A 108,100-nucleotide genomic window follows, 5' to 3' on the forward strand; every position below is an offset into this window, starting at 1 on the left:
CTAATCAATGCCTTCGCTGCTGGAGCTACTTTCACCGCTCAAAGTTTTGTAGAGTATCATCTCAGATCTGCAAACGATGCGGCCAAAATCATAACCATGAAACCTGCCAAAACCCTATCTCCTGCATTAACTGTAAGGCTTCCACTCATCTTGCCTCTGATCGTCAGTGCCCTGCTTATGTCTTGGAGTCAAAAGCATATCACTATAAAGCCGAACATCATGTTCCAATAAACATCGCTCGAGAAAGATGTAAAATGAATTCCTCTTCATATGCTGCTCGGACCAGCATTTCCATGTCATCTGACTTCAGTGCTCTCAAGGCTGAGATCAGTTCCCTGGTCCAAGCGGAAGTATCTGCCATCAAAGAAATTGTACTTAAAGATCTGAAAATAAGTCTTCAGGAATCGCTGAATGACTCTATTAGAGCGCTTATTCCCGAAATAGTCAATTCGGTTAACCTAGCTGTACATAAGGTGAATATAATACCGCCACTTAATTCGAATGTAAATATGGACACTTCTGGTCCTTCGACTGCTATCTTCAATCAACCTTTGCCCCCTGAGCATAATGATGATAGTGACTTTTCTCAAGATCCTGAATCGAATAAATTCTATACTTCTCCTGCGGAAAGGGTTAAACAAAGACGATTAGCTAAGAGACTGAAAAATGACTTGGCCTCAAATGTTGGAACCTAGTTTTTCACTTAATTTCATTTTTGTCTCCCCCCCCCTTTTTTTTCCCCTCTCGTTTAAAGTTTGTTCCTCGTTTGATCTTTTTTCCTTTCTCTCTGTTATCGAGTTTGATAATGGTTTTTCTTTACCTCATTTAGAGCTGACAAGAGTTCAGTATTCTTATTTTTGTGATCAAATCGAGCTTCGTTTGATTTTCTTTTCCCCTCCCTTTCCTATTGTGTTTTTCTCGCTTGATATTTCCTTTTTCTCTCCCAAAAATAAGTGTTGTTTTTTTTGTTTTTTTTTTTTTCTGTGAATTTGATGCTTTTTCCCTCTCTTCAGTTCAATATATTTTTCTAGTTAATCCTTTCCAAAAAAAAAAAATACTATGAATAATATGAATTTTAGAGTTCTTCAATGGAATGTCCGAGGCATCAAGTCCAAGTCAACCTTTATCAGAAATTTTTGTTTAAACTATGATATGTTATGTTTACAGGAGACTTTTCTGGAACCGAAGGACCATTTTTTTCTTGCTGGTTTTCAGATTTTTAGAAATGATCGACTTCTCCCAGGTGGTGGTTTAGTGACCGCGGTAAATTCATCTCTTTCCTCATCTTTGATATGGAAAATTTCGGACCCCTTTTTTGAAATTATGATTGTTCAAGTTTTTCTAAATAATTTTTCTATGTATGTTGTAAATTTTTATCGTCCTCCAGGTGTTTTCAATATCGCTGCTATTGACAATATTTTCTCATACATCTCTGGGAATTTCATCATAATCGGAGATTCCAACAGTCATCATCCAAACTGGGGAGGACATATTGTATCTCCTGCAGGTACTATGTTATTTAATTGGTATCTTAATCATAACCTTTGTCTAGTTCCTCCATTTTGCCCCACCTTTTATAGCAAGGACTCACAATCTTATATCGACTTATGTTTCTGTAGTCCAGGTCTTTATAGATATATTATCTGGACTCCCTGTGAATCCTTATTCAATAGTGATCATTTGCCAATTAAAATTTCCGTCTCTTTGAATAAACAATTCATATCTCAGGAATTCCGTTACATTAAATGGTCAGCAGTAATGGCAGGTCTCTCTGTCATCCCCGCTACTAACGATTTCGACAGTATCTACAATCATGTTGTTTCCATTGTTAACTCAGCTAGGTACTCTGTGTACCGGAAGAAACAACCTTGGCTTAAGTTGGATAAAGAAGGGCGTATTGCTCTTATCGAAAAAAAACGGGCTTTCCGCTTATTTCGCCGTGTGCCCTCTCAGGCCAACTGGATTAAATATAAAAAATTAGCTTCGGTTTTTCGTCGCCACCTTCGCATTCTACGATTGAAGACTCTGGCTCAAGAACTTCATCCTTTTACTCAGCCCTCAGTTCTCTTTTCTGTCTTGCGTAGACACCGTTATATCGTGGCGAAAACTTGGGATGATTCCCGGCATATTTTCAAGATTGCTAATAATAGTTATGTCGAGCCTCTCGTACAGATCCAACTTTTAAAATTTTACCACTTCTCTTCACCTGGCCGATCTCAAACCGTTACTTTTTATGGTCCTCCTCGTGAGTTCCAGGCTCAGATGGATGCACCGTTCACTCCCACGGAAATTCGTAGAGCCATTTGTTCTGGTCGTTCAACTACCCCTGGTCCAGATGGTGTTCCATTGAAGGTGTACAAACTCCTTCCAAATAAGGGGATTGAATTTCTGAATGCTTTTAATACCCTTTGGTCTTCATCGCTGGTGCCGCCGTCTTTTAAAGAAGGACGTATTATTTTTATTCCAAAGTCAGGAAAACCAACTACTGATCCGAAGAACTTTCGTCCTCTGACCCTTATAAACACTATTAGCAAAATCTTTGAGAGAATCATTCTTTTTAGGATCACCTGGATTGCATTACGATTTGAGCTCTTTCCAAAAAATTTTTATGGTTTTCGACCAAAAACTGGTGCTGAGATTTGCATGAAAGATATGGTGTCCTCTATTTCATATGCCCTCCAAAGGGGCTATACTAGCTACATTATTGCTCTAGATTTGAGAGCTGCTTATGATTCTGTGAGGCATGATTTGCTCATTGCCAAATTAGCCCGCTTGGGCTTTCATGGTAAATTTTTAACTTGGCTCTTTAATTATCTCTCGAACCGTAAACATGTCATTCATTGGAGGGGTTCCATATCTGGTGCCTTTGCTCCCAACTGCGGTCTTTTACAGGGTTCTACCCTCTCCCCAGTACTTTTCACCCTGTTCACATTAGATATAACCTCATATATTAATTCTGACATTAAGTTTTTTATGTATGCTGATGATATTTTCCTTCAGATGAATGCGTTAGATGGGAAGTATGCTGAGTTCAGATTGATGAACACCTTGCCTAACATTCTCAGATGGGCTGAAAATAGTGGATTGTGCATCTCTCTATCCAAATCTCGTTTTTCTATTTTTTCACGGAGACGACCTCCATACTTTCCTTCTTTCAACATTAATGGCGAATCCATTCCGTTTGATCCGTACTTGAAAGTTCTGGGTGTTCATCTGGATTGTACTCTCACCTGGAAAAAACAATTATCATCTCTGCGTTCTAAGGGCACTCTATATTTAAACATTTGTCGCTCCATCTCTCACTCATCAAGAAATATTCCTTGCAAGTTCCTCAAACCTGTGCTAATGAGCATCATTGGAGGTACCATTGGTTACGGAGCTGTGGCCTGGTTTAATGCAGCCAAATCTTCTCTCACCAAGATAAACACAATCTATAACTCCTCGATGAGATCTATCTTAGGCCTCCCTACGTCAACTCGCATAGATAAACTCAGAACCATTCTCGCCCTACCCTCCTTTCAGGATTCCATTCTCTTCAGGATTGGGTTATCTTGTATTTCTGCCACAGCCTCTCCCACGCAGGGTCACTCTAACCATATAGATTCGGGTTTTTGTCGCCTCTCGCCATCTTTGGCTAGGAAAATATCACAGTTCAATAATACCATTGGTTTTTCCCACAGGTCCATGCTGCGTCCAATTTATTCTTTTTGGCCGTGGATACCCTCAAATATCTATTTCATATCGGAGGGTCTTAACTTTCAAAAAACTAAGTCTACCATCCCTTATCAAACAATATTCCAAGAGTACATTGAGTCTCTGCCGCTGAATGCTCATGTAATTGCTACGGATGCGTCTAAATCATCTCAAGTGGTTTGTGGAGCTTTCTGTTTGGTTACAAAAGTTATCAAGTCTTGGTTCATTAATAAAGACTCCTCAGTTTTCACTGCGGAGGCCCTTGCTATTACTTTAGGTCTTAGATCCTTCATTCAATCGTCTAATTCTTCAATATTCATATTTACGGATTCCAAATCAGTCATCATGGCTCTCGACAATTTCTCTATTCATTCATCTACGGTGACTCACCTACTGTATGCTCAACTGGTTCATACTAGTTCTTTGGTTAACAGCATATCACTAATCTGGGTCCCAAGTCATTCGGGCATTGCCATTAATGAAACTATTGACAATCATGTTCGTACTGTAGCTTCTACTACTGTTGATCTTCTACCTTCTAGCCTTTATGTAGAGGACATTCGTTCTCTTTACTATCGGCACTTCAAGGAAAATATTCGCAATGCTCTTTTCTTATCTATTCCTGAGTTTAGCTCCTTCTATAACTGCTGCCAGAACTTCTCCCCTTTGTTTTCGAATAGAAGGTTGGAATGTTTATTTTACAAACTTATTTGCAATAGAGCTCCCTTGAACGAATACCTACATCGTATTAAGAAAATGGCTAACCCTCTCTGTCTACAATGCAAGATTCCTGAAACTTCCTCTCACTTTTTGTTTTCTTGTATTAGGTTCTCCCAGGTTCGGTTCTCAACTTTTAATTCTCTTTCTCCACCAGTTAGGTGTTGGTCCGAGTTCTGTTCAGGCAGACCTGAGAACATTATCTGTTGCTTTGAGAGGTTTGTTACCCTTAGTCAACGATTTTCTTGAGTTTTTATTTCTTGTTTTTTTTCTCTCCCCCTCTTTCTTTCTCTCGTTTGGTTTTTTGTCCTTTTCTACCTTGGTTGTTTGGTTTCATTTTTTGTTACCACACACTCATCCAGGGACTCCATGTCATCATATCATTTTAAAGCGGCTTAGCATCGTCCCCTAAGCCTGAAGACTTCTTCTCCATCTCATATAACATCTCCATCTGCGTTTGTTTCGTCTGGTTTGTGTTTTTTTTTTTTTTCTTTTTTTCATACCCTTCTGAAGAAGAAGGAAGAATGGAAATTGCTGAAATTTCTATGTGTTCTGTGATTGTTGAAAGCTCTTTCGTTAGTACATTTTTATAACATATTCTATGCTCTTGTGGAAGTTTCTTTCTCTAACAGGGGATGGCCCGAAGGCATAAAGCCCTGTATAATTGAAGAAGAAGAAGAAGAAGAAGATAATCTTTTTACATAGCCTTGTGGTTTCAGTGTAAAAATTTCTTTTCCTTAGTTTTTCTTTCAAGGCCATTTGTTTGGGAAAAAAGATCTTCCAAATTCTTTCGATGTCGATCAAGATCTAAAGACTCATCGATTTATCGCAATCCGTATTACTCTTTGGCAAAAACTCTGTCATTAGTAAGTTGTTTTTTCCTATCAGCTAGCCTTCTAAAACCACACAAGTGTTTATCATTCGCTGATCATGTGTTGTTGATCATTCTTATTAGTCAATGGCTAATATATAATTATTTTACGCTTCAGTGATAATCATGATTGTGAGTCTGGATTTAAAATCTTTATTTGTGTTTTCAAATGAACCATTTGTGTCTGTCTATGGCAATTTAAATCTTGATAACACGCTGCAAATAAATCCTCATATACATACCATATAGTAACTCCTCATTTATCATTGGAGGTTTGGTCCATATTTGTCTCTTCCTAGGATGATAAGGAGGTTTCGTCCCGCTACACTCATATTTGTCTCTTCCTAGGATGATAATTTATATGAAGGATTTGTGTAGTTTTACTCGAGGAATGTCAAATTCAGTTGATGTTGCTAGCTCAAATGTATACAGAAAAACCTCTCAGTAAGGGAAATAAGGGACTCCTATGAAATCAAACTAATTGTCTCTTAAATGTAGGTGTCTCTTAGCAAGAGTTAAATGCGTTCCTATTCAAAGAGGCACAGATCGCTAAAATGGGTGTCCCCAGGGCTTTAAGAATGTCATTGCCCCCTCCCGGGCAAAGGGATTTTTGTGAGCCCCCCACCCAGCTATAAATGGCTACTAAACCACACATGCACCTTGTCCATATTTTTCTGCGGAACTTCTAACGAGTTAGAATGTGTTATGAACCTAACATGAAGTTTGTTTCTGTTTAATGCTTGTATGTTTGGTGCTGCCATCAATTTTTCCAACTATGAGTAAAGTGTAATCACTGAATAATTTTATTGTTGTAGGTTTGTTGTCTGTAGCGCGACTCTTTAACAGGGAGATCGGCCCACATAAAACGGCTAAAAATGGCTGCCTACCAGTTAATAAAAAGTGCCCCTCAAACAGTACCCTTCACTAAGTGACACCCATAAAAGCAGACTTTTTGTCCCTCAAATAGAGATGTCTGTTATTCAGTAGCTAATGAGTTCCTGTTCAAAGGAACAAATTAGGACCCCCATCCCTGAAGTAGAGGTGTCCCCGGATTAATTCCCAATATACCGTGTACCTTTTTTGTCGTCAAGTTTTCAACTACTCTGCCAAAACAGTGATTTGTTGCCAACACCCATCCTCTTTAACACATGTTTAAACGTTATTTAATGTTTTTATTGTTCAGCTGGTAACCCCTATCAAATAGTGCCAAATCATGTCCGGCGATTTAAAAGAATAGTGTCCAGGCAGTGGTATGCCGTACGTTGGGAATTTACCATATCCCTATGTTGAGTGTGTGCCAGTAGTGAGTGTCTCGTAACTCTTTGAAGTACAAGATGGCCCAGATAAGGAGTATGGGTATGTTTTTAATTTGTGAAGAGTGAGGAAGTGAAAAATCTCATTCAAGGTGGAAAATTGAAAAACATGTCTAAGTCACATAGAAGGGCGAGGGGAAAAAAAATAGTCAAAACTTGTGTGTGCGTGTGTGTGTGGATGGACAAGTCTACTTTAAGGGGGAAAGACCTGTAAAATGGTTACATAATGTTTTGACTGTACTGTGGAACCTCTCAATAAGGGATGCGCATAAAACCCAGACTTTTAATTCCCTTAAATAGTCTCTTATTCAGACGTAAATGAGTTCATGTTCAATGGATCAGGACATCTGCTCCCTCAAAAAGAGATGTCCCGTCTTAGTCTGAGTTTTTTTTAAACAGAGGGTTGACTGTACATTGCAACCTTTCAATAAAGGTCACCCATGAAACCAAATTTTTGTCCCTTGAATAGAAGTACCTCTTATTCAGATGTAAATGAGCTCCTGTTCAAAAGGACCCAGATCCAGACATGGTTCCCTTAAATGGGGGTTTTACTGCAGAGTGATACCTTTTAATAAGGAACACTCACATTAAATCAGACTAATTGTCCCTTAAATAGAGATGCAACAGGCATTACTCATGATCCAGTTATCCTTATTGTGTGTGACCAGACACTATAAATTCACTATGGATGGAGTGGCCTAGGAGAAAGTCTGGTCTGTGGGTTCACCAAAGATTCCAGCATAGGAGCCCCTGTAGTGGCTGGATGTGGGGGCCATGGGTCTGTACCACAATGTGCACATGGATAAAATACAAATTGTTGCAGAGAAGATGGTCAGGATGAGTCCCTCATCAAATTTGGAACTTCTACGACCTGTAGAAAATTACAAAATAATTAAAATATACCAGAATTTGGGTTTTCTCCGGGACAGTGGCAAAAAAAGTGAAGAAAAAAATCAGGCAAAAGTTATACAAATGGAAAAAAAATTGAAAACAATATTAAAAGTTGAAACCATAAACATAATGGATGTTATGTAATTATCAATCATTAGAACTACAATTTTGATGGATACAGTTTTCCACTATTTATTTTCCTTCCATATTTCTATTAAAGCTATTGAAGGAATGATATTAATTGTATCAATTGCTGGGGCTTTTTGTGTAAGTGGTGTGTATTTTGAGCAAAACTGTTTGAACATGGGCTTTAACAGTATTTAAGTAAGTTAAGATTCTCAGAATTTACTTCATGAAAGAAAAAGTTCAAATTTTGAATTCTTTCAATTTTTACAGGGGGTGGTTTTTTTCCATAGTTTTTACCACAATTTTTTCCATTATGGCAAAAACTTGCCCCAACCCTGAGATATACAGACCCTTAAGTACAATAAAACCCTCTCAGATGCAATCACTTCTCTTTTACCGCTAATGGAAATTAGTATTAAATCCCTTTAACAATAACGGAAAAATGCTCTACATTTTTTTCATTCTTTATTTTCTTTTTTTTCAAAGTACTTTTCATTCTTAGTTGTCCTTTTACATGCTTTCATCTTGGCTGTAATAGCTTGCATATGGCCAAATTTTCCATATTTTGCCATCTCTTTTTATAATCCTTGGAAATAGTTCTTACATCATCTAAGGTTAAAATAGTAAGCTATTGTAATGTTTGCTTTTAATTCAAGAAATGCCAGACAAACAAAAGAGGGGACAAAAATCTTAACATAAAGATTGAAAATTAAAATGCTGTGAGCTTAGGCAATGATGGTGACCTATTTAATACTTTGGAATGCAACTTTGTGGCACCAACTCCACTGACCCTTATCAAAACTAATGAAAAGAAAAGGAATTTTTTACACTCTAACTTCTGTGATACAAGTCATATCAATTCATGTTGTTAGGTTTCATTAAGAAAAAACAAGTGCTTTATTATAAACTTCTTTTCCTTGGCAAAAATGTTTTTTGTTCGTATTTAGCTATCTCCAACCCTTTTGTCTAATTAAAAGGAAAACAGCTGATTGCAGAGGTTTGAAAAAAATCGTTTTTCAAATATTTCACCTTTGTTAAGTAAGTTAAGATTCTCAGAACTTGCTTCATGAAAGTAAAAGTTCAAATTTTTAATACTTTCAATTTTTGCAGGAGGTGGTTTTTCCCACTATGGCAAAAACTTGCTCCTACCCTGAAATATACAGACCCTTAAGTACAATAAAATCCCTTCAGATGCAGTCACTTGTCTTTCACGGCTAAAAAATAATTTTCCCCTTATATAGTAAAAGTATATATTTGAAACCCCTGATTAATGATCATTTCCCCCTCCCCTTTTTATAGACAATTTTTGTCCGCAAGAGGATAAATAAAAAAACGGCAATGAGGATAAGTTATTTACAATTTATTTTATGTTAGCCTATATTTGGTAGCATATTCAGCCCAGGAAAATCATATAGTATAAATTAACTCAGAAACGAAATTGTAGAATTTTGAAGAAAAAAGGCAAGTAAGTGAAAAATAAGTATAGGATGTCCTAGTTTATCTGCTATAAAATAGCATTTTAGCATTTTCCTTCTACAATGACCATGGCCTCTCGTATCATACAGCAAGGCCCCTAAACTGGGATCTTTGGTGGGGCCCTTCTATAGTAAATTTGTAGCAAGAAGAAGAAAAAAAATTATAAGAATTGTCTCCAGCCTCTGGACTGGAACCCTCTCATGCCCACTCTGGTGGTGGCATGATAACGACAGAATGCCTATTGAAAAGGCGAAAAAATGAGATATCGCTCTAGTTATTTCAATCGCTATTGTTATCAAATGTTTTTTTATTTCAACAAAATTTGTAAAACAATGAAAATGTTTTCATCTCTGTGAATTCATTGTAAAAGAATTTCCATTTATGACAGTTGACTTTATTGTGAAAAGATGCCCATGTTTCTTAACATGATGTGAAGGAGCGGGCGCAGTTACAACCAATAGAGTTAAAGTATACGGAGCAGGGCTGGATAAATCTAAAAACATTTACATGCCCGACCAGGCATGTAACTTAAAAAAATACATGCCCAAATCAGCACTTTACATGCTAGAAGAACAATGTTTGGTTTCCCTTTTGAGCAAATTTTTTCCACACATTCAAAATAATGTAAGTAAAGATGTTCAGTTGAAAACCAGACGCAGCACGTCTTGAGTCTGTCTCATTGTCCACATATTTAGTCGTTATTTCTTGTTTACAAATCTAAATACACTACAACACTAACCTTGAAAAATTCAACCAATGGGTATATCGGTTACACTCGAGCAAATACAACCAATAATCTCATTGGTTTAGCGATAGACCAGAGTTTTGCTCGGTTTAAAAAAATCTCAGTGGTTCTCGCCACAGAGAGCAACAGGCAGGTGTACAATGGTGCAAATATTCATCATTAAGCTTCACTTTTGAAATATGTGTGGAAGCACTGAAAAATCAGGCACAACACTATATATGCACTCAGACTGTTACAACTTACTCAGTTGTAAATTGCCAATGGTGATGAACTAGGTTTATGTAAACGCGTCGGTCATGTGGTCGGGGGGAAAAAAGATGACCCAAGCTGAATTTTTACATGCCTTGGGCAATCGATTTGTCCAGCCCTGGCAAGGAGTGATATCAATAATTGGTACAGCTGTTTGTTTGGCAGGGAATCATGTTAGGACGAATTATGCCTTCTTTTTATTTAATTTGATGGAAATTATATTATTTTCAACCACAATAAAGTATTTGAGCTTTGGTTAGGTTTTTCAATATATTTTTAATTGTTTCTTTCAGATATCTAGGCATGTCTTTCTCGAGTGTTCAGCGTCCTAAAAGCAATTCTTTCCACCGTTCTGCTCAAGAACTGAAGTGCCGAAGCGGTTGCGGTTTTTACGGGAATCCAGAATGGCAAGGATATTGTTCGAAGTGCCACAAAGATTTCGTGCAGAAAAGCAAGCCAGAATCAAAATCTGGTCAAAAAAAGTAAGTAGTGATTCCGTGTGATTAGTGTGTGTGAACTACCTGTGCTTGAGACTTTCCATCCCTGTTTGCTCTATGGGGACATGTCTGGCATTTTCCCTTCTCCAATAGTTAATTAAACCAGTTGTGAAGACAATTTTAAACTGTATAGGCCTATGATTCAAGAGGCATGGGTATCGCTGCCTTAGATGTGCCTATGTCTGACAGATCTTTATGAGTTGCTGACTTGTTGCCTATCTTGTAAATTGTCATCCCATTCCCGTTGTACAGGAGTTCAGATATATTCACTTGAGTACAAGTCCAAGAACGTAAGGTTTGGACCCATCTTGAGAGCTATGACTTATTGGCTTGTGCTTTTTTTTTAAATCTTGCCAGTTTTTTGATATTTTTTCACCTTGATGTAAGCTGTTTTTGATTGGGATGTTTTGATGTATATTTTCAGACTGAACCGTAGTCTAAGTGATGCAGAGGAAAGTGCACTTTCTTTAGGATTTTCGAAATTTGAAGAAAAGAAAAAGCAACATACAGAAAAGCGGGCTAAAACACTTAGGAGTCTCTTCAATCGAGGAAATACAACTCCTAAAGGTAAATTTTTGCTACATTCTTCAATTATTGTGTAATAGGCTGTACAGGTATCCCTCACTTTAAGCATTTTCGCTATAGTATGATTTTGAAAAATCACTGCCTGGAGTTTTATTTTAATTCCGAAAATTGCCATACAAATTAGAGATTTTACATGACAGTGACAAAACCTGTTGTATTTGAGGATCTACAATAGATGAGACAAGCTTGGATAAAATGCTTAAATCCAATTCATCAAAGCTCACTAATGAACATCTTTTGGTAACACATTCAGAACAGTCATGATTTTAAGAAAATGAGCAGAATGATTGTCGTATTTGAGATGGATATATTCGGGATTCTATGGCATTCTAAAACAGTTTTTTGTACGGACGAAGGATGCTGCTTTTCATCTAAAAATCTACTATTTCATCAAAAAAAAAAGTTAACAGCTGTCATTCCAAGCTCTTCAGGAGGTAAAGATCCACACTAACAAGAACCAGTCCATCAATTAAGTACAGTCAGAAGTAAAAATTATTGTTGAATTCATCCGAATGCCATAAATTCATGATATTTATCTATAAGTTTAAACAACCAGTTCATTAAAAAATGGATTTTGTTGCTGGAATCGTGTTTAATTTTTTTTTTTCCAGAAAGAAAGTTCCCCCCCCCCTCTTATCTTACCAATATTGAATTACACTGATTTTACATAATTCAGTCTCTATTGGCTTTATTTTGCTGAACCAATTAATCGTGTAAAACAAAGGATGCCTGTATTGTCATGAAATGAAGAGGAAAAAAATTGTTTGTGATCATTTTTTTCTCTATATTGGCTTTACTCAAACTGTTTACACATGAAGAAGAAAAAACAGCTCAAAACCAGGAAAATCTGTCTTTTAATTATCTGGATTATACCCACAGTTCCAAGTCTCATCCTCTGTGATAGTCTTCGACAAAGTTACAGCTAGTTTATCATTAATTGTAGTAATTTGCAAAGAAAATTATGGTTTAGTGCAGTGTTTCCCAAAATGGGCAATATCGTCCGGGGAGCAATAGAATCTGCGAGTATAGCATAGGATCCTATGGGATCACTCGAGTCGGGTGGGGGGGGGGGGGGATGAGAGAAAAAAAATTTCTGAAAAGGAGGGTGATGGAACAATAAGTTTGGGAAACCATAGTTTAACGCAATGGAAATCGTCAGTGCAAACTCTAGTCCCTTGACATCAAAGCAGTATCTAGACACACTTCATAGTCTCCATGCTGAACCAAACAAAAAACAGTTTGGTGGAGCAGTTTAGCACTTCCCGTATAAATGAGCCAATTTCTTTGATTTATGGAGACCTGGTGGGCCTTATTCTTCTTGGAATGATGCACAATTTTACAAAGCTTACTGTCAAGATCACCCTGTGCTACACTAAGCCTCTCTTCTAAACTTTTTGTCTGGTTCAGGGTTGTTCAGTCTGGTTCAAGACTCTGTAGGTGTTGACCTAGCTTAAGGACAGATTCCCTAAGAGCTGCCAATGAAACTCTTGTCAGACCCCATATTGATTTTTCTGTTTCAAAGTCATCCTATTTTAATCACAATATGAAGACACATGGGCTGAAATAAAAGTCATTTACAACTAATAAAAGTTGTGCAGCGATACCACTTAGCATAATGGCTGTTAAAAAATTCCACATAGCAAGCACAATATACAATAGCAGTTCTCAAACCCAGTGCTTGCTTTTTCTTGACACCCAGAAGAGACTAAAAATTTACAATGTTACAGTTAATGAAGTCATTTCCCCGTCAAGTTTTCATAGGGTGACGACGTACATACTGCACCCTTGCCAAGGGGAAAGACATCTGGATCCTATGAATAGCCAAGCTAGCATTGATGAAGAAACCTAGTTGGATAGGTGTTTTGGCAGATGTCATTGTGCTTTCCTGACCAAGCCTTGCTGCTAACGTCATCTGGATAGACCGCTGGAAGTGATGCATCAGCGCAAGGCACTGCTTTGAGTGAATCGCAGCAGTTAGGGGCATTGTAAAACCGTGGCATTTTTGTCGCTACAGAGTGCTTGCTTTCCTGGGGTTGAGATGATATATCAAGAGAGAGTGGAGTCAACACACAACTATACACGCTGAAACTTCTATAAAAATTAGTTAAATCGAGAAATTTGTTAAATCAAAGTTCATTGTATCAGGGTTTGACAATACATTTACAAAATTACCATCTATTGACTATTTGTGTAACAAGTCTGTTTTTTTCATGCATCTTCATATGTATTAATTTTTGATTTTATAATACCTCAAATGCAATGAAGGACTAGAATTATTCCCAAACAGCAATCGCTGAAATAATCTGAATGCTATTAACATATGCATATTTCTATAGGGAAATTTCTTTATTCCCTTCGATAGAAACGACTCATTCTCCACGAAGAGATCACCACAGTGGCAGCGATTTTGACATCCACGACAGAGAATTCCTAGACTTTGTGAGAGCTTTACCGGAACCAGCGGCCATCGATATCAAGAAACAGCTGAAGCACCAGATGAATAAGATGCGTAACAGTTCAGATATGTCAGTTGATGAAAGATCAGAACTCATGAAAGATTTCTATCAGAATATGTATGGAAGGTTTGAAAGCTCACACTTGTATCAGGGTATGCTTGCTGAATATTTGTTCAAATTTGCAAAAGAAATACTTTCTACTTTCAACACATTTTTTTTTATTATTATTTAGCCATGAATAATTTTCCTCTCTTTAATGGTTCTGTATGTATTTTTATGAATGAGTTAACTATTTCATAACCGTACATGTGTCGGTTATGATTTATAATTGTACACAATTACCAGAGTAGAAAATCATATTCCAATGTTCTTCTTGAAAATGTTCTTTACATTAAAATTCTGTATTGTCAAGACAGTAAAACCTGTCTTCAATGGAATCACAAGGGACCAAAATTTTTTTCTGTTGAACACAGGCTTAATAGAATTTCAATTGACATGGTGTGTAAAGTTATGTAACGATCTCGAAAAAAATTGAAATAAGATAAAAATAAATTAATTTGAAATAAAGTAAATTATTTAAAAATAAAGTAATTATTAATTAGTAAGTAAGTAATTGTTAAATTTTATCACATGATATTATACATTATTCATTAAAAATACATACATACTGCATTTACTTCAACATTACACAATATACAGCCCATTACATACATTAACTATTCGCACCAACAAAAGTGAGTAAAAAATTAAAAACAGTACTTTACATGCATTTTTATTTTTTCCAGTAGTCAATAAGAGAGTTTTCTGTATGCAGTTCACACCCTTTGCTGCCTGACTTTCAGCAAACAGTTTTGTTTCAGAAATCATACAAAAATGTTCAAGTCATCTTATATATAAATGTGAAAGTATGTCTGTTCTTTGTACATATCTACAATTTTAGACAATCGTCGTCAAATTTGGCATATATACCAAACATGTCCCGGATTGAACCGTAGGCTACTTTAAAAGTTTGTCAGTGCAGGGCAAGTGCCCCAAATGGGCAAAAAACTGTCAGGCAACAATGGTTTCTAGGCCTCAACAATCCCCTTTCTGAATCTTTGGTTACCGTGGTTCTCAAACAATATGTTCCAGACATGCATATGCCTTTACAATAGTTTGTCACATCTCTAATGCTGCCATTATAACAGTTCATTCCTTTATAATGGTTTGCCATTTTTGCAATCCTCCCAGCAGTTGAAGAAAACCCAGGAAGCACCGGGTATTACAGCTAGTTATGCTATAAAAAGTAAAATTTCTGCAGTTTTTTGAGGGGTTTGGCAGCATCTGTATAAAAGTTCACCCTACACTGTTTTTTCTTCTGAAAATGACGGCATTCATTTCATCTTCATCCTTTTTGACTTTCTTTAAAATTTTCAATTGAGAGAGTGTCTATAGTTGGCGTGTACATTGTCGTCTATGTTTATGTAATCCTCAGCACTGCGATCACGGAAAGCAGCTTACATGCAATTTTGCAAGTCTTGCATATATCATTTTGAAATTCAACCTTTGCACTTATTTCTCTCGAAGAAACCCCTACTTTTCCGAAAGATTTTGTAACTATTTCCAGAAGCGACTGCCTTACTACATATGGCTTATTAAAATCACAGCATCAAATACGGAAACAGTTTTTGTTAATGTTGGGGGTGGATGATACAAAACTCACATTGGCAAGCAGAGAGATTGCATAAAAATTTTCAGTAGAGCACTTCAACATTTTGTGATTCCCTTGGCCTATTGGTTTGGGAAACATTTGTAGTGCTTGTATGATTTTTTCCATTAAGAGCATAGTTTTCCTTTCCGTTTCTGCGTTAGACAGGTTCCGTTCAATCCAGGTTTTTTAATGTGTATTTTAGCATTAAAATCACGGGACCAAGATTTTTTTTCCATTATAGACAAGTTTCAGCTTAATACAGGTTCCATTAAAGACAGGTTGTACTGTATTACCAAATGACCATTATGTTGAGGATTTCTAATCACGTATTAAAAGTTGTTTTTTTCTGTTTACTTTTACATTTATGGATGTATTGTTTAATTACAGACGTGTCAGCAGATGACATAGAGAAATTGATGGATTACCTGGAGAAAACTCTCTTGACTGAGCTGTACAGATGTGTCTTCCAACAGATATCTTCTGAGAATGAAGAGAAAGATTTGGCTTTGCAGAAAAGAATCAAGAGCTTGAATTGGATTACTGCTCGTCACTTGGATGCAGAAATAAATGAGAATCATCCTGAAGTTCGAGAACTCATTAACAAAGCTATAACAGGTTTGGCACTTGTATTAATGTGTAGTGTGGTGAATCTGAACTTTTGGAAAGTCATTTTTCAGATATTTCTGAGAAAGTTCTGATATTTAGAATTGGAATATCTTCATATTGTTAGGGGGGAGGGCGTAATCTGGTCTTTCTATACACAAGTTTTTTAAATTGAAATAAAAATGAATAGCTATTGCACGTTTATAGGGTCCTTTAAAAAATATAATAAATTAAGTTTATATAATATATGTACTATTCTTTATGAAGGAAGTTTACTCGAGCACATAGATGCATACAGAAGAGAGGATGTAATCTCTCCCCACTTCAGTTAAAAAAATTGTATTATTCACATAGGCAGCAGGAGCTGGACATTTGCTTGTTCCCTCCCCCTTCAAGGAGCCTGTATTCATTTATGCTTGAACATGGCAGCTTGTTGCCAATAAGACATACTCCTAATGTATTAATGGTTGCTGAGAAATTTCATTAGTTTGAAACCAGCCAAGTTTTTCTCACAGTTCTTACTGACTTAGTACTACTACTTCTAATTGTGAAAGATGGGTGGTGACAACATGTGGGGTGGGGCTGCCATAAAAGTTCAATTAAATTGGACAAGTTTACCAGCTATTCTCCAGCAAGTAAAGTAACTGATGAACTGTGTCAAGTTTCAATAACACATTCATAAAATCGCTAACTAGATGCGCAAGCATTTCATTTTTCCCCTTCTTTTTTTTTTATTATTGTCATTTTTCTCTTTTGTTGTAAGCCAAACAAGTAGAAAGAAAACTAGTCACACCCATAATGCAGCAGCAAGATGGGAAAAATACTGACAAGTAGCATAAAAAATTTCCCACCCTTCAACTGTACTCGCACTAGTTGAGGGAGAAGTAACAAATTTACTAGACAATGTTACTACACCAAACAAGTTCAATAACAGCAAGTAGCTAACAAACTCGCTCAGTGTAATTGAAGCCTTAAGTAGTCTCCACACTAACCTCTTGGTGAAAAATAAAAGAAAAACAAAGTTTGGAATTGGCTACAGGTAAACTGTAGGTCTCATTGCACCGAATATCCAAAACATGCAAATTTTACACACACTCATACTACATGTATCTTGCATGCTGAAGTATTTTATTTTTCACCGTTGAATGTGATAATTATCATTATTGCATGACTACAGAGACAAAATTTCTTCGTCATCTTCTGTGTCTCATAATGGCATGTTCAAATATTTTTCTTTTCTACCTTTCAGATATCATAGAAATGGACTCAAAGAAAGCACCGCAGGAAAAACTCAATTCTATTGTTAATTGCTGCAAAAATATTTTCAACATACTCCTTGTGTCTAGAGGAGCACCTGCAAGTGCCGATGAATTTCTCCCGGCAATGGTGTACATTGTACTCAAAGCGAATCCCCCTCTGCTGCAGTCAAACATAAAGTTCATCACCAACTATAGTATCCCCAATCGCATGATGAGTGGAGAGGGCGGCTATTACTTCACAAACTTGGTATGTCTACCTTCCCATAAAACTTCTCAAGTCATTGCTATTTAATTTTCCATGATGCCAGTTTTAAAATGTGAATTATTATAATGCATATCCATATTTTGGTGGCTTTTTCTATGTACCCGCCATACTTTTTTATAAAATAATTTATGTATATCTCTCTGTGATTCCTTCTATCTATGACCAGTGCTGCGCTGAAGCCTTCATAGAGCATTTGACCGCTGAAAAGCTTAATTTAAGTAAAGAAGAATATGACAGATACATCTCTGGTGTTGCAGTACCTCCAGGTGCAAACCATCAATCGGAACCTGTTTGTGATGGACTCAGGCTGTTCTACCAGAATCTTGCAGCTTTGAACGAATTGAGTGAGAGGCAAGAGAAGATGATCACAGATCTCATCTCTCTTCAAGAAGAGGAAGACAAATTCAAGGTTTCGATTATATATATGTGTATTCATTATCCATAAATGTGCAGGGGATTCATTCATAAATATGAAAAAACAATGCAATTTTTAAAAAAAACAAAAAGTCCATTTCATTTCAGCTGAAAAAAAAAGTTATGTTAATGTATATGCTATATTAAAAATGATCACAATCCAGTTATTATGCATACACCGAGTGGCATGGTGCTAAGATTCTCGTCTACCACCATGAAGGTGATCCTAGGTTTATAGATGGCACCTTTTTTTTTTATTTCCAATTCAACTCCTTAATGGCAGTAAATTTCAGTATAGTGCTATGGCTTGAGTTGGTGTATAATGAAGTAGTTATTATGCATAATCACCGGCCATTTTGGTAAATTCTGCAAATTTATCAAATTTACCAGTGATTATGTATAAATCCCCAGCTCACATAATAGTCACATCGCGGGAACCCGGGTTCGAGCCCCACCATCACCACAGTGGTGGTCGGCTGAAGTTGGTTTTCTGTGGTTCCCAACTTCGAGGCACAAATGCGAGCCGATCTCCCCATTAAAAAGTTGCAGCAGAGAGCAACAGGCCTACAAACAGTACAAGTATTCGGTCATTACACTTCACTCATGTCACTTCTGAAATATAGATGGCAGCACTGAAAAATCAAACACAACACTAGATACTCACTCAGGCTGTTAGGTACACACACTTACACTTCCGGCACAACTCACTAGGTAGTAAATTGCCCATGGCCATAGACCTGAGTTGTGCTCAGTTTGAAAGAAAGAAAGCTTGTAATAGTAAATATGGTAAATTGACAATAAATTACTTAAATTTACCAGACATTTTTCTCAAACTTCAGTCTATGATGATGGATTCAATCGATTATGTTGGTTTTGTTTGCTCATATGTGAATAAAGTCAACATTGCAATACTGATGATAATTTATACCTTTCATCCTTATAACACTTATTTTAATTTAATTATTATGATCGTATATGTGTATAGTATGCCTATTATGTACTGGAGAAACTGATAAGTGATATTTCTGCATGATTTCTTCCACATTTTATCATACTTACCATCTTTATTCTGGAATTATGCATAATCACTGTAAAAGTGATAAATGTAGGAAAATTTATCAAAATTGTTCCTGACTGGCATCTTGTGGGGGAAACTCCCAATATAGTCTTTGGGTTTCAGAGCATTCCAGTTGGCAGCACCATGCATGTCCACAGCTTCATGAAACCAGCCATCCCTTCTGTAGTTCACAATAGAAATGATGGCAACAATAACTAGCTCTTAATGTCCAGAAACAACCCAATGAGTATTAGGATATTTTTATGTCCATAAACATTCTGGTGCATACTATTTATGATGGCATCGGTATAGCTTCTTCAATTTGAGTAATAATAGTCATGCTTGTTATAAATCCCCCTCCCTCTATTCCTCTATTTTCTGTCAAAAATTACATTGTATCAAAAAGAAACCTACAGTATACTTGTTATATGAAAACATTTGAGACTAATCTTGCTAGTCGTTGTAACAGAATAATCACTATGACACATAATGGTCATTATATTGAGCCTGAATGTACCATCACAAAAATTGTAAAACGATACTTAATTATATTCTATAGATTCTCAACTTTCTTCAAATTGGCATTCACAAATTGTAATTACTGTCTCTTTACAGGCTGAACTGTCTCAGGAAATAACAGCACAAAATATCAATTCGTATCAAGTGAAGCCATATGTAATTCCAGCAGATATAGACATTGATCTTGTCCCAAAGTTTTTGAGGTCAAGAGTTATAACAGAGAAAGCGAAAGAAGACATTTTAGTGCAAATTGATTCCGATGACGTGTGTGATTCAGTGGACCATAACCCTCCAGGAGGTTCAGTCGGTAAATCTGTGATAGACTGTGCTGTCGATCCTCTAGCAGACTTTACTGGAACAGCTGCGAGTGTGAGTGACCTAGATGTCTTACCTCCTTTATCTTCTGAAATACCTGTCGCTAATGCTATACAACCTTCCTTGTCACCCGCACAGCCAGTCATAAATACTAGTTACATTCCTGTGCAGAGTCTGCCGATGAACCTTCCCATACAAGAAAACACCATAGAGACAGTCACTCTTCCTTTGGACGTGTTTGAAAATTCATCTCTTCCTCTCGAGGAGCAGACACCTTTACATACCTACCCCATAGACATTGGCATCTCACCTATTCCAGTGCAAGCACATTTACCAGATCCGCTTTCACCAGAAGCGAATCTTCTTGACGAGAGTCTGATTCTGCCACCACCTTTGGAACCAGTCAGAATTCAGGGCTGTACCTCCACCGAAACTGGTGGCAATGGTAATCACTAGCATTCAATTTTTATTTTCTAAATTGCTTTCCCTCGCATATCGTTTTATTACTAGCTATAATCCATTTGTCATAGCTAATTATTATTGTATGCAATCAGTATTGTAAGTTATTTTGACCTGCTCTCGACTGTGATGTGAATAATGTTAATTTTAAGATACATGATCTAGAGTCTTTAATGCAATTTTCCATTTGTTTTTTTTTTTTTAAATCCCGAGAGTACCAACTCTATGTGGATAGAATGGAAATTATGAGTGCAATACCAACATTTTGATGATGCAAATAAAAATGTATGCATATTTTGTTTTTAGATTTTTTAATACGAATAGGTGTGAACTATTTTAGTTTTGTAATTTTCCTACCAATAACTTCAATCTATAGCTGGAAGAAAAAAAAACCTTGTGTTGAACGATTTCAATTTTTGTGCTAGCCATGGTCCCCCACAAGAGCGGGGCTCTAGCCCTGAGATCCAAGACAATTCTCGTCATTTTTTGCTTTTTTGTGCTATAAGTTGACCATAGAAGGGTCCGCAGAAGATCCCAGCCAGGGGTCCCTGCTACAGGATGTGGGGGCCATGGTGCTAGCCATCGGTTCTATTATACAGTGGAACCTGTCAATAATGGAACAGCCATAATATTTCATTTTATAAATGTGCACATCAGAGCACTAATCATTAGATACATAAATTTAACATTAATTTGCAAAAAAATTTTCTAACCAAAAATTTTGCATTCGTCACCTAAATATTTTTCAAATAAAAATTTTTCATTATTTCTGCAAGAATATTTCTCAAATCTAAAATTTTGCAGCTATACTCTGTTCCTGATGTAAATAAAAGCACGTGTGTGATGCCCAAAATGATTGGTTGAAAAACATTTCACTTTGTCGTTTGCCCCTCATACCATAAAATACCTCATAATTTTTATTTTTTTTAAATATTTATTCCATATTATTTCAAAGTTATCTTGAAGACGGAAAAAATATTTTTGAAATATCTTTCACAAAGCGTTTTTGCTGCTATGTCTCCAGGGTGGGTGTTGACAGGATACGCCTTTCTCACTCAAACATTACCATCCCCTTTTTAAACGAAAGTTTCATTTTATTATTATTATTCCTATTCGCAAACAGATTTGATATACACTTGTATACGCTTCTTCAAGAGGTCTTGCAAGAAAAAGAGTTTTCTTCTTTATCGTTTCATGACATAAATGAAATATGCGTGTCTATCTTGTTTGGCAGAGCCATTTGAAAATGTATTTCTTTGCAGCTGCTCTGGACTCCTATAAACAAAGTTTCTGTCAACAAGATTTTTTTTCTCACCCACACGCTTTGACCTACACTGAAGGGGGGGGGGGTCACTTATCGTTCGTGGTGAATATAATACAATTCTCAGTTCTGCTTGAGCAGCTTGTTGGGAGGAAGTAATATTGGTTTCGTCGAAGGCGGCGAGCCGAAGAAGTCTGAGGATTATCACATAGACGTGAAGGTAACGTTTTGAAACTCTGGTTCGAAAGAGTAATGCTTATTTTTGATTCAGTTAGCCTCATTATGACAGACACTATAGACACAGTGAGAAAGCCTGGCCTGAGGGCCCATTAAAGATCCCAGTCCAGGGGCTCCTGCTGTTGGATGTTGGGGCCATGGCTTGCAACCTACGCACGGATAAAAAACCGAAATTGTTTTGACAAAATACAGGATAACAACAAATTGAATGAAGTAAAGAAACGAAATAATGTGAATGAATCTCTCATCAAATTGGAACTTCTACAGCCCGTGGATTATTATGAAATATTTAATTATACAGAACCGCAAGAAAAATAAAAAGCAACAACACAACGGTAAGTTGTTCATAATTTGTTTCACGTTATAATTGGTAGAAATTCCGGCCCAGGAAAATCATACCGCGTAAATTAGCTTAGAAATAAAATTGTTAAATTCTGAAGAAAAAAAAGTAGTAAGAAAAAAATGAGGATTTTTTATCTCACTATCTGCTGTAAAATAATAAGCAACTCGCACAAACTTTTGTAACGACCATGGTCCCACATCCTTCCGCAAGACCCCCCTCCCCCAGGCTGTGATCTTTGGCGGGCCCTCAGACCAACCTTTCAACAGCTTTTCTATATAGTAAACTTTTAGCATAAAAAAATGACAAGAATTGTTGCAGGCAATGTCCAGGCTGGAGCCCTGTCATCCTAACTCTCGAGGAGTGTGCCATGATAACGACAGAATGCCTTATCAAATTTTTTTTTTGGAAGATATATACCTCTTTCTATTTTAATTAGTGTTATCAACAGTTTTTATTTCAACATAATTTGGAGAACAGTGGAAAAAAAATTTCCAGGAAAATTCTTCATAACGAATTTACAATCTCGCGTTTGAGGAAAACACGCAATGAAGGGGGCGGGTAAAATTACAACCAATAGAGATAAAGGATGCGTAGTGATATCAAAAATTGGTACAGCGGTTTATTTACATCAGGACCCAAGTTACAGCGAACAGAGTATAGCTACTAGCTTCTTGGAGAAAAAAGTTTGATTCTTTGAAACGAATATTCTCTCTCAGGGCTACTACGTATAATTACAGCTAGGAAGCCAGTAAATTCCAGCTACGACAAAAATCCAGTTCAACTGAAATTCACTTTTCACACGGAAGATTCAAATCGTAGAAGGCTTTCCATGGTTTGCGTGCTAGGACAGGCTCACAATCTTTCTGGTTAGCAGGCTAATACGGACCCAGAAACCTTCATTCCAGTTGGCGAACTCAGAAAGCCACAGCAACTTTCTCTCTTGCTGGTCACAGAAAGCCGCAACAAATTTCTTTCTCGCTTGCTTTCTCAAGAAGCCGCTGCAACTTTTTTTCTCTCGTTTGCTTTCTCACAAAACCGCAGCAACTTTCCTGTTTCTTACAAGTGACAGAGCTTCCAGTCCAAATTCAGGGCAGTTACTTAACTTAAGGAAAAGTAATAGCGGGGGGGCTGTTTATATTTACGGTCATACCATATATCGTCACTACAAATCTCCTTATACCCGTTTCATTTTCTACTTCTCTTAACTAAAACTCTGTTCCATAACAAGTCTCGAAGTTTGTATCATCATCCATTTCGATTCTCTGTCTCTATTCTACCATTCCTCACTTAGTTGCTGAGAAGAAAACTTTAGTAAACGACATTGCCCCCCCCCCCCCCACCAATCATTTTGATTCTCGTGGGGATTCTCAAAAGTTATACATGGACTCAGAGAATATTTGTTTCAAAGAATCATAGTACCACGGTAACATAATTTCCAGCTACAGTAAAATCCTGTTCAACTGGAATCTTTTACATTTCCCATGGCAACATTCCTTCTTGTTTACGAATGTTGAAATCCGCAACACTTTCCGTTTTGTTTGCGATCCCAGAAGTCCACGGCAATTTCTTTTGCGGATTGCAGGTTGAAGCAACCGCGGAACCCTTTGCTCTGCTTTGCAGGGTCAGATATTCCTACCAGCTTTCTTGTTCAAACACTTCCAGAAACTTGTTCAGGTTTGCGAGCATAAGCCTAGACACTTTGCTTCGTTTGGGATTTCAGCAGTCCACCGCAACCTCCATTCCGGTTGAAACTCAAACAGCCGCAGGATACTTCACTCTGCTTTACGAGCTCGGACAACGCACCTCCTCCAAGTAGCTTTTGGATTCTAGCTATTGCCTTCATTCTGGTTTGCGAGTTCATTGCCACACTTTTGTAACAGGGCCGTCTTAAGAACATCATGGACCCACGCATGAAGACGGCACTACTTTGTAGTTTGCAAGCTAGGAAAGCCTTGCCAGCTTTCTGGTTAGCAGGCTAAGTGAACCCAGAAACTTTCGTTCCAGTTAGGGGCCATTCAAGTATTACGTAAGCAGATTTTTAGCCATTTTTGACCCCCCCCCCTCCCCCTTGTCAGCAGCTTACAATATTTCATATCTTCAAAAAGGGTGGTTGATGACGTAAGCAACTTTCAACCCCCCCCCCCTCGTCATCAAATCCGAAACATCCTCGATGATGACGTAATACTTGAATGACCCCTTAGCGAAACCCCACAGCAACTTCCTTTCATTTTCCGCCAACTTTCTCTCACTTATACTGGCTTAGAAAGCCACAGCAACTTTCACGCTTGTTGGCTTAGAAAGCCGCAGTAACTTTCCTTCCACACCATGGGCGGAGATACGGGGGGGGGGGGGGGCAATAGTCAGACGTGGAGTCATGGCCTTGCCCCCCCCCCCCCAGACTTCCAAGTCAATCTCCGCCTATGTTCCACACCGATCATCCGTTTCTTACAAGTGACAGAGCTTCCACTCCAAATTCAGTGTATTATTTAGCTTAAGGCCAAGTGACAGCAGCTGTGTATTTACGGTCATAGCATGGACAGTGCAGATATGGTACCTGTTTCATTTTCTATTCATAGGTGGAGACAGTGCCGTCTTAAGGCACCCACCCAGGCATCTCAACAGAAGAGGCCTCACAAAAATGAGATCTGGTTGAAATTTCCGATAATTTGTTTGATAGGGCCTCAGAAAAATCAATTGGCCCATGATATTCTTACCTGAAAAGTCTGAGGGGTGGGCACGATGATAATGTCAATTCATATATAAGCAAATACATAATATTTGTCAGCTTTACATTTGACGCTGGGCGCTCTCCCCGTATCTCTGCCCATGTTTTTCTCTCTTTTTATACCTTTTAACTAAAACTATTTCCCGTAACAAGTCTCGAAGTTTGTATATCATTTATTCCGATTCTCTACCATTTCTCCCTTAATTGACGAGAAGCCAACTTCAACCAACCACAGTGCCTTCCTCCCTGTTATTTTGACTCTCGTGAACAGTGCCGTAACTAGGCAGGTACAAGTGCACCCGCGCAGGGCCCACTTAGAAAGGGGGAGCAGAATGGGATTAAATGCAAATCCTTGCACAGGAATAGCTAGTTACAACACTGCTCGTGGGGCTTCTCAAAACAAAAATTATACATGGTATCAGAGAATATATATGCGTTTCAAAGAATCAATCCCCACAGTAACCATTTCCAACTACGGTAAAAATCCAGTTCAACTGGGATCTTTTATGTTTCCCACGGCAACTTTCCTTCTTGTTTACGAATGTTGAAATCCGCGACACTTTCAGTTTCGCTTGCAATCCCAGAAGTTCACGATAATTTCTATTGCGGATTTCAGGTTGAAATGGCAGCGGGATCCTTCATTCTGCTCTGCAGGGTCAATACCACCACCACCTGATTTCTTCTTTGGAGAGCTACAGAAACTTTCGTTCTGATTTGCGAGCTTTGAAAAACAGCTATATTTCCCGTTTCAGATCTCAGAAGTCCACGGGACCTCCATTCGGATTTGTAATTCAAATGAAACAGCTTTTGAGGGCACGGACAACGCTCCCCCACACCAACTTCTGCTTCAGAAAACTACAGAAGCCTCTGCTCTGGTTTGCGAGTTCAATGACGCAACTCTGTTTCCCGTAATTGCAGAGAAGCTAACTTTAACTGCTATTATTTTTGTTAGGCCCCTCCTCTAAGTAATGCCCAGAGAATATTTGTTATAAAGCCCCACAGGAACCAAAAAAATTCCAGCTAGGCTTAAATCTATGTTCCACGCTGCACTTTTCATTTTGTTTGCGATTCCAGAAGTTCACGGTAACCTTTATTCCGAGTTACAGGTTGAAAAAGCTGCAGTATCCTTCATTTTGCTTTACTAGCTCAGACACCTACATAAATCTTCATTTTGGTTTGCAAGCTCAAAGCCACAACAACTTTCTAGTTTGCTGGTTAAGATAATACTTGAAAGCCCCTAATCTTTGAATAATTTGTAAAAAAAAACTATACTAGCACAAAAACGAACTGACATGATGCACACAGGCATCAAAATTTAAATTGTATTCTCACTGACTAATCAACAATCTCTGTCCCCTTAATTCTTACTTTGCTCACTCTTCCTGCCGAAATCAGGTAGATTTTTCTTATACATTTCATTACAGCAAAGCAGTATTCTTTTTCCTGGTTAAAATTGTTTGAAAGTTGACAAAGTATTGCTTCAGCATGACGATACTATAGTAATAAATTACAAGCGCTGTACAATTATTAGCTCATCTAGAAACTGAATGTTAATTATGCCGATAGACCTTTGAAGCTCCCACATTATAGGCTATAATTTATAGCTAGGTATAACTATAATGGAACATATATGAATTTTTATTTCAAAGTGATACAGTAAACGAATTACCAAATGGAAGTTTATATTTTTCATTTAAAAGGAGTTTCAATTGAGTAGAATAAACAGAGAGAGAGAGAGAGTGCACACATTTTACAAAACAATGTGAAACTCCAATAAAGTGCACTCACAGGACCAGACTTTTCCCATAAATGAAAGCGGTGATTTCTATACAAAGGGACACCCCCATCTCTCAGGCCTGGATTACTATACAAGTTTGATAAATAAAAGGTCTTTTTCAAAATTTACATTTATTCCAATGTAATACACCTAGATCGGGAAATGGATTACACTATAAAAGTTTTAAAAAAGGGTTTTTCCATAAATCTTGAAAAATGCAACCACTAATCTTATGTTAAATTCGCTCGAATGTATCCAATTGGCTGTTTTCGTAAAAGATCTTTAATCAAACTTTTACAGTGTCAGTCTTATTAGTTTTATTTTATAAAATAACTTTTATAATACAATACTGGCTTTACACAGATTTCAGCTCTACATGAAATGTTTTTTTTATCTTATTAGGAATAGATAATTTAGCTTCAGAAATAATAGAAACTGAGTGAAGGCTTTAATAAATCATATTTCACATTTTATTTAGATATTCACCTTATACAACAAATATTAACTACATATAAATCACTACAGAAGAAGTTGCAACAACCAAGTCTAAATTGAATTTATGTATTTGCAACATGTCCACAACTTCCCACATGAAATTTTAATCACCTATATATAGCTTCTAATCTCAGTAATCTGGACGTGCAGCCAATCCTAAAAAGAAAATTTGAAAATTCACCGGGTGAAAGATCTCAAAATAATTGAATTTTAAAACAACGCCAATAGATTAAAATAATTGGCTAGAATACAAGAAACGATTCATAGAAAACCCCAATTCATCACAAACCTGTACCATAGAATCAGAATAACGCAAGTCTAAAAACCTGATTAAGCAATAGCTAAAATACATGGATGAGTTAAAGTTATAGCGGTATGCAAGTCACATTTTCAAAAATTTTGACTCAAGCCCAGAAATGCAATCTAGAAGTGCTAAACTATTGAAAGAAAAAAATGAACTAAGTAATAGTTCGCTACTGGATTGCAAAATCAAAATTTTTAACATAGGAACTTTCTAACAATTTCAGTAAAACCTTTTTTTTTTTCCAAAATAAGAATTAATGACTTGCACCCACTGTAACTTTCAGATAGTGTCCATACAGATATAAATTAAGCTCAATGGAAAGTTACTATATATAGTTCAGGACTTGACAAACTGAAAAAAAAATTTAGGCACCTGAAAATTTTCTAGGGAACCAAGCATGATTTTTTTTCCCAAAGAAACAGTCCTAAATAATGTTTTTTTCGACTTTTCAGAGACAAAAAAATGGTTCCTTGGGAGACATGAAATCAAATTTTTAGGGCATTCTCGGACTGATTTAACAATCAGATATGGAAAATTTTAGGCACCAATAGTGATTATATAGTCGCCATGGCAACCAGCACCTGGAATTTTCAAGCACAATTTAATTCAATTTCTCAGTGTGTCACCAACCTCTGTCAGGGACATCTCTGTAAGCTGGAGATATTGATTTGTGTTACGATTACCACTCCAAATTATGCTTTGGAGTGTTTTTTTTTATAGGTGGAAATATAAACTATTCTGGGGAGCTGCAGATGAATCATGTATTGGGTAAGGGAGCCAAGGGTGACAAAAACCAGTGGAGAACCACTGGTTTAATCCCCTCTATAACAAATCATATTTGAGCTAATTAGTACTTCACGACATTGGCAAAACGCACAATAAACAAAAAATCTCTAGTTTGTCCCATGATGTACAAACTTTTAGGGGAAGATACCTGGTCAGCTGGAGAATGAACAGGAATGACAAGCTAATAATGGGTGGAAATGTTTTTTATTTAGTGATACTTTACACGAGTACAGTATGTGTACACGGTAAGTTTCACAAGAAGTGCTCAAAGTTTTTACCATCCAGTTATGCACGCTTCACAATGGCTAATGAATTGATTGGCGAACCCTTTCAAAAATACCAGCATTTTACGGACATTTGCTGCGGCGACAGATTCTTTTTATGCGATTGGTTAGAACTTTGAGCACTTGCAAAACTTTACAAGTACATGTACTATATACTAGTGTGAGTCATCGCTAGTTTTTCCACCCCATTGTTGGCTTGTCATTTTTCTGCACCTTCATTTATCTTCCAGCTGATAAGGTTAGGGTTTCCTGCCATACATTCCTACGTGACTATTTTGTTTTTCCTACCTCCCTTAAAAGTTTGTACGTCGAGTTGTGAATCGCCCTGTATATATTTCATTCAAACTCCGGCCATGAAAAAGCCTATAACACAATATTTACCATTTGCCTGCTGGCACTGCCTAAAAACTTCATTGAATCCTTGGCAGAGGCTAATATCACTTTGCTGCTGAGTGCACTCCATGAATTGTTTGAATTCAAACTGACAGGCATTCTGGTTCTGTGCTCCACCATAAGCTGGAGCAGGTGCAGCTGGTGCTGGAGCAACAGCTTCTGGTGCACTATCTCCACCAAGACCACCAGTTAAAGCAGCTCCCATGGTATGACCCTATAGAAGTTAAAAGATAAATAAAATCCAGTTCAATATTCCACGAAACAAATATTCAACTCTGAAAATAAACTACTGTTAATCATTGAAGCCTTTATGGAGAATCTTAAAATTGATATAAATTTTACATAAGCTAGCTAACTGGTTTTGAGAATCTAGTGTAGGAAAATTTCTTCAGGTTTTTTTTTAACGAAAAGACTTACCACAGCAGATCCTACTGCAACACCGGCAGCTGTTGTTGCCATCTGAGCAAAAAGACCCGGTTGTTTAGGAGCCATCATTGGTGCAGCCGGTGCCTGAGCCATAGGTACTGGCTGAGTATGTTGAGGTGCACGAGCTGGAACCGAAGGTGGCGGCGGTCTGGCAACAGGCCTTCTTGGTGCAGACCTAATGTGCAAAAAACCAAATGCTTGTAACAAACTGAAAACAAAAAAAAAAATAGAAGCAATTCTGCATGCAGTTGTGCCCCCCCCCCCCCCCCCCCGTCCTATAATAGGCAATCACCTCTATTCAACAGCAGTTTAAAGAAATGGCTTATCAGGATCTCCCAAAGTGTAATATACACCGAAAACTGACAAATGCAACAGAACAATCTTAAGATAATGAAATTTAAAAAAATTTTAAACTAACTCATCTGCGTAGAAAACTTTTCCCCACAGAACATTTTCAGTCAGTGGAGGACATGTTGCAGAAAAATTCAAAACATTCTGATTAGGGGTTTTGGATCATATTTCTGATCTTTCACAGTAAAATGACCCAAAACTCTCACCACAGCTCAGAAAGCTGAATAGGTGGTTCTGTTGATGAAAATATGAAATCAAAGACAGTTTTGTATGGGTAAATGGATGTGATCAAAACATTGAAATATATATTTCTGAGAATCAAGAACTACAACTCTTCCTCTAGGATTCCGTAAAACCTCAGGTCAAAAATATTTAAAAAAAAATTGGGTCAGATATTACACCTCAATCCAATTACATGTCCATTATTTTCAAGTTTTTGTGAATTTGAATGGTCTGTACCGTAATAGCTTAGATCAATTTCATTTGCTTCCACTAAAGAAGGGAAACAGGAAAGATGCCACAACAGATCTGTAACAGATGGTGGATGCCTTCAACTCATATTGAACCAATTATACTGGAAGTTACATACATTCATAACTCATTTGACAGGTACAGAGTAGTCACTTTACCACCATACGAAACCCTAGTAACAGTAAAAATCATCTAATGCAAATGAAATTCAAGGCATTGTTTCCAAATGTGCGCTCAAGAATGAGAAAAACAAAACTCTAGCTCACACACGACAACAAAATTTTAAAAAATTCAAACAGCAACACACTTTTATGCACTGCATGATCAGCATAGTAAAAAACTGTGAATGGCATTGGAACAGTATCTGTAACACCATAAATGACAACGTAGGCAAAGAAAGATCCCACAAAAGACTTGGTTCACTAATGAATGGCTTGGGGGAAACTTCCCAACCCTTTTCTCATCAATTCCTACTAATGTTTCCCCCTACCAAGAACAAAAATTTGCGACACATCGCCAAAAGTACCTATATCAGAGGTTCTGAAACTGTTCACCTCATCGCATGATTGATCAGGGGAAGAGGGTGCCGTTGGTGAAAAAAGTAAGAATCCCTGGATTACACAATAGCTGCACCCCCAGAATGGCCTATTCAAGAGCCATATATACAGAGGGTATATATGCGGAAGGATTATATGTTCGAGAATAATTCAGAAGGGGGCAGGGTTGAACGAATCTAAAAAAATTAACAAACCTGAATCAATATTTATCAGGAATCATTCATCAATTATATGCCCGCATAGGACATGCGGTTGAGAAAAAAAACGCATGACCCTTCAAAATTTTACAAGGTTCTGTGGCCTCTGTGAAGTGAGGAGTCATGTTAAAACTCATGTGATGATGCAACACCATCTCACATTATTGTGATCCATTATCATTTTGAAGTCATTATCAACAATGTCCACGAACTTGAAATATCACTTATTTTTCTTACATTAGTGTAAACAAAATCCACAAACAAATGAATGCGATTGAAAATTTTTCAAAACAAATTCATTCACGAACAAAAGAAATGACTTGATACAGCTAACTGCGCAATGCAATGCAAGAGTCGAAACATCACTCGCAATCGCACACACGGAAATACCGCAAAAAAATTTTATCATAAGCTGAAAGTAAATTTCTAATCATAATTAATTAATCTAATTATAATTACCTCATAGGTGCACTTCGTCCACGGCGTGGCATTTTGATGATAATTTATATTTAATCGTCTAATTAAGAGATCAATCAATGTAGAACGATACGATTCGTCCTCAAACGGCAAATGAATGACCGAGACGGAAATAAAAAAACTCAGTAACGTTTCTGACTTTTCTAGAAAGATCTGTGTGTGAGTCGAGTAGTTCACTTCAATGATATTTTGAACATAAAAAAATCTTCTTTTAAACATAAAAAAATCTTCTTTTAAACATAAAAAAATCTTCTTTTAAACATAAAAAAATCTTCTTTTAAACATAAAAAAATCTTTTAAACATAAAAAAATCTTCTTTTAAACATAAAAATCTTTCTTTGAGAAAATATAAATGAAGTTATTTTAAATTTTCATCATATTTATCGAAAATATTCACTTTTCAATCGTTGTAATTTGGTAACACGGTTGTGGCCTATAAAGATCTAGCATGAAATAGCCAAGTATTTCTAACAGCTCTGTATAAATCAGTTGAAGCTACCGTACTGTAAACAACGTAGGTGCTGCAATTGGGAAGTGAGTGTATAAATACGAAGTATTTTGTTTGTATTAGACCGTTATGAAGCTGTTTTGAGTGTATTTTCATTATTTGAGTGTAAATTTCATTAAATTTATTGTAATTCCAATGCTTTTTCAAAATTTACAAAGAGTTTTACACAATTTTTTTACAGCGAATTAGTAATTGAATTGATCAAAGATGAGTTTTTCTAAATTGCCAATGCCTTGTAAGTTTTGTGCTTCTAAAGACTCCAGTTATACTTGTCCAAGGTGTAATGCGCGTTATTGTTCTTCGGAATGTTTCAAGGATCGTGCTCACGAGCAATGCAGTGAACAGTTCTTCCAAGAATGGGTCATCTCTTCGCTCCATGACATGCCACATACAAATGACCGCACTAAAATGTTGGAAATCTTGAAAAAGATCTCCAGAGAGGATGATGATGGCAATGAGGAAGAAGAAGAGGATGACAGTTTATCCATGGATGCAAGATTTGCTGATCTCAATCTAGAGGATGATATCGATGAGAGCATCATATGGGACCGCTTAACCGACGAGGAAAAAGAGAAATTCAGAGCAGTATTAAGCAGTGAAGAAGAGCTTGGGAAAATTTTACCGAATGTTCATCCCTGGTGGACTGTGCGGAAAATCAAACTCGTCAAAGATGATGAAAGTACTGATATTGTAGATCGTCCACCTTTACCTTTGGGCATGAAAAGCCTTTCCTTGCTGATGTCTAAAAAGCCTTCGGAATACATATGCTATAATCTGATGAACGTCTTTTATGCTTACACGTTTTTGTTCAGGTTGTATCATTGTGACTTGAGAGAGTTCCACGAAAGCTGTGTGGATTCATTCTTTCGCCTTTGCCCAGTTTTCTCAGAGAACAAAAACTATTTATCCCTTGAGGAGTCTGTCCAGGACTCTATAAGGTTAATAAGCAGCGAGTTCAGCAGTGTACCTATGTTAGAAATTAAGAATCTGTGCAACGATGTAATTGACATCATCAAAGGACCGGAAAATGCCAACTCTCATAGCTATATGTTCTGCGCTTTAAATGATATAAAACTTTTAATCTTGCAACGATCAAAGTCGAGTAATGATAAGCTGTTAAAATGTAGTAGAAAACTATTGATGTTGACCGCCAAAAAAATTGATTTCCTGATGTCGTGGGTAATAGATTATTCAGATAACTTCTTGCTGCCGCTTATCAAAAACCTCCAATTGATGTTATTACCTGAACTAATTGAAAATGAGTGTGTCAGTCCAACACCTGTTATTGAAGAACCCAAAAAGAAAACATTGATTGAAGAATTAAATTGACAGTATTTTTTTTGGAAACATGTAATTATTAGGCAATAAAATCACACAAATCTCTATTTTTTCTTTCATTTTTCAAAGTATTGCAGTTGTAATGCATGAAGTTAAAAAAAAAAACCCTGGTAGACTTATTTTGAATTGTTTCATTAGCAGTGATTTATACATGGTGAAACTCTTATAACAATATATATATATACTCTATAATGATAACTGCTTATATGGTGGTTCTCAAACTTTTGTCACCGACGTCTCCCTTACCCAATTCATGGCTCATCTGCAGCTCCCCAGAATAGTTTGGTAGATATCTTTACTCATTTGCACAAGAACCATTTTAAAACTCAAAACAGGCACACAAATCAATATCTCCAGCTTGTCATGATGCCCACCCTAAGAAACACTGGCTTATATAACAATAATACTCTAGTCAGGTCCTGCACACTTTCTATACTGTTTAAAATAATTAAACAGTATAGAAAGATTACATTAATCTATTATGATATTATATTACTGTGTTCGAAAACGTTGAGACTTATTTTATTACTGAAAAATGAATGCAGATCGAACCTATTTATTTAGTTTTTTCTTCAAAATAACTATTCTGTGTAATTATGCATTTTCACCATTGCTCATACAAAGATGTAAATATGGATTGCAAGCCTTTCTTTTTGCAAAATCCTCCAGTGTCTTTGTTGTTGCATTTCTTTGGAACTTGAGAGAATCGTTGCTCTCCTTGATTTTGTCCCATGTGACTTTTTCCTAGAATAAAGAATTTGCTTAAGAAAGCAATGGTTCTCAGGTTCTGAAGAAGTGCAACAACAAAGGCACTGGAGGATTTCGCAAAACAAAAAGGCTTTCAATCCGCATTTAGATCTTTGTATGAACAATGGCAAAAATACATCATTGCGCAGGGTAGTTACTTCGAAGGAAACACCAATTAAACAGGCTGTATCTGTATTCATTCTTCCATAATAAAATAAGTCTCCCACCTTTTTGAATGTAGTAGTAGGCCTATAGTAGTTTCACTATGTTGAATTTTAGATATTTATTTCAAAGAGTGTTAATATTTATACAGTGCACACTGCTTAATATGATCACACCAGGACTTGTGGTTCCTGATAATAACCTATTGATAACTATATCTGAAAAAAAAAAAAATCGTGGAAGGAAGTACTATGACTACACACCGTTTAGATGAAAAGGAACAACTACGTTTTTCTTCCACACATCATGTTTTTTTATTTTGTTTTCATTCTGTTTCTGAACAAACAGAATGAGAGCTTTCCTTCAAGCTTTTTTTAATTCAAAAATTGTGAGAAGTTAGAATGGAACCATCTGCTGTGTAATGTGATGCTTTTTATAATCTCTCCACTCCCAGAGATAAATATTTGTACCTTCATTTTTAATGGTTTTAAAGGGTTTTTTCAAGACCTATATTTGTACCTAACTCAAATAGTCCTGGTAAAGGTATTGACTCAAATTAATTTTAAAAAATCTTTTTAAAGGGAAGTTTGATGTACAATACAAATCATTCAAAAAAATTTTTAATAGCCAGTTTTGAAGAAGGTACAGATCTGCAGTACATACCACTGATTCCCTTGTGAAAGTCTCCCGGCCCAGGAACTGTGAATGTGGTCAGTTGAAATTGACCAAGAACTGCATAAAAGGATTTTATTTTTACCTTACACATGCTTTCAGCTTTACGTGTACAGTGAATCATAGCAGCTGTTAAGCCTGACCAAGATATTATGAAATGAGTATGCAAATTTTTTCCTACAAAGGAGTCTCTGACCTTGCAGGTTTATAACGATAACTTATGGGGGAAAAGTGTGGTTGAAAATATACAAGAAAAAGAATTTTTGAGGGGAAAAAGATAACATAAACCAAAGTCTGGATCACTATAAACAAATTTTTTCCCATGTTATGGTATTGGACTTTGCAAACTGCTAACAATATCCAAATGATAACATTATATCCATGGTTCTAACAAGCGGTGACTGTATTATGTTCAATGACGTCACATTATTCTTACTCTCCTTCATCTACGGAACTGAGAAAAATCGATGTCAAGAGCAAATGAAAGTTTACCAAAGGATTTGTGAATCAAACCAGGGCTCAGTAAATCTCAGGTGACAGATCACTAAGGCAACTATAAAATTGGTATTGGCACCTAAATTTTTCCGTATGTGATTGCTAAATTGAAGTCTATGAATGACACAAAATTTTTTGATTTCAATGTGAACTTGCCTATATCCTTTGCCTATGCTAAAAGAGAAAGTCCTGAAAAAGTTGAAAAAAAATGAATTATTTTAGACTGTTTTTCTTGAGATTGAAAAAAATTTTAGGCACTAGCAAAATTTCTTAGGAGCCAAGGATGACTTACTTCAATTTGCCAAGTCTTGAAAACTTTTTTTTTTTGTCCTTTTCTAAAATTTTGGGTACTCGTTCTATAGCTCATCATTAATGTTTCAGCTAATAATGTTGTCTCATTGAACAGTGTATAAGTAACCTGCATGTGTTTTCAGTAACGAGAAGAGCATCAGTTGTAAATATCTTGTCACTGATTTAGCTGCAATTAAGAGATTTGAAAATGTACAACCAATCAAGAAAATTGCCATAGAATATGATGATGGGAAAAACATCATACTGGTAAACTACACCAAGAAAAAATTAGTTTCATTCTAGCAGAATGTTTTGCATTGGTCTGCAACAAGCCCTCAGCTATCATTGGAATTTTGACAGCATAACATTTCCAGTGCAATATATATGGAAACTTTGGCTGTATGAAGAGCCAAAGAACAGCCGCCTCGTTGGGCATTTTGCCTGTTGTGGCGTTGTATTTGTATTTGTATTTGTATTTGATGTTTAGGAAAGGGAAGCTCAACTCTGCCCTCACTGGGATTTGAACTCCAGTCTCTCATATGCTGGACTAGTGCTCTACCACTAAGCTATGAAAGCAGATAGCACAGTCCCTCTTTGGAGCATATAAATATATGCTGAATCGCTCGATGAGATAGACAATTTCCAGTGTTTTCTACACTTCAAATTCTTCCAGAGATTGTTCTGCAACGAACGTCACAGTTTGTGGAGATGTGTCATATTCTGCTTTGGGGAGAGTAACTGGAAACTAAGATTTTGTAGTCGATTCAAGTGGGATCCATGATCAGTTTGTGGTTATATAACATCTTCCAAAGACAACTAAGTGTGTAAGGATTTGTGGTGTTTCCTAAATATTTGGTATTTTTGCACCAATTTTATACAAATGGAAAGGACATAGTGGGCTATCATCATCTTCAATCATTGGTGCCCCAAGAGGAAAGAGCTGGTAATTTTTCCCTGACAGATTCCCCCACCACCAATAGTATAACATTAAGTATGGCTCGTGTAGATGTGAGGAAGTATCATTTTCCTGGGATTTCTCAGAAGTTTTTGCAACAGTGTTGTGAAAGAAAAGCATGGTAACTGTTATTCTGTTGAAAACTAAAACCTGTAAGTGGGACATCAAGAGATACCTGCAAATGATATCAGCCATAAATGAGGGAATATAGTAGGCTAAAACTCTAAACAAAATTTTGTCTCTCTTATTTTTACTCGTAGAAATCAAGATGTGTTTGCAACTGTTACTTGATTTTCATTTCATGGCAATCTTAATTACAATTTTTTTAAATATGTTGATGTGAAATCACAATTTTATCGAACTGGAAAAGTATCCCATTTCTTCTTTTCTTCCAGATTTGTGAAAGAGCATTAGTATCAAGACTGAATGATGGCTGCCTTCGTTTACTGTGTTTTGTCATGGATCAAAGGTCGACATTACCATACAATGCGACATGCTCTGAACTTGCAGTTTCCCCCGATAATGCATCAAGTCCTTGAAGAATCATTCACTTCACATTTTAATGAAATTTTTGTTATTGGCGATATCCACGGTTGTTACGATGAACTCGTCAAACTACTTGAAAAGGCTGAGGTATCTAGTGACAGGATTTTGAAACTGTTTGTGGGCGATCTCGTTGGGAAAGGTCCTAAGTCATGTGAAGTAGTCAACTTGATCAGAACTTCGCCATCCATGTTTTCCGTTAGAGGTAATCATGATGAAGTAGCTCTTGCAGAACATAACAGATTCAAAGTAGGCGAGAAATTGGATGAAAGAAATCAATGGATTCAAAATTTAAGTAAAGATGACCTTGACTATCTGAATAATCTACCATACACAATATCAATGCCGTCTCTCAAAGCTGTTATTGTGCATGCAGGAGTTGTACCTGGACTTCCAATTTCTCAAAACTGTCCTTCAGAAATGGTAACAATGAGAAACTTAATTGAAGGTGATCCTGTCTGGCATGGTGGTCTCAAAGCAACAAAGCATGATAGAACAGGAGTGCCTTGGGCATCATTGTGGGCAGGACCCAACCATATTTATTTCGGTCATGATGCAAAAAGAATGCTGCAGCAATATGATTTTGCAACAGGGTTGGACACTGGATGTGTTTATGGTAATAGCCTGACTGGCATTTTCATTAATGGGCCCCGGAAAGGAACTCTTATCAATGTGAGTGCAATGAAGATGCACAAAAAACCTGGTGCACCGGTGGATTCCAAAAACTTAAACTCTGACACCGTTTGATAGTCCTCAAAAACAAAAAAAATCACTCTCTTTTTTTTAACTGGAAACCAAAGCTATTTAGTGTTAATTTATATCACATGTTTCTGTGTACATGTGAGAACAAGTTTCCCCCCCCCCTCCTTTTGTTAAATATGTAAAATTAAGATAAACAAATAAAGAACTTTGAAAATTTCCCTTAAATTATTGATAGCATAACAGTCTATTCAGAGCATAGAACAGTGTGAATCATTGCATTGAAAACCCATTCAGACTAATCCCCCCCCCCCCCGCTCCATCTAAAAAACAATAGATAGAGCACCCGGACCAATAGATTTTATTTTTAAGAGGAAAAGTGACCATTACATACAAGCACATATAATATATACCAGAAGTTTTAAACTGTGTGCAGAGAGAGAGTGTTTCCACCAGGTGCCACAAAAAGGTACTACTAAAGTACTACAGCACCTGTCTGAGTAAATGCCTTCAACGATAAATATGTAGGTGATGCATCATAATTGTAAAGCTATACACATTACTGATCATATACGTAGAGCAGAGGTAGCCAACCCATGGCATGCAGGAGTGGCAGACGAACATTTTCCAAGAATTAAAGGAATTCTATTTCATTTTTCAATAAAAGAAATTCTGTCCAACTTTTAACCATTCCTTTTCTTATGAATGATGGTATTGTAGACTGCCAAACCTTTTCTTTGCAAAATATTACAGTATTTTGCAGAAATGTAAAACAGGACGCATGGTCTGATTTTTAAAATTTGCAGAGCAGTATGTGCATCAAAAATAGTCTTGATTATGGTACGGCTTGGGAAAAGAGCACCCCTGACAAAGAATCTTACAAGAAATGTTGCTCAATCATTTTGCATGTGTGTAAAGCTAGGGCCACACCAGTGTCCAGCCAGTCCCAACACATTCCAAGGTTGGTCATGGTAGAATAATATGGCCACTCCACCATTGGCAATGATGATCAAGTGTTGGGGCTGGAAGATATTGGAAGGCTGATCAAAGAAGAATGGCCAGGAGCTTCCAGCCTTGAAAGAAAGAAAAAAAAGCTTCCAGCCCAAGCCAAGGAGCCATTTTCCTTCTCAATCTTGAAACCATCTTGCCACACATTGGTTGAAAAACCCCCAACAATCACATGTGTTAGCATATTAAATTGTTCTGAAAGCAAATATTTGCCAAGGAACATTGAGCCAGTGTGTAGCCCAAGTTTATGCTGCTGGTGCTTCATTGCAGCAGGAGGAAGCAAATAATACTGGAAGCAAATAACCATCGGCCAGCCTTTCTTTCTTTAAATCCGATTACAACTCTGGTCTATCGCCATGGGCAATTTACTACTGATTGAGTTGTGCCGGACGTGTGAGTATGTGTACCTAACAGGCCAAGTGTGTATTTTTGAGTTAAGTGTGATATTTTGAATATTTTTACTATTGTAGGCCTGTTGCTAGCTGTGGCAAGACTTTTCAATAGAGAGATTGGCTCGCATTCGCACCTCAAAGTTGGGAGCCACAGAAAACAACTTCGGCCGACCATCACTGTGGTGGTAGTGGGGTTTGAACCTGGGTCCTTGCAATGCGAGTCTGCCACTCAGACAACCACATATTTGGTCAAGCTGGATAAGAGTGTGGCCCTAACTTCATACATTATTACCAGGACTTGTCAAATCCTGGGTGCCATGACAACTACAAAATAGGTTATGGCGCCTAAATTTTTTTACATGTGATTGCTAAGTCAAAGGATGACCAAAAATTTTCTGATTTTGTTACAGCATCTTTCAACATGACAATGTGATAATATTTAATTCTGGTAAAGTAAAAAAAAGCCAATTATTTAGAAAAATTTCTTAGGATTCAACACCTTCAGGTATTCTGGGATAGTAGAATTACAGAAATTTGAGGTTTTGAATAGCCTTAGGTACTGAAGTTTTTCTACCTTCTCAAAACATTTTAATTTAAAGTTTTTTCTCTTTCAAGAAAAAAAAATTATTTTCTTTGAAAATCTCTCCCCCTGGTGCCATAACCATCCTCATATTTGAGTGTCCATATCACTAAAAATCAAATTTATATTTCAGAATGTACGAGACACAAAAAAAATTATTGGTGTCTGACGGATAGGTATTTTTTGATCAACATCCAACCATATTCACGAGAACGCATATCAAAACTTTAGATACCAGGCTGCCTGTCCTGTAGTGCAAAAGTTATATTAATATTTAAACTTGCAGCCCATTTCAGTAACATCTCCTTAGTTTTTGGATTTTCAGTAATTTAAGGGTGTCTCAATCTTATTCACATTGAATTATTGACACATCTGAATTGACAGAAGCGTATTTCCGGAGAGAAAAAATAGGGGATAAGGACACTCAACATATTAAGTTTTTTTCCCAAAAACCTTATATTAAAATGTGCCTTTTCTGAGAGTGGATCATAATTGACAACCACTCTTTTTTTAAAGATGTGCACATTCAACCATTGATCCAGTATACATCCGAATTTTTTTATCATTGCAAGATACAGATATTTCTTTGTGTCAAAAAAATCTCATTTGAGAAAATCTAAAGATAAATTGCAGTTAAAAAAATGTTTGAGAGAAAATATTCTCAGAATGCATACAACAAAATTTTCAATATTTATTACATGCTCCAATAACAAAGACCATATATCAAATGCAAAAGTTCTACACATAGCTTGTGTGAAAATTGAAAACAAGAAAATTTGATGTAGGATTTTTTTTTTTCAACAAGAAAAATATTTCCCACAATACCATTTGTTTTCATAGCAAGTCCACGAGTCAATTTTGACAGAAATATTTGACTTAAATTAATTTAGCTAATTAGCAGCATTCATCACCGAGATTGATCTCCCAGGACATCTATCACATCTTCATCAATCTGAAATAAGAAAAATTGCAGCTTTAGACATGTACAAGGACCCCAAACAAATGAAACTATTGATATAATGTGATATTTGAAGTTTTTATATTCTTTAAGATTCTGTAACAATATTTCACTCCATACTTTCATCTGAATGATCATAAACATCAGATAACTTACTTCTGGCCAATGTTCCATTATGATGTCAAAAAGATCATCTTTCACATCACCTTGTATCACTATCTCATCATCTCCAGTTACTGATGATCCACAAGAGAATTTGTGAGAGAAAAATTTGGCAGCATATTTCAAATCAATATCTAATATAAAAAAATATAAAAAAGCTAGCATGACTATAAAGTAATGTATCAAAGTGATCATGGATACAAAGCTTTCCCCAAACCAAACCCTTTGCATAAAATTTCTCACTTGCCAAATTTCAATATTGTTTCTCAATAGACTATTTTTTTTTGGTCCAGCAACAGAAAAATCACAACATAAAACTATACTAATTTCATTTCTTATTAGGAATGCAGATGGCAACACTTCAAACACACAACAAGCCATATACAGGGTGATTGCTTAATTCTCCCCCCCCCCCACTGCATTTTACTGGCAAATCATTGCTCCTACACACAGGCATACTTCCAATTAGAAAAATTATACTAATAACATGTAGTACTCAAATATGTCATTCATGTTACAAGGGGCTGTATAGTTATTAAAATAAAAAATATATAACTTTTACACAGACGCCGCCCTGTGCTCTAAAGCTCAATTACAAAGTTGTTGCCCTGTCTCTCCTGAAGCCAAAAAAATCCATGTTTCTAAGTGCGATATTTGCTGAGATATTTGAATTGAAAAATTAGAAAAGAACAGCAAAACTAATGGACAATGCTCCTTTCCCTTATTTATGCTGCCCTTTCCAAACTTTTCTGATTTTTGAATTTGACTATATCAGCAAATATTGCACTTATTTAACATGAAAGTTTTTTTGTTGAACTATACAAGTTCTTTGCAATATGAACACTACACTTCATTTGGATACCTTTTTCTAATTGCCAGTATACCTCCAGAATCAACAGTTCACCAGTAAAATGTGGTAAGAAGAATTAAGTAATCACCCTATATGCTAGAAGCTGGGGTTCAGGTCACTGGAGAGCTCAGCCACTAAAACAAAATTTACTAGGGAGAGCTGAGGACCCTCTTCAATAATTCACGAATATGCGATTCACAGCAAATGAATCCTGTATACGGGGTATTCATAAACAGTTAAAAAAAACTTGAGAAGTGATAGGCCCATCAATATTGTCTTGATGGGGTGATAGCATTTACCCATCAAAACGAACAATATTTATAATAGAACCTATGGTCACAATCCACTCAGAGCGTCAGTACCATAGGTGTACACAGAATTTTCTTTCTCGGGGGGGGGTTAAAATTTTTTTTCTTTTGAAGGGAAGGGGACGTTAAGTTTTTTCCTGAAAAATAATACCATAACTTCAGCTTGTGGGTGGGGGGGGGGGGGGTTAGAACTCCCCGCGTACGCCAATGATCAGCACCATGTCTTCCTGAAGGAAGTGTGCTTCCCAGATTGCTGCAGCCTGTTCTGCTCACAATAGAGGGACATGGTTTTGTATGATGGAGCCCCAGCACATTTCAGTTACGGATAGAGTCGATGAAAGAGTATTGTGGCGGAGTGAGATTGACTGAGAAAACTGAGCAGAAAGCCAAATATTAAATTCAGTAGAGCTATCTGAAGAAGAGACGTCTTTATTTGAGATTTTGAGAGAAGTGGGCCCAACTAATTCAGGCCTGGGGAAGTTCCAAAATTTGATAGGATTTGTTTTTAGGTAATTTGGTAAAGAATGGAATAGGTACTCGTAGTTCCAAATTAATGGCACCACTCGACGAGCAGAAAACTAACCTTACAGAAGAATTGGGATGTTTCGCATTGCACCTTCACATTTCTCCTTTGACAGCAGGACATTTGCTGATTTTTAGCCAAGTCTATAACTTTTAAGGGATTCTCAACAAAATATGCTATCAGTTATTTACAGGTGAAAAAGGATGAATATTTACATAATCTTGGTAACAATATGTACACCAGGGCTGTAGTTTTGACCAGGCCGCTTGCAAAAATGGTTTTAACCATCCAAAAGTGACCAAAACTGGTCAAAAGTTACTAAAACTACTGAAATGCATAGAAATGTTTTTAAAAAATGATGCAGTAATAGTTTTAACTGTTCCATATTAAATTTTAGATTAAAATCATTTTTACTTTCAACAAGCATCCAAATATTTTTTTAGAAAATAAGGTTGTATCCATTTTAACCAGGGGTGCTTTCAACTGCCCTGGTTGATAACAGTTTTGACCATTTTGAGTGATTTACTATAGGTATCTGCAAATGGTCCAAACAAACAGCAACCAATTTTTCCATCACTTCCTGTTTCTTTAATTTCACAATGTTGTGTGTCTCCTTATAAATACAGGATGTCCATAATTAAAAGACCCTATTTTAAAGTAGCCTATAGGCAAAACCAGTCATCAGAAAATTGTGAAATTTTGTGGACTTCACGAAGTGATGGGATTTTGTTTCAGGGAAGGAAATAGTTGCACATGTCGCCACCAGAGGAAATTTTATTAAGAAATGACACAAGGCAAACGTTTACAATTTTAACAATTGTTACTGCAACAAAACATGTTCCACATGATGGCCATCATTTTCAGATACCATGTGAAATAGCAAGATGGCATGTTCCACAACTGACCGAAGTGTGTGCGGGAAAATGTTCCGCACGTGGCGTGAAATGCTGCATTCAATGTCAGGTAAAGCTCACTTACCAAACGTTTCAAATGCCCCCAAAGTCAAAAATCGAATGGATTGAGGTCCAGGATTGGGGAGGCCATAGATTAGGGAAGTGCTGGCTGATGACACCTTCTTCTGTAAAATGTGTTTTAAGAACATTAACACACACTGCAATGTGTGGAAGAGCATCTTGCATAAAGATTGTGTCTGCAAAGCAGTGATATGCTTGCAGAGCCGGAACAATTTTGTTCTGGAACCAATGCATATCACTTCCCGGTGATCGAACATGTCACTGGATCTGTAGAACGTAATTCCTCATAGAAGTAGGGGCAGAGAATGAATGATGCAGTAAATCCACACCATACTGTCACTTTTGGTGAATGTAACGGAACCTCTAAGATAGTATGCTGATTTTCTGGTTCAAAAATTTGGCAGTTGTGAGTACTGACTGCACCATCCAAGTGAAAATGTACTTCATCTGTCCAGAGGGTATTCCAAGGCCATTCTGACTCAACCTCAACGGCAGCTAGAAACTGCAGTGAGAACTGGGTACTACAGGTATTCAAAGTGAAATGCCCTCTGGTGGTGACATGTGCAACTAATTTTTTTTTCTTTCCTGAAACAAATTCCCATCACTTCATGAAGTCCTCTACAAAATTTCACACCTTTCTGATGACCGGCTTGGCCTGTAGGCCACTTTAAAATATGGTCTTTTCATTATGGACACCCTGTATTTTAACTACATGCCATACCACATGTATGTAGGCCTATACAAGGGTTTTTGGACAATATTATATTGTAAAAAAATATGATAAATATATATTATATACTCTGGTTTTTACTACAATGTCCAAAATCTTACCAACCCTGATTTTTATTGTGTTTTTTATGTCTTTTTATGGCTCGAATTAGCAATTTTATTTTGAAGTTGACAGTAAATCTTTACTTAAATACAATTAGCTATTCCACAATTTAAGTATATTAATAATGTATTTTCTGCAGTTATTAATTAAACTGGGTTATTTATAAGGCAGTTTCAAGTAACTACTTTTTAGTAATTAATGGGGGAAATTTTGATTGAAGTTTGAGTTTTGACCACTTAAAGTGTTTGAAACTGGTCAAAACTGTAAAGTACACAGATGTACAAAATATGTAACCATGAAATTGTGCTAAGAAAATAAATCACCAAAAGTTTTAAGACCAGTGATGACAGTCACAAATTTTTTCTTTCCCCTAGGTGCTCTGGACAAGCAGATCTTTTTTTCTTTTTCAGTTTTCTTTTTTGCTTTGAGCATTCCTTTACCACCACGCTTCTGTCTTTTCTTCTCTTCTTCACCAGAACTTTGAGGCGATTCACCTTCCGCTGTAGGAACAAAAATAAAAATTCAAACTCAACCTTTCAGAAACATTTAATATTAAAATAATATCAATTTATAACCTTTCTTTTTTAATTTTCTGTAATTTAAATGAAAATGAATAGAAATTACTATTCATTTTCATCTAAATTACAATATCAAACTAAGCAAAAAATGAATTTCAGCAAAAAAAAAAAAGCTAATTCACTCAAAAAAAATTTAATTCAGACATCACGAAAAAAAAACCTTGTTGGAGACTTTTAGACCTTCTTTTATAAGTAGAATTGCATACACAAAAATATAATCATTGTTTAAATACTCAATTTCTTAAAAAATTCTCAATTACTTAATTTCATCTTTGCTTCAAAAATGTCGGGTAGATTTTTCTGCAGCCATTCTTTACATTTTTCATAATTTGGATAATATTCACAATACTGAAATAAAGAGGAGAAACATCATATAAATTCACATGAATCGATCACTCCAACTTCTAACTATGTGAATTCATACATAACGATTGGCCTAAACTATATAAGTTTTATCTATTATTTTCTATTATGTGTAATCCAGGGCTTGACATATCTCATGCCGCCGTGGCACCTAGAAAATCGATATTAATGATTAAAATCTTCTGTATGAGATAGCTGAATTTTTGAATGTAAAAAATAACACTAAATTTTCTTATTTCATAATTATTATGAAATCAGAGACAATATACAGATAAGAGACAATTATTGTCTCTTCCAAGGAGGTCATTAAGTTTAAAAAAAATAGATAAGAAAACATTATTTAGGACTGTTTTACTAGTGTAAAAACTATGTTTGGCTCCAAAGAAATTTTCCTGGTGCCTAAATTTTTTATTTTTCATTTGTCAAGCCCTGGTGTAACCTGTTGTAGCATATACTTAACAGATGCAAATCTCATCACTTTGAGAAAAATAATGCCGCCGGCTACTCAAAAGCAAATAATCTTCACCTACTAATTTCATCTAACAATAATGAAATCATCAGTAATAGAAGGGTTTGTTGGTCATGTCTTTGTCGAAAAAATGACTACATATTTTTCTACACACATATATAAAACTTCAAAAAAACTATTTGTTAAAAGTAATTTTATTTTATACTTAAGTTATTTAAATCTGTCGGAAAATAAAAAAGGATACAGTTGATATTTGCAGCAGTACATAATCTGTTAAATACCCAAGAGTGGCATTTTACTATAAAAAGCTTCATAAAATTTCTTCCATAAAACTTGAGATATGAAACCAATAAGCATATCAGTCACATTTGAGCGAATTCAACCAATAGGCTTATTGGTTGTTTTTCTTTTTCAAGTTTTGTTAAACATCTTCTATCAAACTTTTGTCTCAGCCTAAGAGGAATGTTTATGAGGTGCATGTATAGTTATGGCTGACTCAACACAAGGCCAACAAAGCTAGAGATCATGCGACTTCATCTGTCCAACCTAGGGAATATATTTCCTATGTTCATCCTCAGCATGTTAGGCAGAATGTGTCATGTGATCAAACACATTGAATCGCCATACTGAGGATCAGATAAAGTCATGCAATCTCTACCTTCGTTGGCCTTTAATTGGATCAGCCGTGTGGTATGGTTAAATGGTAGTAGTACCCAGGGCCGTAACTAGGATTTTTGCTGCCCGGGTAAACATGATTCAGCTCCCCCCCCCCAAAGCTTTAAAATTCAATAATTTTGTAATGGTATTGTTGGTTCCCACCTAAAATTACCGCCCCATAAATTTTGCCACTCGGGGCAGTTGCCCCTCCTGTCCCCCTGGTAGTACATATTCTGCACTAATAAAATTTTTTTTTTTTTAAATACATAATCCAGGATTACATGAAAAAAATGTGGTAATGCCAATCATGTGAATAATAAGAAAAAAAATTTCATTTATATTATTGCAAACACATTGACACATCCAAGTGCTTATAAATCGTTTCGTCAAGTAATTTCACTGGGCTAGGATTTTGTTAAACTGATGAAATGCAATATGTATGCACTGTTACCATGTTCCTATGTACACAAGCTCCCAAACGGCTAGGGAAACATTCTATGAAGAGCTTATAAGTGTAATTTAACCAAATTAATTAGTATTCAGCTGCATAGTTTCTTAAGGACAGATACAAATTTTTTTCTAATCAATTAAATTCTGATGTTATTTTTCAGTAATTCTAGAAAAAACTTACCTCTAAAGGCATGGTGCATTCTGCAAAAGAAAAAAAAACACATTTTGAAAATATAATCAACCATTTAAGCAAAGGATGATGCAGATTTTTTAAAAAAAATGTACAGCAATTAAAGGCAGGTGCTTGACAAATCAAAAAAAAATTTAGGTGCTGGATAAATTTCTCAGAAGCCAAGAATAGTTTTGATAAGACTTTTCCGACTTAATGACACCCTTTTCATATTAGACACAATCACATATAGGGAATTTTAGGCACTAATACCTTTTTAATTGTCATGGAAACTTGACCCCCGGGATTTGTTAAACCCTAATTAAGGTACAGTCAAACATGGTACTACTCGTCCATGAAAAGAAGAGTGATTTGGGAGTGTTTTGACTTTTGGGAGTGTAAGACAGATGCTCAAAATCACAAACACAAATAGGTACACCAGTACATCATCAAAAGATTTTCATATAAATATTAATCTAATTCTATATAAGCGAATCAGTATAAAAATTCAAACAGTGAATACATAGGATTTTATTCCCATATTACTAGTTCAAAACAATGTGAAGTAAAACTTTTTTAAATAAAATGATAAAGGGGCCTCAGCGACTGAACATCCTGGTTATTATGCTGCAGTCATTTTAACACAAAGGCCAATAGGAGAGATTGTGGATGAAACATTATGTATGTGCCAACCTGATCTATCTAGGTGAATGATATTGCCCAATCTCAAAGATTCAAAACCAAGAGAATAAAACATAGACCAACAATGCAATTAAAAGATTTTAAAAAAAACCTCATACCCCCGCAATACACTACTTCAACTGGGTACTTCACACCAGGCAATGGTCCAACAGGCAATAATCCATCACCTGCCGATTCATCTACAATTTCACCATCCATGGACTGCAAAAATTAAAGAGAAAGAACTATTATTATAATCAAATGGTGATTAATTAATACAGTACAGTGATACATGCACTGTATACAGCACTACATTACAAATTAGTTAATAACAGTATTAAAACTGTTGTACAGTACTCTGTTGTAACATTCCCGGTCCAATAACAGCCCAAGTTATAGGGAAAGATGGATTCTCACTGAGTAAGAGTACATCGGGGTATGTATGAATTATATTTTAATACTCTTTTTGACAATTTATACAGCGACTTGGGCATAGCAATTGAAAGGACTGAAATAAAAGCATTTATTAAAAAAAACCAAAACAGGTAAGATCTTCACTTGGTTTAAAATTTTAGAAGAGAAATATTATATAAACTCGTCTTTCTTTTCAAAGACCAGACAAAAAAAAAAATCATGCACAACTGTAAATATTTTAAATGTATGCCACCTCGTAATATTTTTATAGCAGAGTTTGACAAATCCTAGGTACCTGTGCCAACAAAGAAAATAGAATTGGCACCAGAGGCACATTTAGTTTTGCTGCCTGCGGGCTACACAAATTTTGCCACCCTTCTCTCTTTCTAGTTAAATTTCATTCACCACTCATTCCTCGAATTAACTGTCCTGTGCTATAATCCGCTTACCCCACACCTGTAAATACACTTGTGTCTCTACGTCACTCTATTGGTCACTAAGGCACACACAGACTCTACGCTTCTCTTTAGGTCATTTACATGCTCACACACTGTTTTCCTCACTCACATGCTTGTACTTGTCCCCTTGCTGTAGGTCAGACTTTTAGTCACTCACTGACTTGATCCCTTGTTCTCTGGGTCATTCTTTTGCTCATTTCTATCCTCATTTTTTGTTTTGTAGATTATTTTTTTGCTCATTCTCATGATCAAACACCGTTTTGGTCACACTTTGATCTGGTTCTTCCCTTCCTAGGTCACTCTTTTGATCATTCACATACTTGCACAAGCTGTAGATCACTCTTTTGATTATTTGCAAGCTTGCACAAGCTGTAGATCACTCTTTTGATTATTTGCAAGCTTGCACAAGCTGTAGATCACTCTTTTGATTATTTGCAAGCTTGCACAAGCTCTAGATCATTTGCATGCTTGCACAAGCTGTAGATCACTCTTTTGATTATTTGTAAGCTTGCACAAGCTGTAGATCACTCTTTTGATTATTTGTAAGCTTGCACAAGCTGTAGATCACTCTTTTGATTATTTGTAAGCTTGCACAAGCTGTAGATCACTCTTTTGATTATTTGCAAGCTTGCACAAGCTCTAGATCATTTGCATGCTTGCACAAGCTGTAGATCACTCTTTTGATTATTTGCAAGCTTGCACAAGCTCTAGATCATTTGCATGCTTGCACAAGCTGTAGATCACTCTTTTGATTATTTGCAAGCTTGCACAAGCTCTAGATCATTTGCATGCTTGCACAAGCTGTAGATCACTCTTTTGATTATTTGCAAGCTTGCACAAGCTCTAGATCATTTGCATGCTTGCACAAGCTGTAGATCACTCTTTTGATTATTTGCAAGCTTGCACAAGCTCTAGATCATTTCATGCTCGCACAAGCTGTAGATCACTCTTTTGATTATTTGCAAGCTTGCACAAGCTCTAGATCATTTTTTTGATCATTTGTATGCTTGCACATGCACAAGGTCACTCTATTGCTCACTGATGTGCTTGCGCAATCTTTTATTCACTCACATAACTGCAAATGTTCTAGGTGACTTGTATGACCACTCACTGACCTGATCCCCCTTGCTCTCTAGGTCATTCTTTTGTTCATTTTTATGCTCACATATTCTCTAGGTCGCTCTCTGCCCTCCCCCTCCCCCCAGGTCACTCTTTCGATCATTCACATGGTTGCACACACTCTAAATCACTCACTGATACGGCCCCTCATTCTCTAGGCAGAGGTGAATTTATGGTTTTGCCACCCTGGACTATAGCCCACTAACCCCTTCTCCCATCTTGCAAATACGGTACTCTTGGCACCCAATTAACTTTTCTATGGGTGGTTATTAAATTGGAATCCGAGGGCTACATAATTTTTTTACAATTGATGTCAGTATGACCAACATTGGGTAAAAGTCACCAAATCCCGGAGAAATCAATAATTTTTAGGAGGACGGGGGGGGGGGGCTTCGGGAAAACAAAAAAAAAACTTGGCTCCTCAGAAATTTGGTTGGCGCCGAAATTTTTCCCCCGATTTGTCAAGCCCTGTTTTTACAATGTATTTCCGACCGACTTATTGCTTAATAAGAATAACATATTGTTTAATTAAACGCGAAACATTTAACTGAAAGAAGCATTTAATTCATAATCACAATTATTTCAGAACATTTATTTTCTATGCTAATGAAATGCATGGACTCACATCTAGTAAACGTGAATTTACACTCAAATATAAAATTTCGCTTCGCCAAGTGCGGGCTGTAAATAAATGCTTTTTTTCTCGACGGCGTGAGCTGTAGATGGTGATGATGATGGCCACTTGCATTCAAACGTGACCGTTTAAATGGGGTGGGGGGGAATTTCTACCGATCTCATAAACTAATGGTATATAAATATTTTCAAAACATGCAAAAATTTTAATAAAATATTTAAAAGCTTTCAGTGGTTTTTAATCAAAAATTTAGAAAAATTGTATTAGTTTTTTTTTTAAGTCACGTGATAGCTTAGGATTGTTTGTAAACATAAGTTTTTAACTATTCCTGTGATGCTCAAGACGATAGGTGTCGTGAGCTTTCGTGTTTTGTCTTTTAAGTTTGGTTCATTTTCACGATTTTTGGTAAGCTGATATTTTGTGCTTGCATATGGGGGCCGTCTGATCGAGTCCAATTCATAGGCGGGATACCCCGCCCATGGTCCAATTTGTTTTCTGTGGTTTTCCAGCTTCGAATGCGAGCTGATCGCTCCCCTTAAACAAAGACTTTGTTCATAATGAGCTTTCGTGTTTTGCCTTTTGAGTTTGATTTTCACGCTTGGTTAGTTGATATTTTATGCGTGTAAATGGGTGCCGTCTTTTTTAATCAAATCGGTTTTCTGTGGTTTTCCCAACCAGGCCGGCAACTCGATGCTTGATGAGCCAGGGCAAGCACGTATTTAGACGTCCCCAGTAATGTTGATATGTGAAATTTGCTCCACCCTGGGCACCAGACTCTCCTCCCTCTCCCCGCGCAGTTGTGGCCCTGTTCCCAACTTTGAGGTGCAAATGCAATCCATTCTCCCCCATTACAAAAGTCTCGCACAGACCCTATAGTGACAAATATATTCAATCATTACACTTCCCGTAAGTGCTGCCATCTATGTTTCAAATAAAGGCTCGTTTACATGCGTTAAGTGATTAAATAGTTAACTAAATTTTAAATTATAGATTGTTCAAAAATTGTCCAAGCGATAAGTGATTAAGTAGATACTGATTGGGAAATTTTTATGGAGGCAAGCGCAACTGGCTCATGCATGCTGCAGTCTACTCAAATTAATGGGGAGAGAGAGACGCAATGCGTGGGAAAATAATAACTTTCTATATATTTGGCATTCAGAGAGGTGCTTTTTTTTTAAAGCTTGTATCATTCGCAATAATGGTTGAAAATGATCTGTTAGAACTTAACGAATATTGTGATCGGAGCCATATTATATGATATTTTATATTTTTTGGATGCTCTGCACCAGCACCCGATGCACTCAATTCTTTCATTTTTTTAGTTCTTGGGAGCATGGGGAATGGATGCGTTTTATCTTCAACTTCTTTTATGCCAAAACCCTGGAGCTCTATTTTTATACACTATTGTTTATTTTTATAACTATTGTCCCGATAGTTCCAGAGATATTCATTGGTCAAATATTCCTCAATGAACTTCATTGTGGTGTCTTCAGACCACTTCGCCATTATTCCATATGCTTGAAAAATTGAAACTTGAAACAGGAGGAGATTGTGGAGTGTGAGCTCGTTCATGCATAAGATAAAAATAAACATCCATGCAAGAGAGCAGAATGACCCCTCTAAGTTACAGACCACGCCCGCTGGCGCATGCGTATAGGTCTACTTAACGGAAAATAGAGCATCATCTTTATTTCACTAAATTACTTAATCACTTGTCACCTACCAATCAAACTCGTGTAAATGGCCCTTATCATTTGCATACATTTTAAAGTACTTGACAACTTAAAATTTAGTTGACCATTTCATCACTTAACACATGGAAATGGGCCTTAAAGAGGAGCGCAATGATTGAATATTTGTTGTGTTGCAGTCTATCATTATTTTCTGTGCAAGACACAAAAGTGCAATAAAATGAACAACTTTACAGGGGCAATGCATCTAACTGAATTTTATTATTAAACTAGTCAATTGCAATATTTCGCTGTGAATAAAATATATAAAAGTATTTTTTTAGTGGTACTAACACTGCTGATTTAGAAAAGATGACAAAAGCTTAAATTTGATAACATGTGATGATAATTTTGCCTCTCGATGTAACGATAATCCCTCTACAACAATATTTTTTCTTGGTCTACAGAGTATCACTGTTTTCACTGTATTCAGTTATAGCGATTCAAAGGGAGTTAATTTTTTTGGAAGATACACTAATATGCTATGGCAAACTTCGGAAAGAAGAGTTATTTGTCTTCTCCAGGATAAAATTTATTTTTATTTCTGAAATTCATTCTCTCCATTACACCAGAAAGCAGGCCTGTCATTCATTTGGAGAGGATAATTGCAGCCCCCCCCCCCTTGGGCTTTAGAAAATACACTATAAATGCCTTCTAAACACTAACTAAACACTATATACGCACATACATTGAGTATTGTACACCCACACTGTGTTGGCCTCTGGCTACATCATGAAGCGTCATGATGGGCGATTCCATTTATTCTCTTTTGGTTAAAAGGTCGCAGAGAAAGGAGCAGTTTAGTATTTTCCATTCGCGTCTTTTTCACTATTTTAGCAAGTTTTTTTCTTACTTGGAAAACGAACCCTCCCTTCGCACTTCAAGGTCAGAGGCCAACTGAGTATGGGCATACAATATGTGTTCTTTGTCATCTGCCCCAGAAAAAGTTGAAATGACTTTCTGGCATTCATTCATGGCAGAAATGTGCCACCGGATTCATCCCGTTGCAAGCTAGCAATGCACACTGAATGAAGGGCAAATGTATAAGGCTCGGCGACAATGAATTCTGGGGGAGGAGCTTGCGTTGCATCTCTGATTTTGTATAGCAAAAGCTGCGGTTGGAATCGAGTTGTGTTGAGGAGAGGAAGAGAAAGAGCACTGGGAATTCATAAAGCAAAACCACGACGAACATAGGTTAGGGCTTATGTAGACGCACACCCTAAATTGAGAAGGAAATACTGCTAGGCTACACATCTTTATTTTTGTATTTTGTTTGTGATTTTATTTTTATTTTTTCAGATTGCAGATAAAAATACTTTTCCTCTACTCTGTTTGTGTCTGAAACCTTTCTATTGTATTGAAATGACAAATCTATCGAGTAACTCAAGTGCGATCAGCAATGTATTCAAGGAGAAATCTGATGTGTATGTTTATTATACTATACTATATTTTGCTTTCATAATTAATTTTTGTGATTTTTTAGCCACTGCATTGACCATATCTATTGCCTTTTCTTTTCATGGAATCTGTTGTTTCATTAAAATTTCTTCAATTTGTTGAAATGAAATGAGTTATTAATCAACGTAGCTTGAATATATACTATGTAATGCAATCATTTTGAAAGCTACTGCAATTTTGTTTTTTATTTCAGATATAGTGGTGTGTCTATTGACACTAGAGAACTTAATTTTTCTGATGAAGAATTCGAGACAAATTTAAAGAGTAAGATGGATTGTTATACTTTGAATTTCAGATGAAATTTTACATTATTTCAGTTTTTTTTGTGCATGGTACACTACTGCTCAAAAATTTAGTAACAAAAGCCAAAATGCTCATAAAAGCAAATATTTTTATTTATTTATTTTTGTATTTTTGTATTTTTTTTTTTTTTTTACATTAACACTGTTCATAAGGTGAAGCAAAAGATGCTCTCGAGCAAAATTGCAAGGAAAATAGGGAACCAAAACCAAAACAACCGCCATAAAAACAACAATCATATATTGAGCCATGAAAAGTTCAGTGGAGTGGTCAGCAAATATGGAATGTCACCACTACTTCTGGCTCAACAACATCGATCCGTTCCAGTAATAAGGTTATTAATAGCTGTTTGCTGTATCAGGATCCATTCACATGAAAGAAATGTTTGTGGCTGACTGAGACTTCTGCGAGGACCATGGAATGCAGTTAAACGTTATCCAGGAATGCTCTATACATGTTCTATTGGGTCAGAAGAAATGGATGATCATTCTATACCAGTCAATGTTTCAGACTGAACGTAATGCTCAACAACTGCACTAAATGTTGCATTATCATCCATAAACATGGCATCAAGTCCCTGACAGAAAGAAATAGTGAGTGTATATATATCATAGCTGCCAAATTTGGAGAATGAGAATTCAGGAGGTTTTCACACGGATCCAAACTCCGCACCAGGAGGAGGATCACCGCATGACCAGACACTGGTTGCCCCAGGCTCAGTGGGTAAAGAACTTGTTCCTGATGTTTTCTTGCCGGGATTTGAACCTGTGGACCTTGACTGTAACCTTCATAGTGGAAGACAGGCATCTTACCACTGTACCACTTGGATATAGTGATTCACTGCTGACTAATGATGTAGTTTCACTATAGGGCTCGCACTACCTCAAACTGTTTGTGCTTACTCTGAGATATCCTGTCACTGCCCACTGCATATTGTCACTTAAATGATGTCATGTATTTGCCTTTTAAGATTTAGCTATTTGACCTTTTCTTTACAACAATGCAGTGTGAAAATACAGAATCTGTTCAAATGATGTCATTTATGTACCAAATTTATCAGCACCCAGAAAATCCTGTTTTCAAATTCTGCAAATTTTTTGCTTTCTAATAGTTTCTGTTCATGTTTGCCTGCAATGTATGCAAATATAGTAGCTTTTCGCTCTTACTTTCTACCACAGTGACAAATTTTCAGCTTGTTTCTGAACTTTTAAGCAACAGTATAGTTAATTTTTGATAAAACATTTACCTGCTATACCAAAGAATATGCTGAGGTTTTTTATGAATTTGAAACCTGCTCAGTCTCTATCAGAATCTTTCCTGACATAGAAGTCTGTGACTTTGTGACAAGGTTTTTGGTTTGTTTTCCCTAAAATTAAATTTGTCAAGCCCTTCCAGATTCTCACATGGATCAACTGCGCTCCCCATTAGTTTTGACCCTGCCACAAGTAATGACACCAAGGTTTTTAGCGTGTGCTAACATTAAGATGTTAGCGCACTGTCTGACAAAGATATGAAAGAAACTAGTTTTTTCAGAATCCACTATGGACCGCAGATTCTCATCTAATTAGCCCTTGTGCTCCTAAAATGATGATTGTGTGCAAAAAATCATCAAATGAAAAAAAAATCTTCATTATTTTTGTTTGAAGATTACAATCTGGGAAAATTCAATGTATAGTAGAACCTCTCTTAAATGGACCCCACTATAACAATGAATGAATGAGCGCCAGAACTTTGTCACTGAACTTATCCTGTTGTCAAGATCTCTTCTAACCCAGCTTCGTGGCAGAGTCTGGAACTCTTTATTTTGTGTCAAAAAAGAAAAGAAAATAACATACAAAATTTTTACATATTTTCCCCAGACAATTAGATACTGTCGTGATTAACAAATTTTGTGGTGATTACAGACAAGATGGGGTTAGAAGTTGGAGAAAAGTCTCAGAGTTTCGTTAAGACGGATGAATGTGCACATATTAGGATGGAGGTATGTTTTAAAAGCAACTAAGGGATCCCCCATGTTATCTGATCTGTCATCTTACTTGCCATATTATATACAAAGGATACAAAAACACTAGACCCCACTATAACAGACTTCGTTTGTAACGAACATCTAAAAAAGTTGTAAAAATTTCAAAACTTTCATAAATTTAATAACTAACTTATTATCTGCTTATTTCTTATCAGAAGCTCTGGCTTTATGGTGTGAGAATGGTGTGCGAGGAATCTGGTTTAGAGTGAATATTAGCGATTCTTCTTTTATTCCTGTTTTAGTGAAGGTAATTTTTTTTACTAAAGCTTATGGCTAGGAATACATATGCTACCATTTATCCGGGGGGGGGGGGAAATGATCATCTCTCCCAAGATCCAAAAAATGTTTGAAAAATTTATCTGTCCCATAAAATACGGGACAATTCAACTAACCTAATTGTGTCTTCCTCCACTACCTTCATAGCTGATGGTGTCTGCCTCGGCTTCATTCACAGCTGATGGTGTCTGCCTCGACTTCATTCACAGCTGAAGATGTCTGCCTTTGCTCAATTTATTGCTGAAGATGTCCATCCCTGCTTCATTTGCAGCTGGAGATATCACCTTGCCTTTATTTGTCGTGATGGTGTCCCCCTCTGCTCCATTTTCTAGCTGAAAATATCTGCCTTGGCTCATGTGTGGATCCAGAGGGACCGATAGGGCAAACACTCCACCCAAGAGCTAAAATGATGAAAAAATTTGTAGCAGCAAGAAAGCACGTTACTTTTGTGCTGCTAAATAGCATGTGTATCCCTGCCCTATTTTTGATTTTGAAATATTATTGCATTCCATGTACCTGAATTTAAAGTTCAATATTTAAAATTTTTACAGTATTTAAAAAAAAAATCTTAAGCCTTTGTTCGATATATTATGGTAAGTGTGATAAATCTGTAGTCTCATGCATAATAATTGTTATGATGCATAATCATCAACTGTCACTGTAAGTTTGATAAATTTTACTGCATTTATCCACCCCTTTTATTAGCAACTATGTATAATTCCGAAATGGAGTTGGTGAGTTTGATAAATTTTAAAGAAAAATCATATGCAAAGCTTTTTAATTTAACAACTTTTCAGTTTTACCTGTAAGTGATGCATGCATTAAAAATATTTTGCCATGAAAATTGAATTAAAATAAATATAAAGAATATAAAAACATAGTCCTGTTTTATGTTGGCTTTCTTCATATTTATTAACATATATGTACCAGTTGAATTGATCGTTCCAGGCTATGTTTATGTGAAATGCCTGATAAATTTAGATAATTTATGTATGATTTAGCATATTTACCAAAAGGAGATATGTATATATATATATATCACATACCCAGTGAATGTGATATATTCGCAATATATGAACAAAATTTATCAAACTTAATAAAATGGTCTTTGATTATGCATAATCACTGGATTTATCACATTTAATTTTTTTTTTGCCTCGACATATACAGGGTGATCACAAAATAACTTTGTAGATACAATCCCCCTTACAGCCACAAAAATCAACACATGCAAATGAAATTTTAGCTATAGGTGTTTCAAAGTATGCACTTGAAAATGAAGGGAGAAACAAAACTCCAGCTCGTGTGGTTATGGTTATAGCTACAAAATTTCAAAAAAATTCAAATGGCAATAGTCACTTTTATGCATTGCTAAGTGATTGGTGCAGTGAAAACCATGAATGGCATTGGAACAGTACCTGTAGCACTGCTGATGCAGGATGCAGACGAAGAAGTAAGATCTCACCGAGGAGTTGTGAACTAACTCTTCGTCTCTGAGGGGAGAGGACTTCCTGCAGCAATAATGTGATCTGCACTGGTTATTTCCTTGTGTTTCTTTGTCTGCTTCTAGCATTGACATTTATCATGCTACAGGCACCTTTCCAATGCCATTCATGTTTTCTCACTGCGCCAATAACTTTGCAATGCATAAAAGTGGGTGTTGTCATTTGAATTTTTTGAAACATTTTTGCTGTGACCATAACCATGAGAGCTAGGATTTTGTTTTTCTTCTCATTCTTAAATGCACATGCGCAGAAACACCTATATCTTCAATTTCATTTGGCTCGTGTATAGCCAAAGTTGTTTTATGATCACCCTCTTTATTGTAATTGTTTAGCCATCATCATAAAGTACACTTGTATCCATTTCCTCATAATTTGAAACCAAAACTTTTGCTCATTTTTATTGTTCCTGAAAAATGTTTGTGTATTATCCTGTATGATTTCTCCCTTAACTTAATTAAAATATGTAGGATTTAATTTTTTCTTTCACAGCATAAATTTGTTTTTCACCATGCAAGAAATTCATATGCTATGCTGACAAGATGGCTTCCTGAAAATGAACCAAATCTGTTGCCTCAATTTCCTCACACTCATATTGGTGAGGATTTTTTTTTTTCTTACATTTGTTTCAGGAATCGATCTGAGTCAAAACATGTATTACTCTACTTGACTCTGACACATGCATAGTAAAATTTGGATTTGAGGGCATGGTCTAAAAGACCCCCAATTTTAATCTTAGTGATATTATTCAATTTTTTTTTATTCAAAAGTACCCTTTTAAATGTATTCAAAATTTTCCTTAATTAAACTGCTCTTATCACTTTTTTCACTGGCTCGTCATTTTGTAATGCCAAGTCAGTGTCTCGATCATATAAAATTACTTTTATCTCTCTTACAAAGTGTGTGTATATGTGTGTGTGTGTGTGTATATATATATATATATATGGATTTTATATATATATATATTATATATATTATATATATATATATATATATATTATATATATATATATATATATTATATATATATATATACAGATGGATTTTCTGAATGAAAATTCTACAGTCCTCTGCAGGGATTCAAATCACAGTCCCCTTACAATGCTGGCAATTACGTGTTAGACCACTTTGCTACAAAAGCCTCAACCCTTTCCTTCCTTAAAGCATATATACACTTTGAACAGGACTGTGAAATGAACTGCCTCTTAGCTAATACTCTTATTCAGGGATGTGCAATCTCTGGCCTGCGAAAGGTGCTCCAGTAAAAAGTACCAGTAGCAAAAGGCTGATCATATTCCCTATGTGGAAAACACAGGAAATCAGGTTCCATACAATTCATCATCAATTATTGCCAAAAAAATTATCAATGTTAAGTAAAGTTGCCAATTAGAGAAAAAAAATTGTCAAGAAAAAGTATGTTTGATAATTATGTTCTGAAAAAAAGATGAGTTACCAACTCTGTTAAAATTGCTGAAAATTTGTCTATGGCGAGAAATAGAGGTGTACTGCAAATCACAATTGATTAAAATACAATCCATCAAAAAAAAACATGCGACAAAAATGTGAAATGAATATATTATCTGACTAATTTATTATGACAATTATCATCATATAACTTATAATCTCAATTTTTGATTTCAGTAAAAAATAGGAATTTTAATAACGTTAGTTAAAAAAAATCTGGAAAATGGGACATTTTTTATAGAAAAGTCAGGATTGTGAAATTACTAGAATGTCCCATAAAATATGTTGACCTTATATATTCAAATTTCTGACCCACTAGCAGCAGAAATACTACATATCTGGTCCATAAAAGCCTGTGTTACCCCTGCTCTTATTCATTGAGTGACTGCTGCAACAACCTAATAAGCTATTCCAGAAATGTTAGTGATACAGTGAAACCTTGATACAATGATAAATCCCTCTACGATGATATTTTTTTGAATCTTGTTCGGAATTTCCTGCTGTCTAATGTGAAGATTAGTTTTACTGTTGAAAAACTCCTCTCGATACAATGATATCCTTTACAACAATAAATCCCTCTGTAAGTATATTTCTTCAGGATATTTTGAAACCTTATAATTACAGTTTACTTAAAATTACCCCTGCAATATATTTTTAAATTCCTCTCCAGTGTTTGTTCACTTTCGGGGGTTTTTAATAGCACCATTATTTTGCACATCATGTCATGTCCCACTGAAAGTGTTAATGAAATTGCTGTCAAACTATTTTCTGTAGAGTACACAAAAGTTCTGTTCCATAAACTACTTTATAGAGTGAAACAACTAACTAAATTTCATTCATCAACTTTTCAATTAGAATTTCTTGCTGCGAAAAAATACTTATACACATATTTTATGGTGGTACTAATAACACCAATTCAGAAGAAATGTTAAGAAAAGTATAAATTTGGTGATACTTGAAGATAATGCCACCTCTTGATATAACAACCCTTCTGCAACCATATTTCTTCTTGGTCTGCAGAGTATCATTATATCACTGTTTCACTGCATTAAAATAATGATCCTATTTAATTGGTTTATGAATTTTTATTATTCTTTTTTTTTCATGAATCTATAAAATAGTAAAAGTGGCAATATTTTCGTTATTTATAGGTGTTGCAGGAATGGTCATAAATGATAAAAATGAAGTTTTGGTCATACAAGAGCGGTACTCAAAGAAACCTCATTGGAAATTGCCGGGAGGATATAGTAGTCCAGGTGCGAATCATTCATTTTTTTATTTTTTTCACAATTGCTTATCAAAGTATTCAATTTTTGGCAAAATAATATTTTGTTTAATAATGCTGCTTGCCATATACATATTTTTGCATTTACAGAGAAGGTTTGTACGGAACACTTGATTAAAAGGCATGGAGAATCTTGATTCATTAATTAAAACTCACAAAACTTATGACAAAAAGATTATTCAGTTCTGTCATATATTTGTGAACTCTTCAATCCTTTTGAGAAACCCTCTTTCTTGCTGTTTTCTTGTCAACACTAGGCACTTGGGTACCTGGGAGAGTAATTTTTTAATAAATGCACCTGGTTTTGCTTTTATTTTTTCCTTTTTTTGCCCGCCCTTTGCACAAACTGGTTCTAGCCGCATCTGATCAATCTTTCCATGGTACAAGATTTAGGAAGCATGGTAAAAGTATCTTTGATGTACAAACACGAAATAAGTCCTTGCAAGTAGCTGTTTCGTTGGTTGTCTCATAAATAATCGTAACCTGTCCTCCCATTCACATTTCACTGTATCTCAGCAAATCAATCAATTAATATATTTTATTCTTTAAGAAAACAATATTACACAAGAAATGAGGGGAAATTTTGCCAAGAAGCCGATTTGGCTCATACTGGCAATCACAGCATTATAGACTAGATATTTACAGAAAATTCAGTACAATTATAACAAACAATAATGATATATATAATAAATGAAAGGGGAGGGGAGAACACAAAATACTGTACATATAATTGATGATGGCAGTTGTGAAGGGAACAATATCAATGGGTTATATTATTTCTTATTATAAATTTTTACAAGAAAGAAAAAAAGGTAATAACTCCAGGATAACACAAAGCATGCCAAGTATAGATTCACCTTTAGAAGAAGGAAAAACGATGCATCGCTGTATATAACACAGTTCTTTGTAGTTTTAAATCAAAACAGTTATAAAGTGTGATCAAGTTGAAAATATTCATTATGTTTTTGAAATATGTAAACTACAATCACAAGGTGTAAAGGTCATGAAAAAGTTAAAATCTGAATTATTTTTTTGCCTTTATTTGACTCTAGGAAAATTACTAGGAGTGGGGCGCACACTTGCCTTGCCCCTTGTGATAGTCTATATTTATGTTTCTGGCATTAGAATCCTCATGTCTGTTCCCTTAACATCTTTGTTGTGAAGGTATAGCTCAAAAGAGGTGTCTTGGAAATTTTTATTATTTAAAATGTTTTAAAATTTATGTTTCAAAACAAAAGCCTAGACTGCTACCTGGGTGCAACACACCCTTCACACCCTTAATTAAGCCACCCTCACACCCTTAACTAAGCCACCCTGTGTCTCAGAGATGAGCCATGCCTATACTTGAATCTTTTTTTTTTTGACCGCTTCTACTGAAGGATTAATTTGCTAACTTTTTTCTCATTCATTATAATTATTTAGGGGAAGATTTTGCCGTCACTGCTCATAGAGAAGTATTGGAAGAAACTGGTGTTGACTCAGAATTCATGTCTATTGTATCTCTTCGTCATCAGCACCAGCACATATTTGAATGCAGTGACATTTATGTTGTTTGTCTAATGAGACCACTAAGCTCTGAAATAAAGAAGAATGAAGATGAAATCGCGCAATGTCAATGGATGGATGTAAGTTTATAAATCATAATTCTCAATCTATTAATTTCTTAATTCATGGAATAATTTTTTTTATATTTTTTTCTAAAAATGTTATGATGTTATATTTTGCATATCTTCATGTTTAAATCGCAAATACAGTAAAACCTGTTTTCAACAGAATCGCAAGGGACAGAGATTATTTTCATTGAACACAGGTTCCGCTTAATAAAGGTTGAATTGATATAATGTGTAAAACTATGCAACAATCTCGTGTGTAATTGAAGTAAAATAAAAATAAATGAACTGAAGATAAAGTAAATAATATTAAAAATAGATAAAATAAATAATTAATCTATAATTATATATATATATATATATATATATACACACACATACATATATACATACACTAAATACTGTATTTAGCTTTTAACAGCATCTGTATAAAATTTCGATCTACACTGTTTTTCTTCTAAAGTAATAACATTTACATTCTTTTTAACTTCCTCAACATTTTTTCAATTAAGATGTCGATATCTATCGTGCTATGTAATCCTCAGTATCAGGGCCGTAACTGAGAATTTTGTGGGGAAAAGAGCAACAAGATTTGGCTGCCTCTACCACTGTAAAATGTGATGACTTTATAACAGTGTTTTTGTTCCCACCTAAATTTTACCGCCAGGGCAGTTGTCTCTTTTACCTCTCTCTCTCTAATTAATTCCTGCCCTAATCAGCCATGCGATCACGGAATGCAAACAGCTTGCATACAATTTTGTAAGTCTTGCATATCATTTAAAAATTCAAACCTTACACTAATTTTTCCCATAGAAAAGCCTACTTTTCCAAAAAATTTTGTTACAATTTCAAAAAGCAACTGCTTCACTACATATGGTTTATCAAAACCACAGCATCAAGTACAGAAACAGTTTCTGCTAATCTTAGGGAGGATGATGTAGAATTCACATTTGCAAGCACAGATTGCATAAAAAATGTTTGTGCAGCACTTAAACATTTTGTATATCAGTCGCCAAACACTGAAGGTTTATGCGAAATTTTCCATTTGAGGGTGCAATTTTCCTTTCCGTTTCTGCGTTAGACAGGTTCCGTTTAATCCAGGTTTTTTAAATGTGTATTTTGGCATTGAAATCATGGGACCACAGACTTTTTCCGTTAAAGACAGGTTTCTGCTTAATACAGGTTCCATTAGAGACAGGTTTTACTGTATTAAGCAATACACTAAAAATTTGATATGCAAGCATAGTTTTTGTTCCCTAAACCATGCTGTTTATGCAAAACACTCATATATATTAAAGGAAACTTCCCTAAGTGAAACCTTCCTTTATATCAAGCGAATGTTAGTGGGATTCATCCATGATTGCAATATTTACTGTGGATATTGAATTATTGCAGAAAAATGGTGACAAAATGCTAATGGAGTTTTATTTATTTTTTCATAATTTTCAGGTGAATGTATATGTAGAGCATCCTTCTGTAACAGACTTTAACAGAAGAGTGATGAAAGCCTACCAGAGAAGCCATCAACTCAAAGCAGCTATTGTTTCTTCTCCTGTTATGTCTTATTACAAAGATTGTTACCATCAGTTTTATGCCTTGGATTCCTCATAATACATTATCTGTCAACTAGCAATGAAAATTACCTTACCCATTGAGAGTAATAATTGATACCTAATAGTAATAATAATGATCACTGCCTGCCAAGTTTTGTGATTGCTTATTCTTGATTTTAAATACAACTTACTACTATCTGAAATCCATCCATCAGAAAATCTGAAAAATAGTACAAATGAAATTGATTAATCATTATAACTTTTTGTTTTTTCCCCCTTTGATTATTTTCATAAATATTTTATTAGTTAAATTATTTTAATGTTTATATTATTCAATTATATTTTTAAGGATGTGATGTCTTTTTCCCTTTGCATTGGGTGTGTGAAAAATTTATCTGTTTTAATTCGAGGCATACTAGAATATATATCTTTTTTTTTATGAATTATGACACTCAAAAGAAGCCACTGTTAAGATCATATTCATTATCGTTATTTTGCAGAGTCTAATTTTGTTGATGTTGTTATGAAAATCTGTCTTTTTTGCTGAACGTTTTGATCATTTTTGTCGCATCATGGTTTATGTTGATAATTTCTAAATGAAAATTGGATTATTCGTTTACACTTGTCACTAATTCCAATTTGCCTTTTTAAATGCATAAAAATTCAATCTAGTTAAAGATTTACTTTTTGCTTCTCTATAACAAGAGTTAATTTATATGGTGCTTATGTGTGTTTCTGGAGCAGAGAGAGAGATGTTTCCAACGTAAAATCTCTAGCAGAACTTGATGGTTATAAAGCTGTACCACGTAACCCTTATGGCTGTTGACTGAAACCCAAAGAAATTTTTGAATATTTCTCTGATGAGTAACATTGGAAATTTCATGTAGCTCCTTCTGTAAAAAAAAATCAATAGTTTCCACAATTTAAACGGGAATGTCCCACCCATAAAATACAGGTCATATGGTCACCCTAATAATTTTCAGATAAAACAGAAAATAATACTTGTGACATCTTACCATCACATACAGTTGAAACTAGCTTCTTGTATAAAAATTCAGAATATTAAAAAACCAAAAGATTTTAACAAATAGATAAAGAATAAAGAATAATTTTATTAAAATCAACCACCATGAATTTTTTGATTCATGGTGAAAATGTCCGCAGTTTTGACTGACAACTTCAGGAGAAAAACTACTGGAGTCTGTTTTTCTCCATTGTTTGGTCATCCAAATGATCTAAATTTGTTTAAACGTCACTTTTTTCATCAAAATTCATAGTAAAGAACAAAATCAGCAGCAAAAATTTATTTTACTTACAAGCTTTCTAGAGTCCAGCAGTTTTAAGGGTTTCATGACGTTTGATGCCGTGGAACCCTAAAAAAGCTTTCACTGAATCCCAGGGTTCCATGGAACACCAGTTTGAAATGTATGTTCTGAGTGAATTGTGATCTATTTATGTTGATATATTGTTCCCCTCATGCTGGAAGCATGAATATGCAATGTTAATGGGAGTGGGGGGGGGGGACATGGGAAAAGACATTTGAATATTTACTGTACCCATGTCACTCTATGGAAGTTATTTTTCTGAAATGTTTTGTAACATGTTTCAATAGAGATACACGTTCATGTTTCAGCAAAAATTAGATAGTAAAATAAGATATCCAAACAGTGCTGATAAAAAAGTGGAAAATTTCACATTCATGCTTCTAGCATTAGAGGGACGATATAATCAATGTGAAAAAAAAAATGCTATTCGTCATTTCTTATATTTTTTGAGGAGTATAACAAGGTGGAGGAAAAATTTAACAAGTGGGATATAATTTTGATGTGGTTGAATTGTGTGCCATTTTTCCTAAACTCATATAGCCTCAAAAGCTAGGTTGGAATAATTTAATTGATTATTATACCATCTTTACTTTGAGTGTAGATAGAACAATTGATAATTATATATACAACTGTCCACATTTCAATAATTGTTTTAAATTTATTTTCGTGTAATTTTTTTGAACATTGATAAAATTGTTTTAATGTGTTGAGAGTTTTTTTACTAGTGAATTGGTAATTGATCTTTTTTTCTTTTTTTCTTCTTCTTTGTGTTTCTTTCAAATCTCTTGCTCAATAAAAATTCAGGTTCTTCAGGGTAGAGGTGAATTTTGAGGGTAGAGGTGGGTTTTGCCTTCCCATCTATGCCACTAATAGGCTACATTTTTTTAATAGTGAAGGGGAATCTCTTACCTGTACCAACCTATGCTTCACACATTCAATTTTAAAAAAAACATATTTTTGCAGTAAATTTTGCATGTATTTTTTCAAAATCAATGCATATTCTGAAATTGCAGTACAATTGTCTTTAAATTCTTTTAATTGCAGCCTTTTAACTTGTAAAATTTTAAAATCAGTTTTTTTCAATTTAAAATTTTTGTAAAGTAACTATTTTGCTCAAAATTTTATATATTTATTTGCACATTAATTTCTTTCACAAGTGAAATTGCAATTGTCTTTACTTTTTTTTGTTGCATTTGTTTTATGGCCATAAGAAAAATTATCTGTTTTAATTTATTGAAATATTGGCATGTATATTTTATTAATTATACCATTGTTAAGATCATATGTTTAATTTTGTTATTGTTATTTTATAGAGTCTATTTTACTGGTATTGTTGGTTTTTGATTTTGCATTGGGAATCATTTCTTTATAGCGTTTTCTATTGTAATTGATAATTATATTGTTTATAAACACAAAGAAACAGTTGAATCATTATAACAAATTCCAAGAGACTGGAGAAATCACCTCGTTATAACGAAATTTCCTTATAAAGGAATTCCAGATTTTTGCATTGTTCCTATGTAAACTTATCTGGTGGATTAGAAAAGTGTTTGTTAAAAAGAGATTTTTTTTCACTATAATTTTAATCATTAAAGTAGGATTTGACTATGGTAATATAGGAATAAAGTCGAGTAGATTTTTTGTTTCAATTAAATTTTTTCACAAACGGCCGATGAATGGTAATGCTGGGAAGTATTTATTTTGATAATGATTTATTTGAATGTGATTTTGAAGTTTGATCTTCTCTTTTATGAAATTTTTTAAACAAATGAACTTCTGAGCATTAAGTAAATATAGAGGTACAGAACTACCACTTGTGATGCAATAAACCGTTTTATAGTGTGATCATAAAAACCTCTCTGATTTTCACATGCATTTTTGATTGGTTTTATAAAACTGAAATTACCACTGAAAATTTTTATCGTTTTGATAGGGCGTGAATTTTTAAAAAGTTTTATATCATAATATTGTTTTCAGAGTTTTGAGTTTCATAACTAGCCCATATCTCGTCAATTAAAAGGAAAGTTTCAGAGCATTTTCTTTACCTTCATTATTATATTGTGTACTTTGTTTCATTTTGTACAAGCAATACTATACTTAAGTTTGTTTAACAATTTTATTTGCATTAAAATAATTGAGTATCTGTGTTTGTGATTATTTAAGGGGAAAGAAATTGTAAAGCTCTTCGATCCTCAGAAAACCAGTCCTTCGTGGAATGTGAACAGGTTAACTAATACATGGGGAAACATTCTGGACCAGAAAAATTGGTCCTCGTCAAAATAGACCCTTGATTTCATTTCTGTGGTCAAAATATATATATGTACAAGCTTATATAAATATTGAAAGGAATGGGGGAGGGAAAGGTCGACTCACTGAAGTTAGAGCCATAGTTATTCTAAAGCTGGTGGTGAGACTTGTTGCCATCTTAATGCATGAGCCCACCTGGGCACAACCTCATGGTAATGTGATCTAGTACTAAGATTTTAAAAATCAAGAATGAAACTTGTAGGGGTAGATCCAGCTTGGTAGTTGCGTTACATGAGCATAGCCTATTCTGGTAAATTTGAAGAGTGAGACGAATAGGAATCTGTGGATAGACGGTCAAACCAATCAAGGACCCATGCCTATGTCTCCATCATAGAGGAGACTACACTAGGAAGAGGGTGATAAAAATTTTTATTGCTCAGGGAGGAAGGGGTGGCCAGCAAACCATAGATCCTGAAGGTGTACTTCCAATTAAAAAATTATCCAAATAATGTGTAGACTTTAGATTCATCAATCATATTGCAAGGGAGTTGTATGGTTATAAAAAAAAAAAAAAATTAACTTTTCATTTGGCCCCTCTGTCTTAAAAACCCAGTTAGAGAAAGTTGTTGCCCTCTATCCCTTCCGATGTCAACAAAAAAATTACATTTTCTGAAGTACAATGTTTGCTTATATATTTAAATCCAAATATCGGAGAAAAGTTGGGGAAAGAAGAGATAAACTAAAAAAAGAAAAAGGACAAAGCTTCTTTCCCTCATTTATGCTGTTCTTTCCCAACTTTTCTCCGATTTTTGAATTCAAATATCTTCGTGAATAATGCAGTAAACAAACGTGATTTTTTTTTTCCGTCAACCTCGGAAGAGACAGGGAAACATCTTCCACTAATTGGGTTTTTTTCAGAGACAGGGTGACTAAATAAAAAGTTTTCTATTTCATTTCTCAATAACTTGTGATATAAACAACGTCCGAAGCTAAAACCATATATTGAAACGTATTTACGTAGGGAAAAAAAGTACTCATTTAAATACGCGAAACTGGTTGAATATCTGGTTGGTTCGTTCAAATCTTGTGGAAGAAATAAAATGGAGTACTTTGAAAAATATAGTTGATTTTTTAAATTGAGAAGTTTTTTTGAAAAGAATAAGTCTTAGTAATTATAATGATTTTCTATTTAACAAGAAATTTTATTCAACAAAAAAAGAGGAAGAACTAGAGCTTTATTTAGCAAAAAAATAAAACTCAAAATATTCTCATTTTTCTTTTTTGTAAATTTTTTGCCCGCTTTAATTCATGCTCAGAATTTAAAAAGAAATATGAGTAGAAGTGTGTGTGTGTGAAAATCTTCCCTAATCTGGCACACACTGCAACAAATCACTGTCGCTTCTAGAAAGAAGTTCTTAGTTTTGAGCATTAAAAAAATTGTCGTTTCCTATTATTTTACAGGATTTTTTTAAGAAATTTCAAATTTGTCAATGGTTTATTTTCTTAACAATTTCTTTTTTTTGGTCATTTTGGAAAATGTGTTCTTTTTTCCCTCATAGTCATCACTTCTTTGCCGTTTACAATAAAAATTGAACAATTTTTTAAAATAAAATTAACATAAACGGTAAATTAAATTTAAAAAGGAAAAAAAAAACCTAACATGCGGTTTCTTTTTGCCGCGTAAATATTATGCGCACAAATCATTACCTACTGCGCATATGACATTTAACCTTCCTCTCTCTTTCCTATTTTTTATTTACTTATTTAAAGGTCCCTCCTCGTTCCCGGGGAAAAAAAGAGCAAGCATATAAAACTCCGCGCTCAACGATATTCTTCCAACAGTGATGGTGGCGGTACTTCTTCGTTGAGGGAGGTCCCAGAGAGATAAAACCTTGGAATTGCAGGCTGTATTAATCATATCGTTATTTTTCACGCGATTATTAGAAGTAACAGAAGGGGGAAGAGAATCGAAATTCCGCATCTCATAATGATTTTGATATGCATTTACACGCGATTCACCGTTTTTTGTTTTCGGGATCGGCTGTAATCGGTAAAAGGACGATCACGGCGGCTATGTCTGATTCAGTATTTGATTGTAGCAGAGAAGTAGCAGCTCCCATTGTCATCCCCCAACACAGACGTTTGCAGCGAAGTTATTCCTATGGTGTGCCCAGATTGAGCCCGCAAGAGGTATTGTTGCTTATCGTATTGTTGCAAAAAGAAAAGAAGGCCGCATTGTTGTATTCTTGTGGATGGTAATGCATGCTCATTATCCATTGATGAGTGCGCAACCATTTGCATTTGATTGATCAATTTTATTTATTTTTTTGTCAAAAAATGCAGGGTACTCTTTGATTTTATTTTGGAGATATGGTGTTGCAAAAAAATCAATTATCAATGAAGCAGCTGCCATGAACTGTTTTCTTTCATTTTTTATCTCTTTTAGGGGATCTTGGTTATCTTTATGAAAGATTCATTAAACTTTAAATTACATTACTTTATTTTTTAAATGGCTATTGCAAATGTGCATAGCTTCACTCTGTTTATTAGGATAGATTTTAATACCAAATTATATAACGTTAGAATTTTTAATTTTGCTGACTTTCTTTTTCGCGATGGAGAGAGAAACATATTGCATTGATGGATCTACGTTATTTTTGGTACAGTTCCGTTATTTTTGGTACAGTTCGTGATGATTTTGAGAGGGACAAAAGTTTCTTTTACTTTGTTTTTGTGAAAATTTATCTATGATTTTTGCTGTGGTACATTTTTTTTTGTTTAACATTTATATAAATTCAATACGTTGCGCCTCTTCATAAGTGAATAAATTTTAGACTTGTGGGGAACTGTCCTGATGAAAAGACGCCAATCTCCGCAGAGAAAGTATTCATGCATCCTCATCTATGATAACCCTATTGCAAAAATGTGACAAAACTTGCATTGATTGCAACCTAGCTAGGGGTTGACCAACATCCAGACCAGGGGTTGCAACCAGACATCCTCCTATGTTTTAGAAAATTTGCACGTTTGTCCTCCTTTTCATGGTTCTGCAAATTATTCACTCTCTCAAACATATACAGTATCTCTTCATTGGCATGAGTGTTTGTGTGTCATAAAAAAAGTGTTTTTTGCACACATATTTGCACACTTTGACCAATTGCATTTAAATTCCCAGAAATTCAATGAAAGAATGACAAAAGACATTGCGTTTTTGACTAATGCAACAATGAAAGTTGTCTTTAAGCAGGGCAGATGCTTTCTTTTAAACTGAGCACAACTTTGGTTTATCACCATAGACAATTTATTATCTAACGAGTTATGCTGGAAGTGTTTTCCTTCTTATGCAGGAAGAAAGAGAAAATCATGATGGTCCCCAGCTAGGCTATGGTTAGAATAGCATCTGTCCTACACCGCTGTGGTGGTTATAGTGACAGACTCGCATCGCAAGGTCAAATTTCAGGAAGCAGTTTTCCACAAAGTCCACAGCTGATTTAGATTTCTACGAGGCACATATATTCAGGCCTTCAAAAATAAATTAGTAAGCAACAATAAATCAACACCACCAATTGCAGCACTGTGGCTTAAGTTCATTATGAGCTGGGATTATAAGAAAATTTGAATTGACCGATCAGATAGCTCCACTTCGCAAGCAGTCAATCAGGACGTTATAGTTATAGAAGACTTGCATGCAGGTGCTCATCTTCATTCTTGTCGTTGTTGTTTGACTTGGCAGATGTATATTTCTTCTTTCCGCTGAGCAACTGAGAGTTAACATTTGTTAACCAATTCAAGTGGGATTCTCGGTCAGTGTTATATTTTATCCTCTGAAGATGGCACCCATAGCAAGTCGAAATACATAAGGAGTTTTGTATTTTCCTTGTATTTTCATTTTTCATTGGTAATTTTTCTGAGTATTATTAGGTAAAGTTTATCTACTCTTCCATATTCGTGCAAAAATTGTAAACTAACTTTAGAAACAAAAACCACAGGTAAAACACCTTTTAGTCTTATGTAGAGATGTAAAATTCTCAAGAATAATCTTTCGGAGAATATTCTTAAAAATTCTTGATGAGAATATTCTGTTATTTATAATATAGTTACATATAATATCCTTGGGAAATATTCTCTGGAAGGATTACTTTTATAAATTACTGGGAAATATATTATGGAAAATAATAAGAATTATTCTGAAGTTATTAGTAATAGTCCTTCAGTTACTGAAGTCCTTCCAGAGAATATTCTCGATAATATTTGTAATAACATGTATTATAATAAATAATCTCTATAAACAACTTGGGAGTAATTCTTATTATTTTTGATAAGATATTCTGAAAGTTTATCTAATTTTAAAATAATTTTTTAGGGTTTTAATATCAAGGTTTCTAAAATCTACATATCCAAACTTTTAAAATCTCTCATCATGACCAAGAGAATATTCTAAGAATGTTCTCGAACCAAAAGTTCCCGTTGGGTGGGGGGGGGGGGGGTGATTATGTCAAAAATTACTTCGTTTCAAATGTTTCAGGCAATGAAAACTGATTTATATTTCATAATATAAAGAAAATTAGTAAAAAAATGCCATTATTAAAAGAAAAATGAATATTCCCGATTATTAAGAAGTTTTTACATGCAGGAGAATGTTCTCTGAGAATATTCTCACCTCACATCTCTAGTCTTATGTTTGGATACTACCATCTCTATTGGACCACCCAAAAGTTTTTATAGCTCATTCACACTTCGTACAATGAGTATTGTCTTTTTCTTACAGGTGTCATCCATTTTGAGAGTCAATGAATCAAGTCATGATATAAACCTAACGTCAGTACGAGGTTTTGATGCCAATCAGCTACCATCAAACAGTCCCATAGAGGATAGATGGTCTGCAGCTCGATGTCGTTTGACAACAGGAACTCTTTTCGGCATATTTGATGGCCATGGTGGATGGGAGGTTGCAGATCTCGTAAGCCAGCGTTTATTCGATTACGTTGCTCTTTCCTTGTTGCCTTACCCACTTTTGAAAGAAATTCCATACACAGAAAATGTTTCGAAAGTATTACTTGATGTTTATGATGAAGTAGGTCTGCCGTCGAGAATGAAACGTATGCATGATGAAAGCATACGTCAATTCACCCGTTATTTGCTCGAGAACCAGAGCGAAGACATGGAATTCAGCATGCAACGTGCTCTGATCCAATCTTTTATTCATCTGGACAGTGACCTTTCAAGAGAGATACAGTCTGCTCCACCAAATGATCTGAAAATGCTTTCCTTGGCTCTCATGGGTAGTTGTGCATGTATTGCTCATGTAGATGGCTCACACTTGCATATCGCCAACTGTGGTGATTGTCATGCAGTTCTTGGAGTTCTGTCTGATAATGACAAGTGGACTTGCCGGCCCCTGGGAGCTGAGCATAATACTGATAACGTTAGTGAGATCAACAGAGTTATGAGCGAACATCCAAAGTCTGAGATCAATACAGTGATAAAAAATGAAAGACTTCTTGGCCAGCTGGCACCCTTGCGTGCTTTCGCCGATTTTCCATACAAGTGGAAAACTAATCTTCAACAGAAGCTTTTGGTTCCTGCATTTGGATCTGGAGTTCTTCCGCCTAATTATTATTCTCCACCTTACCTCACGGTTGTACCTGATGTAATACATCATCGCCTCACACCCAGAGATAAATTTCTTATAATTGCTTCCGATGGACTGTGGGAGCAGATGCTGCCACACAAAGTGGTGAAGTTTGTCGGGGAACACATGAGCGGAAAACAGACTCTCGACATGCTGAAGCTTCCGAGGAGACGAATGAGTCTTGACGAAATAAATTGTATCTTGGATCAGAGGCAAGTCGGCTTGTCGAAGAAGATATCAGACACAAATGCTGCTACTCATCTGTTACGAAATGCTCTCGGTAGAACAGAGTATGGAATCGAGCACAGCAAGCTGTCTGCTATGTTGACCTTACCTGATGACATGGTTAGAAATTTCAGAGATGATATCTCTATCATCATAATATACTTCGACACCGAATATCTGCGTCACAGTCCTGCAGATTAATTTATTTATAGACTTTTCCCCTCTGGATGTTGAGCATGCACTTGCCGGAACTGAGGCATAAATTCGAAGCTATGCAATCTTCTTGTTTTCTTTTTTGCTCAGTCTCAAACTTGTGTGGATGTCAAACAAAAAACCCTTTGTTGTTGTTGTTATTGTTGCTCACTTAATTGTTGTCACAAAGTGTGATTATTTACAAGCTCCTGTATGGATGCCATGGAAAAAAGCCTTTTGCACTGCAGCTTGAAGCTTTTTTTTTTTTGTCGCCCTCTGTCTGATTAGATTCATATCATATGGCATGATACGATTTATTTTTCAACACAAATATTAGTTCTGCATTGATTTAATGCACAGGCATAATAGAATTGAACATGTTTTATAAAGTACAGTAGGACCTTGATTAACAGAGTTTCTTGGGTTATCCAAGATGCTTTTTCCCAAATTCATTTTAAAAGTCGTATGCTGTAGAAAGACATGCAAAAAATATGCATGCAAAAGCATTTTAGAGTGCTCTGTGACAGAGGACATTGAAGGCGTATTTTTCAAAGTATCATATGTAATCTTCAAAATGTTGTAAATTAATTAGTTCTTTGTCAGAGCCTGTTCCTCATAAGTTCAGGCCCTGGGCAAATATGAATTTTTGGGAACTCCTTATGTATAGTGTTCTTTGAGGTAGAAGCATATGTGGGGGTATGTGGACCCATGCCTAAAATACTAAAGTCAGCCAATTTTAGGGTCCATTGGGCACATGCACTGTGCACCTGTGTTAGAAACAGGCACCTGTTAACATTCAACTTATACTACACAGTGAAAATCTTGCATAACAATACCTTCTGCTACAATAATTGCCTGTATAATGATGTTACTTTCTGGTCCCACAATGTATTTCTCATAGTGTTGATATTCATCTACAATGATAACCCCTTCGTTTAACATGTTTCTTCTGTCCCTTGAGTATTTTTATATAAGTATTTCACTGTATATTCATTTGGCCTTTTTATTACATTGCATAGTAATTAACCGCTTAACTGCTGACAAAATCATTAGCGATCTGCTCCCCAGTGCTACCATTTTTTGTTCAGGAGCTGTAAAGACGTATAAATACGCCAGTGGCATAGACTCCTCGAGGCATGTGTAAGCCCATGGCAGTTAAGGGGTTAAAATTAGCTTTTGTTTGGATACAATTTCCACCATTCATGACTTTATTTAATGTCAAAATTCTGTAAGGCCCACTTTTTTAAGATGTTTCAGTTATCCGAAGCAGGTCCAGTTCATATTGACTCGGATAATCAGGTCCTACTGTACAGTTTTTATATTTGTGGGAGCAAGCTGTGGCACATGGATGACATATTTGCTACACTGAAAGTAGTAGATACACGTGCTTATAAGTAGACACATGTTAAACTTCCTCTCTGTGGTTTTAACATTCTGTCAATAGCCTATAGATAGATGTACATTCCTTCAATTCCTCTTTTTCTTTAAAACTTCATTTAGCTTATGTGTAATTTATTGATGTGTGTGTGCCAAACTGTGACTATTATCTTTGATTTCTAGCAGTGAACTCACATTATTCATCGCAAGTCATCATGCGCCTCATTATAGTTTTTTGTATAATTTCTGTATTTTCATTCATCATTGCACTTATATAGGATTTTCGAAAAAGAAATTTATTCATTTTCAAATCAAAAAAAAAATATTACCATACTTTTTTGCATATAATGTATGAAATTTTGTTGAAGAAACATAGGGATTTCTCTTCGTTCACATTATATGCTGCTGCATATTATCTGCAGCTTTTTATATTTCCTGAGAGGTCGCAATGGATATATTTTCCAAATTAATTTGTGGAAAATATTTTTTTTAAAGATTCATGGATCGCACGTAACATTTTTTTTCTGCAAAAACGTGACAACCTTTTCAATCATTTAAAACATACATGCTCAATCTGTGGCCCTCAAGGTTATTTGATGTGGCCCGCAGCATATTTCCCTAACCCTTTAAGGGACCAGTTGAATATTCGCCAATCACTTGAATGACCCCAGGCACAGTTCCAGATCATTTGAGGGACACGCTACATAATTCCAAAGCATTAGTGGTCCGCAACACATTTCCATATCCCTTAAGTGACCCATGGTCATTTTTCCAACCAATGAAATGGCCTGCACTCTCTTGAAGGTTGAGCATCCTTGATTTAAAATATCATTACCAATGAATGAAATTTGCACTTGTGAATTTTAATCTGTTGCAGTGATATTCTTTCTTAAAACATAAAATTGGCATCTACAGATTATATGCAGGAAATTATGATATTTTTTCCCTAACATTTTGTATACGAGTGTATATTTTAAATTTATTTTGCTGTAATTTCCTGTAGTGAAAAAAAATTCTATGTGGTTTGCATTTACAGGTTTTGAACGATTTCTTCTCTAAATTCTTTCAGAAGGTGAGGTCCTTCAAGCATGAGATTACAATGTCACATTGGACATATCTATTTTTTTTTTAAGGTGAAACTAAACGTGAAAGCTCAGTCACTGACAAAGCAATTGTTGATGTGTAATTTTGCAAAAATGAACTAAGCAGAACAGTTACAGATCACTTAAGTGACCTGCTGTATATTTCTACATTACTTAAGTGGTCCATGGTGTATTTGAAGACCACTTGGGTGACCAATGACACAGTTCCAGATCACTCAACAGTAGTGTTGGGTGCTGTGGAAGCATCCATGGTAATTTATAGCATAGGACTAAGCAGCCAACAGAACTGATTCAGAAATCAAATTTTCTTGCGTAGAGATCAAGATGAGCACCCGCAAGTATTGAACACTTTCGAAGGCCCCGGTCACTCAAGCACCCCATAGCACAACTCTACATGATTTAAGTGGCCCTGTACTGATTCCCAGATCACTTAAGTGATTTGTGGCATTTTTACAGATCACTTGAGTGACCTGCTGTGCTATTCCAGGTCACTTAAGTAGCTTGTGACACTCTTTCAAACCAATGAAGTGGCCCACACTCTCCTAAAGGTCCAGCACCCTTGACGTAAAGGAATAGAATAATTCATAATTCAGCATGACATGACGTAGTCAAATCTCATCTCTTGCTTGGAGGACTGTACAGTAGAGTCTTGATAATTCGAGGTGAATGTGACGGAAGCCGCCTCATATTACTGTGAACTTGAATTATCTGAAAAAACGGAGTGAATTAACTTTTTGAGGTAAGAGAGTCTTAGACCTACCCGTTGGTATTTACTCTTACCTACTTTATTCTTAAATCAATAGGCTAGCCTTAGTTCATTAAGATTGGGGCCACCAAGACCGATGGCCTTCTTACAAGGGAGACTGACAGGGGTTCTCATATTCCTGGGGCCCGATAGGAATGTTATGTTTTCACACCATAAATTTACTATGTAGGGGCCTAGGGATTAAGACACTTCCTCTTAAGACTGAAATTACTCTCATTTGTTGGAAGAATGAAACAAAAAGAAATAATGTTTTTGTTGAAAAACAGATCAGAAGAGAGATTTGAGCACCTCATTATCCAGAACCTTGAACTTTTGAGACTCTACTGTTATGATGGGTGAAAATCTAATGGAAAATAATGGGAAACATAACAGCATATGATGAAAATAAACCATTTCTTTTTCAAATCCGTCTGAGGTAAAAAGAGCACAAGCGAAAATTAAATGCATTTTCAGCATGACTTTTTTTCAAATTATAGAATTGAAAAAAAATATTGCTCTATCGATGGCGCTGTCTTATTGTCTGCAGAATTTAAAGCAATTTTATTTTTCCTTGAACAGCCTGTGGGTTACAAACAGGGAATTATAGAATCATTATTTGCTAGATAAGTATAAGATAAATTTAAATGTGTTTAGGTATATTTGCTTTGTTTCATGAAAAATCAGTTTGGAAACATTTTTGAAGTGAAATTTCTATAGCGACATAATGTGAAAGGGACATAAGAGTGAAAATTGGTGAGGATAGTGAAACTTTCTTTTTCCTTGCTGTTAAAGTCTCATCTATGGCACCCCAATATACGAGTGAAGGCTCAAGGTTCTTTTTCCTCAAAACCCGTTCCATAGAATAACTGATTGTGTGATGAAGCAGATAGGTTGTGGTGGCAGTAGAGAGGATGTCAATATACATTCGGCCGTAAAAAAATGGGCATCTTTTTATCAGCCACCTCGTTGGGCATTTTGTCTGTTGTGGCATTGTATTTGTAAAATAAAGTTGGGTGGGGGAAGGGGTAGTAGCGGATATATATGGATCGGGACAGAGCAATGAATATCCTAAAGCGCATGCACAGAGAAAGCTACTCTCTCTTGTGACGTCAGTGATAGCTCCTAATTGGCTGCGCTGTCATAATGCTGTACACTCAGAATGCTTCACGTTTGTCTTTTTTCTTACTCTTTACTCCTGTACCAGACTTCATTCTCTATAAAAAGTCCCCTCCCCATTTCTGATTTAGAGCCAACCACACTTATTGTCAGAAATTTTTTGTGCACAAATCTGCCACACAGGATTTACAGCGGCTTTAATTATGATTCCATATGATGCCAAAATCATTAGAGTTCTGGGAGGATGTTGTCGTGGGGGTTTAAGGGATCAAGTGAGCCAAGTTTGTGCGGGGGGGGGGGGGAAGAGAGAGAGAAGGTTCAAGAAAGATAAAGGATCAACAAGATCAATCTTATTTAAAATGGAATTTTAAATAATTTAAATTTAATTTAATTGAGGTGAATCTAGTCATGTCAAACCTAGAAGTTTCACTTCTATTACGCAAGATTCTCATGCAGATTTTTGTTTTTGTATTTCATTTTATCGTTGTAGTATGATTAATATTTGAAATCGCAGATCTCCGCGCTGCTGTTCATTTGTCCATGTGTGAAGTTACTTTCTTATCACAGCTTGATTCTAAGTGCCATTGAAAAATTGATGTTAGCAGCCATATTATTAAACGATACCAAATTTTCTGAATTTATGATAGTTTTTCCCGAACACTAGAAAATAAAAAATAAGTTATTACAGACAGCTTTTATCAGGAAAAAAAAATTATGCTTTTTTTGTTGATTTGTCAAACCTTACATCGAAACAATGATTTTATGACCTGCAAAACCAGTTAATTAATCATTAGAGTTACAATAAGTAAATATTATTTTTTAAAAAACTCTTGGATGAGTAATAGCATTAGGCTTCTGTGAATGATTGAGACAAAAATATATATATGAGGTAGACATTTATTCTCTGCTTCAAGCTGCATAGCTCAGATAAGCTCATACATATATATCTGTAATACCTATGTAATTTTAATGTATAAATAATGTACAAAAAATTAAATTAAGATGGTAAGTATATTTTAGAGACGTTTAAAATTCATTTGGTGCCTGAGAAAATTGGAATGGGATGAATTCATCTCATGTATGTGTATTGGATTTAATGAATAGTGTCTGATAAGATGTTCTTCTATGTTATTGTATGAATTTGTTGAGTTTATTCTTTAGCAGTTGAGTGAGTACTGGCCAGATGAATTGATCAATTCTGCAGGTGATGAATATATAACTTCTCACTATTATGACATAGTTAACCAAAAAAAATAAAACTATTCAACACACACTCCATTTCATGGGCATTGTGCTGGATCCGTAGGATCCAGATAGGAATCCTGTTAGCAGCACAGTAGAGGTTAGCTAAAGTTGGTTTTCTGCAGTTTTCCAATTTTAAGGTGTGAATGCAATCCTGTCTCCTATTTGGAAAAATCTCTCCACAGAAAGCAGGCAGACCTTCAACACAATACTTACATGACACGAAAATTCAAGCATTCACCATCTTCACTGCAAAATATGATGGCAGCACCAGCAAGAACACGAAACAAGCATAATTGTGACAAAATAAATGCATTAAATTATATAATAAATGTTAGGGCCACACACAACACGTTCCTGCATGCACCGATTTGTTAGAAATTTTGCAGAGAAATGTGTACGAGGTGCATGTATGGCCAAGTAGTAGTATATTTCATGATTGCATGCATATGCATTGCCATTTGTCTCTGAAGCTTGCAGCACAAGTACCACACTTTTTCCTATCTGACATCTGCACATCATTTAGTGCAGCACGACCCAAGGATTATTTTATTGTATTTGTGTTAGCTATGTGCATCCCTTGCAGAATCAGTAGCATATTCATTTGGCCGGTTCTATAAGAATTCATGATCTATGTCTTGTTATACAGCCAATGCTAGTTATGTAATGACCCCCCCCCCCCATCCTGTTACATCAAAAACCAGACATTATATCAGGTAGTCCTTGTATTAAAAGGAAAACAAGTGATAGTCATTATATGAAAACCTTTGACACTTATCGTACAGGTTGTTATGGAATATTTCACTATAATGTGAGGTCATTGTAAGTTATAACGAGTGTAGACTATATATTCTAATTGTATGTGTATTGCTGAACACTGACTCCCAGTACAAATAGGGCCTGTTTCTCTTATTGGCAAAAAGGGGCACATGCCCAGAGTCCATAAATTTTCAGGGCTCATTTGGATGCCAAAATTAACATCTTCCAATATTTTAATTTTTTACAGAAATATAAACAAATATTTTTAATTTTTTTGATTTCCTTGGAGGGAGGCATGTGTCCTCCCTGCATAGGCTTCTACCTCAAAGAATGCTGTGTATAAAGGGCCCCCAAAAAGTCATGTTTGCCCAGGCCCTGACAGCAGTCCTTTAAAATATCCACTGGAAAGAAAAGCTGCCCCTATAAGATGAAAAACTTGACATGAGGATCTTGAACAGTGCTTTGCATTTTAGTAATATCAACGTTTTAATAGATACAGCAGTGGTATATGCAAGGGGGGCTTATTACCCTCTCTTTTCCCCAGACAATAAAAAATAGAAAAAAAATTGAAATATCTTTAAATGCCATTTTAATTTAGTTCTTTGACTAAGAACCCCTTAAAAATACTAGATATTTTGTCGTTGGGCAGCTGGAAGAAGTATAAAAAAATCTTTCTCTCATCATTGCAACCCCCATGAATTTCGACAAGTATTTTTAATTTGCTTCAGCATTATTTGGTTTTTTTTTCCTATCCTGCTACTCCTCAGGCATTAGTGATATGCAAATCATTTTTCTGAAAAGATATATGTGAATCTTTGGGTTAGCTTTGCAAGAGAGAGAGAGCAGGGTAATTTTTATAAGATGGGGGTAGTTATCAGGTAAAAAGAATGGTTCTAAACAAGAATCTTAAAAAAAAAATCTATTAGTATGTCATGATTTTCCTAACATTTTAATTTTCCACTGATCTGAAGATTTTTCATGAATTGAAACCCTTTCGGTCAATATAATCTGTGAAGAAAACCTGATAAGCAATTTAAAGAAAAATAGAAAACTGTTTCTCTGCTCTTGGGTATTGGATAGAGGGATAAGATACGATTTTTTACAGCATAGTTTCCCAAACTTTTCGTTTCATTGCCCCCTTTTAAATTTTTTTTGTTTTCATCACCCCCCACCCCCAACTCAAGAGGGCCAGCCCATAGGATTCTATACTAAACTCCAAGCTTCTACCACCCCCCGGACCATCCAGGGTGATATTGCCCACTTTGGGAAACACTGATTTACAGTAACCAGGCCTTGACAAGTACAATAATGATTTAGATGTCAACCAAGTATATTTTCTTAGAGGAAAAATGATTTAAAATAATGTTTTCCAGGACTAAAAGACCACCCCCACCCCTTTTATGTTGATTGACATGCTTACAAAAATTGCGAAAATTTTACTGTTCTTTGACTTAAAAATTTTCCAGATGTTATTACTAAATTTAACACCAGTAAACATTTTTAGTCACCATTACGATCAGGGATTTGTCAACCCTGCAGTAGACTCTTTATATAAACCAACCCTTTGCCACTCCAGCGTTTACAGATGGGTTCCTTATGAGCATGGAGAACACCACATTGCTGCATGTTTGTGCACAGAAGTTTATATAATTTAGATTTTTTTAAACGTCTTGACACAACCCTGGTCAGATATGTGCCAGATTAGTGATTCTGATGTACTCTGGTTTCTGTGATTAAAAACTACGAAATGGATATTGTTTTCTGGACTAGATATAGTTTAATTTTTTTCCTGTGCATTCTCTATGATGGATGTTTCATTTTTATATCGATGTGTCACTATATAATTGTCTTCAAATAATATTTGCAATGTCTGAACTAATTTACTTAGATGATAATGTCTTTGGATTTGTAATATTGAGTCGCATCACAATATTCTGTATGTGTTTCAACTGTTGAATTGGATTAGAAATACTTATTTTAATGACTGTAAAACTAGCATTTTGCATGTTTACAGTAACAGAATGAGTGTTAAAAATGAATAAAAGCCGCATCCGTAATATATTTTTGATTCTTTCTGAAGGTTGCGGTTTCCAGCACATTTTTCAATGTTTTAATTGTATGTGTGAATGAAAACAAATGTATATGTGATGTTTTAGCTTCTAGTCATCCGTTTTGAAGTTAATTTTTTTTTTTCCTTTGTTCAAAGAGATATAAATAAGACACTAGTTAGATTAATGCCAGCATGACCAAATATTAAAATGTGTTGAAAAGATACATGTTAATTTCTTTATCATTCGATATTGTTGTTGCATTGAAAAATATTCTTGGAGAATTTAATCCGAGAGAATAAATGACCATAGATGAAACAGAATATTTGCTTGAATGGTGTTTTCGATTTAATAACTCAATATTTTTCAGAAGCATACAGTCACTGCTTGATTTTACAAACCAACACATTTTAACGAATTATAGTGTCCCCCCCCCCCAATTTTTTAACAAAATATAACTTATTTGGAAGTCACATTGATGAACTTTTGATTTTACATACAAATTTTTTCAAGTCCATTCGAGTTTGTAAAAACGAGCGTCAACTGTATATATATCACTGTTAAAGTGTGGAAATCAGGTAATCTGCAAATTAACTAGGCCGATTCATTAGAGTGCAAAAAATTGTTTCATTTTTCAAATTACCTAGATAATCTGAACTTTATCTACTTGACAGAATCCGTTAATATACACATTGTTTAAGTGAAGTGCAGAAAACACTTATTTTGTAGATTCTACACTTTAACAGATAAGTCTAGTTAATGAGGCATATTAATGGCTTTCAAGCTTTAACAGTAATGTATACAGGTCCTAATTCAGAATTTATCTCGTCAACCATTCTTCGTAGAGGTATAGTTCCAATTTTAAAAATGTTTCTGGAAATCACAAGTTTTTTTCTAAATAAAAATACAGTGTGTCGCAAAATAAAAATCATAATTTTTTTTATTTTGTGACTTAGGCCAAAAACTTTCTAATTGGAAGTTAGTCAATTAGAAAGTTACTGCCGTCTCTTCTGAGACCAACAAAACAAATTCTACGTTTCTAAGTGCAACATTCACTGATGACACCTTTACGCCAAACGGTTGATGAGATAAAGCCGGAATTAGGCTGTATAATTTATACAAAGAACAGTAATTTGATACAATCAGGATCCAGCCCATGTCTAAGGCCTGAATTGTGCTATAAAAATTTTATAAACATTCTTTTACAATACTTTAAAAAACAACTAATAAGCTCATTGGCTGTATTTTTCAAATTTTACAGTATAAAAGTTTTATAGTGTAATTCCGGCCTAATACACAATGGAAGTTTACTAACAATTGAATATTAATTTCAAAGTCCAGTATTCATTTATTCCAAAGGTTCTATAATGTCCTCCCGTGATTCTTGTTTTTTGTCATTTATCTACAGCTCTCTAAAATTGTTTAGGGAAAATAATGCTGATAATTGATTTTACAATTCTACAAATAACCTACATGTCGCAAGGGATCGGTTAGAGGTGTACCACATAATCATTGATTTCAAATAAATGCGGGCATGACCTAAAAAAAGTTGGGGAACCGCTGCTCTTGATGTTGCAACCAAACAAATATTTTTTTAAATACTCAAAGGCATCGTTGTTGCTAGATTAAACAATTTTTATCTGTCAAGATCATTTCCATTTATTTGGCAGGACAAATTGCCATTGGACTAAATTTTGAATTCGGGACTTCAGTGATAATTTTCCCATCATTTACAGAGAAGGGAAAAAAATCCTTTAGGAAAGGGAAGCAGCAGAGTCCTGGATAACGTGTATGTACTGAATATGCAAAATAAAACCTACGACTAACTTCTTAAAAAAATTTCTAAATTTCAAACTATACACATTTAAGATTAGAATTCAAAATAGATTCGGTACTGCAAAAACACAGTTCACAAAGCTGTAGGAAGCTACCACGGTACTGGGAAAATACAGTTCACAAAGTGGTTGGAAATTACCATGATACAAGCAATTAATCTTTAGAAAGATCTGTCTACCTCAGAAGTTCCTAAAGTGCACAGTGCAGCTTGATGTATAGATGATAACATAGATAATAAAACTTCAATAAATAGGGTGTACATAAATTGTCTGTTTTTCATTACCTTGTACTTTTCAATAAAAACATGACTTAAAATAAAATCCTCATAGAATCGCAAGGTATAACTCAATTTTTTATCTGCCATCACTGTGGTCATAAGAGCAGCACACTATAAAAGAATTATGTAACTAAAAATAGTGATTTCTCAAGAGAATGCAGAAGTTAAGGAGGTAGACAGATTCCTCGAATTTTTCTGTCTTAAGACCATGGCCTTAAAGATTACTGTATATTGGACTGCTTGACTTTTTAATGTAGGGCATAGCATAGCTGCCAACTTTTGAAAATGAAAATTCGGGAGATTTTCGCGCGCACCCGTATTTTATGCTAAAACCACTCCCTAATAAATACAATAGGGATTTTTCCAAATAAAATAGGGATTTTCCAAACATAAAAGTTGAAGCGTAGGGAATAAAATCCCTACTCAAAAACTGAAGTCAAATTAAAATAGGGATTTTACACACATGGAAGTTAAACCCTTGGGAATAAAATTCCTACGCAAAAAAAAAGTGAAATTGGAGGTCAAAACTTCAATGATGTAAAAACAAATATTGTTTTCAATCAGAAACGCTGTGAACAAACATTCTGCGCGAATGATGTTTATGTCCGTAACACAACTTGTACAAAAAGGAAAAGTCGGCCCTTTTCTGGAACGTTTGATGAAAGGAAATTCATCGGAATAAGTATCTTTAAAATTGATTAAATATGTTTTTGCTTATCATTATTCATGCTTTGTTATATCGCACGTACGTAACTTCAACAAAAGAAATTTTGACCACATGTGCATCACCATAATCTTCAATTATTATCCAGGACTATTGGCTGCTAAGCCATTTCCCTCACGATAAGATAAACAGCTTTCTTGTTACCATCAGAGGGTTTGTAAAACTTCCTTAAAAAGGGAATTTCCCCATTTACGACGTGTGACGTCATTTCGAAAGGGAAAAAAAGAGGCTTCATGCCCCACAAGAAATTCCTTAGGGATTGTTTTCATAAGCGGGATTTTTTTAATGAAGTAGGGAATTTTTAGGGACAATTAAGGATTTTCGTAAAAATTCGGGAGATTTAAGAACTTTTCGGGAGATCGAGCGATGAAGATAAAATTCGGGAGATTCCCGAAAAATTCGGGAGACTTGGCAGCTATGGCATAGTGTCCTAAATTTTTCGTTAAAAAAAATTGCCCCCTTCTTCAGAAATTTTTTCCTCTCATCGCCCCCCTCAACTCAAGCTAATCCATAAAATCCTATGTTATACCCATAGCTTCCATCGCCCACTGGTGTAGGAGTTAGTCAGGGAAATTATCTACAAGATCCCTGTGCCCTTGCTTGATGAACTGAAATGCAACAATTGTGATACAAACTGTTACACCAGAAAATTCTACAAAACACTTGGAAGGAAATAGAATTCTGTCTTAAGTCCCACAAAAAGCAACTGTGGAAACTTTATATAATTATTATTTGAGTTGTATTTTATGATTCTGTAACAATTTTTTTTCATGATTTTCATTCAAACATTATGAGGTAAACATAGTTATGTATACCCTGTATAATAAATATGGAAAATGAAGGTGCTTAACCCATTTGCATCTGTAAGGAGAACATGAATGTTGAGTGCTCCTCGTCAGCAAGATCAGAATAATTTTATTGTACAGTTCATAAAAATCTGTTTTTTTTATTGATGTACGTATAGTGATATGGGGAAGGTAGCAAATTTAAAGGGAGGGTAGAAATGGGTTAACAATCCAATGTTTATCAAGGAAACAGTTATTTTCCGGATGGAATCCAATGCAATCCAATGTTTGCATATAAATGAATAGTTTAGTAAATGTGATTTGTCTGCAGGATGAGAATTGGTTTATTTACACAACATTTCTAAATAGTATAATTCAAGAATTACTGATTAATGATTTGAAAACACTAATCACTCATCAGATGTACAATATTATTGCATCTCTGAAAAGTTTTATATACAGATTGAGCATTTTTCACGATCACACATAAAAATGATCTCGTATGAAAATACAGCATATTATGTACACACACATGGAAACAAACTGATAGGAGGTGAATAAAAATCAAATATTTACATTTCACTAAGCAAATTTAGACTTGCAAAATTATGCAAAGATGAGAGAAACGTTAGAAAAAACAGCAAATATTCTTCACTCAATAGACACTAAAGATGTTCGAGCCACATACGTTTGCTGTTTGAATAGATCTAAAGTCACACTGGCCAAGAAAGCTGGAACACTGTCATAAGCATGCAGGTATGTTTCTATCTGCTCCGTCAAGTGATTAGAAAACTCTGTCTCTAAAAGATGCACACCACTAGAGTTCAACTGAAAAAAAAAATTAATTTACTGGAAAGAATTCAGTTTATCAAAAATAATGTAGATCTTCGATTCAACGATAAAACTGAATGGTCTAGACAGGATTCTATTGAAATCTATGGTGTAATTATTGAATAGGATGGAAACAAAAGTTTTGATTAAGAATTTCGGCCAAGCTCATCAAAAATAATTGTTGCTTCAGTGGTTTCACGATATCTCGTGATGGTACTTCAGATGTGAATATTACTGAGAGATAGTGGTATCATTCCTAAAAAAACTTCCAAATATTAACCAGTGACTATGGATTCAAACAACACAGACAGTTAAGCCATGGTTGAGGTTCAATGTCATGATGCATAAAATCCATGACAGGAAAAGATGGCCACAGGAACAATGCATTTTTTAGGATATTAACATTTTTTTTCACACTGTAAAGCTAATATATACATAATTTTGTGTTTGCAGAAATGTCCAGTTTTTCTACACCGAGGGTCTGCCACACACCCAAAGGAAAATCTGGTGACTTTTCCTTGATTTATTTGGCAATTTAACACACATTTTTTGGTGATGTCATTGATGATCAAGCACTCGTTATTTGGTGACTTTGGCAATATCGGAAAACCAATACTTAATATTTGATGAAATGGTTCTCTCTTCTGCTCACAAAATGAAACATTTACTTGAGATATTTAAGTGTAATGACTAGAGCCCGGATTATATTTCATATATAATCCGGATAATATGATATTTAAGTGTAATGACTAGCCCCGGACATATTTTGGCCTTTTTTAGCATTAATGCATATAAATGCATAAAGTCAAAGAATTTTCTGTATAAGTGCATATTTTTGAAGGTTTATTTAAGCTCACTCAATTTTTTTTTATAATTTTTCAAATAAATATTGTTCATAATATTTTCATAACATCGGTTTTTTCCCCGCAGGTGAAATTTAGTGAATTAATGCATATTTATAAAGTATTTTACTGTAAGGCTATTTCTAGAGATATATCAAAGTGTTAAATTTGTTTTAGAAATAGTGTCGAAATTCTTTTCTTACTAGTATTTTCGTTATTGAGCAGCTACAACAAACTAAAAATTAAAAATGCCTGAATAAAAAATATGTAGAAGTTATTTGCATATGTGGTATATACAGTCAAACCGGGTCACTTTTAGGAAGTCCCAATTGTCCTCGGGTAGGAATTGGCACAGCTATGGCTTACTCCGTTTAACGAGTCACTCCGTTTACTAAGTCATATTTTTGCTCTCCCAAGAGTGACTCATTAACGAGGTTTGACTGTATAGATAATTTTTTGTAAATGAATACATATGCACTAAGAAATAGAAAAGATGCCTTTCAGAAACACATCTGCTTTTTTTTTTTTACATGGTGATTTTTTTTAATGCATATTTTCTTATTTTTTGTACATATTTCGGACTTTTTCAAGATTTCTAGTGCTATTCTGGGGTGTTTAATGCATATTTTGGGATTTTAAGTGCATATTTCGGCATTTTAAGTGCGTATTTCGGCATTTTAAGTGCTTATTTTTGCATTTTCAAGTGCTTATTTTTGCATTTCTAAATGCATATTTTGCATTTTTAAGTGCATATTTGCATATTTTTAGAGCATATTTTGCCTGTTTTTTAGTGCATATAATCCGAGCTCTAGTAATGACAATCTACAATTGAAACCCTGGTTGTTTCTGCTGCTCACGCTGTGGTGACTTCTTTTTTGTATTGACACATAAAATTTCTTGCATGTGACTGCCAAATTTGAATCCAAGGATGAGACAAAATTTTCTCATTTCATGACAGCGGGTCTTCCAACATGGGAAGAGGTCATCACGTCTCAAAAAGATGGAAAAAAAAATATTATTCAGGACTGGTTTTCTTGAGAAAAACTATGCTGGGCTTCCAAGAAACTTAGTTGGAGCCTAAATTGCATTTCAATTTATCTAGTCCTCTTTTAAGGTTACCCATTGCTTTAAAAATATGATTAGATTGTGGCTGGCCAAACAAGAAACCCTGACTTACCAACACCTGTAAATACCTTGGCCGATTTCTAGAAATTTTGTCTCTGATGTTTGGTCCCGAACATTTCACTTGCCCTGACTGTATGAGTGAGTGACTGTGTGGGTTTCTAAGTGATTGGATGAGAGGACCATATATGACCAAGTGATTGTGCAATTGAATGTATGTGTGAGTGAGTGACCATATGAGCAATCATGTTAGTAATGGTACCAGTGACCACGCTCACTTGGTGTCACATATGGGATGAAATGTCGGGGAGAAATTTCTGTGAACCATAGTACTTCACAATAAAAATCCTTTAGAGTTCAACTTATCGATAGGAAACAAAAGGTTATGTTTTCAATTATTAATCAATACCATGTGGCAAAATGGAAAGAAAGTGATAGCTGTCAACAAATTTAATAAAGCTTTAGAAACATTCTTGGTACCAATCTTTATCTGGTTTTGTGCCAATACACCAATGACTGGAAAATGACCTTAAAAATGTTTCCTTCCCCCCCTCATAAAATAGGTTAAATTTTCACCTCAAATAACAAATGCTCCTCCGGAGAATCCGAGTAAACATGTGACAACTTGTAGTGTCCGGCAAGTGGAGAATCAACTTTATAACCCGTCAAACTGTAAATCGCTTCTCGAAATTCTCTTGATTTGGATCGAGCAGCGTCAAGTATCATTTTATTTTGCCGTTCAGCTGTAGTGAGCTGTTCTTTCAGAGCTTTACATTTAAAAAAAAGGAGAGAAAAACGTTAAAATACGCCCATCATAAAATGTAGAAAGCTGAAAATACGATATAATTTTAGCATTTTAAGAGTGATCTGAGCAGTGTGCTCATATTATGTGAGTTCAACTGTATTTTGAAAAATTGTAAAAAAAAAAAAATTATGAGGTAAAATTATATACAGGGTGTTTCAAAAAGAAATCCAATTTACAAAATTTATAACTATTCAGCTTTTAATCCGTTTTGATCAATGTATAGGTAGAAAGAAGGAAACCTCGAGATACACACAGTTGTTGGCAGGTAGTACTAATGCTCTTTCTTTGGCCGCCACTTCAGCATTTGTCTAGATGGTGACTGCACAACAGAAATCGTTTTGTGTTCTAAGCTTTGCAAAGTGTGAGCCTGTAACAACTGTTCATCATGCTTTTTGTTGAAAATATCCTGGTGTTGAACTTCCTACCACTCAGAGCATTATATACGCGATGGTATAGACGATTCAGAGACATGGGTTGTCCCTTGGCCATCTCTGCATGTCAGACGAAAATGTGGAGTGCATCCGACAGAGTTTTGTGTGTAGTCCACAGAAATCTACCCGCAGTGGGTGCAAACATGCTCATAAACGTTTGGGATGAATTTGACTGCTGTCTAGACATATGCCTTGCATCCCAAGGTGGACATATTGAGCACCTTTAACTTGGTTTGTAAAAACTTTGATTAGCCATGTAATATAAAATTAATCTTAAATGTCTATTCAGTATTTCTCGTAATATACGCATTTCAAATCGGGTGATTCGTTTTGAAACTCCCTGTATATATCTCAATGCAAATATCTAATAGCTTTAGCAAAATACGGAGTAGACCTGTATATCGTAACATGGGAAAAACTTTGTTTATAGTTATCAGAATTTTGCTTTATACTATAAATGTTTTTTTCGTCCAAAGTTTTTCTCTCTTTTTTGCACATTTTGAAACTAAAATTGAACCAGACTTATTTTGCCTCAGTACATTATTGTTATCAACCTTCAAGACTCTTGGTCAGAGGTGTATTCCCCCCGACTCCCAAACACTTAAGACAAACATTTCTGTTCACAATGTGATGTGTAATAAAATCGGGCTGTAGTAGCGATGAATGTATGCTGCTATTCTCGAATTGACTTCCTCTAAGCCCCATTTACAAGGGAAATGGAAAAAGCGTGTTTAAACTTCACGATTCAACGATTTTCACCAAAACTCGTTTACATGGACCAGAACTTTAACTGAGCTTTAGAGATGCCAGTAGAGGTCATGTGGGTCGGCCGGTTTGATTTGCGGCACAAAGGGTCATGAGGTTACATTTCCCAAGAACCCCAACAAAGAAGGGACAATTCTTGCTCTCTATTTCTTTCTCTATGGGGGGAAAAGTCATCAAATGGGTGCTAGAACATACAATGCTACTGCAATATTGCACATGTAAACGAGGCTGTAGTGGATGCAAATGTATAAGGGAAAAAAGCCCCTTCCTTCAGTTCTTGGTCAATTTCTTTAAGATGACCAGATTTAAGTTTCTTGGCCGCAGTGTCGTCTTAACGCATGGGCCCACCCGGGGCTTCAAGTGCAAAGAAGATGCATGAAAATGAAATAGGTTTAAATTTTAGAAAGTAAGCATGTCAATTTTTAGGCAGTAATTTCTAGCCGTAAGGGAGGCCTCCGAAAAATCAAATTACTTCGCCTGAGGTGGTGGTGGGGGTATCTCATGATGCTCTTTAGATTGTATATTACACACACAATCTCTTTTTCTCTAGGTTCTATTTTAACTCCTCAATATGATTGAGTTTAAAAAAAAATCTAGTGTTTAAATCCAATGTTTTTTTTTTTCATGATTTTTCTGCCTCAACTAACAAACATTTTTGCTGTGATGCACATACTAATACAAAACAGCATCATCATGAGATGAATTTCAGCACCAATCATAATCAGAATTACTGTCATTCCACCCCGATTTTAACTCATGTGTTCACCTCTGAATTTTTTTTCCAGATGAACCTCCACTTCTATTTCCAAAAGTTATTGAACCATTTCATGTAAATGAAAAATGTATTTTTCAGCTGATAAAAAAAATGCATTAAAAAAAAAGCCAATGTTATCAGAACACACATTCCTTCAGTGCAAGACTTATCTCTTGATATGAAACTTATCTACAAATTTTGGGTCGTTTCTAGAACGAATTAAAAAAATTTTCATAGAAACCTATGGGCAATTACATTTTGGATAGTATACATGATTCCGAAACAAATTATCTTCAAAAGCTAAGGCATCACTACAGTTATTAATTAGTTATTGTTATCAAAACCACTGAATCTAGATGTGACTGCATTAAGTTCCATTCACTGTACAATATAATTAAACCCCTAAGCATGGTGAAATTTATACACAAAAAGAAGTGTTTTCAGCTGAGCATGGCCTAGAGGGAACGCTGCTCATGATAATTGTAGTAAAAATAAAACTCAAAACCAGTAAAAAACTTTTACAAACTGTATAATTTACTTTGAAGCATTGTATCAGATCCTTCTTTTTCCAATTTTTCTTCAACCTTCATAGTTATATTAGAAGCTGAACTGCCCTCTTCTTCAAGAACCTGCACCCTCTTCCGCAGTTTGTCATTTTCTTCACGAAGTGATCCTAGCTCTGCTGACCTCATTTTTACTGCATCGTCAATTGGATTACATCGCAAATGGATTATTTTTTGTCCTTCGGGATACATTCCCTATTCAATAAAAACACAGTAATGCAGCTACATTCTATCGCTAGGCTATGAATATATTTCTAATACAACTGGAATGCTTAATCAATTAAAGTCATCATTTTAGTGCATAATTTTTCATGCTATTGTGCAGTAGTAAACACGTAAAAATCTATATATTTCATAGAGCAAGAAACAAACTGTCACACAGAACAAAATTTCAAGCAATATTCATATTTCATAGCTACCTTATTTTTATCAGAAAGTCTGTTCTCAAGTTGGGATTTTTCATTTTCCATTTTTTCAAGTTTTTCTAAAAGTTCAATTTTCGACTCTCTGGAATGCATAAGAAAATAAAAAAATTACTTGAAGAAATCAGTTTTTACCTCTTCTAAAATAAACTGAAATCCCCGATGGAAGCTATCTATAAATATATTGATCATTCAATCTTTGTCTGCACACAAGGGATAACTAAACTGAAAACTACTTTAGTTAGTTATACTAGCTAAAGTTTATTGCCAATGCTGAATGGTAGTGTTTAATATTTTTTTAAATATGTCTCGCTGAGAAGTTGATTCTCTAACCCCTTGGTGGAGGTCTATGTGCAATAGCAATGCATTCTAGAGCCACCTTATCACTCTCCATAGAGAACAATCACTCACAACATTAAAAAAATACAATAGGAAAAATAACCTGCTGAGTTGTTTGCATCTGAATTAGGAAGACCTATTTTTGCACTCCTTTAACATATAACAGGCATTTCTCAGAAACAAATTTAACATTAAGTACATAACACATACATAATACATTCCAACATGCATCGATTCATTAGAAGTTCTTCAGAGGGATGTTTATGAGATGCAAGAGCAGTTTAGTAATAGTAGGAACCACCTTGTTGCTGTTTCCATTGTACAACACAATGTTACAGAAGATTCTTACAAAGACTAGTTGGGTATCGAACTGGTGACAAAACTGAATATCCTTTGCTACAGTAGGCATGTATTTAATCAAATGGCCTATCGCACCCATCTATTCATATATAGTGTCTATAATTAAAGTGACATCTTTTTAGAACTCTACAGTCATTAGATAATTATAAAATTAAAGGAACATCTTAGTGATGGAATTCAAAAATTATTAAAGAGAAAGCATAGCATAACTTTTGGTGTAGAATTACAATGTTCATAAAAGAGTTTTATAAGAGCAAAGCTTGTTCTTGTAAACTCAATGCCATACTTTATTCAGTGGAGAAATGAAAATGGGAAAGGTATTGTTGAAGATGTTTAGATACTCTACTATGAATCTTGAGCAGTTAGGTCACGTGTTGAATAGCTCTAGAAGAAAGTTGTGAATATCGAAAACTTTTCTTTTGTGTTCTCAATTTCTTTTCCCATCCTTTTAATAAGATGTTCTCAACAGCTTTCTGATGGGTTGTTAAGGCTATGGACAGCCCAGAACACGTCAACTTAAATTGTAGACACCTTGTACATAATATAAGAACCATCAATGCATTATCCTCCAATTCATGCAAATTAGACTTGGTTGCTTTTACCCCCCCCCCCCATATATATTTGGTGTTTGCATTATTGGAAACAATCAAATTGAATTTCAACTACATGTTTAATGTTAAAATTTATCCATGGGACAAATTTTGAAATTTTTACAGGGACACTCTTACCTCAATTCTCTTACTGCTGCTTCTGTTTGATCTAAAACTTTCACTTTTTCAGACAGATCTTTGACTTTGCTTTCAAGTTCTTCAACCTCCTGATCAGCCTAATAAGAATAATTATAGAAAGACTTATGATTTAGAAGTAATATTAATTATATATATATTAACTGCTGACCTAGCCATTAGTTGCCTTATTTTGATGAAAAAATATTGTTGTTGTTAAAATATCAGGTGACTTTCACATCACAGTGGGGGGAAAAACAGTGAAACCTGTTCAAAACGAAATATAGTTCATTCAATGATTAGTGCTTTGTACCTTTATAAAATGGAAATCTGTCAAAAACGGAACGTTATTTCAGTCTCTTCCCATTCCGTCTTGTGTACAGGTTTCACTGTATAAAAAAAAACTTTGTATGAATGAAAAAAATTACTAATTATTTTCGTTGAGCAAGAAACAGCCCTTATGATAGAGCCCTGGGCCATCTTAAGAATATCATGGTCTCCAGGCCATGTGTTAAGACAGCACTGTGTTTACCATTTTATTGTCATTTCAAAATGATATCAATTTAAATAAAAGCAATTGTGTATTTACCTGTGAACTGAAATTTTGTGGCAATTTCACTGGTAATTGTGTATATGTAAATATATATATAATTCATGATGTTTTTCAACTTCCAAAACAAATTTTAAGTTCAGTGCTGGGTTGCCCAAACTTGAATGACAAAAATATGTGAAGGAATACTACATATGCGTGTATGTGACATAAATAGATTGAGGCCCGCATCAGGGAGCACTTCTATTAAAAATACCTTAAATCAAACATGTGATCAACTTTATTGAACAACCTAGCTTGCAAAAAATGAAGGAATGGTATACGGTTGAGCAACAAATGCTGCCATTCGACTAGAATGCCAATCCACAATTGACTCCATCACATTGGATATATCGTTGCCAATACACCAATATCCTTGTGTGAGGAGTTACACTGAAATATATGTGTTTGTCTTCTAGATACGGAGTCGCTTATCAGTTACCGGACTTAAGTATCCCAGTGTGAGGAGCCCTTAATGTTTCAAACAACTTAACTTAATTAATATAGCTCAGAGTATTAAGGAATAACTAAAACAAAATGGGAAAAGAATTTTCACCTTTTCCAATGATTTTTCATATTCCGCAATGGTATTTTCCAGATGCTTAAAATGTGTGCTATTTATTGCTGTACTGCTGAAGGTATTCTCACTAACATAGGAATCAATCAACTTTCTACAGCTGTCTCTCTCCTAAATACAAAAAATATATATAAATAATATTTTATACATACTATTTTACATATACCACTATATATAAAACTGGAAAAAAGGATTTAGAATGAACTTATAATAATGCATTGTTTTTTTAAAACCTTTGCAATCCAAAAGTTTTTTCAAAAGCATTCTAACAAGTCTTTCTTCTATAGCTTGTCATTAGACAGGTTTACCATTACCAGAGACCTTTCATTATTATTAAAAAAATGAGTCAAAAATGTCCAGTTCATCTCAACATAGTACTTGTCAGTAAAAAACTGATGTAGAGTCCACTTCATCATACGACTATAGTGTTAAATGCAGACAGAATAATAGTTCAGTAGTTGAATGAAAGTTTCACAACACTCAGGTTTAGACTTTGAATAAGAGTGGAAGACCTTACAAGCAATTTTACCATCTCTGCTTACTGTTAAGTGTGTGGTAAGATATTAATAAGTATTAGATCAAAAAATGCAGATTTTACCTTACTGAGCAAAGTTATCCTTTGCCTTAACCTCTTCATAATAGGATCGTAATTACCAGCACTATCTTTCATTTGCTCATATTTCTTTTTCATCTGTTCCACAGCATTTTCAAGACTTTCTTTTTGTTTCTCTAATGTTTCACAACTAGAAATAAAATTTCTTAATTAACTGTGCAGTATCTTTAATGCAGTTTATGTGCTCACTCAATTACATCAACTAAAAAATAGTCAGTCAGTCTTGTTATAACAAAGTGTAAGCTACATTGGAAGGCATTTAGCCAAAATTGAACTTTATTTCTATGTATAGTACAAAATTTTTCATTAATACAGTCGACGCTCATTATAACGACCCCACGCTATAGCGACCCTTCCATTACAACGACCAACAGGATAAGTCCCAAACGTTTTCGTGTATTTCGAGTCCCAATCATATATATTTTATATTTCATGTAACACCCATTTTCGTTATATTGATTGGTCAAGGTTGTTATATTAATCGTCGAAATTACTAAAATTTTTTAAAAACAAAGTAAAATGATCGCTTTAAAAAGTGGAGAAGTAATTGAAAGCTTACATAATTAGATAAATGTGTTCTGGTAATCACATTCAAAGGGGAAAAAATATTATTTATTTCTCTGCATCAAGGTTTCCTGCTAGTTTGATAGAATTTAAAATATATATGACACAGGGAGAGGATTCTACCATAACTAGAAAAGACTTGGTTAGTGACCAATGTGCAAAACCAAAATGAAACTTATTCTTGCAGGGTTTAAAAAAAATAACAATGATGGTTTTATATATTCAGTTATGAAACTTTTATCTCATATTCTGAATTCGACTAGCATATGAATTACTAAAATTGAAAAATGTGTACTATAGTAATAATGGCAGCAGCAAAAAACTAAAGGCAAAAGAAATATGTCTGAACAAATTAAAATTGTGTCTCAATCTGAAATAGAAATACAATTTTTCGAGTACTAGTTCAGAGTTCACAGCAAAATCTGCTGCTTGATCATTTTCCTAACTTTCTCTGACCAAAACACTGGAAGAAAGAAATATAATTCAAAATCTTGACCTTCCAAATTTCAAATTTTTGTTTTGCAAATTCGTTTTTTCCCCTTCACAGAACGTTTCCCTGACTTTTGCCAAATATATTTTACATTTTCCAACTTTACATATTGTTAAGAACCCTGTAATTGGTGGTGAACACATTTTTTTAAAATTGACCGTGTGATTTTATTTCTTTGTAAACCACTTGAAAATTTCATTACATACATGTATTAATTTCCCAAATTAGTTATTCGTTATATGCTATCAAAATAACATGGGCAAAGAATACAAAATATAAGAAGTAAAAAAGACATGTTCACATTATACATGAAACTGTTACATACAGAGTACATAGATAACAGAACATATAGCATTTTACTGGTGAGCAGTTGATCCTAGAAGCATACTCCCAATCAGAAAAAGTATCCAGATAATGGTTACTACTCAGATATGTCATTCATGTTGCAAATTTAATTATGAAAATATAATAACTTTTATTACAGTCCCCATGTGTCTAAAAAAATATTAGAAAATTTTTGCTCTGTCTCTCCTGATGCAAACTAAAAAAATTTCACGTTTCTAAGTACAATATTCACTGAGATATTCAAATTCAAAAATGGAGGAAAATTGGGGAGAAAAAAAACAGTATCAAATGAGAGAAAACTGTTTTACCCACATTCTTTTAATTACACAAATACAAATATATGTGCATATACAAACATCTATACAATATACAAACATGTATATATATACAAATATATGATATACACACTATTGACCTTAAGGGAAATGAATGTCCTTCCAGCAGGTCTATAAGGATTACTCTATGATATTATACTTCATGATTTAATGTTGTTTTTTCCTAATTTTCTTTCGTTTTTCAAATTCAAATATCTGAATGAATATTCACTTAGAAACAGAACTTTTTTTAGTTGGAATCAGGAGAGACAGGGCCAAAACATTCTAATTGGGTTTCTGGACACACAGGGACTGTATAAAAAGTTGATTTTTTTATTTTAATAACTATATAACCCCTTGTAACATGAATGACATATCTGAGTACTACACATTATTTAGATACTTTTTCTGCACCCTGTACATGTGTTCATTATAAGTGAAATTTATTTGTGATTTATGATCTGAATTAAATATTTCCTCTTCCAATAAGATAACTATTTTAATGATTTACTTTATGATTAATGATTATTCAATTATATAATTAATAGTTTCAAGAAATGTTGTCGGAGTAAAATAATGAATGATGTAGCATAAATAAATGAAAATCCAACATTCAATTCTGTTAGGCCTTTCATTTCTTCTACACAACATATTTTGTTAAAAACTAAATAAGAAAACTTACTGCACTGTCAATTTTGAAATTTTGTTGGATAGAATAACTTCATTTTTCTGATAATGTGAAACACGGCGTAAAAATGATGATGGTGACCTAAAATAGAACACCAATATTTACATCAAATAAATCAAAAATTTTTCCTTTTTACTGTAAAAAATATTTTGATACCCTTAAGATCTACTTCAATTATTTTATTAACTAAATAAACACGTGACTATATTATAAAATGTACATTTAATTTTAGCAGAGATAAATTTCACATACTTTGAAGTGAGGCAGGGACCTAATTATTTTGCTTGCTTGAAGCCATATTTTTTACACAATCAATAATAAGAAAGAAGTTTTATACTGACCACATGTGAATTAAAACTGCACAAAAAAGTTTTCATGATTCATGCATAATTCTAATGAATTAATTAATACTAATTAATAAATAAAACACACAAGACAAGAACCTGCTAGAGGAGTTCTCTCTATCATCAAATAATGATTCCCATTCAGTTATTCGCTTAGTTAGCTTCTCATTTTCAACTTCCAGCTTGGCAATGGTGGCACTTTTCTTCTCCATTTCAGCTGCTTTTTCTTGAAAAGCCCACATTTTCTCTTGGAACAACGCAACATTATTATCCCTTGAATATTCAAAAAATAATAGTAATTAGAATTCTTACCAGGAATACTCACATTTACTCATGTTTTCTTAAAGGATATAGTTAACAATTCGGCTTAAAATTAAAAAAGAAAAAATAATTTTTTGCTTCCTTTTTTTGAGATCTATATATTTAAATCTTTGCAAGTCATACAATTTATACATCAATGAATGTAGTTTTAATATTTCTCTCATATACTAATTTAAATTAGCTGATATAAATAAGAATGAAATTCATCAGCATATACAGTCGAATCCTGTAATAACGAACTCCAGAAGACCAGAGAAATTATTTTGTAATAAAATTTCATTATAAAGGAATTTCAGATTCTTTTACATTGTTCCTATGTAAACTTATCTGGGAGATTAGAAAAGTTTTTGCTAAAACAAGATTTTCACTATAATGATATTCGTTAAAACAGGAATCAACTGTATGTACCAATCTGAATGATATATCGTATATTTTTATAGGTCAGTTCAGTGCTTGAATGAAAAAATATATGCTCTTTAGAAAAACAAGGCTTTACTAAAAAAAAGCATGTTTGTCCCTATTCTAACAAATTTTCTACATAGAATAGTGGGATTTCTAACAATTCTTTCAATAATTAAAAAACAGGTGGCATGCAGTCATTCTTAATCAGCATAATTCAGAATACAAGAAAATGTCTGAGCAGAAAAAAGTGAAATACTATGTGATTTTGCATTCAGACTTCTCGTGTGAATCATTGCTTTGTAAAAATGTCTCTTGACTTAAAAAAATGATTGTCCACATTGTCATAATTTTCGAAGGATGTAAGTAATTTCAAAGCAGATTTTTTGATTGAGAAAGATTTTCTTCAGGGTTGGTCCTTCTCACGAATCATTAAAAGTAACAGCATCACTAAGCAAAATATGCTAATGCACTTCATATACAGAGGAGAAACTACACAAATGATATAGGCCTACTAACTTATAATTGCCTAGTTCCTCTCTTAGTTGTTTGTTTTCTTCTTGAAGATCAGACAACAACTTCAAATCACATTCTTTGGCCTTCACAATCAAAGATGCATCTTTTTCTGCTTCAATTTGATCCTCCAAAGACTGCAAAGAATTCAAAGATGTTATTCAGTAAACATAATGCATAATGAAAATAATTTCAATACAAATACCACACAACAGGCAAATTGCCTAATATTATAATATATAATACACTGCCCATAAAAGCAATTATGAATGATTGTTTTATCTAAGTATGGATAGCTTCTCCATTTATCCTAATATGCTTATTATATTTCTTTTTAAACGTGCAAAATTGTGTTAGAATTCCCGATCCCATATTTTTTTCCAGCTTAAGAAATGATTTATAAAACAAAATACCACACAAAGAAAATTATCTTCATAATACCTTCTCAGATATTTGCCTGGACAATGCACATGGTGTTTTTATTTATGTATTCGAATCAGACGAAAAACTAAATAAATGTCACTTACAAACCAATTATTTCATAATATTTCTTTGCTTGTAGAAGGCTACCAACAACTTAAGCTGTTATATCTAAAATATGTTATAAGAACTTCACAGAAACTGAAGTTTTAGTGCACCTTTATTATTTTTGTTGCACCATAGTAATCTATTTTACACAAAGACTAACTTTAACTAGACCAGGACCTAGAATTCAAAGCTAATTTCAAATGGCTATACAGTAGAATTTCAGTTTATGAGTAATTTGCAAGACGAGAAAAATTAAAAGAAAAAAACATTGATTTAATGAACAATGTCTGGCTGGACAAGATTTTTAAAAAATTTTGACTTGAAAAACCAGATATTCCTATCAAAACGAATAGTATGTATATCAAAAGATGCCTAGATGATAGTCTATGAAAAGCTTTGTGTATTTGTCTTGTCTGTCGACCGACATGTCATGCAATCACAACTAAAAAGCTGTGTGATGGTTCGTTTTCTTCTCACTGGGGGCAAGATCATCTTAAAGAATTAATTTAGGGGCCAGGCTCAAATAGTTTTTGGAATCAAAATGAAAATCATATTGCATGCACATGTTTATTAATGAAACCAATAGTTAGAGGGGGGAGGCCTTTGTACGATTTGAGCCCATTCCTTAAGATGTCACTGACTACAGCAGTGGCATTCAAGCAAAGGCCCATGAAAGCCTATCTTACCCTCTTGTTCTGTGTGTTAATGCAAGCAGGGATTCCACAGTAACAACCCCCCCCCACCCCGCTCAAATCACACACAGCCAGTATCATTCCCAAAATACCTTCAATACAAACAAAAGTAAAAATTTAATCATTTAAAATAAATCCACCAGCATTTTTGGATAAACTCTAATTTGTATAGCATTATCGTAATTGACTGGGGAAAATAAATTATGTTATATTTTGCTTTGAAAAGAGCTGTGGCTGGAGGGAAACATTCGATCATTTCTTGTGATAAAGTTTGATTCGATATGCAAGTAGTTAGGCTAGATAGGTTAGGAACAAATCATGTTTTGTAAGCCAAAGTTTCTCCGTATTTCCATGCTTTTTACCTGGACCCAAAGACCAAGTCATTAAACCCAGATTTGCCCAACCAGAGATTGGTGTGTTAACCATTTAACTGGCAGGTTGCTCACACATCTTGATTTAAAACCACTTTAACAGTTTATAATGAACATACATGAAGTAGTTATTCAGTCAGCTACAACTTTTGATCAAGTGTTAAGACAACCAAACCACGGATACTAGGATTGAATGTTATTTTACTAAGTGTGTTTTAGTATTTATAAATTTCTCATCACAATTTTTTACACTAAAATGTCACATCAACATGCATAACTAGCCACAAAATAAAGAAACGATTAAAAAAAAGAGACTTCTTATTCCCTGCAGAACACGAAAACAGGAAAAAAAAAAAGAACACCAATTTCAAACCTTAATCTGGGCCTGAGCAACTTGCAGTTCTTTCTCCAGAACTGTTGACTGGGATGCTTTTTCCGTGAGTTCTTGGACTTGTCTGCAATCACAAAAAAGAATAGTAAACCTGCAATGTTGAAAATCCTAAGACAAATGGCTAGATGAAAAAAAAAAAGCAACTTTAAGAAGCAGCTATGAATTCTGACATTCTATGGGATGCAATCTTCAGAGGATATATATAACCACCATACAATAGATTCTCAATATTCTGGCTGTGAGCTGACAAATTCACTCATCATGTTACACGGGGAGATTTATCTGATGCTAATTGCTGGTGTTTAAGAAATTCTGAGTCAATACCCAAACTCACATCTTTCAGCCTGAGCGAATCAAGACTAGCTTGACACATATCCATAAATTGCTAAGCAGACATGATAATATATATGATAAATTTTTAATCATTGTTAATCATATATACTGTATATAATGATGGAAACTTACTTTATTAAAGACTGATTTTGCACTTTTGAATGGTTCAGTTCACTGGAAACTGATTCAAAGTTCCATTCCAGCCTGTAAATGGAGCACGGTATGATCAAACATGAAATGAACAGTTTTTTATCATTATCAGGTAACCAGTTTCTTCCAAAATAAACATGAAAAGAAAATTACCTCCCAAGTTTTCTGTTTAATTTCCTTATATTTTCAGTATTTTCACTCTTTATCTATGATAGGGAGAAGAAAATTTTAGTAGCATTCACATTCCGGATATAACTTTTGTATACAATTTTTAACATGATTGGATTTATTGATCTATTTTAAAAAACATCAGCATGCACAATTAAAACTAGAGATGGGACGAATGAATATTCAGCTATTTTGCCTCATATTTGGTGTGGTCGAATATAAGTTAGGTTATTCAGCCGAATATCTATGTGAATCTAAGCATAACAAATTAATTTTTAAAAATTATATTAACTGGAATTTTTCCCGTAAATTAAAAATTTACCGAATATATTATATTGTATAAATCCCTTTCTGTGAAAGAGGTTATGTCAGGGTGAATTTCTAAGGTGAGGAAAACACGAAACTGAAAATAGAATCCTACAGCAATGAGGTGGAAGTGAGTATGAATTACACAAGTTAACTAATTGAAGGATGCACTTAGACAAGATACGTATTGAGCTACTGAAAGAAAGGGGGCAAAGAGCATCTAAAGCAGAAAAAAAATCCTAAATTTTATGATGCATTACCACTTGAGAGAAAATAATGGTTGTGACTTTCTTTTTTAATTAGTTGTAAAATTGTAAGAAGTGTTAAAAAAAAAATTGATTCTGTAATAATATTAAAATACAATCTATCATCATTAAATTGGATTGTCAGTACCATGGTGTATTACCAGTTTTTAATATTTATTTAAACACTAAATTGCATAATTAAAACTCAATATTAATCATTTGAAATTACCAGTTCCATTTTCAATTAAAAACAACATATTTATTTATAATTGATGAATTTTATGAAAATTGATATTCAACACTGAATATCTGGTGTTCGGCCAAATCACTGTTCCTTCCATCCCTAATTGAAACTATCACAATAGAAAATACGACAAGTTCTGCAGATCTACTAAATACTGAAAATTTTCTCGCTCATCAAACTGTAACAAAAAATTGGATTTTGCGAACTCAGGCAAAAAAAAAAAATTTGCGACAGGCATCCCAAAACTATTTTTCAGGACAGTAATAAAAACTAGGCTATCTGGCACCTATTCACAAAAAAATAAAAAAATATCTGCATTAAAAAATTCAATATAATTCATAATCGCATCAAAAACCATATTAGCATACCCGAGAAATTTCCACTTTCAAATCCCCACATTCTTGATTGAGAGACAGTATTTTCATTTCCAACTTGTCACACTCGAACTTCTTTGCTTTCTCACACTCGACAGTCATAGATCTGGCAAATTTAGCTTCATTTTCAGTGAATTTCAGCTGATTCCTCAGCCTCAAAATGGTTTCCTGATCAATCTTTAAAATAGGAAAAACAAGAAAAAAAGTCAGTGGTGAATTCAAATTACTTTGATCTTTCATTTAAAACCAAAAGACAATGTACATTTACATTAAAAAGTTACAGAAACTGAAATAAAGTAAAAAAAAACAAACCCTTGATTATCGATTGTAATTGAGCAAATCAAAATTTCTGGACAGATACGATATGCATCAAATCAAACCCGTATAATTTTTAGTTCCCGACTTAATTCAATCACAGCATCTCGCTTGATAGCAGGTTACTGCCGCTCAGTGGATAGGGACAGTATTGTTTATACCAGCATTCTCAAAGCTTTCAATACTACTCTTTGCAGGAGAGGGGAGGGGGACATGGGTTTTGAAACTACCGATATGATATGGAATACTATCAGATTTCTTAATCCCCTACTGTTTATTTATTTGTTCCTTTTTTCCATGAAATTAATATTTTTTGTTTTTCATGCAAAGATTCTGCAGAACTGGAATCACACACATCTTGACCATATCAAGGAAAAAAGATTATTCAAGTTAGATTTTTTTTTTAAATATATTCTTAGCTTCGGAACAGGCTTTTGGCACTGTGTAGTATATAGAGATTGGGGGGACATATTATATATTGTGTGAGCGAATATTCATTATTAGAGTAGCTAGTGATTTGTGACTGAAGTACAAGTATTTTTTCCCCTTTTTTTCCATGTTTTAAACAAAGTTTAGTGTTTTTTGTGCCTTAATGAGAGGTTTTAAAACAAATTTTTTTACTTAAGTCCATGGAAAATAAAAGAAAATTTGTATTTTTCATTTTTTATTTGATTATCTGAGTTTTTAGTGATTTGAGGTGGCCCTGGTCCCTCACATTTACCTCCGATTATCGAGATTCTACTGTAGCGGTATCGTCATCTAAATTGTATACGTGTGAAAACTGAAATTGGGATTTGTACATAACTTGTGAATTTATGTTAGCTGCATTATAATATTTTTAGCAATATTGGTTCTAATGAGTAGCAGTGTTCTTTCTCCTTGATCCAAAGAAATCTTCACAAGTATTGTCATTGGTTCTTTGCACTTGCAAAGTTTGGACAACCAAGACAGATGAAACTACAATTCCTGGGCACCTAAAAAGTATATTGAGCTTTACAATTTTTTTACCTCATTTTGTTTCTGGCAACTTGTGAGTTTCTGTTCCAGAGAGAGGCAAACTTTCTTGTTCGCAGGTTCTATCATGCTGATAGCCGTTTCCTTCTCCATGAGGGCAGCTTTGGATACTTGAAGTTCAAGTTCTGTGTTTGCCAATTTTCTTTTCAACACATCTTTAGAATTAATTAAAAGAAAACATTCAAATGTTACTGATAATGTATAAAAATCATTTCTGTGGCAAAATATTCAAACTGACTTAAGCAAGACATCCTCATCAGTATCAAACCCCACCGTCACCACAGTGGTGGTTAGCTGCAGTTGGTTTTGTGTGGTTCCCAACTTTGAGGTGCAAATGCGAGAGCCGATCTCTCCGTTAAAAAGTCTCGCCACAGAGAGCAATAGACCTACAACAATACAATTATTTAATCATTACAGTTCATTCACAGTTAGAAAAACTGATGGCAGATGGCAGCACTACATATAACGAGCATTACACAGAAACACACTTCCTGTTACGTTCACAACATGTAGACCAACACACACATTCCTGTACCAATTCATTAGAAATTCCATGGAGGAAGGTGTACGAAGTGTATGTACAGTTAAGTAGTAGTATCAAATCCCGAGTAGCTACCTATCAAAATTTGACTTAACTCACTGTAAAATGGGGTATTAATGCACCACGTGGAGTAGGCCTATTAATGTGCCACTTCAGCTTTGTAGAATTTCCGCCCACAATGTGGGCCAGGATGTAACACTAGAAGCCATGCCAGTGCTCACAGAGTAACGCTTATGTTGAGGGATGCCAGAATGTGAAGTTTTAGTCACAAAAGGTTTTGTTTACATCTGCGAAGTTTTTGAATTTAAACTACAGATTGTTAAAGTGTGTGAAGCTCGAGCAAACCTTCTTCTTTGACCAAGCCCATAGTCTTAGTGGACAAGCAGGCCCGTCATTTGGCAGATAAGGAATGGGAGGTTAATCAGGGCATATTCTGTTTTAGTCACAATCTATATGCACTGTAATTCAAATAAAGTGTACTTTCTTCACCATTCTGTCAGAAACATCTACTGATTTAAATTTTTGATACAAGATTTGAAAGGTGGTGTCTTCACACTGCTTTCAAAAATTAGGTGGTCTGGGCAAGAACAGTACAAATCAATGAGATTTGAGACAACTCTAACGTCAAAGATGTGTGTGTGTGTTTGAGGAGTAAAAATAATAATCTGGATCACAGAAGGACAAAAATCTTAGCATGAATTAGAAATCTCCAAATTTAATGCAACCCTGCTTACAGGATTTTAACTTTTTTCCTGATGCAATGGTCCTCAAAGTGTGCATCGCACCAAGTGAATATAATTAATGAGCGCCTTTTTGATTTTTCGAAACAGTTTTTCATTAGACTATTCTGTGTTTTCCATCTAAGCCAAGGATAAATGCTGACTGCGACAAAATAGCCGCGAGCAAGTGACAAATCAATGCCATAATTGTTTGTGATTTCCCCCTCCCCATGTAAATAGGGGCTATCATGCAAGGCTGTGCTGCCTCCTTGAAGCTGTTCTTGCTGCCTTGACTCAGTGGGCGTGGTCTTGGATCTATGCATGATGTCACTGCTCTAATGTTTTTAAACTAAAGTGCAACCTTCAAACCAGATTTTCCTGGTGTTAACCGAAGCTGCTGTGGTGGTTGAGTGGTAATACTGATGGACTTGCAGTGCGAGGACTCGGGTTCGAGGCCCAATATTGCCACATGCTTCGGTCTGAAGAGAATAAAACAACAAAATGAAAAGAATATAGGCAAAACGCGCTGTGCACAACACATTTGACTCCTCTAGAAGCAGTCGGCCAATCATGCCCTGCGCAAAGTGCTGGTGTGAGGTGTGTTGTGCTCTGTAGAAAAACAGTCATGCTGCTTTTTCTAATAATGAGTGGACTACATGTCGTGCTAGGCAATTCATGTTGGGTGCATTACATAGAACCTGCTTCTATGAAAACTGGGCTTTATATACCAGCATAGCCTCCAGACCAACTGTGACCACCATTCTGTCCTCCTAGGGATACAGGGTAGCTGATAGAAATTAACCAGGTCTGTCAGGGCGATAATGTCAGCTGGTACTGACTCCAGTATGTCATGAGACAGCCCGTATTACGAGGCTTCCACAATGTTAGGGCTCCAGAATGGGACGATTTTAACCATTTTCTATTTTTCCACATCATAAATTCACTATGAAAAGGTCTGTGAAGAGTATGACTTGGGGGCCTACCCAAGATACCAGCCTGAGGGGGGGAGGCCCTACTGATGGATGTGGGGGAGCATGATGCCGGACTGTGGGATTAACAATTGGTTATTTATACACTGAATAAAATGATTTATAATCGTGTAATTGCATAGTATATAGCAACGAATTTATAGGTTTCAGTTGATTCAAAATAAATGTGGGTTTTTATTTTTATTACCAGGTGTCTCACAAGTGTTTTTCGATGATCTGGGTGATGGTGAAGAAAAAGCAAGCTTCGTTGTCTCGTTCAAATTGCTGAAATTCAGCTTCATAGCGACATCTGACGTGTCAACTCTCCGATTGGGTGGTCTCTTCGCAGCTGCTGAACCGTAAGCGCCCGTGAAGTTCGGACTGAATCTGTTGTAAACTGCATTTTTAAAATCTTTCAATATGCGAATCACTTCAGTGTTGTCTCTCGGCGACGCCATATTCAAAAGTTGTTTACGAATTGCAACGTAAAAATCGCCATGCTCCACAAATATGAGACGGCCTCTCCGCCTTTGCAATAATGTATGTATCTGACCATACGTACCGTTTTAGACGTTAAATCATGCATTGGACTTTGTATGCACTCGAAACCTCGAAATGCAGAAGCGCACGTGCCGTAAAATCACCCAAGTTTCACAACAGATGACGCAGTGAAAATCGAAACCCGGAAATGGAAATGCGGAAGTTCAAATGCTGCAAAATAGTTTACGTTTATTCACAACAGATGACGGTGTAAAAATTAAAACCCCCAAAATGTGGAAGCACACATACAGTGAAAGTGAAATCGCTCAAGTTCATTTACGCTAGATAGTGTTAGTATAGGGTACGTCCATAGTGAACCGCTTCTCGCTACTCGCTTTATCGCGGCTGAAAAAAGATCGTGAAAACTCATTGGGGCGGCCATAGTGCGCCCGCCTACCTGCTTATACCGGCTCAAACTGCTTTTACCCGCTTTAACCAGAATGAATTATTATTTCTTTTTCTCGCTTGACCGGCTCACCGCTTGCAGTTTTGAACGGATACTTTCCTCTAAGTGTTCGTTTTATAATGGAATAGTAAATCGACGGAGTTTTTGTAACGATCAATTATCGTTATTACTAATCGTTGATTAATTATGACATAATAAAAGCGAAATCGTTAATGATTAAGTAATTAAAGAAAATTACCAATTATAGTGAATCCAATCGGAGTTTTTGTGACGATTAATTATTAATACTAATTGTTAATTTTTTATGACATAATAAGCGAAATCGTTAATTAATTAAGGATCATTAATTATCATACTAAATCCAACGGAGTTTTTATGACGCCTAATTATTGTTAATACTAATCGTTAATTAGTTGACGTAATGAAAACGATATCGTTAATTAATCAAAATACCGTTGGATTTCGTTTTATCGTTAATAAACTAATTAACGATAAAACGGAATCCAACGGATTTTGCCGTTAATTAGTTAATTATCGGCCAGTTCAGTTTTATCGTTATTAGTTGATTATCGATCATGATTTAGTTTTATCATTAATATAAACTAATTAACGATAAAACTAAATCAAACGGAATTTTGTAACGATTAATTTTCGTTTTTCTAATCGAAAATTTGTTGTGGCACTAAAAGCGAAATCGCTGATTTATCATCAATTAATTAATTTACTATAATTAGCGATTACACTAAACCCATTGCAACTTCAAGGCGAGTCCTATTAATTTCATGTACATTCGTCATTCTTTCATGTTTAATTTTATAATAAATATTTTTTGTTGTCAACAAAAACGCACAATAGATCCCCACGTGATAGCCCAATGATGCCAACTGACCATGCAGGCAGACGCTCCCGCGAGCGGTGCACTATAACCACCACCAGCTAGAATCGCGTGGGATCATCTCGCCTTCTACA

General features: G+C 35.0%; 8 protein-coding genes across 12 annotated transcripts; 5 read left to right on the forward strand and 3 right to left on the reverse strand.

Annotated features, from left to right (window-relative positions):
• The first annotated feature begins 5,098 nt into the window (after positions 1-5,098).
• LOC149069245 (rab5 GDP/GTP exchange factor-like) lies at positions 5,099-20,505 on the forward strand. 2 transcript variants are annotated; one of them, XM_089251392.1, is made up of 8 exons: positions 5,099-5,276; positions 10,375-10,563; positions 11,003-11,145; positions 13,526-13,771; positions 15,697-15,924; positions 17,162-17,418; positions 17,603-17,845; positions 19,523-20,505. In XM_089251392.1, exons 2-8 carry the CDS (start codon positions 10,385-10,387, stop codon positions 20,195-20,197), a joined length of 1,971 nt encoding a protein of 656 aa, XP_089107518.1. In that variant the 5' UTR covers positions 5,099-5,276; positions 10,375-10,384; the 3' UTR covers positions 20,198-20,505. The 2 variants fall into 2 exon arrangements, with proteins under 2 accessions (XP_089107518.1, XP_089107520.1); XM_089251394.1 differs by having other exon boundaries at positions 5,224-5,413.
• Positions 20,506-26,990: 6,485 nt separating this feature from the next.
• Positions 26,991-31,461, reverse strand: LOC149069246 (coiled-coil-helix-coiled-coil-helix domain-containing protein 2-like). Its single transcript, XM_089250906.1, has 4 exons — positions 31,267-31,461; positions 29,223-29,406; positions 28,794-29,019; positions 26,991-27,194 (listed from the first exon to the last, which is right to left on the reverse strand). Exons 1-4 carry the CDS (start codon positions 31,296-31,298, stop codon positions 27,169-27,171), a joined length of 468 nt encoding a protein of 155 aa, XP_089107032.1. The 5' UTR covers positions 31,299-31,461; the 3' UTR covers positions 26,991-27,168.
• Positions 31,462-31,765: 304 nt separating this feature from the next.
• On the forward strand, positions 31,766-37,922 carry LOC149069247 (uncharacterized). 2 transcript variants are annotated; one of them, XM_089250952.1, is made up of 2 exons: positions 31,766-31,818; positions 36,848-37,922. In XM_089250952.1, exon 2 carries the CDS (start codon positions 36,879-36,881, stop codon positions 37,740-37,742), a length of 864 nt encoding a protein of 287 aa, XP_089107078.1. In that variant the 5' UTR covers positions 31,766-31,818; positions 36,848-36,878; the 3' UTR covers positions 37,743-37,922. The 2 variants fall into 2 exon arrangements, with proteins under 2 accessions (XP_089107078.1, XP_089107079.1); XM_089250953.1 differs by lacking the exon at positions 31,766-31,818 and adding an exon at positions 31,825-31,897.
• Positions 31,891-33,175, forward strand: LOC149069248 (zinc finger HIT domain-containing protein 2). The gene has a single exon (XM_089250951.1). The coding sequence runs from the start codon at positions 32,000-32,002 to the stop codon at positions 33,119-33,121; it is 1,122 nt and encodes a 373-aa protein (XP_089107077.1). The 5' UTR covers positions 31,891-31,999; the 3' UTR covers positions 33,122-33,175.
• Positions 37,923-40,349: 2,427 nt separating the features above from the next.
• Positions 40,350-50,363, reverse strand: DENR (density-regulated protein). Its single transcript, XM_089250987.1, has 7 exons — positions 50,265-50,363; positions 47,768-47,870; positions 46,980-46,999; positions 45,120-45,207; positions 44,605-44,781; positions 40,789-40,928; positions 40,350-40,626 (listed from the first exon to the last, which is right to left on the reverse strand). The coding sequence occupies exons 2-7, from the start codon at positions 47,865-47,867 to the stop codon at positions 40,582-40,584; spliced, it is 570 nt and encodes a 189-aa protein (XP_089107113.1). The 5' UTR covers positions 47,868-47,870; positions 50,265-50,363; the 3' UTR covers positions 40,350-40,581.
• A 231-nt stretch (positions 50,364-50,594) lies between these two features.
• LOC149069250 (uncharacterized) lies at positions 50,595-66,945 on the forward strand. 2 transcript variants are annotated; one of them, XM_089250772.1, is made up of 8 exons: positions 50,595-50,678; positions 53,303-53,427; positions 53,655-53,725; positions 55,943-56,034; positions 58,058-58,163; positions 60,181-60,285; positions 61,737-61,939; positions 63,374-66,945. In XM_089250772.1, exons 1-8 carry the CDS (start codon positions 50,607-50,609, stop codon positions 63,533-63,535), a joined length of 936 nt encoding a protein of 311 aa, XP_089106898.1. In that variant the 5' UTR covers positions 50,595-50,606; the 3' UTR covers positions 63,536-66,945. The 2 variants fall into 2 exon arrangements, with proteins under 2 accessions (XP_089106898.1, XP_089106899.1); XM_089250773.1 differs by lacking the exon at positions 50,595-50,678 and adding an exon at positions 50,687-50,874.
• A 1,901-nt stretch (positions 66,946-68,846) lies between these two features.
• On the forward strand, positions 68,847-75,030 carry Pdp (pyruvate dehydrogenase [acetyl-transferring]-phosphatase 1-like protein, mitochondrial). Its single transcript, XM_089250854.1, has 2 exons — positions 68,847-69,239; positions 71,818-75,030. Exons 1-2 carry the CDS (start codon positions 69,048-69,050, stop codon positions 73,105-73,107), a joined length of 1,482 nt encoding a protein of 493 aa, XP_089106980.1. The 5' UTR covers positions 68,847-69,047; the 3' UTR covers positions 73,108-75,030.
• Positions 75,031-85,223: 10,193 nt separating this feature from the next.
• LOC149069252 (mitotic spindle assembly checkpoint protein MAD1-like) lies at positions 85,224-106,680 on the reverse strand. 2 transcript variants are annotated; one of them, XM_089250855.1, is made up of 16 exons: positions 106,394-106,675; positions 103,952-104,112; positions 102,623-102,805; positions 101,445-101,497; positions 101,274-101,345; positions 100,791-100,872; positions 98,833-98,963; positions 97,693-97,866; positions 97,244-97,330; positions 94,834-94,978; positions 94,215-94,346; positions 93,073-93,170; positions 91,643-91,730; positions 91,199-91,418; positions 88,482-88,672; positions 85,224-85,938 (listed from the first exon to the last, which is right to left on the reverse strand). In XM_089250855.1, exons 1-16 carry the CDS (start codon positions 106,641-106,643, stop codon positions 85,762-85,764), a joined length of 2,244 nt encoding a protein of 747 aa, XP_089106981.1. In that variant the 5' UTR covers positions 106,644-106,675; the 3' UTR covers positions 85,224-85,761. The 2 variants fall into 2 exon arrangements, with proteins under 2 accessions (XP_089106981.1, XP_089106982.1); XM_089250856.1 differs by lacking the exon at positions 88,482-88,672 and having other exon boundaries at positions 85,434-85,938; positions 106,394-106,680.
• Between the last annotated feature and the right edge of the window lie 1,420 nt (positions 106,681-108,100).

The sequence above is a fragment of the Pholcus phalangioides genome, unplaced genomic scaffold, assembly GCF_987345545.1.
Source record: "Pholcus phalangioides strain wild (caught in Gottingen) unplaced genomic scaffold, Ppha-v1.0 ptg000024l_1, whole genome shotgun sequence".
NCBI classification, from domain to species: domain Eukaryota; kingdom Metazoa; phylum Arthropoda; class Arachnida; order Araneae; family Pholcidae; genus Pholcus; species Pholcus phalangioides.

Coding starts and splice junctions, on each gene's coding strand:
- DENR (XM_089250987.1), bottom strand. CDS start 47,867: ATGGATGGTGAAATTGTAGATGAATCGGCAGGTGATGGATTATTGCCT. Junction 47,000..47,767: donor TGAAGTAGTGTATTGCGGGG/GTATGAGGTTTT, acceptor TTTCTTTTGCAG/AATGCACCATGCCTTTAGAG. Junction 44,782..45,119: donor TGAAGCAAAGATGAAATTAA/GTAATTGAGAAT, acceptor TTGTTCCTACAG/CGGAAGGTGAATCGCCTCAA.
- LOC149069250 (XM_089250772.1), top strand. CDS start 50,607: ATGCTCAAGACGATAGGTGTCGTGAGCTTTCGTGTTTTGTCTTTTAAG. Junction 60,286..61,736: donor GGGAGGATATAGTAGTCCAG/GTGCGAATCATT, acceptor ATAATTATTTAG/GGGAAGATTTTGCCGTCACT. Junction 61,940..63,373: donor CGCAATGTCAATGGATGGAT/GTAAGTTTATAA, acceptor CATAATTTTCAG/GTGAATGTATATGTAGAGCA.
- LOC149069252 (XM_089250855.1), bottom strand. CDS start 106,643: ATGGCGTCGCCGAGAGACAACACTGAAGTGATTCGCATATTGAAAGAT. Junction 100,873..101,273: donor CAAAATCAGTCTTTAATAAA/GTAAGTTTCCAT, acceptor TTGTGATTGCAG/ACAAGTCCAAGAACTCACGG. Junction 91,419..91,642: donor GACTTTCTGATAAAAATAAG/GTAGCTATGAAA, acceptor TTTATTGAATAG/GGAATGTATCCCGAAGGACA.
- LOC149069246 (XM_089250906.1), bottom strand. CDS start 31,298: ATGCCACGCCGTGGACGAAGTGCACCTATGAG. Junction 29,407..31,266: donor GGACGAAGTGCACCTATGAG/GTAATTATAATT, acceptor TTTGCACATTAG/GTCTGCACCAAGAAGGCCTG. Junction 27,195..28,793: donor GCAGTGCCAGCAGGCAAATG/GTAAATATTGTG, acceptor TTTTCTTTTTAG/GATTGGCTGCACGTCCAGAT.
- LOC149069247 (XM_089250952.1), top strand. CDS start 36,879: ATGATGGCTGCCTTCGTTTACTGTGTTTTGTCATGGATCAAAGGTCGA.
- Pdp (XM_089250854.1), top strand. CDS start 69,048: ATGCATTTACACGCGATTCACCGTTTTTTGTTTTCGGGATCGGCTGTA. Junction 69,240..71,817: donor CCAGATTGAGCCCGCAAGAG/GTATTGTTGCTT, acceptor TTTTTCTTACAG/GTGTCATCCATTTTGAGAGT.
- LOC149069245 (XM_089251392.1), top strand. CDS start 10,385: ATGTCTTTCTCGAGTGTTCAGCGTCCTAAAAGCAATTCTTTCCACCGT. Junction 11,146..13,525: donor AGGAAATACAACTCCTAAAG/GTAAATTTTTGC, acceptor TCCCTTCGATAG/AAACGACTCATTCTCCACGA. Junction 17,846..19,522: donor AAGAGGAAGACAAATTCAAG/GTTTCGATTATA, acceptor GTCTCTTTACAG/GCTGAACTGTCTCAGGAAAT.
- LOC149069248 (XM_089250951.1), top strand. CDS start 32,000: ATGAGTTTTTCTAAATTGCCAATGCCTTGTAAGTTTTGTGCTTCTAAA.